We start from the raw sequence: 132,686 nt of genomic DNA on the forward strand, positions 1-132,686 counted from the left end.
GTAAACTTCATATGTATTCATATATCAATCAGACATGATGTTGATTGGAATACAATGTTTTTGTACATTAAGCTAATATTTTATAATAATTACTACAATTTTGTATTTAGTAGCACATGATGTAAATGATGTAATAGAAATTGGAGAATTCCGTTTTAAATAAGTTTTTGTTCTTGAGTTGGAGATACAATGCGTTTTTCAACACAGAACAAATTTTTAATTTAGAGCCAGACGTGTATTTTGAAGCAATGAGTGAATTACATAACGCTCACCATAAGGTATCCATAGCAATGACACTTCAGCTGTTATTTACCTGGCTGCCCTTGGCAGGCTGGGTAAAACTCATTTTCTGTCTTTGCTAAACACTCCCTCTCGGGCTACTTGCGCCTCCACATTCTCAAAGTCTTCGAGGAACAGTTAAAGGTACTTTGGCCCTGCGAGAGGAAAAAAAACGCCAATTATTTTTAGATGTATGCAATGTGTTTTGGGAATAGGGGAAGCTGGGGTTTCCATGGAAACATCTGTATTGACAGTGGCGTAGCATTCAGTTCTGCTGCATGCTATTAAATTAGTGAGCCACTGGGGGAAGTGCAGAGCACTGCAGTCAGGGGCTGATTGGGTTAGCAGTCCCATTTCACATAGCAGGGAGACTCCAGAGAGCCAGTGAGAAGGACTCCATTCCTCTGTCAGTCTGGGACAGTTTCCCTTGCTTATTAAACCAGTTAGAAGTTCCCTGCTCAAGTCACATTTTGCATTGAGTTCATTTGCATTAGACAATTGCAGGTGCAGGCACACTGGTGCACAAAGTAGATCACCAAAGAGAAGGTGTCTATTCATCTTTCAAACAGCACCCTTTCGTACTGTATACCTGTACCAGAACTAAAGCAAGTGGGAAAGTAATGAAATACACTTACCTTTTAACTAAATCCTACGATTTAAATTCAATTCTTGTACTAATGTCTGGAATGGTGAAATCTGTCACCATTTTACAGTTTTTGTTGCACCATTCTTTTCTCTTTTGACCCAACCTAGAATGAAGTGAGCTTCAAACATTTCTAGAACCACGTCACAGCCTGAAGAATCTGATGTCCGCCAAGGAAGATCACAATCTCATTAACAATCACTAGTGCCAGTATACAGTATTTACTACAGTTGTGATTGAGAAAAGAGGGTTTACTTGCACCGTATTTTTTGTATTATTTACTGTGGCTGATGAGATTCAACCATGATTTCCCCAGCTTTTTTTTGAGTGCTGGGTTTTGAAAGATACCCACTAGTAATGAGAAGCCCAGCATAACAGCTGTCAACATCTGTGTTGATTTCCCCTCTTTGAAACGATGCTGCCCTGCCACATGGCAAGGCCTAATTTCTCACCTGATGATCATGCCTTAACAACACATTAAAAAAATATTGAAAATATTTAACCCTCAACTCAACAAACAAGTAAAAAAAACAATATAACATGTTGAAATTAGACATTTTATAATAACTAAATTCAGCATACTTAGAGAAGACTAATACTGAAAGGCATGGTTTTTAGCTGTAGGATTCTGGGAATTCTGTTTCAAGCAGTATGTCGCTATCCCTGCAAACTCTGACAGCTCAGGCAAGCATACTCTGACCCTATATGCTCTGTTGGCAGTTTGAGACCCACTCATAATATCTCATATCTGTGAAACTCATAATATCATGAATTTCCAGTGGTGATCAGTACAATCCAATTGCATAACAATTTTGACGGCTGCAAATCTGTACATAAAGACAACTGCAATACAAAAATGTTCTCTTTTGTTTTTTGTTCTCACATGTTAAGTGGAAATAAAGTGGGGAATCTCTGAAATAGTCAGTTCTGTGACAACATCTAGAACACTTCTCCTCTTTTTATCTAATTAGTTATCTGGTTTAAATGTTCTTACTTTAAATAAATTGGCAGGCCTAAGTTTGTGTTATAGACAATATAAAATTGTAGTTAATTTTATTTTGTGCACACACCCCTAAAATGGCATGCAAAAGGTATATTGTATTTCTAGCATACAAGAATTTGCACAGTGTGTGTAAATATTTTTGGGACCTCTCCCAAATACTAGTTACATGAATAGATATCTGCCTTTATCAAACACAAAATGTAATAAATAAGCAAACATTATTCTATGCACAGGATTCAATAGATTTGTATTACCATTTGTACTTGTATTGTTGACTGACCTCTACTTTCTATCCATTACACAAATGTCAGAGTCCATTAACAATGTTTGGTGAGCAAAGCATTTAGAGCTTCAGAGAGCACACCTAAGGGAATATGATTAAGGACTAAGTAAGGGGGTCAGAGCGAGTACTGAAAACCCTGAAAGCCCAACATATTCACACTAAAGCTTATGATGTCAAGAGACACAAATCTGATACTAAAAACAGGGCATGGCTAGGACCGTCTCACAGTCTAGACTTACCACCTGGAAAAGTCATACTGCACAATCACATCTCCTTTAAAAATGTCCCCTTAGTCTTTGCCAAGACATTACAATCCAGCTGCCTGCACCCCCACCCTCCTCTCCCCCTGAGCTCTGCACTGTACACTCGCACGTGCACAGTTTTTAGCCAGTGTCACAAATTCTGAGTCCAGTTGTTTTTCACCAGAAGCTTCCTGAATGTCCGGAAGACACCTCCTGCTCACTGGACTCATGAAAAGGAACACTGCATAACAATTTAATTCATCCTCCCAGATCGCAAAGGAAACTGTCTGATTAGTCCATTCTGGCTGCACACAGGCTTCAGCCGGGTTTCTGTATGCGCGAGCACAATTTATTTAAAAAAAGGAGGCCATTAAATGTGCTGAAGAGAAAAGCAGCGTCTGCAGACATTTACAAAACATTACCGCACAGAGAATGAGACAGGCTCGTGGAGAACAAATTCATCTCGCTGAGCAATTACATCTGACCTCTGATTAAACAATACAGAGGGCTGTACGTAAACCAGTGAGACTTGGGAGAAAATCATTTTCCCAATGTGTTTTCAACCTGTGACTCTCTCCCTGTGCCTTTTATTTCAATCTGCAAAGTGACTCAGAGAGCTTTTCTGAAAATGTCACCAGACAACAGACATTCCAGCTGGAGACGATACGTGTCGTTTCTGTTTTCTTTATTCGGCTCCAGACAGCTTGCAGTTCGAAACTGGAGCATAGAAATCAGATGGTACTTTCTTTTTTGGCTCTCTGATCCATTAATGCACAAGGCAGTGGAAGCAGATGGCACCGCCATTGAGATTTCACAATAATGTGTCCAAGGCGTAAAAAGCTAAAAGCAATGTGAACTATGAAGTGGCAAGTCTATCAGTGATAAGCTATTAATGCAGGACAGAAACAGAGTTAAGAACCTCAGCCATAACCCTAAAAAAACACAGAAGGGAACCGTCTTGTAATCAGCCCTACAGTACCAGTCTGTAGTAAACAAAGGCAAAACATGTACAGAAAAATAACTAATATAAAAAATAACCTTTGCAGAACAGGATCTACATGTCTTGAGTACGTCATGTTCTGAAGTTTGCATCAACTATTCAGAAGACAGTAGTCTGAAGATAAAGTACAATCATTACACAGTGAACTGTACTATGTACAGTACTGTATACAGTACAACCAGTGCATTAGTCAATTCTGTCTTTTTTCATACTTCCTTTATATAGGAAAATTTAGTTTTCTTGACCATAGTCCTGCTGGGTCAGAATTCTGTATTTCTGACCAATACAAAGTGCACAGTTAAACATGTGTTGGAATGTGAGTGGTCTCTGTACTTCCTCTAGATTATTAGTAACTCTTTTATAAAACGAACCTTGTTCCATTAGTGAGAATGTTACTCCAGTGTCACTCCAGTGAGAATGTTAGTTCAGGGGAACCTTGTCTTTGAAGAACCTGTTGTGAGAGTTTTAAAAAGAAGGCAGAAAGAGATTTGAAAGACTTTGCTCTGAAGGGAAAAAGTAAATCGAACAAGGTGTGTGGCAGCATTTTAGACTATAATTCAACTTCCAGTGCTTGGACTCTTTATACAAAAAAACAGTTCTGTCCGAGAGTAGTCATTACAACACTGTATCCTTCCGTCTCTGCTCTGCATAAAAATCCATATTTAGATTTAAATGACAATGTTTTTTTATTTATAAAATAAATTCTTCAGCACAAACTGTAATTAGGATTTAATTGGTGCATTTTGAGCTCCTAATTTCCTGTTTAGAGACAGAAATCCTGTCTGAGCACTCAAGCAAAGCCAAATTTAAGCCCAGAATAGATTGTGTACTCTCAAATTATATAATATTTGTTTTAATTCTTGGTGCTAGCTCACTCATGCTTTTTTTCCCTGTTGGTATTTTAAGTTTGTCTTAAACTTGAGCTTTTTTTAAAATGGATCCCCTCAATTCTTAGCAACACTAAAAACAAGAGTGGTTTGGCACTCCTTAGGGCTGTAGATTTTTCTATTAAGAATCTGACCATAAATGCTCAACTGATTCCCTTACTTTATTGAAAACCTCCCAAGAGTTATACCATCATATCAATATTCAACCACTGTATGTATATCTTCTTCTTCGCATTTTCCCACTTATGTGGGGGCTGCTTGTTTGCACCGATTTTTCCACTTCATAGGGTCTGCGGCATCTCGGCAGGTGACTTTTGTGAGGCGCATGTCGTCTTTCAGCCGATCCAGCCAGCGAGTAAGTGGACGTCCACGGGGCCGGCGGCCTTCCACATTCAATTCGAGGGCGGTCTCTGCCATTGATGTGTCATTGCTGCGGAGCACGTCTTCATACCATCGCAGGCGCGATTCCCTCATTTTCTCAGTGATTGGGGCGACTTTGAGCGTTTTCCGCACCTCTTCATTCATGACATGCTCTAGTCTTGTCAAGCCGAGGGTCCATCTCAGCATCTTCATTTCCATCGTACGGAGTGCCTGTTCATGTTTCTTTGTCGTTGGCCAGCACTCAGTTCCGTATAGGGCCACTGGTCTGACCACTGAGCGGTAGACTTTGGATTTGAGGCGCAAAGGGATCTTCTTGTCGCACAGTACTCCAGTGTCGTGCCGCTATTTCATCCAAGCGGCGCTGACTCGCGTCTTGGCGTCCTGGAGGGTAGTGCAGTCGGAGTGGACACATGAGCCTAGGTACTTGAACTGGGTCACTTTGTTCAGTTGGACCCCACCAGCTGCGATTGTGCCATCGGTTTGATCACCGCATTCCAGGTACTCCGTCTTCTTGATGTTGTATTTCATCCCGAATCGTTCAAGGCGCGTCTTCCACTCCTGTACTTGCTGTTCGAGGCCGTGCCGCGTTTCACTTGCTATCATAACATCGTCGGCATACAATAGCGTCCACGGATGCCTCGGTTGGATATCTTTGGTCACTGTATCCATGCAAAGTATGAATAGCAGAGGAGACAAGGCTGAGCCTTGGTGGACGCCAACATTGATCGGGAAGGTGTCTGAGGTTCCAGCTGCGCAACGTACTGAGCTAGTGGCCTTTTGGTACAGGAGCTTTGTCCAGCTGACATAGGCTTCGGGGACGTGGTGCTGTCACAGCGTTAGCCAGATGAGATCGTGCGGTACCCTTTCGAATGCCTTTTCCAGGTCGAGAAATGCCATGTGGATCGTTTTCCTCTTCAACTATGTATATAAGCACTATAAATTCAACAAAAACTGTAACTCACATGCAATTAATAAAAACTCAAATTTCAGTTTATTTCATTTTGCGGTTACATTCCCTATTTGCACGAGTTTGAAAACAAAACGTTTTTCACATTTTTGAGTCCCATTTTTCTACACACGTTACAGAAGTTGATCTGAAATACAAAGCTGCTTTTTTCCTCTCATTTCGTGTGGCAATACACTGTTGCGGCCATCATTAAACTGAGATGAGTAAAACTTTCATTGTGAAAAGAATCATGGATTTTAAGGTCAGTAAAAGAATTCTTACAACCATAATCCTGTAGTACACAGCCAGATAAAGAAGGGGATGTCTGTTTTCTCAATGAAAGACGTCTAATGTACATTTTGCTTTTTTAATTTAGGAAAACTCAGTGCTTGTGGTGTTTTGTTTTTTTTCAATTAATTTCTCAGATGGTAGTAACATTGTGTACATAACAGCATAATTGGCAGTTTTGGGTTAGAATTCCATGAAGAAAACCAAAACGGATTTATGTCCAAGACTCAACTGACATTTAATTTATTTTTTTTTCCTCCAATGGAACAACAACTATCTGTAAATATAGTAACTCCAAACTCATAGAGCAACACTGAGGACCCAAGCTCCAGGCACACTGTCCTTCTGTATAACTCAGTGCTTCGTCTACTGAAAGCTGTGCAACAGCACTGCAAAACGTGACCGCAAGCTGCTGAATAGGACAGTGCTGCTACAGTAGCAATTCATTATTACCCTTTTGGCTGCTCACTGCACATGCGTATGAATGTATCTCCAATAACGGATAGGATGCAACTACCATGAAAACAACCCCATCGCCTACCATCAAGATCCAGGTTTTTGTTTCTTGCAGAATGAATAGCAGGCTTTCACAGAAAGCTCAGAGAAGGCATACTGTACGTTAGCAAAAACATTGTATTTCTCCTATGCTAATGTAAAAAGCTATACAACAGAAGTGGCAAACAGATGCCAATGGCCCCAGGACTTGCACAGACTAGGATGCAGATACGTGTAAGAATCTGAAGTGCCATCTGTTGTAATTCTGGTGAAATCCAAATGAATTATGAATATTCAAGTGTAAGGACTGGGCATGTACTGCAATATGACAACCTTACAAGTGGTGGTTGGATGCATAATGTACTGTATGTATCCCCTCGTGCAGAAGTAGTCCACGCTACTGCTAAAGAGCCACAGTCCAGCAAGTTTTAAGGGTCTCCCTTCTATTGTCAGTTTCTAAATAGCTGGAACAATTCTGTTCTGATCACATGTTAAATCAAATTGGTTTACAGATCATCTCCAGTGAAAATACCAAAACCCTGTAGCTCCTAAATGCCTCAGATTGCTACTCCTGTCTTTACTGAACTAATCAACTTACTAAACTGATAAAAACCTCCATGTATTGTAAGCCTAATTAATGATTTAAGAGTTATTTATAAAGCCAGCTCTCCAGGACCAGAGCTAGCTAACCCTGCCCTAAATGCAACCTTGCCAACATGGGTAAGTCAAGCGCCAGGGAGAGAAAACTATGTACAGGTACATTGTTTTCTTTGCTTATCTTGTGTCTCTCTGTACCCTCCCAGCAAGGGTTCTCAGTAGACACACTACTCAGATCCATTAGCTCTGTAAGGAGCTGCTCTATGTAGTCTTAGAGATGTAAAGACACTATTGGAAAAGGCACCAGACGCCGTCCTGCTTGTAAAACAAGCCAGCACTCCACCATGGATACAAAAGCATAAACTGCACACAAAAAAAAACCCCGAAAGTTTATAATATGAATTCAAAGGCATCTTTACGATGCCTTGGCTTGCTTTCTTCCTTCCCCAGGTCAGCAGAGATACAAATGTGCCACCGGAAATGGTTTAGAAGTTACTGGGAGTAGTACCTGCAATGAGATCAATGCCACAACATGGCATACACAGTATTTACAGGATGGCTTCTCAACCATAGAAATGAAATGTACTTTGAAATGAGTGCCCCATCAAATAGGAAGCAGTTTATTTTATTCTGTGTACAATGTTTTCTCCCTTGGTTTCCTGATCCATAGCTTTAGTCCATGCAGCTATTAACAGGCCATGCTGGATTGTCGGAAGAGAGGGAAAATTCCAAGGCACAGCGAGAGCATACAGGAAAATAGAATCATCTGTTTACATTCGACTGAGCAAAAGCTTTACACAAGAGAGATCCAGCAGCATCCCCAAGAAGGATTTTACATTTAAAGAAAATGAAAAAGATCTAACAGGTACAGAGGAGAAAGAGGCAGACTGGATGTGCCATCAGTATTTTGCACTCTGCATCTGTTTAGATAGCAAAGCATGGGCACGTAATCTACTTATGTCTTGAGAGCAGCTGAAAAGCCTGTAATTTTATGGAAAGCTGATGTGGAGAGAGATGCCTTTAGACTTCTGCAAGTCTTATCTCAAGCAACAGCCTCCTAAAACCAATGCTTTTCTCTGAGACAACATACAGTTAGGGGTAAGGCAGAAGAGGATTTGGACTCTGCATGTTTTCAGTTGCAAAGGGAGGCTTTATTAACAGTGCCACTCTATGTCTATATGCTGTGTTATACTGCCTGTATCAGAACATCAGAACATTAGAACACATTTCATACAATATTAATTCCTCTTAACACATTGTACAAATTATGTATAAATATTTTTTTCTTCAACGGGTAATACGTTTCCTTTCAAGGACTGCTTTGTTTCATTTAAATATGACGCCAAATACTTTTCTTCTTCTCAAACCTGCCTGTTATACAGTCCTCTAAACAATAATGGCTGTTATAGAATGAGGCCAATTACTGCAGCGTGTGTAACAAGGTTTTTAAGAGGTGAGCAAGGAGGACTTTGCAATAATTTACGTCACCAAACATGAAAAGAAATAACAGAAATAACGCTAGTAGAAATATTGATAGAAATTTCAAGCAATGTTCATCTCCCACTTTGCATTCGGTTCTTCCTTTCTCTTCAAGAGCTGCAATCCCACATAATTACTGTTTGAATATTTCCGACTGGGCAGCATCCATATAGCAGACCTCCACAGTTGTGTTGATCACAGCTCCTTCCGAGCCTGGCAATGTTGCTGCAGAGAGGTTGCAGCAGGGAAAAGAAACTCTGTAGCTGTTTCTTTGCTTTCAATCTTGAGAACTTTCTGTGCTCGGGCTTGGTAAGCAGGTGACTGGAGCTGTCAAGCTGGTGGAAGAGTGACAAATTGCCTGTCACACCTGCTTACCCGCTGCATCTTAGAAAGCTTAGAGAGAACCATCTCAAGTACAGTACATGTCAATTATAACACACGATGAAGACCACAAGCTGCACATGACCCACAAAACGTGCGCTGAGCTGTTACGGAACAAAACGACAAAAATAACAGGGTAGAAATTAATTTAAGAAATAACGGAAGAGATGCGGATGGGCTTTGCTTTCTAGGAATTTCAGAAAAGAGAAATAGACTCTTAGGTTTGCCAGAAGACCTGCAAGGAACTAGCGCTTATCCTCTAAAAACGGCCTGTTTGACACGTCCTTTGCCCCTCAGTCCTGCATGTGTGACCACTTTGACACACTGCTTAATCTTCTGCAAAACACACACGACTGTACCTGGAAATGAAGAATGTCCCACTGGAGAGATAAGGGCTCTGTCAGTCATGCAAGTAAGATCCTGTTCAGAGAGTCTGCAGCAGCTTCTGCTGTGGCACTGGTGATGTTAGCTCTGCGTTAAGGAGAATTTGACAAAAGCCAGGGTGAGGCTCCTCTTCAAGCATGAGGTCTTGAGGCGTTGGCTCGGTCTTGAGGTCTGAGTAAATGCAGCACGCTGGTTGTGCGGAACCATTTTTTTTTCCCCGAAGGATCTTCGTCAACGATCAACGTCGTCACTTCTTTTCGTGAGGCCGTGTTGCTAGTGGTAGCCCACCTCCCTCTCCATCAGCGGGCCAGTGGGAAAGGATTCCTGCAGGTCGGTTTCGAACATCTGCGGCTGGGCTTCCTCGTCGCTCCGCCCCGTGTCCATTCGGTTCCCCATGGTGCCGTAGCTCTGGTGTGCGGGAGAGGCCATGGGGGTCAAGCCCAGTTCTGGCTCCTGTAGCACAGACGCGACAAACACCTGCTCCGGTGGGGACAACACACAGGGGAAAATAATGGATTGGAACCCTCCGATCTCTACTCAGACAATAGAAATGAGAGTCTTCCAAATCCTGTATCTCTAAGAAACAGAAGTTGAATATTTAGCTTCAAACTAGTTTCTTGTAGTCGTCTATAAAGTTTATCACGTTTAAAGACTAGTGGCTGAATTTTAAAATACTCCTGAATAATACAATTCATATTTTCAACATGCTGCGCATTCCTGCTTAAGGAAAGGGTTTCGTCTTTCGTAACGAATAATGTGATACATTTTAATATGATGCAGAAGAAGATAAGTTGGAGCATCTGCTCCATGTGTCTTGACTCTGCTCAGTAGAGCTACAGATCTACAATATGAATATGACAAACTGAACGTCAGTTCGCTAATGTCAGAGGTAAAATCACATTGCCACAAGCGACAGGGTGCATTTAATGTGACAGTCTGATCAGTACGAATAAAGGGAATGTGAGAGAAGAGACGAGGCAGACATACATTAGAATTTGGGGTGGAGGACACACTGCTCCTCTCTGCGTCGTTGAAAACTCCCTCGGTCTGCTGATCCGACATCTGAAACATACAACAGCCTGGTTAACTCCCCCTACACACTTCTCTGACACCACGAAAAATAATATATAAAAAAAATCCTCGGGGCAATTTGACTGAATGGCATTTTCTTGCAATATTTTATGTAAATGAAATAAACCCAAATACCAGGATAAATAAATGGTTCAGGTGGGTAGCTGCGTCAGCATGCGTAGGCTGCAAAGGAACAAGTAATAGGTTTATTCCATGCTGAAAAAAAGAAGAAAGAGAACACAACGTTTCGGCTGTGGAGCCTTCTTCAGGTGTCAACACCTGAAGAAGGCTCCACGGCCGAAACGTTGTGTTCTCTTTCTTCTTTTTTTCAGCATGGAATAAACCTATTACTTGTTCCTAAATAAATGGTTGTTTGACAATCGATGCACTACTTCAGAATGAAGAAGAGGACACATGTGGAAACTAAGGAGAAGTACATTTAAAAATGATAATAGGAGACGCTTCTATACACAAATAAGTGGTGGGAGTCTAGCAACCCAGCCATGATATAACAAAAACTGATACTCTGATGTCTTTCAAGAGATGCCAGGATGAGATCATATGATCATTTTGCTACTAACAAACCAAACAAGAGAAACAGGCTGAATGGCTTCTTCTCGTTTGAAACCGGTCTTACATTTATGTTCAATTGCTAATCATTCGGACACTGTCATGCTGCTGACCTGGTAGCTGGTGGCCTTGGCAGGCTGTAGCTTCTTCAGGCAGAGGCCGAAGAGAGAGAAGGTAATGCAGAAGAGCAGAGATACAAAAGTGAACAGTGTGATGGGTCGAACTGGACCTGTGCACGGAAAAGCCAAAGACAATTATTAAAGTCTTATTTGACGTACATATACTGTACTGTACTCAACACATTAACATTTGGAGCTTTTCGTTCACCTTGATTTCAATGTAGAATCCTTTAACAACCCTGATCACTGTGCAGTAGGGAGAAAGGCAATGTACTTTGTCATTGGTGTACTACCCATTAAAATTCTTATTCAGAGTGCGGGGCTATAGGACCAACCAGAGAGACCGAGGGGGGACAAATACACCTCTAACTGAAAACACTCAGAAGGCTCACGGGTGTGGCCATGGAAGGTATGTCTAGTGCCCATGTTGCCCTGGTACCACTTGGAGAGTTGGGTGCCACGGTTTGGGGAATCCCAGTCATAGTCAGCTACTGACAGAGCCCAGACTGGAACCAGCTGACCCCAGACTGTGAGTACAGCACTGGTCTGAAGGGGAAAGATAACCGATTGAGCCTCCTGGGAGCTCCCTAAAGATTATTTCCACACAGAGCCAGAAAGGAAGGGACGTCTAACTCTCGCAAATCTTTGTCCAAATCCTGTGTTCAACTGTCAGCTGCGTTTCTTGACCTCCTCACCACGCCACCTCAGACCAGCCCTCCGGGCACTTCCTTCTCTTTTCATTTCAGTTCAGTTCGGGCGCCTTCACGACTCCGAGCTGTTCTACCCGTTACAGACCAGCGTCCAGAGTGCTGTCTCCACGGAAACAGCCCGTGCGCTGCCGGTGCTAAACGAGCGACGAGGAGGAAGCTGGCCGGGCAGGAAGTCCACCTACCCAGCCTGAGCACGGAGAAGAAGAGCAGCCAGAACATGCAGAGGATGGGCGCCACGATGACCTGGCTCACGGCCGCGGAGTGAATGTGCTGGCTCAGTTTCGTTGGCACGTAGGCATAGTAGATATTGTAGCGATCCACCAGGTGCTTCAAGACCATGTACAGAAGTCCTTGGGCCAGAGAGACAAGATTTGAGATGAGATTTTGTGCAACCATTCAGATAAAAATATAATGAACGTTCAACTGAGCTGAAATGATACCTCAGACTTACTCATTATAATACAACTTTAAGATATGCTACTATGCATTTTCTGACTACTTAAAACCAAAATCCAGAAGTTAATGATGTACTGAGATTCCGCCTCTAAAAGCAGTGGCACTTCGGGAAATGCCCTGCGCATGACTCTAAGAAAAGCAAAAATGGAGTAATGGCAAGAAGGAAGAGAGGATGGGCTCACTGCTCCTCTGGCTGTCAGGGCAACAGCACAATCTCCGCGATTGCTGGGAGCAGCCGATGGGCTGTCAGCGGTACCATCAGATGGCGTGATGAAGCGATTGGAAATGTCAGGGCGGGGAGAGAGCAGCCCAGGCAGCTGCTCTGTCTGCACCTCACTGGGCAATTACTGTGATTCATTGTGCCCCTCTCTCTGACATGAATATCCAGCTCTGTTCTGTCAGGATGGCAGGCTAAAGCCATGGAAAGGCAAAAGGCTTTGTGTGTCAGCGGATACAATTACCAAGAGCCAGTGGATATCTCCCAGCTCTCAGTTATGTGTTGCCATGCCCATTCAGAATGCCTTGCTTGTCAGTGAGAGGTTTTCCAAGATGGTTAATAACCACAATTCAAAAAACAGAGAATTAATTTCAGCCCTGTGGCTCACAAATGAAAGATGAGCTCCTCATTATGCTGTAGCTGCAAACATTAGATGGCAGGTGGGCCTTCTGGTTGGTTCATTTAATCGCGGCCGTTTAAGGAACGGAAATTAATTATAGTGCAGCTTGTGCATAACCCACAAGAGCCGTGCGTGTCCAGAGTAGTAAAGCAGGTGAGGTGGAGGAGGGCCTTACCGAAGGGAACGATGATGGGACAGGTGATGCTGTACGTCATGCTCACAGCGAAAATACACATGGTCCAGGCATACTCCAGGCCAAACTGAAACTCGTAGGCTTGGCTCTGAGAAGGGGGAAGACACGCAGAGAAGAGAGGTTAACCTAAAAGCAATTCAAGAAGGCAAGTGGAGAGACCATTCTCTAAACAGACTCCGAATTTATGATGAATGAATTCTGCATGCATGCATTGTACCTTAGGATATAACACTTTCAACATCACTACATTCATAATACTTCTATTATGTGAAGTTGCCATGCTGATTTCAATAAAATGTCTATATCTATCTAGAAAGATACAAAAATCTAAGAATCCATTTTACACTTTAGCTTCCTTCTTGATTCAGCTGTGAAGAGGACATGAAGCGCGACAGCTGGTTTCTACTGTCAGCTTGCACAGAAGTGGCCTCACCCTCTTGACATGAATGCGTTCAGCCTCAGACTTGGCTAGGCACAGGCGCAGGGTGTACACCATCAGCCCAGGGATTCGCAGGAGCTCCATGGCTGTGCCAATCAGGCTGGAGGTGATGACGTAATTCACGAAGAAGGCCCCATTGTCAGGCAGGAACACACACCTAGGCAGAACCATATGGGGTCATCAGACTTGTTGTAAGTCACAGAAAAGGATGACTTCACCTCCACCTGTATGGCTTTAATTCCAGTAAATATGCAAAAAACAACTAGAAATCTGTTTTTCTTGTAATCATCTGTGTTAATTTTAATCTAACGCAGTGCACAAGAACTATACCAAGAACACGTTAATGAACGTGTATGAGATGCAATATTGCAATGTAGTTAGATTGTATAAGGCTGGGGTTGTTAAATACTTATGTGTTTGAAAGAAAGCAAGAGCAGGAGAGAAACTTACTGAAATTTTATATCTGCTTCATCAAGAAAGTGAATGTCGAACAGCCACCTAAAGAATAAATCCAAGCTAACAAAAAAAGAAAGAGGAGTATGAGCATGCGTACTTGATTTTATGAAAGTTTTACAACATATAGCCATGTACTGTAAATTACCATCTATAGAGTGGTGCACCAGTTTGATGAATGGTGTTTTTTTTAAGACAATTCTATTACTAAAGCAATAGCTAATACTTATATAATTATTCTGTGCATGTACAGATATAGGTATTGTACTAAAACATGGCTTCAAGTTTTCCTCCAGGCCTATCAAAGAATACAAAAGTGTTCAGAATGACTGCTGGCCAATTAGACACTTGGGATGGACCTGCTCCTACAGTCACCAGCTCCTGAAGACATCACCATCACAAAACATGTGTCAAGGAGTGAGACAAAAATGACAGGTTGAAAATGCTGGAGTGAGAGAGATAATTCAAGGCTCATGAATGGCATAAGTCCCCTCAGAACTCAGGACTGAAGAATCAGAATAATTCTGGCAGCTCCTGTACTTCACCTGGAGAGACCGAGTGAGGGCAAGATGATCACCATGAAGACCAGGAAGAAATAGCACTTGTGCATAGTTATCTGGTTCTCATTGGATCTGCAGAAATGTTAAAACACAAAATGTTAACAGATGAGCCTTCAATTGAATGTACATGATTCAGATTGAACATTACAATTAAAAGGCTGAGTAGAAAAATTGTTTTCAAAAAAGACGTGGTCACCCTATTTTATTTTTACAATGATATTAAAACACAGCTTAAAAATATTTTAATTTATAAAGTATTTAAACCCTTCTGTCAGCAATCATTTGTCATCATCTATTGTCTTCCCAAGTCAATTGGATCAAACAGAGCCATGTGTACTTCACTGCACATGATTTATTTGACCAGATACACATCAAACACACAGCATACAGCTGGGTGATACCTCAGATAATGTCAAGTACTTAAAAAGTTCTGTGCGAGGTCATCCGCTCATACAATCAGATTTCTTTCTCCTCTCTTGTGGATATAAACCACTGTGACAGTTGAGTCTCATTTGCAAAGCAAACTGATCACTATGACAACACGCTTGAAGTGGCAATTCACTGCAGGAATCTGGCCTGCCGATGAACATCTGCACTGTGGGAAGAAAATGTGCCCGGAAAAAGCCTGAGGCGCTCTGCAAGACTTAATTTCTCTACGGCAGCCTGGCTCAAGAGACTGAATATGAAACGAACAAGGAGTTGACATGGCGTCTGCTTTACCTGGTCCAGTGAGACTCGAAGAAGGAGGAGTAGTACACAATGAATGGCAGGAGGACGGAGAAGGCCCACAAGAGGAGTGTGGGGAAAAACTGGGTGACAATGGGGGTCTGTGAAGACAGAAGAAATATTCACTGGCCCTGTGTACTGTTTAAGCAAATCAGAAATTTGGGAAACCTGACAAATAAGAAAACCTACTGTATATCAAGCTCAAAAGGTCTGTCTGAAGCATGTTGTCATTCAAGAAGGGTAGGACAGGAGAGAGAAGTGGCATGTATCAAGACAGTGTAGGATGGAAGAGTACAGTGGGACAGAAGGACAAGGAACAGGATAGTATAGAGAGAGATAGGAGAGTACAGAGAGGAATAGGGGAGTACAGAGAAAGAGAGGGTACAGAGAGGGACAGGGGAGTACAGAGAAAGAGGAGAGTACAGAGAAACAAGAGAATACAGAGAGGGGCAGGAGAGTACAGAGAGGCACAGGGGAGTACAGAAGAGAGGGACAGGAAGACAAGGACAGGAGAGTACTGAGAGGTGAGGAGCAGCACGAGAGAGGTAGAAGAAACAGAATATGGAGTGAGTATAGAAGCAAGTGAAAGCAAAGGCAGAGAGCAGACAATAAGAAAAGAGAAAAGATGCCAGTCAACGCAGAGGGAGAGGTAGGGTAGGAGTGGGAGAGACAGAAGGAACGGTGTCCAGACTGGCTGAGGGACTGACCCGGAGGCTCTCGACAGGCCGGGTGACGTTAAACCTGTCCATGGTGTTGACGATAATGGCAGGGGTGGTGAGAAAGAAGAGCAGCACGAAGAGGCAGATGTTTAGGAGGACACAGTTGATCCACCATCTGGGGCCTCGCACTGACAGGTTCTCCCTGTGGGGACACCACTCTCGCTCAGTACAATGACCCACAGGACAAGACCGCAGTGATCAGAACGGTACAGACATACACAGACTAGGAGCCTAATCTACTACTTAATTACCTATCCCTGATTACATACCACGTACCTGTTGAAGAAAAAGTAAAGAAAGCAAAATGGGCAGAGGCTAATCTTACTGAATCTCATCCTGGTTTCTTTAGTATTAAGTAGGTTGAGAGGATGAGATTCCCTTCTGGATAGGATGGTTATCTAAGGCAGAGTTAATCCCAGCAACGATGGGATCCTGCTCAAGACCCTGGCTGAAACAAAAATCTTCAAATCAGATGTCTTTTCTGCAACCTAATAGAGATTTCCTGCAAGACTTGCTAAGACCACTGCTGGTCTCTGGTCTCTGCTGCATCTGTAAACAGCAAGATGTATCTAATGAAACACAAATTAAGGTTTGCTGTGGGAAAAAAAAAATTCTGGTTAATTGTCTGGATCCATTGGTAATTAGAATCTAATTTTCCTTCCTCCGAAATGACCAGGACGTTTAACCTTTATGGAGATTTATTATATTTAATTCAACAAAAACTATTTCAGTTCAGCTTTGGTGACTTCAGGTCTTTTCAGGCCAGGTGCACACTCCTTCTTATTACAGCTTGTAAAGTAAGCCAGCAGGCACTGTTAAATATCAGTGACTGGGACTCTGCATTACAAAAGTGGTTTTACATGTTTCATCAAGGATTCCAATGAATTTCAATAAAAAAACGTTCCTGCTGGGAATGTTTATGTCTGTGGCGCAGAAAAGACACGTGCAGCACCCTTCCCTGAACACCCCCCCCCGCTGTCTCCTCACCATATGATGTCATTGGGAGCAGGGGCGTACTTCACTCCCCACTTGTGGGACCTGACGACAGTGGTGATACTGGACTGCTGCAACCTCCTTCGACACAGAGTGCGACTGTAGTCCTTAATGATGCTGAAATCACAGACGGGACAGGGTCACACTCACAGAGGAGAGCCTCACCCGTGTCCACTGGCTCATGTGACAATGTCCACTTCACTGAATAAACTAGTGTGTCGTGTTATTATCTCATTCATAACTTGTGAATTCTAATAACTATTACTTTACAACATCTTATTCTAGGTTAAAGAAAACCGTGGATCACAAATTGCAAGCCTTGTTTACTGTTCGTGTCCAAAGGAATCCTGCCAGTGAGTACTGGGTCGGATTTCCTTTTTCATGCTAATATTTCTTCTTGGGGAAAACGTTGGAAAGTTGTAGCTGCTATGATTAGAACTAGTGAGCTGAAATGAAAGAAAAATACATTACTCCATCAATTCATAAATATAAAGTACTTTACAAAAATAACTGAGTACATGAAGGTTGGAAGCGATTTTTGAATGTTCCAAGAAAACATTCAGCACGTGCTCACCGTCTGTATTTCTGTCTTAAACTGAAAGGAAAGGTTTGCCCTTTAGTTATTTATACCAGACCTTCTATCACAGGGCAAAAGTCCAAAGGCTTTGATGGCCAGCTCATCGCAAAAGTTCAAATTGCATTACTTCATTTCCTCTCCTGGTCAGATGGGGGGAAATCCAATTAAAAAGCAGCGCCTGCAATCTAAATGAGCACAGCTACTGAAACAAAATGACCTCTAACGATCTCTCTTCCACCCCTCACGCAGCCTCTGGCATGAGAAGTACAGTAACTGGGCTCAGAATTCATGCTTCACACTGGCAGAGTGTCCCTTTTTTATTTCAGGGGAGCTCTGGCCTCTTAACTGTAGCCTCTGCTTGCTGGTTAGCCACCCTGTACAGTATCTTGACCTGCGGCAGGTCGGAGAGCGCCACTCACACTGCTGTCATCCTCTCGTCCTGGAACGTGACAAAGACCACATCCAGGCGCTTCAGAGCAATACGGTTCTTCTCAGCATTGAACTCATCTGTCAGCTTCTCCTCCAGCTCACTGTAATACTGCTCTGCATCCACCTGCACAGAGACGCACAGGACGTTACCCTTACTGCACTGTGACCCACTATGCCGAAACAGTAAAGGATAATGAAGACGGTGATGCTTTATATTGAGTGTCTCATATTACAGAGTATTTACACAATAATTACATATGTACAATCATAATCAAACCATCCACCCATCCATTTTCTAACAGCTTTATCCAATACAAGGTCTCGGGGGAGCTGTAGCCTATCCCGGCAAGCAACAGGCACAAGGCAGGGTACATACCAGACATGACGCCAGTCCACCACTGTCATAATTACGCCATATTGCGCAAAACTGCATTGTTGTCTTTTAGCAGTATGCGTAGCTACACAAATGAAATAACGATGACAACAGTGTGATGAGTTTAAGTTTGATGTGATTGGAAAATCTCAGATTTGTTGAAAGAAATAATGATATCAAAGTTAACGACACTGGCTTCCAGACTCCCCTTCTTCCTGTGCAGAGAAACACCTCCTGTTGCCCTTAGTTTCCATTGTGTGCTCTGGTTCGTGTTTCAGTGTTGATTCTGAAGCAGTCCACAGGGTTGACCCTGTTAATGATTTTGAATACTTGAGTGATGTCCCCTCCTAGCCTTCTCTGCTCATGTGGTCCTTTAAACTTGTCAAAAGAAGGACTTTCCTCTCAGCATTAGCTGGTGGCTCTTCTGAGCTGATACTAGAGCAGAAATATTTTTGTTTCTAATTATGAGGACCGAAACTGAACACAACCTTCAAAATGAGGTCTAACTAGAGTTTTGCAAAATTTTAATAAAAGATCCTTTGACTGCAATTCTGTGCATAAAACCTAGCCATATATTGTAGCATTCCATTTGCCTCTCTTGCAGTATTGCATGTAATGGCAAACGAAATGAATGACACATGAATTACATTGAAAACATGCATAACAGCACTGTTATTATGTGTAAGTACACATGTAATAACGAATTGCATACTAAAAACAAAGTGGTACTGTGAAGTCATGGTAAAAACACAGTAATGAGTAAGCTATGATGTCAAATCACGATAAATCTGAATAAATGCATACACATGGTGAAAGCATGGAAAACTTTCAGAACAGTACTGAAAGAAACTGATATCAGGATGTTATAATTGTAGATGCTTTAGCAGAATTTAATTTGGCAGAATTTAATTTAGTTCACACTGCAACCTATTGGTGAAAGCTGGAACAGCAGTAGTTTGACATTTTTATCTAAGAGTCTTTAACAAAGGTATAAACACCAGTATAAATAGCTTCAGTCTTCCAGTTTTTGATTTTTGTTTGAAGGCCATTCACTGGAATTTATTTCTAACAGTGTCCAAAATTACTCAATTGAATTAATTTGTTCTCCCATTTACTGTAGCTCTATGTACAGAGTAAAATCACTATGTTCTCCAGTTTTATAATGTTATCTGGACTTGTTTTAAGCCCATAGAAAAAGAAAATATGGAATGGAGGGTGAATAATACACATACAGTACATAATAACTCAATGACTTGCAAATTATTGAACTTCCTTCCACAAAGTTTTTTAACTGGATTTTTTTTCTTTGCAGAAAAGGTGATAATAGGATAATTCGCAGTAAGAATGGGAGAATTGCCTCTATTAAGCACACAAAAACTGTGTATTGAATGATGTTAAATGCATTTCAGGCTGGTTTTCTTTGACAATTGAGATGATGAAGTGCAGTTATCTTAAAGCATTTATTCGTTAAAAAGGATGTAGCCCAATAATTTTACAAACCACACTACCCATATGTTATCTTAGACATTTCTTTGTATGTCTGAATTGCTTATCTATTAATTTACTCCTTTTGTGAAATGAAGTGGCCCACTGCCTTTTTACATAGGCTACTAAAGGGGAGATTATTGGCAACAGAGACAATCAGTTTGTTTAGGTGATTTATCATTACAATGAGATTCTTAAAATGTTAGTAACAAAGAAGAGGCTTCAAGTTTTATATACTGTATTAAATAAACTTCATATTCATAAAGAAGGTAATTTAATGTTCTAATGGTTTAATCATAAGAGAGTGTAAATGCAGGCAGGAATGCATCAATTAATGATATCCATTGCATCACATTTGGAAAAATCTGCAGGTCTCAATTTAGAAATAAAAAAGGGTGGTTAGAGGAGCAAACCTGAGTGTCCTGGCCTATTGCGTCTTGGTCCTTGCAAAAACTCCCAATGCTATAAAGAGCCCCAGCAGTAAAAACTGAACTCCAAAGAACAAAGCCCAGCAGCAAATACTGCAAGGTACTACGTCAAAAATATACCCCTTAAAGACCCCTTAGAGCCACTTTGTAGTTTAAATATGTTAAAAATATCTTGTAATGTTTCTACACTTTATTTTCCATGAAGCAGAGAGTCCAACCATGTCTCAGTTGAATCTTTTTGTGTCGTCTTTAGTAGGAAACCTGTGTAGGAGTCCCCAGTGAGTAGTGTTCATCGCACCTGTTCAAAGCCGCACACATCGCAGCAGAAGATTTGAGCACAGGGATGTGTCTTGATCATGATCTTCCCTTCCTTCTGTGCCTTGCTGGTGAAGTACAGCCGGCCCTTCATGGCCTTGCGCCTGGGGGAGGTGAGTGGCACACAGGGACAGAGTCACGCATCCTGGAGAAGAAACACCGGCCCACACTGCCCGACTACATCAAGAACAAACCTACATAGCTATGCTGCACCTCTCATTGGATCATTGGGGTCCAAAACTACCTACAGCACCTCAGTGCCCAAGTCAGACAGACGTAACAGCTAGAGGAACAACAAAAAGTTCTGCTTATCCAGACCATGACCCCAAAAGGGAAGATGAAAGGAAGACTCACTTTAACAAAAAACAGAGTCTACTGAGACTTAATTTCACAAACAGAACTTTTTTATACTCAACATACAGAGGTCACCTGTTCTTGTCTATTTTGGATTGCCATGCGATCTGTAACATCTGCACTGCAGACGCACCCTTGCTAGGGGATTAGCACTGGACTGTATGTTCTGCAGATAAAAGGTTTGCGCTGCTCAACTATACTTCAGAACACAAGGGATTTTCCTTGGACAGCTACAGATCGCACAAGCAATAACTTGGATAAAGCAAGGTTACAATATGACCTAAAGTTCAATACAAGAAACTAACACAGAACCCACATAAATTTTCTTCTGAAAGCACTGTGAAGTGATTGGTGGTTCTAAACCCACTGACGTGCTTGGTTATGGGAACCTACCACATTACAAAACAGGAAATAACAACTTCTTGCACAGTACTGACATACGGGCTTGTATTTCAGATGGTGGTGACTGTGATCATATTACAGCATTTACCTCTCCAAGTCAAGTTTCATCAGCTTCCGGACATCGAAACAGAAGCGGACATCTGTCACAGTGCAGCTTGGGTATGCCTCACTGGAAAATACAAAAACAGTAAAGCTCAGCACAGTGCAGGACCAGAAAGCAACACAGGGAGCAGTATCAATCATTTCAAGGCTGGTCAATGCAGTTCTGATTTACAGTACAACTGATTTATGTATGTGACAAGTCAGTTCAGGAAATGTAATGGAATGTTGTGCAGGAAAGTAATATGGCTGAACTTTTCTTTTAGCTCCTACAAGAAAGTAATCAGCTGGCAAGAAAGCCTACAAATGAGAAGAAGCCATCAGGGCCTATCTAGCTGGTTTGGCAGTGGTTAGTTCATCCAAGGATTTGCCCAGACATTTCTTGAAAGAAGCTAGGATACCAACTTCAACAACATGGCTGGGCAGCTTGCTCCAGTAATATGGTTGAACTTTTCTTTAAGCTTGTCCTAAATGAGCCAGCTGTTTTGATTCCATCATAGCTGGGGTACTATAGTTTTCTCCCTCAGGGACTCCCATGCGTCATGGATGACAGGTCAGAGGGGTCACTGCAAGGGCTGGGCCCCTTAGGCAGCCCCTGTGCAGACCAGTCCAGTCATGCACTGGCCAGTGATGACCAGTCCAGTCATGCACTGGCCTTCTTTTTTCTGTTAAAACTATGTTGTGTTTTGAAAACAGCCGAGCAAACCCAAATGTTTTTCCAATGAAGTCAGAGTGTTTCTTGTCTGCGTCGTTAGCAGTGGAGTGAATGAAGCAGAATCAGTTCTGGTCAGCTGGAGCTGATATTTTTGTACTCACTGGAAATGTTTTGTGATGAGCCCCGGATCAGAGATTTCCTTGGGAATGGAAGTGATCATTAGAGTTCTGGCCACCTGGGTGATATAAAATAATGCCTTAGACACACTGAACCTTGTCTTGTTATATCAGTACTTACTGTACAAATGACCTTTTTTTTATTAGCCCTCCAAAATGGTTTACTGATAGTATTTACAGGTGTTGTTCCCACTTCATTACTTTCTGCTTCCTTTTTATAACTTAGTGTATTCACTTTATCATTCCCCAAAAACCATTTCTCCTTCAGTGCTGGGACTCTGCAAACAGAGAGCTGTGACGGCAGTGAAACCTGTGCCCACCTTCTCATCCTCCTTGTACTCCAAGCGTGCTGAGTGATGGGCCATGCAGAGCGCTGTGATGATGAAATAGAGCAGCGCAAAGATACTGTGCAGCCAGAGGAAACTGTCCCTGCAGAGGACAGGAAAGAAGAGAAGATCAGCCAGCAGGGGGCACTGTGCCCTGCATAAAAAGACAGCTAGTTAGAAGGAAGTTGGTTAAATCATACCTCAAAACTGCTTCATATAAGAATTTCTCATTAACAGCTAAAAAGACAAGACCTCCTGTCATTTATAGCCTTTCTTAAGTTCATTCTAAGTAAACAAAAGTGCTAAAAACCCTATGAACCAGAAGACACACCGCTCTGGGTTACTTCAGAACTATGCCAGGAATGCTTCTTTGAGCCTGGAATATGTGGGGGAGCCACAAGAAACAGGTCAAATTAGAGAAACAGAGTGTACAGCATGGCCAGGTCAGTTTTCAATGACCACTGAGAGACACACGCTGACGTGCAAGACTGCAGGCTACACTCACTTTAATCAAGCTGTCAGCGCAACGTCAGGTCTGACTAATGGGAGGTTTCCTGCCAAGGTATAAATCAGAGTAAAGAATAAACAGGAAATAAAGGGGTTTGACATACTGTGCAGGAACATTGGCTATCGTCGTTCTTCCGAAATGTTGAGGGCTATCCCCTAGGGAAAAATAAAATTAAAAAAAACAAATGAACTAATTTGGTTTTACGTTGCTAGCTTGCGTGTTTGTTCAGGTTATGTGAAGCTGCAGCAGCCAATACACACCAGCTGAATTGCACCATGTTTGGAATCAAGGTTTTGCAGGATGCTGCTCTGCTTTGTTGTTTGATCAATCATTTGCTTGACTCACAGATCACCATTTTGTAAGCCCTAGGCCAAGCTAACCCACACAGGCAATCCAGTTTCCTTCACATATTTTAAGGGTTTAGTTCACAGGCTTCCAATCCTAACTGTAGAGTGCTAGTGTGTCTACAAGTTTTCAATCCTGCTGAGCTTTCAAAGATCTGAAGAACTCGTTATTGGCTTAATTGGACCAATTTAGCAACTTTCCTCAGGTCTCCAGGTGTTGATTCTTTAAAGACAACTAAAAAAAACCTGCAGACATACTGCCCCCCCCAGGACCAGGAGTGCAGATGTCTGGTTTATTTTAACCAAAGCTCTCATCATTAATTCAGTACAGCATTTAGTGGTTTCACATGAGTTGCTAAACAAACTGAGCGTCTCTACTTGATTTCTAAAGTTCCAGGCCACCCAGTGTGGCCTACCCAGCAGGTTCCCAGAGAAGTTGACTGGCAGGATGATGGCCACTGACAGCACACAGATCAGCACCATGAGTACGATGATGTGGCGCTGGAAGGACAAGTAGGTGGTGGCATCAATCCCACATTTGCTCTGAATCTCTTCATCTCTGGAATACAAGACAGAAGCACATGCTCAGGTGCTGCTCACAGACATTCAGGCTGCATGCATTCACCTAAGATACTGTACAAGACACAAGGCTCACAGGGAGTGCAGGAAGGATAGAATAAACAACTGTACTCCCATAACAGAAACACACACAAAGCCAATTTTTGTTCATGCAGACCACAAACCGCGACTCCAGTCAATCCTTGCTTTTCCTCCAGATATAGAAACGCAGGAATTATTAAACCAGAATATACAGAATAGGGTGGAAAAATATAGAAGTCCAAAAAACAACTGTTTAAAACAACGGTACACAAGAATAAATAGTTGTTCTCTGACTTCTAAATCTGGAGTAAACACAGCTCAACCATAAACTCTAATGACTATCGGTAAGCCAGCAATGTGCAAACTTTTTGCAGCCACTGTTAGGAGTGTGTAGTCATTTATCTTTTTTAGCTTCGTGAGGTTTTCCAGACTAAGTAGCATTTTGCAAGTGAGGTTAACCCTTGCAGATGTGTATGCCAAAAGAAATAAAATATGTTCAAAAAACAGCACTGCTTCTGCGCTTACTTCATGTGGTAGATTGATGTCAGCCATGAACAGAAGCCCTTGAAGAAAAAAAGAGAGGAAAAAGTAAAACCAGTCACTTATTAAGGACCATAATTTAAGCAGCCCAGACCTGATACAGACCTCTCTAATTTACATCTGCCTAAATGATTTACATTACACTAAAGCCACTTGTAATTGACCACAACAGGTTCACTTTAATAGGTCTAGCCAATATTATTACACCGCCTGCAACTATTTTATTACTTATGCTGACACTAGTCTGACTCCATTTCATGTGACATGTGGTAAGAATCTATACTGAAATTAAGGATTATTCATCTGGTGATGTATTACTATGACAAATTCATAGGGGTTAATAGCCACTTGTCTCGCTGCTTGGCAGTCACTAGCTTCCCAGGTTGGCTCACCACATCTTTATTCTCCATGTCCGAGGGGCTGGATTCGGAGGGCGACTTCTCCTTTTCACTCTGCTCTCCGTAAAACAGAGACGTGAGGCTGGAGGGGAGGCAGAGACAAAGAGTGACATTCGACCAGACCCCCAGTGTTCGGCAGGGAGGAAACGAGATTTTGTTTTTGTCAGGAAGAACAACAGAAAGGCGGAGGGAGATTTACTTAGAAAAGAAAGAAGAACAGCATCTTTCCCCCTTGATTTGAGAGACAGGAGAGAGTCAAGGCCAGTCCACCTTTTAAGCCCCACACTGCAGACTCTTAACCCCACTAATCATGCTGTTTCCCAGACACCCCAGTTAACACAAGTGCTGTCTCAGGCTTCCAGCTACAAACAACACAAGCAAGCCAAAAGCAAAAATAACACCCTTGCACCCTTATTACTGAAGCTGACTTTAAAGGTTTTTGCAAGCAATGCCACACAAAGAACAGCATAGATTGCTGTCCTGCTGATCCTAACTCCTTAAAATGCTTTTTTTTTTTTTACTCCAGGCCATAAATCGTATTTCTTGGCATTCTAACCAAATGTAACTTGAGGCTGTTAAAACTGAGAAGGAGTTTTTGTTCTGATAATTCCGAGAACAAGAATCAATGAAGAGTATTGAAGCCGTATAAAGTGGCGGGTTTCATGATAAAGCGTCACTGCTTTGTTTCTTTGTTTTGACCTCACCGTGGAAAACCAGCAGGTCACAAATATGTCTCATGGGTATTGGGAGACCTCTTCTGAAATAACCTCCCAGCCGCTGACCTCAGCACGGCACAAACTGCTCCTTACAGCAGCGGATGACATCGTCAAAGTCTGTTTTCCGACTGCATGCGAGTCGAGAAACCACAGCAAGACTCGAAGTCACGGTGCTCTGTGCAGACGGTGAGAACACCATTCCTCGTGATGCAGAGCCAGCAGATAGCCAGGCAACACATCAGTGAATACTGATAATCTCTTTGTCTAATGGGGATGGATAAATGACATGTGACAAACTGGCAAAAATTAAATCATCATGTGCTATTATTTCATACTTTTCATAAATATTTCATTATATTTCTACTGCACCTTGAGATTGGATATTTTAGTAGTATCCAGTCTATGGTTTCACTTTATCCCTTCGCTTTCTCATCAATGACAGAAATCACAGCACTTAAACCAGCATAATTGAATTATCAAGGTCACTGCTTTCCTTTTCACTGCAGAGCAAATAGATGAAAGGGAAAAGCTCTTCACCATGCAGAAATAATCACAGTTTCACCCCTGCTGCACTATACAGTAGCTCTCATCAGCCGAAGATGAACGTAGCATCTTTCATACATGTTACATCTCTCCCAATTATATAGATTGCAATATAATATTTGTGCTGTCAATCTGTTGTACAGATCCTGGCAGCATGACAATCCAACTCAAAAATCTTTAGAGTCTATGATTATGTTTTTTCCATAACCATAGCAAGCATGCTTTTTACAATGACGTTGAATGTTCGTGTTGCTGTATAAGAACCAGCATGCCTCACAGTTTTCATAATTGAGCCTTTCAGCAGGAAAAAAACGTTTTTCACTTTAGTAGCACAAGTCAAGCAGGATTGAAGGGGCCACTGGAGTCACTTTCACAAGCTGCTCAGAGTCTAGACTCCAACTGTGAGTCACATTATTAGTTCAGAAAACTGTAGAGAAGACTCCATCTGGGACTGCGCTGAGTCCAGCATTATGGTTTTGGGCATCAGTGACAGATACCGTAACAGTAATCCAGGTGAGTTTAAGGACAGGGATCTGGGGCTCAGCACAGGAGCTGCCCAGCTTAGCTCTTCAGAGTGTGTGAGCATGGCAGTATGGGAAAGAAAAAAAAGTGGTCACTGGGAGCTGACACAGAGACAAGTAACTGGTACCAGGTCTCATTGCAGATATTTCTGAAAAAAAAAACATGAGGGGGCAAATCTAACCAGTATTTTTCACTTTCTACTGATTTATACAGATAAACCCCCTTTATACATTTAATGCGATGTAGCAGCTGCATGAAACGACTCATTACAATAACTGTGGAACAGTGAGGTACTTCATTTTTGCCAGTATTGACAAAATTACTTTTGATGGGAATATGGAGAACAGTCCCTCCATCGTCTATTTGTAAATCTGAAGGGAGATGTAACCTGTTGGACAGTGGATCGGTTTTCAACATTTTCCAAAAATACCATCAACCCAACAATAAACAGAGTGGTTACTCATAGGAATTCAGGCGATGGCGGTTTACATAGCTAGATAGGGGGAAAGGAAGCATCATGTTAGTTCAGTTTGTTGCTACTTTAAGTGAGCTGCCAACGATTAAAAACAGGAGGTGAACCTGATAGAGGCAAATCTATTTCATAGAAATTGATCAGCCTTAACAAATCTAACTGCTACAAAGTCGTTATAATATCTGTATGTTATTCCCATTCAATCCAGAAGATGGAGCTCTTGATAAACATTGCATGAGCCTCTTGCCTGTGAGCAGCTAGTTCATTTGATGAAAGAAAGATAAACGCGTGGGAGGGTAAATTGGCATATATATGAAAACTAATATGAACAGTAAAAAAAACTTGAAATGTGCATGCATTCAACCTGTGAAGAAATAAATCAGATTATGATCTACTAGACATTTTTTAGTTGTTTTATGCCAGACTTGCACAATGCACAGATTTCAAGGACGTTTCCTAAAAATCCAGAGGAAGAGGTTTACCTGTCATTATCCATCAGCAGGGCCAGGCGGCCATAGTCCCAGGCAGCTTTCCGCAGGCAGGAGAAGACCAGGAGCAGGAACTGAAAAACACAAAGCTTCCATTATAGGGCCTCACCCTGACACTCCTGGTATTCACACACAGGGCTGCTGCTGACTGAGGATTTGTTCACCAGCTCCGCTAAGCACATCACTAATCCCATTGATCATCACCTCTTACATCACATCTTACAGAAGCAGTGCCAAATGCCACATACTGTAGTCATCGTTTTCCTTGGAAAAGACCGCAACTTAAGGGAGAAACAACTTACTTTCCTGGTAATCAAACACATCATGTACAGAATATCTGATGAAATACTGCCATGGAAAACTATAGGAAAATCTATAGTTATGAAGTCAGCAGCTCCAAGCACTAGGGGGGTCACAGCTTAGCTCTACATATTTCCCCAATGATTATAAACCGTAAAAAATGGGTACCCAGGAATATGACACAGCAAAAACAGTTAGTTGCACATTCATGACCTAAGAGAGCCTATAATTGCTGTATAGCAACCTGACTAGACAGCGACACTAACGCAGACTGTTTTTGATTACCCGGTGACACAGCTTAAGCTACCTGAATGTTAAATAAACACATCATTTCATCACGTGAGACTGTCTGAAGCAGCAGGTCTTAGTGTTTACTTAAAACCATTCTTCTCATTAAGATTGACCTTCACGTGCTCAGTGAAAACTAGAAGGCAGACTGCTTCAGAGAAGATAAAAGCATCTTCTTTGTGGTTTGGTCACGGACAATTTCCTTCAATCTATTTGATGGGAAGATTTTTTTCTTGCCTGTTTCTGTGTAGGAGTAATTGTGATCGTACCTACCTCCCACTTTCTGTAAGAGGAGAATTAAAATTTGATTGAATGCCTTAATGATCCAGATACCATAAATGTTCTTTTACCTTTTCTTTAATTCATATTACACATACGTAATGTGTTTCTGCACAATGTGTAATTACACAGAATAATTAACTTTTATTCTGTAGGGCATGTGAACAGCCTTTTTGTGCTTGTGAACAGCAATTTGGCATTTAAAAGAATAAACAATGAAAGAAAACAAGTAAAAGCACAGCTTAATTTATTAATAAAAAAAGTAAATAAATAATACAGTATGTCATTTGGGATAGGTTGGGATGTTTTGTGTTAGCAGTTAAAATCTGCATATCAATTATAACAGAGAACACTAAAATATAAATAATACAACTACTGTGGTTTTAAGCTGATGTTTGCAACATGATACAAAGCAAATCTGTTGGTATAACACACGCCTGTTCAGGGAAATAGAGTATAGGGTGTACATATGATACTTTTTGAACTGCTTGATCTCAGATCCATAGACAGCCCTGATGGAGACAGCTCGGAATGCACCTGTCTGGATATTATCCCCCAAGCCTACACCAGAAATAACACTGGCCACACAGTAGGTGAAACACACTCCAGATAGTGGTGGTCACACAATGGTGCTGTGGCTTTACTGGCACTTGCTGGAAAAAAAAGAGCATTAGCAGGGGCAGAAGCCTACTTGCTACACGATCAACTGGATTTCCGGGATGAATATCCAAAACTGTATCCCATGTCATTTAACATCCATGCACTGTTGTGCAATACAACAACAAAAAAGGATTTATCCCCTCAGTATCACAGTGAATATCAGCAAAGAAACACGCAGCCCAATGGGAGAGAGAAATACTGGAACTGTCTCACCATCCAGAGGACGAAGTTGATGGCGAGGACAGTGGGGACACCACCAAAGGGCAGGCCCTGCAGGACTGTGCTGCGTGAGTGGGCACTGTAACACCTCTCAGCTGTCCCATTGTTGAGCCCCAGGGTGTCCAGGAAACTCAGGACATCCAGTGCGGAGCTGTGCTCCCCGCCTGGCACTGCGAACACAGAGAAGCCTGAGCCTTCCATTGGTCCACCTTCTCCAGTGAGATTAAAGTCATACAGGCATCGCTGGGGCAGAGCCAGGGACACAATTATCTGTGGAGAGAAAAGGCACAGTTTGAATTTTAATTCCTTTTCATTTCAAGAAGCATGCCCAATGGGGCACACAACTCAGCTACTCAATTTAATACAGCCTTTCTTGTTTCTTGATTTCTCGAGTTGAACACTCTTTAATTAATACTTTTCGCTAGATGAAGAATCTTTTTGAGAAATGTTTATTGCTTTCAGAAAATGTCATGCATACTCTAAGGGAAAGTAGGCAGGAAAAGCTATTTGAAGTTCAAGTCGGCTGCAAAGGAACAGGTAAATGTTTATTCCATGCTGATGGGCAAAGAGTCTTCTTCATGTGTGAAGGAGAGAGGGAAACCGGCAGTTAATAATGCATAGGAGAAAAAAGGACATAGTAGATGAGAACACGTTATTTACTTAGAAGAGCTTAATGTAAACATCCACCTTACAAAGCAGACTGCCAGATATTCTAAACCAGAAGTTTATTTTCAGTTACACTGAAGTATGTTCATTTTTGGTTGGCAATATTTGCATGGTCACCTTAGAGATATCCAACAATACCAGGTCATAGAAAACATGTTCTACCTGTATTATGAATAGTAAGTATGAAGGTGTGGCTTAACTATCTGTGTCACAGAAAAAAGGTCTGTTCTAGGTAAATACAGTACTAGACAGCAACATTTTGTTGACATACTGTACAGTAGGAAAGTAAATGATGACTTTGTTTCTGTTTTCATTTTGCCCCTGCAATGCCCTCTATACAGTTTGAATTTCAATGTACTGCCGTAGTCACAAACATCATGTCCAGCAGGTATTAAATATCAATTGAATGCAAATGGTCAAAATAGAAAATAAAACAATAAACAAATGAAATCAGGTAATACATGTTACAAAATAACATATTAATATAATATCAAAGAAACACTAAACACCTTTTGAATCAATACAAACTGAGAAAAAACACAGATTCTGGAAAATCTTTGTCAGTAAATAGGGATTATTATTATTTTTAATATATTTTTTATTATGTTTATATATGCCTCTAAGTATGCTAGACTATAGAAACTGTAGTGATCTCATTGCAGAACTAGATTGTTCTTAGTACAGCGGGATCGGTTGTGACTAGAAACCTCATCTCATTCACAAGGTATACTACTCCAAAACAAAACAAAAAAAACAAATGTTCTGAATTCACTTTAATACTACCTTGGCAGCCTTCCTTTTCGCATATCTCAGTGAGACCGTTGTTACTGGGAGGTTTGCTCATTTCGCTTGTGAGCTGCGAGTTGTGAGCAGTGTCAAATTATTTTGTGGTTCTCCACGGCACCCAAGTGCTTCTTTTGCTGAATGATGACTCATCCTCGAAATGTCTGTGTGGCACAGGTGGATAGGGCACAGGGCTGGCTGGCGCTATTGTTGCCAGGAGTCTCCCCAGAGTCTGTGGGACCTTTCCTTGCTTGTCGGCAAGTGGTCCTAGCAGGTAATATACCTGGGTAAATACCGCCATCTGATTGGTATTCCTGTGATCAGGAGACAGGGGAAGGAATTGCGTCCTGGGAAGGGTTTTGGGGATGGGGAGAAAATGTAATTGTTTTTCCTTGTTAAGATATTTTGTATAGTGTGCTTCCCCATGAAAAAAGATCTGATGAAAATAACTCATGCTGTGGACCGTGACAACGCCAAACTATTCTGATTTGGAAGAGATTCTTGTTTAGGAAGATTTTATTTTTCTACACTGAATGGCAGTGAGAAGTTATGTTTCTTAAGCCATTCTGTATATTTAGGGAAATAACAGAACAGGCACAAAGAGGTCTACTTTGACACCCGCAAATCTTCATAGGAAGTTACTCTCAGCTCGTTTCCAATAATGAGCATAACAGGACTCCACAGGGAGGATATCACACAAAGACGACTGGTATTTGTCTTTCTTCACTTTTTGCCAATCAGCCAAGATTTCGACCTACTTAGTCAGCGATGGAGCAGTGGAGGACGAAGATCGATGAAGTTAAAGCCAGAGCAACAGCTCTCCCTGCTTCTGAAATCCAGTGCTTGCAGAAAATCTTCACAGCGCTCAAGGGAAACTTTCCTTTTTTTCTGTTTTGCCTCACAAGAACACCAGAAGAATCTTCTCATTAACATCTCAAAGGATCACGTGAACAGTTTGTTTATCCACTCCAGCTGTTTCTTGCTGGAGCTTAAAAAGACATAAATTACCATCTTCATTTTCTCCTGTTTGCCAACAGACTTCTGCAAGATCATCTTGGCAGTTAATAGACTATAAGCTCACCCCCCTGCATCCAGCTGAGCATACATGAGCATACAGATGCTTTTACAAAGAGTAGAAACTCCTTTAAGAAACAATATACTGTCCTTTGTTGGGTAATACAGTTGATATAATTTTTCATCTTCTGTATGTACTCCATAGTAGTAAAACCAACTGACACCTGGGGTGTCACGATCGTAAATCCTCCTCTTAAGGGTGCCCCGATTCTTTTTTTCTAATTATGTGCACCTGCCCCCAATCCTGCCCCTCCTTATTTAGGCCGGGCGCTCTCGCTACTCTGGGCTCTGCATTGGAAGACGGACGCCTGGAGGCCCGCCTACCATCAAGTCGCCCTACGCCCGCGTCTTGAGGGCACAGGCCTCCTATCGGCGTCCCTACCCTGCTGAGTCCGGGGCTCGGAGCGCCTGGCCTCGTCACCCCATTTTTATTCCCTGTCCCTGTTTTGCCTCGATTGGATCACCCAGATTTGGACTTTTGGACTTCACCCCGGATTTCCCCCCTGGACTCCTTGGACTAGTTTGCCTTGGTCACGCCCCTCGAAGGACCAGATCACCATCGTCACGCCCCCTTGTCTGTCAACCCCTTCTGATCCTTGTCGTCTCCTCCCCGTCATCCTTTCCCACTTAGTTCGGGATTATACTGTACGTCTGCATAGGGTCCAGAACTACGCTTCATGGGAGCCGTTACATGGGGAAGCCAACCAAAGCTTGCATAGCCACAGTGCAGCTGGGTTTAGAAACCACCTACAAATCATTAAGGTCTAAAGGCTAGGAGTAGCTGATCTACAACCACAACAAGCTAGTTGTGTCATTTCTCGAAATGCAAAGAGTGAGCACCTTTCTGCCCAATTCTTAATTCCAGAGCTGTTCGGCGCTCTGGTGTGCCTCCGAGGCCACGCTGGCTGGATGTGATTGGTTGTTCTACACTGTTGTTTGGTCTTGCAAAGGAGTCACACAGCCTCAGGCAGTAGGGAGAGTGAGACGGTCCTGTGTTTTAGGCCTCCAGAATAGACTCCAGTGCCATGTCCCTCAGTAGGACAAGCAGCGTAAGGACAACAGAAGGATGGGCCTCTGTCGTAGTGGAGACTGCTGAAAGCTTATTGTCATTTTTACAGATGTGATTCATTAATATTTCACAGTGCCTTTTAAATGTGTGATACTGCACTTGATAGAAACACATCAAATGTAAGACGGCTTTGTTGTACTCTCTTAGACACACTGGCTATTAGTCCACATGGGGACTTTATTAATTCAGTTCACACTGGTAACCCTGACTAAGCTATCAGCTAAGTGTTTGTTTTTTATGCAGGCTTGGCATGACTTCCAATGACAAGGCAGGGACTGCTACAGCAATACTGTAACAATCCATTCAGTGCCAGATCAACGCCAAACTCAGATCCACATAAAAACAATTAACAAGGCATCAAAGGAAAAAAGACACGCTTTTTATGGGCACACAAAACTCTTACACAACTTCCCAACAGAACAAACAGCTTGCTGTTAATTTGCACCACTAGTTTGTGAAAAGATTACATGACTATTACATGAATCAGAGTGTCATGGGATCCAAAGCTAGAACCACAGAAACGAGCTCAACTGGGAAGAAAGCTGGTCAAAGGCTGAACAAGAACTTTTGATGAAAAACTGCATTACAAAAACACGGAAAAGAAACAAACTCTTAATAAGAGGAAGTCTATACTGCTTTATTATTATCGTGTGGAACGTATATTTTTAACATCTTAAAGTGAGAATGGGGATATCTCTGCCTCTTTCAGCAAGTGCAATTAGGCATCATTACAAAAACATCCTCAAACATAATGTTATCATCTCCCTTTTAAAAACTCTTGAAGGGAACCTCAACGCTTTATCTTCAGAGCCACTCCAGCGCTGTAAGAAGCTTGCTTGATAAAAAGAAATGAAAATAAAGACATAATGGTGACAGACAGCTATTGTTTGAAGGCTCAGTGGAATCTATTTCTGGGCTGTTTTGTTGAACAAACAGTTAAATGAGAGTAGTAATCACCCGTGTTTAACTGCTATTAACATATAATTATCTCCTCTTCAAGAACATACTCACTATAAAAATCTCAGTAAGCTTTTTTTTACAGAAAGTAGTTTCTTGCCTTGTTATTTGAATATGAACTGCTCTAGTTTTAGATCTAAGCATTAACACCAATAAAACGTTTAAATACTGAAACCTACAACAAAATAACAACTAAACTAGTAAAATAATGAGGAGCATGACACTATTTATACTAAACCTATTTATAATGTACAGAGGCAGCATGTATTTCTGTTCATTTCTGTTCTGTTAAGACTGCTGTATTAAAGTAGGTAAAAAATAGTTGACATCCCAATTATGCATATTTGCCTTTTGCAGAAATAACATAAACCATATTGGCAAGTATTGTTGTGGCTCTGTACCTGTATGGAGTTTAAGTCATTACCTCTCTGCAGTGAGATCCTTCTTACCTTCTACCAGGAAGGGCTTCAGATCAATGAAAAGCCCAGGTCTCCCATGTACAGGGGTCAGAGGACAGAATCAGCCGGTCAGAAGGTTCTGGTGCTCCTAACAGAGAGAACAGCACGTCATGACACAGACTCAGTTCTCCCATTAGGCTTCAGAATCATCAGCAAAACCATTATACTGCTGAGACACACAGCCTGTGACAGATTGCAATTAAACAAAATTGGGACAGAAGCAGTTTTTAGCATTTCTCAAAATGCAAGCTTCGCACTGTAACTGGATACTTGCTTGTTCTGAATACAGTGCAGGCATATAAACGTAGAATTTATTGTCCCTGGGTTTACAGTTTGCTGCATATCACTCTAAGAAGCATTTTTACAGTGGATTAAATAAACTCCATGATATTTAAAACACTATCTGAATATTTTGGATGTAGATTAATTAGATTTATTCATATAAGAATCAAAATTAATCAAGAGAAAGCATCTGCAGTGAATCCAATGTACCTCATATCCTGCAGCCAAGAACAAGTTTTTGGAACAAACCACAAAAGCAATCAAATAGTGATACTTCACGGAGTTTTTAATGTTTTTATTTATTTCATTAGTGAAGTGCTCAAAGGCCTCTGCTTGGTGCATTGGCAGCTCTGTGCCCTCCTGGGGCCAATCCATCCTGCTGATGCCCCAGGTTTAAGGGCAGCAGTGATGTCATGCACAGGTGAAATACGCCAGGACTGAAATATTTCAATATCAATATGTCACAGATGGATTGCCAATGCAGCAACAAGGCTCTATTGATACAGTGAGTGGGTGCGTTCTGGAATCACTTCCAGCCAGCTTTACTCACATCCCATAATGATTCCATCAAATAAATGAACACAACCGCTTGATGAAAACGGCATTACATTTAAGTGCACAAGACTTCCGAGTCTCTCTTCTATAACTGCAGCATGATGGGAAGAGATAGTTCAATGGATCTGGGTTCCAAAAAGGTGCTAAGTGTCCTGACTGTTCACCGCAGACAATCAGGTACCACACCTGTGGACACACAGTGGACTGGAATACAGGTACAGGATGCCACAGAAAAGCAAAGGGGTTCAGCTATGAATTCTCAAGTTACGACCGCAACACTCTAGGGTACCCAACAGGGAGGCATGTGTTATTGTCACCAGAAAGGAGCTGTCATGCAGCTGTCACCTTCCACCGGCTAGACAGATCGTCACAGAACTAAAAACAAATATTTCAACACCTGTCGCATTTATAGCTCTTAGTTTTGAAAGTGAGTCTTACAGTAGGTTAACATTAACCAATTAATGAACCATGGTCGACCACAAAGTTAATGGCTACCTTCAGAAAAGCCCACCTCAGCTGCCCACTTAGCGGAAGCTTTGTTACTTTTAACGCTCTTGAGACACACTTTTAAAGATCATCGCAATCTTTAGGGAAGGCAAAAGACAAAGCGACGTCACTATACCCGAGTAATCTCCGCAAAGGAAGGGCTCGATCTGACCAGCTGTGACGAGCTACAACGCTTCTGAGACCCCCTCATCACCACTGCACCACTGCCCTCTACCACAGGAGTCCCTCTCGTTCAGCTCTCCTCCAGCAGCCCTGGACAGGAGCTGGGGCTCCTCTACACTGCACTGCTGCAAACAGCAAGGGTGCAACATTGACTCATTGAACTCAAAAAAGGGACGATAAGGTGCACTCCATCACTGCATCAACAATTCGCTCCCATTCTCTGGAAACCGAGGGGAGATTACAGGGAATTATTTAACAATGGTGATCATTTCACATACATTCCAGCTGCAGTATTTGAACGGCAGATCTAACGAGTATAAACCATTGCTGTCCTTTGCAGATGAAGGGCTGTATATTCATAAGCCACATATCATGCTGCCTAGGAATGCTAATGAGGGTCAGCATGCTCTTCATTGAGTACTAATCAATCAAGTATCACAAGCCAGCATACAGACCCTGTGAGAGCTCACATACACTCTGCCTATGAAAACAGTAGCAACAGCAACACAAGAACCGTATGTAATGCTCTCTAGCTGCATTGTTAGCGAAAAATGAATCAATCATATACGCCACAAACAGACATTCATTTGAACTGACTTGGCAGGATTCTCACACTAATGGCTACTTGAGTCAGCAGTCCAAAGCTCATTTCTCTCTATGATAGGAGATCCTGCAGCTGCAAACGTTGTAGAGATTAGAGGTGAACACATGGCCAACAGAACAGGTCATGACAAACCTCATCCTAATGGTCCAAAGAACTGTCAGTGTCCTTGCTGGTAGATTGTCATGTCAACTGCTTTACGAATCCCAGTCATGCTTCTGGAGCACTGAGGAGAATTTTAAAACATTACCCTCTTGCTGCAGAGATTTTCAAGCGAAAAGAAAAAAGAATCTGCTAGGTGACTTTTCTCTCCGGTGACTTTGGAAACGTTGCCCAACACTTCAGTTTGTCTTAAGCCAGCCTCCCTACCACATCTGATAAGATAAACTAAACAGAAAAGATTAAAATGCATTCACGCTGCACTTAAAAAAGCTTATTAGTACCTTATATACAAGCCAGAAGAACGTTCTCATGCATCACACCAAGCTCAGCTTATTGGATTTCACAGAATGCCACAAATCCTCAATCAGAGTAATAAAGGTCAACAAGAATTAAACTTGGCAATACTGCTCACTGGTGCGCATTTATTTTTTTCAACCCAGATTTTAAAAAGAAATGCACTTGTAAAAACAAGGCACAACAAAGATAGGAAATGCCCAACCACTGGGTTTAATGGCATTATCTTATGGAGATGGAAGTACCCAGACCCCCTCTCCCACAACACACAGTTAGTAAGATTGCAAGCAAGAAGAGACGATTCGGAAAGAAGAATCTCTTGAAAGAAGCCAAAGCCAGGGTATCATCTATGGCTGGGTAGCTTGTTCCGTACTTTCACAACCCTAAGTGCCTCCTGTTTTCATTTAAAATGCACTTCTATATAGTTTCCACTTGTGTCCTCTGATGCGTGTTTCATTGTTGACTCTAAACATGTGCACTGGGCAGATTTTGTGAAGTAGAGAGCTGCGTCAGCACGCGTAGGCTGCAAAGGAACAAGTAAAGGTTTAGTCCCTACTGAAAAGGGAAGAAAAGAATCACAATGTTTCCACTGTGTAGCCTTCTTCACAGGATATCTGCCAGGATAACAGCTTCAACAACAGCTTAAGGAAAGGATTTCTTGTGTTAATATCCCACACAAGGATCCCAAAGAGCTTCACATACCAGAGGGGACCCTCTTCTTCCCCAATCCCAGATGATGTTCAGAAGCCATCATGTGCCAGAAGCCTCACTGCACAACACATCAGGTAGAGAAGTGCGAAACCAACTCGTGAGTCTGGAGGGAACAGTTTACTGCACTCCTCTGCCGGAGAACTGAAACTGGGAACAAACTTCCGGGAGCAACAACACAGGGCACACACGCACAAGATACGCCTCCTGTTTGTAGAAATGGTGGCGGGACAGAATCCAGATTAATTTAAATTTATCCTGGCACTTCTTCATGGCTGCAACACTTCAAATCCCAGCTGGAGCGCCGAGCTGGCAGAAAACTCTGCAGAGGGAAGATGATCCAAATGGGAAGATTCCTGTGTTACCTACAGAGCCCACATCAGATAGGGGAACACACTGCTATGATGACTAATGACACACGATAATATTGCAAACTGACACTGAGAAGCTTACATGTTCCCTTTTTCAAATGTATATCTAGTAACAATGTCACTGCAAGGACAGAGTACTCAGAGATCCCAGCTATTGAGTCAGCGGTCACGATTTCAAGCTCCATCATCAAGGCGGAGAGGGGGAGGTGAAGGAAAGAGTTGCTCAGCCTTTCCCACTGTTTTTTTTTTCATTTCAGTGTAGGTGGTGACATCGTCTCTGGAACAAGTGAAACAGTAGAGTGAAAGAGCAGCAGCAAACAAGCAGTACAGGGACAGCTGTTCCGAGCTGTTTCAGCCTCGGGGGCTTTTCGGAGTAGAAAGCATTAAGCATTATTAAAAGGGAAAACAGGGAAAGGCGAGAAAAGGGTTCTGTAAAAAAGGGACAAAAATGAGATGTAGGGGGCTGTCAGGTCTGGATCTGATTTCATTATTTACCACTGCGTCTAAACGACCTCTGCACTCGCTGTGCCTTTGCACTGTGGACCACACCTCTCAGATAACGGCCAGAGCATATGGTAACCCTGGCTGTAAAGGAAACGAGCATAAGGAAGAGGAAAGAGGGTTAAACACATGGGTTGAGAGCTGCTTCTTTGTGGAATGTCTGACAGTATTTACACACCAAATACCAAGAGTAAATATTAAAGCTAAAATGAAGATTAAAACAAGGAAGGCAAGGTATGGTATGCAAACACATTAACTACAACAATCGTGCAGCAATGTTCTTTAAAATATATCCACTGCATATTCATATACCTTACAATGTATGACACAGCACTCTTTTCAATTAGAATTAACAGCCTTCCAGGTTAGTATGGGAGTTAAGAGCAGCTGTGGCAATTAATTACAACCTTAATATTGGATCGTTAGTCCAATCGCGATGATAGAACAGGGGGATCTTTCTTTGACTTTTTATGTGCTAAAATGCAGAATAATAAGTTGTAAGACAATTCTGTTTCCTGTAGCACTGTGAATGAACGAATAATGAATTCGTCCAAGAACTGTCCAAGATATTCATACCCATAATGCATCTATCATTTATCATAACTGCCCAGCATGGTAATGTACTCATTACCATTCCTGATGCACAGAAAAGACCACAGCTGTCAAGAAATCTGAGTGACTCATGGTTTACAGATAGAAAACTACTGACCTATCTTTCTCTTACCTTCTTTTTTATCTCGCATTCAGGTAAAAAGAAACTCTTCCAAGAACTAATTGTTACAGGGCAGAGGGAATGAGTGTGTCCAGTTCATAAGGTATATTTTCCTTCCTCTGGATTCACTCTTTTTAAACCATTTATTACTATGAGTCAAAATATATCAAATTGTTGTTAAAGGCTAACACATATAATTTAAGAATAGTTTCAGACTGTTAAACAGCCTGCTGCTTTCTCAAAGGTACTATCGACTATAGACTGGGATTGTACAGATCAAACAAAAGCTGGAGACCAAAGCAAAAATCAACCACCAGCACAACAAGCACAGAAGGTTGTTAAATAAGGACAGTGGTTTTCAAATTATCTTCCCTCCATTTTCATCAGTTCCCTTATTGTTTTTCCCCAGTTGTGCTTCTGAAGTTAGACTACGAGCAGTACTCTAGGCTGCTGCTCCCCGGCACTTACTTCAGAAAACACCTGGTACAAAAGACTGCAAACAGAGCAGAAAATAAACAGTTCATTCTTGACTCCAACAAAGACAGGAAGTAATAACAACAACTCCCACTAGACAAGCAATGTGTCCTGTTAACAGACGAACCTGTCGCAGGGCAAACCCATATACAACAGGGATATAGTCAGAAAATAGTCATTTTCCCATTAGAAATCCAACACAAAATATTACCTACTTTCACCACAGAGATCAGGGTGCTGCTTATAAACTAATATAACTGATAAAAAACATAACTGTCCCTGACTGAGAGAGTTTAACAATTCTGGAATTGTTCTCAACACAAACACCATTTGTGGTAAAATGAATGTTGTTTATATATGTACTGTATAGATACTGTATGACAACAACTTCAGAAATGAATGAGATTATTTTAGCGGGCGTCTCATAGCTGTTTTACCTACCTTGATTTTTCATCACCTGCAACCTTCTACTCCATGCCGGTATGAATTAAATCCCACCCTCGCCTCTTCAGGGCTGAAATGAATACTGTAGATGCGCTCCACCTCATTAACCAACTGATTCTTCGCCTTCAGAATCAGCAACAAACCAAGGCTCCGCTTCCAGCACTGCAGTCACGCATCGCATCCCATGAGTCAGCAGGATCGCCTTAACCTTCCTGTAGCCGAAATCCAGCAGCCCGCACACACAAATGTACAAATACGCACATGGAACTGCATGCATGGAGGTGCCCAGACTCTCACTCTGCAGACGCACGCTTTATATCCCCTCTGCCCACTCACTGTTTCATGCATCTCAGAGAACCAGGCTGAAGAAATGACTGATTGCTTGTCAAGCTCTATTAATATCTGCTTTAATCACATCTCTTTAACTGGGGGGCTTTTGTCATAAAATTCGAACTGACTGGCATTGTAATAAAGAAAGATTCAAACAAAAAAAATGATACATACAATTATTCTCAACCAATTCAAACGTCACATATGCAGACATCTAGTCTTTTTGTAAACCATTTACTTTTTGATAGATGTGCTACTTTAAACCCAGATCCGACTAGGTGGCTGTAATAATGTAACGTGTTAACAATCAGATATCTTAAAGAGCACAAAAGCGGTACTCCCAGTTTTCATTTCTTTGATTTTCTTTCTTTATTTGTGAACTTGAAAAGGAAATGTTTAACTTTCACTGAAATGTATCTGACTACTGTAGCTCGTTCCACTTCTGTCATAGATGAAACTGCAAACTGTCTTTCTTCTGATCTTCAGGATTCCTGAGTGCCGTCATTGTCAATGGCAACATAGTTACCTCCTGCCCAGACTGACCTTGGAATGCACTGATAGATGCTAAACTGAAAATGTGCAACACAATATGCGAACGTGCATTTAAAACCAAGAACATGGTGCACCATGGAGTTGAGACAGTATGGAACAAGCTACTGTACGCAGCCAAGATGTTGAAGCAGATAACCGTTTCTTGAAAGAAATCAGGGTGGAAGAGATCATCGGATGAACTGCTACCAGATGGCCAGAATGGTATCCTCTCATTTGTAATCTGTCTTAATTTCTTTTCATTTTCTTATAGGAGGGCTAGCTGGCTCTCACTAAGATGGAATATAACTGAATGAAGTCTGCTTAATTTGTTCTAGAAAAAAGTAAGAAGCTACAGTGTTAGTTTGTTGACTACATGTTTACAGCTAAAAAGTGAGACGAGTTGAGATTTGAACTAGGATGACCAAAGGCTCATGTAATCTCTGAGCGGACATTTAAGAACAAAATGGAAAACGTTTTTAAAGTTCAGTGTTTACTAAATATTTCCTGGCCTGGGCTGCAGTGGTGAGGATGAAACATAAGATGGGTTGTTAGCTTTTAGTTCAGTTTATTTGTCATAAGCACAAGTGCAATTAAATGCTTTTATATTCTTCACCCATCTCCTATTATTTGGATTACCACACCTCTCGGATTTAGTTACATGATTGTCTATATTTTGACCAATCAGAACAAAAAAATACAGTAGAAGATTGTTCAGTTTGAACCTTCACCACCATAGTGACTCATATACAGTGCCCCATTTTATTGCATTCATTACCACTGGACTGCGTCACAGTCTAGAACTAGAAAACATAATCGGAAAATGACCAACATTTCTGCTTTGAAGGTGCATAAGTGGATTTTACTGGCTGATGCCAAAAACATTATTTAACTGTAATTAGTTCAATGGAACATTTGCAGAAGATATATTAGATAGACCTCTTAAACTAGTAACACCTTTTGTACAAAGACGCACTATGTACTGCATATTTCTCTGGGTGTATTAGAAATGAATTCCCTTTTTGCTGTCTTAGTTGTGTTTAGGTTTAATTACATTGCCATTAAAAGGCCAGTGAGCGACCTGAATAGGCACCCTGATGGATATCAGAGTTCATTTCTTACATAGATTGTTAAAAAAAAGAGTAAACGGCATCAAGAAGGTTTTAGGTTTGGTCAGGGGCGAGTCTGTGGGTTTTCTAAGTCTCTTTAGAGCAGCAGCACGTGGAGAAGCTGTTAAACGGGCCCAATTAAGCCAAATAATGAGCTGATGTACACTGTTAAAGGCTGTCAGAATGAAAGTCTGCAGACACACCTGCCCTCCAGGACCAGGACTGGACACCCATGGAAGAGAACAGTGCTGGGGATTTTAGCAATTCTACTGTCAGTCTGCACCCCCTCCGCCAGAGACAATAGCACATTATAAACCAACACAAACAATACACAAAGCACAATAAACCGGCAGAATAAATGCCAAACAAACTATTACACAATAAGTGCAAAAGGAAGAAGGAATACTTTATACTGAGTAAAATTGCCGTGCAGTTCACTTCCATTGTAAACTAAAGACAGATAAACATCTCGATGAGATCCTCGGTTGAGTGACAGCAAACAATCTAGGTGGGCCAACAGCAAAAAATGATAACAGCAAAAACAAGCCCTAATTTCACAACGTCACGCGAGCTTTTCTCAATGGAGCAATGGTATCTCGCAGACTGTGGCTTTCTCGGGATAAGCTCATTTTCTCCTCAATGAAATTTGAGAGCGCTAGCAATTATGATAAAAAAACAGAAGCTGTCATACTGATAATATGAGTTTTTGAGTGAGCGAGCGAATACTGATTAGTGTGCTGACAAGGGCATTCCTCCCTGCCTGCTGCTGTTTGCTGCGTTGGAAACCCTCTGGGAACTCAAAAGAATGTGGGTTAGTGTTCACTGCTGCTTCTCACCAATATGCACAAAGCCAGCATCAACCCACCTACAGGTTCCACACTTTAGAAGTGGTGGCAGTAGTAGCAGAAAGTTTATTATCACAGTGATAATTACTCAGTGCAGACAGGGAAGGTCCAGTAAAAGGGCTGGATTAATTCATTGAGATTTGGCAGAGTGAAGGTTTCTCTGTAACGCTTAAACTTCAGAATTTCATTTGAATTAAAATGATAAGAGGGCTGCAGCCCTACAGCTCTGTTTGTCATGAGCTTTACATGGTTTTGTAACCAATATGCCATGCACAATCTGCAGAGCTTTCCAGATACAGATAGCATCAATCTGTAACTGTCAATATGCGTAATTACCAAAACAGCTTTTAAACTATACAACAAGCTACCATCTAGAAAAGCTATCACTGGAACAAATTAGTGGTAACATGGGCTGAGAGACAAAAGGCTCCATATATTGCTCTGTGGCTATGATTAAGGCATGACAATGAGAAATTCCAAACCGTCATTACAGCGATATGAGCTATAATGGCGCTCCTCTGAAAGAGGCAAATTGAAATGAAAGGGCATTTCAAGTACACTTAGGCTCCTCATGCTAATTGCCAAGAAGAGGTGGAGATGTCTTTGAAGAAGGGGAGGCTCTATTTTAAAGGCAGTGCTTACCACTAGGGTCTAATCATTCAGAGCAGTCTTCCGTGAGACTTTTTTAACAGTTATTTCATCACACATCCAAATAAATCCCTTTAGTAAAGTACCGCTTTATTCCTCTGAGATGATCCATCAAGAAGGGACACCGGATGGTGTCACCAATGATCCGGAGTTTCTTGGCCAATATGAACAGCCGATGATACCCAACCATTGCAACAGGTGCACGAGAGGTACAGTACTTTTAACTGAAACAAATTTAAGTTTAATCCACTGTTGACATTTTTTTGGGGGGTTATGACATGCATGTTAGTTTTCAATACAAAAACCAAAGTAACTTTCCATAAAACCAGGACCACATTCCAAAAACAATTACCTCTAACTAGTTTACAGGTTTCTTGAAGAGCTATGAAGCAATGAGATGTTATTACTCGAGTGCACAAAGGCAGTGAGTTACCAGCTCTGTGATATTATAGTACGGTAAGTGAAACCATCCAGGTCAATCTGCTGCAAAGGAAGGTATAAAGTCTACACAGTTCACACCTGTGTGTCTGAAACCTGACAAGCAATGCTTGGTGTAAAGGTATCCGAAGACTGCTGAGAGTCAGGATGAGAGGGTATAGAAGGGAGTTTCCTGGCACGAGAGAGGTGTGCAGTGCTGTAGAGAATCTTCCATGAGAATAAACCAGCAGACCAGCAGAACATTGAAGGATACAGACAGTCAAGCAAGAGTAAGCCACCTTGCTGGCAAATTAGCAAGGAAATGCCACCTGTCCTGAATCTGTCAGCTTGATCTGTTTATCTCCCGGGACACGAAGATCTGAACTACACATACTGTAGTTCATTATTGCACATGCATATGATGACCTTTGTCCCTGGCAGACAAAAAAATATACTGTATCCCATAATGTAAAGACTGAGTAAAAGCCCAGTTGTTCTTATTTTACCATGAGAAGAAGAACTTTCTAATCCTAAACAAAACATCAAAAAACTCCAATATGTTTGGTATCCAAAAATAAGAAAGGATGCAAACAACAGGAGAACATTTGTCGCTCCATGTTAGCAGACCATCTGTCACCCTGACTTTATCACTGACTGACAATGCTGGTCCTAGACTCCACTGTCTGATCACTGGAAGTGCCCGAGGTTAAGAAACCCTGCATTATGAATCTCATTAAAATAAGTGACGCTGACAAGTTTATAAGAGGAGCATAGAAACACATCATTTTGAGACAACTTTACATGGTCCCCAGCAGAGGGTTTAATAATGTGTTTCCAGGCTGAGAGCCCACATTTTCTCATTAAAGAAATGAAACTGCTTCTCCGTATTCCAGTACATCTCCTCTTAACACTGCCTAAACATACCATGATCCAAACTACTGTACATGTGGCATGACTTGTGGGAAATGTAATTTGGCTGCAATAATGGCTCTCTGCCTTGACAAATACATAACAGGCTGGAGCTACTAAGATAATCATGAGATTACAGCAATTTTTGACATGAGTTCAGATTGCCTTCTTTCCGGTTTTTTTTTCCATTGAACTCTTGAAAGGCTGATTTCAAGCATTCGTATCTCAATCTGATCACAAATTGGAGGAGGTGGACTAATGATTGTTGGCAGTCAAGGATTTTTGGGAATTCTAACGTAATGCACTGTTTTTTATCTTTCAATTCTATTGAATTGAGCACCACCTAAATTCAGCCTGCCAAAAAGTATCCAGTATTGGGCAATAAAAGGCATGCTAATGACAGTGCCTTGGGCATTTTTTAGAAAGTTTCCCAGAAAACTTCTCTCTTATTCTTTTTCTCTCTCCCCCCCCCACAGACTCCAACTGACATCCGTAATGTCAGGATACATAAACCAAATACGGAGAGGCCTTTAATCTCATTAGGAGACTCAGGAATGCCATCCAAAAGAGAAAGGCTTAGACAACGCCGCCCTCCAGGGACGCTCTGGTTAACATCTATCTTGGGTGGGAAGATAACTAGGTTAGGAAAAGTGATGAAAGCCAATTAGCAGCTTTCAGACTGATGGAGCAGTAAACATGACAAATCGGCACCTGCTCATATTCCTGCCGAGCTGCCAAAGTCGGCATTCCAAACCACCGCAGTGGAGAGCGATTGGGAGCAAGACTGCAGAACTAATCCAAAGCTACCTGACAGCTCAATTTCAGACAACATCCACTTAGCAGTGGCTCGTGAAGTGTGGGAGTACATTGGGGGCCTGGGAGGCTGAGGGGGGTCTAAGAGTCAGCTTTTCTCACCTGGACTCTAATCCCAATGGGCAGTGGGATGGAACAAAAGCATCAGGGAATTAGTTTTCTTGGGTAATGTTAGGAGACCCTTTCAGGCAGACAAGCCAAAAGGCAACAGGACTTTCAGTTCAATAATACTGGTCATCAATTTTTGCAGAGAGATCTGCCATTTTACATGATCGGCCTGCAGATTATGATTTGTATAATAACAGGACTGGTAGCTATTCTCAGGGGCTGGATTTGCTGGTTGTTGTTTTGAACCATTTACGACCAAATATATGTTTTAATATATCAGCAATAACTCTGTCTGTTCTAAGTGGAGGAATACTGTGCTCGGAAACGCAGCCGTTATGAGCAGAGATTAGTCTTTTTGCCCACAGAGCCTTGTTTCCTGACTGAAAGGCACAAGAAACAGTCTTGCTATAAATCTGTGCATAACGGCTTTGAATTTGGGTTCATTGCTGTGGGGAGTGTCAGGAATAAAAAAAGGACCAAGCACAATGAAGACAACAGACCAAATACAAGAGTTTTACACATGCACAAGAAACATTTGCTGAGGGTTGCTGTTTGGATCGGACAGACCAGAATGCGAACAAATCTTGATATGCCCTTGTGGAAGCTACCAGGCAGCATATTAGGGCCTCTCCCTGTGTGACAGTTACAGAAGAGAATACAGCAGAGGCTGTAGCTTCTCAATACAAACTGCACATTTATAAAACAGGCCCAATGAGAGTACCAACAAATTCAAGCACACCTTTCTTTCTTGGTGGGTGTGTTAAAGCAGCTATGCTCTGGGCTAGATTACATGCTGGCAGGGCTTTTGAACCGCACACATGAGCACTTTCCTCTGAAGGATTAACTTGGAGCCCACTTCTGAACTCCCACAGGCAGCATCTTTTAGGGACAGTCTTGGCCATGAGTGACCCCCCCACCCCAAACGCCCCGACAGTCAGGGCTTCTGTGGTTTGACAGTGACAGATAGGTCTTCTATGTCTTGCTAGTGCCCAAGGAGGTCTGACTGGCAGGATCACAGCCTTCAGTAAAGAGCAGGAGAGGAAGCAGTACATTGTCACTGTGATACGCCAGTAAACCATAATTAGCACAGAAAAGACAAATGAGTCAGCTTTAGGCACACACCGAAATAACCCTGGTTATCTATTTCAAAATAGTTATTACTTCCCACACATTCCTATCTTTTTGAAAGGCCTCCCAGGGAGTCGGATTCTCTCAGAAGATAAATAGCATTTAAAACGTAAAGGACAAAAGCATAAATAATCACATGTAAAATCTCTAAACGCTGACAACATTCTGAAATGGCACTATGCACCATTTGGGTTTCTGAATAAAAGGCTAAAGGAGGCATTTACTTCTATATTGATTAATGAAGAGATTAATTAATTAATGGATTGCTTAATTAATCACAGTCCACGTCCAAAGCTGAACTGATCCACCGAATAATGAAAGCATGAATACACCCTGATTTACAAAATGTCCATGTACTGAAAAACAGCACCGAGTTGCATGGATTTCTTTTTAGTAATATAGTGTTATATCTAACACAAGCACTCTGTGAAGGTATGAAGATTAAAACTTATTTGTCTTAACCTGTCACACTGCCTCTTCCTTCTGCAATCCAGAAGGATTTTGGAAGAAGCTTGAATACAACAGTTTTTCTAGAGGTTATAATAAAACATTTACTTTCACTTTTTCCAAACTTACTTAAAAGAAGTTCTTTAGTAGAAGTTCTTTCAAGCCTTATTAATCACACATTTCCACAGAACCCAAAATTGAATTAACAGATACTTTTAATATCAAACAGGAATGGAGGATACTGCACAGCACCCGGACTGATGTTCAATTTCTTTTGGAGATACTGTATGTGCTTTCAAGGCCAAAATGAACAACTTTAGTATTAAATCTGAAAATGGATATGAACAATTCAAAAGGAAGTAAACGTTAATGGAAGAGATTCCGGAGAAGCCTTTAGATTATCCCACCTTATCCAATTTCCCTGCATTTCCACGTACCCCAACTTCAGGAGTTGCAAGTGAAAATGAAGACGTGCTGTTTTGATCACTTTCTGGAGCACCTCACTCCTCACCTCTCTTTCTGCAGTCAACGGATTTTCAGTCCAGAAACAGACCTGAGTCAAAGATCCAGTGCACGGGCATCAATTTCCCTCTGATTCTGCGCCCCACAGTAGGGCCCTGAGCCACACTGTGTTATCATTTCACCAGCACCGGAGTGAACTGGAGTACTACAGGGAGCATGCATAAATTATTAACTGCATATTGATTGGGCTCTTCTGGTCTGTTTCCCGGTTCCTTTCATTTTTACTTCGGTGGAGGTGGGGAATGATGGATTTCGTGGTGCACTGAGTGCCAGAGTTGCTTATAGATGCTCACGGGTGCGTTTTGCTAAAACGTCACCTGCTCCCGTCTGTGGGCAGGTTGAGTTAGTCGCAGGAGGTCAGGAAGCAGAGAGACATGAAGCCAGGATGGTTCCTGTTCCCCGGGGTGAGTTCAGTGCAGCATCAGTCAAACCCCTGTCTCTTCCTCTGTCACATCAGCAACAGCTCTGACTCAGTCTGGCATTTAATTCACCCTCCAAGCTCTCCATCTAATCCTCAAGCCAGTCTGGGGGCAGCCATCACCTAAACACTAAGCTCAGCAGTAGTTAGACTGACATTTCTAATACCATCTAACAGGACCAACAGCTCTAGATTTTAACAAAAGCACAGAAGTACAGCCATGGCCTACCTGATATCATCTGCCACTACAGTTTTCTTTGCCAAAGCATGAAGTACTGTATAATGTCTTATTTTCTTACATGAATAGTGTATCATCTCTCATTTTTAAACCTCTGCAAATACAGCTCTTCAGTGACAGGCCACTAATGAACAACGACTGAAATACTGCAGCGATTTCCCCAGGGATTTTCCTTATGTAGGTTTATCATGGCATATATGCAGTCTTTCCATGGGTTGGCATGTTTGCACTAAGCAGTTACCTGGTTTTACCCTAGTTCTCTATGGCTTACATCATGTTTTACGTTGCCTCCATATGGATTCCAAAGCTTTTACTATGACTTCACTGATCTTTACTTTCCAACACTTGTCATGATACACAACACTAAACTGTTGTACGGGCTGCTGAAGTTGAGAAAAGTTAATTGTGCACAGTCCAAAGAGCTGCTCCCCATCTTACCCAGAAGGACTTCAGTAAGTCTGAAATACTACTTTGCTTAACTTACGAGGTACATCATGCAATAATCAATATATTGAGAATATCAAGTAGGTAGCCGTGTCAGCATGCATAGGCTGCAAAGGAACAAGTACAGGTTTATTCATGCTGAAAAGAGAACAAAACAAACGTAATGTTTGAGCTGTGGAGCCTTCTTCAGGTGGCTGAAGGCTGCACAGCCAAAACGTTACATATATTTCTTCTGTTTTCAGCATGCAATAAACCTTTACTTGATACATATCAGGAATATACCTACAGTATATAGGCTGTCTGCTTATTAGAACCTCTTGGGAGAATATGTCCACCCTAGAACCCTAGAATATAAAAATATGGTATATTCATGAATTTCTTATATGTTATGGATATATGTTTTGTATACGATGAGACAAGTGGGGTGAACTGTCGTTTAGAATGTAAACAACACATATTTCCACTTTTTCATTCCAGCCCATTTAAAAGATTGCCTATTTCCCTTAACTCTGAGAAACCTTAACTCGTTAACTCTCCCCTTTCAGATTCATTTCAATACAGGTCAATTATCCAACTTCCCAATATGCTTTTTCAAGCACTCCCCAGCCACCAGCATGATTGTACTGTAAGTATTCAAGTATTCTCCAAAGTGAACCATCATTTTTTTCTGATCTTGGTAAATGAATTAATAACCACTGCTTTCTCGGCTCTCTGATGTTCAAAAAGAACATTTCAGTATGTACAGTAGTTTAAAATTTCTAGGCCTGTAACCACAAAGCTTTTTGTGAAGATAAGAGTGTTCATTTTTTCTTTACATTTTTAAAATTTAAGACATTTTGACCAACAATATGTCCTTGCCTGGCAAAAGCTAGTTCCTGTTTTTATGATGCACTATGTGACTATGCTTCATTATCACAGCTCATGGCACAATGTTCCTACGTGCCATAATGTTTCCAAGGTACCATGTGGTTAAAATCCTGCCCATGCCAAGCTGAGAATCTCAGCTAAGGACGTAACCATTGTGTCAAAACTGTTGGACACCCACAAGAATTGAATTGCTGAAATCTAGCAGGTTTACTTTGTTACCTTGGGTCAACGTGACCACTTCAAAGAAGGCAGCCAAGGCTTTTTAATGACATAAAACTTTCAAAAACATCATTACTATTCCAAGACTTCACTTCAGTAATAAACAACCCACAATAATGTGGGTACTGTAGGTGACAGTGCTCTTGACCCTTTCAAATTAAACAGGCTAACTGTGAATAGACTATTCATACAACGATATCTTTGAGATCTTTAAAGAATGGTTCGGAAAGCATGCTGGAGGGAGAGTCAGGATCATGTGATCTAAATGGCTTTATACAAACCAGCTGGCAGCACACTGGGGTGTACATTGTTGGCAGGAGTGTCCATTGAATTAATACACAGTGTCACCTTAAATAACTCATCCTGAGTGACAGAGCTGAACTAGCTCTAAATGTCCTGGCTAACTCTCAGGAAGGAGCTAAACCCCTTTAGTTTAAATTAAACTGGAGTAACAGTCTCTTTAACCCTTTTCTTTGACTAGTAATTAATTTTTCAAAATACCAGCAGTTAAAACTAGGATTGATTTCTGCACACTGTGATCTGATACCAAGGTTCAATCAGTGCCAGAGTACCAATTAAAAATTCATGTTACTGTCGCGCGGAAAAGAAGCCTCTTTCTGACATTCATGGCAATTATTGCTTTCCTGCTTTGAGAGAAAAAACTCTACACTGTGACTTGTGTCCTCATCGATGACCTTTAACATTTTCGAAAGGACTCGCTCATCTACAATGGTCGTTTTGCAAAGCCTGGACTTTTAAAAGCAGCTTTTACTTTTTAATATTTAACCCTAAATGTCAACTACAAAGCATTTGGCTAATATGTCCTCTCTCTCAAGCTCACTGAAAACATGAGCAACATCATCAGATAAGTATTTCACTCACAATTGCAGTTAAATTCATAAAAGAGTTGTGTCTGGTGAACAACAAAGTTGATTAAATATTGATAAAATTGCTTTGTCTGCAGCCCAGAGTTCATTCACATTGAATATATCTCCAGTACATAGTGTAACCGAATGAAGAATAATAACAAAACACAGGCCAATACATTATTTTAAAGATTTTATATGCATATATCAGAGATTAAAAATCGATAAATTATCTTTCTGACATTTTAGAAGCAAATAATCTTAAAAGCTTCTAATCTCACAAAGAGGCAGCAGGAAATATGAAAATATACTTGTCAACTAGTAACATTTCAGATGAAAAATTTGAACAACCATGTCATAATATACATCACCACATTAAGATGAACCAATACGCAGTACTCTACATATTGCTGTTTTCTAATGGCTTTCTTTGAGGTCTTTCTGTGTAAAATATCAGTTCATGTACGTTATAAAAAAATGCATTTCTGCAAAATGCCAAGTCTCTATCCTACCAGTGATGGTAGGATGACCAGTGAGGATTTTTTTTTGTGAACGGTAGCCTTCAGATTAAACAGTTCCTCAATACCACCTGAAGCAACATGTGCCAACCCTGGACCTGACACAGCTGTGCAAACGGAACATTTCTAAAGTTGCTTTATTTGCATAACATGTCAGCGTAGTGAACTGGAAGCACATGCAAGGAAATTTTTAAAGGCATCTCCACCTTTTCAATGAAACTCTGGGATACTTTGCTAAAACCCACACTAGGATATGATGCAGATCGTAAAGAGCCTTATGCTGAATAATTAGACGCGGTTTATGTCACCCAGTCAATAAGTAATCATTATTACATAGTTACATTCGGAACATTAGGATATGTATTTGACGTGCCCGATTATAAAACACGAACACAGTCTGGCCCCTTTATTCACGTGTCGATATAACACAACAGAGGAGCATACTGTATAAAGGACACAGAGAAAGGCGAACGTATCTCATTGAGCAGTTGAGAGTTTAGCAAAAGCTCGATATGCTCTTTCCTAAAACTTCGCAATCGTTGCGCCTTTATTGCATTAGGTTTGTATGCGAATTTCTCCCATCCCGTCATTTACAGAATGGAGTTTGATGGGGCTGGTTCCGTAAAACCAGCTTTTTGTTAGCATCCGTCTTCCAAAAATCAACAGCACGTTTCACTAAGTGCTATTTTTATGAAATGAGGGAAATACGATTATTGTTACAGGACTTTGGGCAGGAGATAACAGGAAATTTGAAATTCGCCGTGCCTGTAACTTCAGAAGAATGACGCTGAGGTCTAAGAGACTTGCCAAATACTTATTACAGCATGTATCGAGGGGTTCCTAGATACTGCACCATCAGCCCGTATACTGTATGTGTAAGCACGCAGTGTTTCTACAGCATCTGTGCGTGAGAGGGAGACACTCAGTGACTTAAACACTGAGTAAAAAACGCAATTTAATGATTATGCATTTACCCATTATGGAGTAGACGTCCCGTCCCGTAGTCTCCCCAACGGGCGGAGTCATTTGTTTTTACAAAAAACACAAGTCCACAAAAATAACAGAAGCATAGGGGTAACGTCATTACCACACTCCCGCAGTTTGGCTTCATTTACATCGTAAGGCTTTTCTGCTGTCACCGTGCTTTTGTTCCAAGCTATTTTATTGTCTTCACTACTGCAGTACTAATATAACTGCTGCACTTCACGATCCACCCACTTTTCTAAAGCTGCAACTTCAACATAATGGGTTGAATCGCCCACAGATAAGAAGCGCATTGTGAAAATCTCTAAGAATACAGCGTGACTATCAGACAAATTAAGAGTTATAATAAACGATTAAAATCTCTTACCTATACCCTTGGTCCTATTTTCTGTTCTCCTATTAGGATGCGCCAGGCTTTTTCTGCATCAGCACCAAGAACAACAGGAACTCCCACCTGCTTAGGGACCGTCTGTAAACTCAATAGCAGAGTCGAAGTAAGGGATCACCCACAAGAGCCCAGTTTTCAAAATGCGACGCCGCAGTTACGAGGCGACTCCTCAAATCATTCGCCGTATTTAGAACAGGAACTCTGTTATTCATTTCTGGAATTTCAGTGAGCTCTAATATCTCAAGTGGGAATTCGAATAACAACTGATATATAGTTATAAACATTTTACATCGTGACCGAGGATTTTAAAAACACCGTTGCAATAGTTGTACGAAAGCAATAGCAATTCCATCATTTAATATATTCTTATTGCAGACATACTGGATACATCACTGGAAACACAGAGGCTGGTCATTAACTCGACTCAACGTGTTCGGCAGGTAAAGGTAAGAGTGACTAATTTTAAAATAAATGGGTTGAGCTGTGATGCTGGGATTCTGGCATAGACTTCACAAATAAAGCCTGACACCTGCTGGCCGAAATGTAATTTCCTGCAGTATCCGACAGAGATGGAGAGGCGGACAAGAGCCGTACCCAAGACTCGTATGGTCATTTATTAAATAATTTGGACAAAATCAATAAATAGAAAAAAAAATAAATCTCTCATATTAAACGATCTTAAAGGGGAAATATTTGAACAAGATCGCATTATTTGAAGGATTGAGATCAAATCTGGTAAAAACGATCATCTTACAGTGAATAAAACGGGGGGGATAATGACGTAGGCTTCACAGCAGGCTTTGATCGGGGTTTCCTGTACCTCGTAGATTCACTTTGAGTTGCCTAGTACTGGAGCCGACCAAGGCGATCAAGACTCCAGTTAAGAGTCCAGCGTCCAGACCAGCAGGCGGTGCTAGACATTTCGCCGACAGCGCCGTTGAGACAGAGAGGAAAAGCTTGGGTCTTCTTGACGCCACGTAATCTCTTTGTGTTGAATGAGCTCGCTGCTCGTCAGTGTCGCCGAGCCCTGGTGCTGAAAGGACAGCTCCGCCGCACAGAAGCCGACTGAAGGTGAAGGTCCTTTCTAAAGTTTCGGGTTAGACTCTATTTTGAAGCGAGATGCTCGTTCGGCATTCCCCTCGTGAGCTTCTGTATGTCAAATGTTGCACATTACGGTGTTTCGTTATTACTGATGTACATATGCGCTGCGGTAACCTTGCACAACACGAAACCGGCGTTAGAAAGAAGATATCTTTTTAAAAACATAGAGAAATAGAGTCCGTGCTCTATTTCTGGCTAACGGCTATGGAAACAATTAAGACTGAGATGGAGTAAACAGCAGTAATGGACAAAACGCATTCGGTTGCTTTCAGTACAATTGTTAATTAAACGTACGGTATGTACAGTATAAGCAGCTAATTGCTTAAATAAGGAGTAACTCTTATTTATATTCTAGAGACAATTTTCCCACTTGATGCGGGGTATCCGTTTATTACAACAAAACATTTTATTGCCGAAAAAGGAATTTAATTTTTAATGAACGCTTGTGCAGTATGTTTATGAGATATGTGATTTCTGGGTCTGCCAATGATCTTGGAGTCACTGTTTTTGCTTTGATAATTAAAACAATCGAAAAATGACCACTCTACGGCTTCACCTGACATATATTTTCTTTCTCTCCAGATATTAATGCGAATATGTTCCTTCTGAATTAAATTGGTTCAAAACATGTCTGCACGCTGGGCTGAGTTTTCTTTACAAGCATCATTGTCGTGACTACTTGAAATCATCCGTTTAGTGTATCAGATACTTCATTTAAACAACACATTTTTACCCTTTAATATACACAATATTTAATTGTAGAAAAGAAATGTTAATTAACACACATTTAAATATATCATGCAGAGTTATAACATATCTACTTCTTACTGGAAACACCTTTCAGGGCTATGTAGTCACTGTAACCCTCTAGTATTTATGGTTAATGCTCGTTTCAGTAATCCGTTACCAGTGCGATAAAATTGTATAATAGCAGCTTTGACTTCATATAAGTGTTACGTACATACGTTTAGATGTACCGATTAATACTGTTAAGTCCTAATTACTGTACACATTCCCTAGATTATCTATCACACTAGATACCTTGTACAGTGCCTGCCTACAAAGCAAAATGCAACTGTTCCACAAATACCATTGATATCACTTTGTCTGAAAAAACAAACAAACAAACAGTGCTGCACCTACGGGGCTTTGCAATAAGCAAACTCTTTACACTCTTAGACATTCGTATATTTCTATCTGAAAGTCTGGACTTTCAGAGAGAGAAGGACAATAATTGGGAGGTCACTGCATGGTCTGTCACACTAGGCACTTCAAGACAAAGCATCTCTGATGCCCACATTCAAAAATCACAATGGGGTCTCAATGTCTGACACAATGCCCGTATATTTCTAAGACGCGTTATTTGAGGAGGTTTTTCAAGTAGGTACACCCGAAGAAGGCTCCACAGTCGAGACGTTGTGTTTCCTTTCTTCGCTTTTCAGCAGGGAATAAACCTGGACTCGTTCCTTATTTTGAGGAGGTTCACCGGTGTATGCCTTAATTACTAGCGCCACGTCTTTATTTTTTCCCCCGGTAGGAATGTATTTCAAGATGCTGAAACTGAAGCTCCTCAATACCATCGCTCCTGCCTACTTCTTCACAGCCACGGTGGTCACGTTCGCCCTGCACTTTTATTTCTTCATACCGACCATTTTTGACAGACCCGGGGCCCGCCCCAGCGCATCCACGCTGCTCCACGCCGCCATCTTCCTCTTCCTAATGCTGAACGCGCTGGGCAACTACGTCATGACCATCCGCTATCCGGCAGAAAGCGCCAACGAGAGCGTGGTGCCCGTGTGTTCGCCCGACTGCCCGGATCGGGTGGATGCCCATTACCTCCTCAACGATCGACACTTTTGCAAGCTCTGTAAAAAAGTGATCTTGAAAAGAGACCACCACTGCTTTTTCACAGGGAACTGCATTGGAAACAAGAACATGCGGTACTTCATTATGTTTTGCATCTACACCTCAGGGACCTGTTTGTACTCTTTGGTGCTGGGTGTGGCATACCTGACTGTGGAATATTCTATTTCTTTCGAGAATCCTTTGACCTTCCTCACCCTTTTGCCTCTTTCCATTGGTTACTTTTTCTTAGGTGGGTTCTACATGGTGCTTATTTACTTATCATGTCAGTTGGTCAAGACTTACTCTTTTTTAAATCATAGAGTAGATCTTTGATATCATATCTATATGATATCTTTGATATAATATAGACGAGCTTAGAATTGGAGAACAGATGCTGACCTCCTATAGAGCCTAAAAGTTTCTAAAACAATGCTTTAAACTCAGGGCTAAAAATAAGATAGAGGACACCACAAGCACAGAGACAATGTATACTGTAGCATCCTAAGCATACTGTAGGATGAACTACTAATAGATGACTGCATTTTTTTGACTGAAACGGAAAAGCGTGTTTTTATAAGGTACAATACAGTACACATAGAAAATATTTTTACAGGGCAAAAATTATTCTGCTGATCATGAAGAAATGTAGTTTTGGTGCACTAAACTCACAAGAGTTTTTAAACCAGAGATTTGTGGCACTACAGTTGGAGGACTTTTGTCCGAAACATCTTCAAACCCATGATTTAAATGTATTTTTTCTAAATCTTGCATAAATATTTAGGAACATAAAATATTTCCTTTACAATCACAGCCTGTGTTATGAACACAGGTTTGTGTTTCTCAATTTAAAAGTCTAAAAAGCTGAGGTTACTGCTGGAAGTGGTGTTAGTGCGGCCAGTAGGGGGCGCTCACCCTGCGGTCTGTGTGGATCCTAATGCCCCAGTATAGTGACAGGGACACTATACTGTAAAAAAGCACCGTCCTTGGGATAACATGTAAAACTGAGGTCCCGACTCTCTGTGGACATTAAAATCCCAGGGTGTTTCTCTAAAAGAGTAGAAGTTTTACCCCGGCATCCTGGCCATATTTCCCCCTGGCCTTTACCAGTCATGACCCCCTTATAATCCCCCTCTCTGAACTGGCTTCATCACTCTGCTCTCCTCCCCACTGAGAGCTGGTGTGTGGTGAGCGTTCTGGCGCACTATGGCTGCCGTCGCATCATCCAGGTGGGGCTGCACACTGGTGGTGGTGGAGGGGAGTCCCCATTACCTGTAAAGAGCTTGGAGTGGAGTGTCCAGAAAAGTACTATTTAAGTGTAAGGAATTATTATTCTCACCTGAAAGAATTGGGGTGGAGGGGTGGGTGTCTGTTTGGCGCTACGAAGCGGGAGCCGTGTCCCGGAGCCTGACCCACGCTGGTTTTCCTGTGTCGCAGGTGCGGTCTCCGGCCTGCAGTTCTTCCTCGTCCTCATGCTGTACGTGTGGCTGGGCATCGGCCTGACCTGCGCGGGGTTCTGCTGCCAGCAGGTCCTGCTGGTGGCGCGGGGGCAGACCTGGTGCCAGGTGTGGAAGGGGCACCTGGTGGAAGCGCGCAGCTCCTGGAGGGCCAACCTGAGCGACGTCTTTGGGTCACGCTGGGTGCTGGGGCTCTTCGTGCCCGTGCAGACTGTGGAGGCCCAGCTGGCTGACGAGAAAAAGCACGACTGAGGATGGGCGCCGCACGCTGTTGTGGTGGGTCTGTGTCCCATGTCCCTCTTTCACATGCTCTGAGAACGTGTTCTGGATAAACCCAGCACTGCTGTATAAAACAGTTCACAATCGATTTGATTTTTGTCTTTTGCTGACAGTAAATCCACATGGGCTTTGTTGTGCAACTATTTTAGTATATAAAAATATCACTTTGTTCGAATTGATTGGAACGCCAGCTTATTGTCATAGCTTTATTTTTAATTTCTCATGTTGCGGTTATATTATATGACTCAAAATCAAGGCTTATGGTGAAGAGAGGAGAAAATGCTACAGCTGCCATACCATCAGTACAATTCTGCCAAATACACTCAGCACAGTGAAGAATTCCTTATAGACTTGGCTTCCCTCCACAAGTAGCATAGCCTCTTGTAATGGTTTATGCAGAAATCCTTTAAAACTATGCACTGAAGTCATTATTAGTGTTTTTTATTTTTCTGGAGAGTATGGGTGAGTAGTATTTCTGGTATGGTATGATAACAAGAAGACAACAATACTCTTGAAAACATGCTCATTTTCTCTCTCTCCTTGCAAACAGGAGGCAATGAATGTTTGTACTGATGCAGAACATTCAGTGATGATATGCAGTGTTGGCACAGCCTAAAGTGCAGAATGAAGGAGGTTATAAAACTCTCAGTGCTGATAGCATTGCTCTGTTGAATAACACTGAGCATAACACAGTAGCATGGCATGGTACACTCAGCAAGGATGGTGGTTATAATCGACCGTGTCATATGTTTATATTAAGCACTTTAAGGTGATTGGTTTTAAAGGATCTATATAAATAAGGTTTATTATTCTTAAAATTAATTGAAGTGTATATCTTTTTGTCCATTGATATTTAAATGTTATTGTTTTAACAATGTTTCTTTCAGCATTTCTAACTACAGATCCTCTTTGAAACAGGCATGAACAGACTATCTTCCTTCCAGCAAGGGTATCACCAGTGCTTCCATTCCTGTTGTGTGCTGGGGTGGTACGAACCCAGGGGAATGTTGTCATCTTCCAGCCCTAAACTTTTGAGACAATCACTAATGCATTGCAGTCTACCAATGCCTCACAATTTCCCACCTCAGAAAAAATTGTAACTGTAAAATAAGAAACATAAACATGCACAGCAACAATGAAGGATATGTATGCACAGAACTGAGCGTTGAAGGCAGTGTTACTATAGAGTGGCTCAAGCACATTCAATTTGCCTGTATTCAGCACTATTTCCCAAATAGTTTATCAGTAGAAGGTTCTCTCTGGCAGAAAATAGGAGTTCATCCACACTATTGGTGTTGTCTGTGAAAAAGACTAAATTTGCATTGAATTCAGGAATTACTAGTTTTCCTTTGGTGTTCATCTTAAAGCAGAAGGGCTACTCACTACTCTCTTACGAGGTTATAAAATTAAGACTGGAAATCACAGGAAACCAAGTATATACTGAACATAAAAAACATAAAGAACCTTAACGACCTAAAACAACAGCACAATAAAGTTTTCAGGAAGATGTCAGTCGTTTTTCTAGCAGATGAACTGACATTTGATAACAGACATGACACAGGGGAATTCATTATACTGATTATCATTTGTCATCACCAACAGTGTTTGACGCTCAACGATCGACGAGCAACTGGGAAAGTTACAGGCTAGCACCACTGTTGGAAGCAATACATCTACAATGCATGCTTTACACCAGGTTGCAGGACAGCATAATTGTCAACTTCGCAGATTGCAAAAAAGCGATTGTTACATGACCTGCGTGAGGATGTGTTGTCTTGCTGGAATATCATCATGTTGGGATAACAAGGCTCCAGGGAGGGCAGCAGTGAGGTCCCAAGACTAGATCAGTGGAGCGCTATGCAGTCAAGGTTCCGTCAATCGATAAAGGCATTCTGTTGTTAAAATGTGAGGCATATTGGTTTCCTTCTGCATTTTTAATTCTTGTTTTTACCAGGCTTAACATTCCACAGACTAAATCATCTGTGTCCAATCAACTCTCTCACTAATGAAGTGATTAAGGGTTTTGCCAGCAGTCAAAAGCCACTCAGCTATCATCGTCAGACATGAAAGTTCAGTTTACCAAAACATTTGATCAATATCCATGATCCACATCCTTTTTCGAAAAGCATGCATCCATAAACATAATGATACGTTTATTTAAATGCTCTGTATATGATAAAATGTGCAGTTTTGCGATAGTAACCTTATCTTCAAGACAGTGCATATAGCTGAACTTTTATTGATGGGAACTATTACAAAACATAAAACCCTCGAGAGGATTTTCATTATCATGCATTTATGTTCAAGTGTTGCTCTTTGTCTGTAGCAAAACCATTGTGAAATACGAGTTGGATTAGCAAGGGATGTCTGTGAAGTGCTTGCTTTTTAGTCAAGAAAATATTTTTTAAAGATTTTATCCCAGATTTCTGCCAAAGTAAAGACGTTTATAATCACACATTTCTCTACTTTAAGAATTGGTGTAATATTATAACTTTTTAAGAATTTCAAACAATCTAAGAACCTTTTCTTAGTCAAGTATTATTAAAAATAGTTCAGAGTCCTTTCATTTTTTTAATTAAATACATAAGAATTATGGACAATGCCAAAAGTAATCATGGACAACAAATCAAATGTGAATATGAAACCAAAATGTGCCAAGAAATTAGGAAATATGCTTCTACAAATTTACCATGTGTACAGTATAGAATAATACTTTGTGTCATAGTTTGTATCATAGAGGATGGTTTGTCAACTGTCTTTGTTAAACTTGAAATAGTTTTTAAATCTTCCAGAATTAGAAAAGTTTTTAAGATATATTTTTCAAAGACATTGGGTGGTGTCATATGATAGTATTGTGTTCTCTGTAATTTTAACTAAAGCTGATAAGTACATTAAAAAAATTAAAACATCTTTAAATCATGGTTTCAATGGTAGGACCCATCATTAAGCTAAGACTTCAGGAGTTAAAGATGATAAATATATTGGGAGACTGAGATAAGGGGTTAGGAAGGGCTTTGTGATGAAACTTTGCATTTTTGAAAAGCAAATCCTTTGTAGGCTATTATAATTGTCTCTCGTTGTACTTTATTCCTGTTGCAAAAATAAACTTAAAACATTGTCTTTGGTATTGATTAATCTCTTTCCAAATGAAAGGTAATTGGAAAAGATAAAACGTTTAACAATCAATAAACAGTTTAGTATTTTAGAAAGGGACACACCATTACCTTCTGAGTGGGATGTGTGATTAAGTTTAGACTTCACTCCTAAAGCTCTTTATAATACTTATTCTAAACAGTCAGGTAGTTTAGACCCAGGGAGTTCTTTTTGATAAAGGCAGGATTTTTTTTCCGGTAAAGCAAGGATTTAAGGAAACACCAGTCTTCTCGGCGGAGTAGCTGTGCTACAAAATTCTGAATAAACAACCTGTGCCAGAGGTCCTGGAAGACAATATTTCTATGTAAACTTGAAACTCACAGAAAACTGCAAATGATGTGAGTAGAGAATTTAAGGAAGGTTTCGACTTGCTTGCTCAATTGCGACAGAAGCAGTAATCGAGGGTTGATATATCGAGGCTATAAGCCATGGTGAGGTAATAAGAGCAGCCCCACAGTGCAAGCAAATGATGGAACAGCCACAGCACAAGATTGTTGTAGCGGAGGAACACAGTCATACTTCTCACAGATTTCCAATAATCTGGTGCTGGTGGACCTGCCTGCATCAGAGGAAGGCTTAACTCGATTTCTGAAACTGATGCTACCAAATTGGATCCCGTGTTTTGACCGACTGTAAATTGTTAAAGCAATACAGACTATAGCACTGAAGCTAGCGATAAAAGTCTAACTTGTACAATACACCCATGTCCAATTTACTTAGTATGGTGACTGGGGAAGCTGCTGATCTGTTGTGTACTGGGGCTGCTGACACACAGTGGCTGCTGTGCATCACCAAGATGGGTGTTGCTCTTCAATGGGGCAAGATGTGGGTCTCCTTCTCTACATGGAGGAATCTGGGATCCTCATTCTCCTGTCAACTTAAAGTACCCCTAGTGATGTTTTTTTTCCTCATTAAAATTTCTGTCTTTTAATAATAATAGAGGGACACTTATTCTTCCATCCATCCAATAACAGAACACTGCCCCATTCCTAGAGAGGATCACAAAAACACAGCCTATCCTGGAAGCTTAGGGCATAATGCAGGACTACTGTATATACTGGACAGGATGCCAGCCACCAATTAACAAAGCATTTACTGATGAAGGTGGGAAGAGCGCAAGAGAAAATGTAAAAGAACACAAGGAGAACATGCTAGCTTCACACATAAAGAGCTTAATTGATGTCTGCTGAATGATGTTCAACTGATCCAGTTTTGCAATGCAATTCAGTATAACACTTTATTGGTGGGAAAAGTAGATTAAGCCCGCTGCTATACATGATGTGAGTACATCATAGATATAAGCTGACCCTGAGCAAGCAAGCTTGAAACGGTTGGTTTCAAGAACATTGGTGGCAAGGGATGTGCTTTTTAGTTTTCTGTTCAAGAGCTACGTTAAAGTGATTTATTAAAAACACAATTTTACTTTTCATTGCCTGTATTTGCATGTGAACTGTTTTGTATAGATATTTATCTTTTTAGAATGGAAGTCAACATAGAACTATTGTTTAGAAGAAAGTTTTAGAAAAACGATTTAGTTTATTAAGCAAACGTCAATGCAAACAATCTAATAAAAAAGTACAAAAAAGTGCACTTCAATAAACAAATGAAAGGTCATAAAAACAGGTATGTTTTTGTGGCATTTTCTGCCTTCTCTGAGGGTTGCATAGAGTAACATCATTACCTTCTGCAAATCTCTCAAGCATAATTACTAGACTTAATTTTGCTTTGGATAAAACAAATATTTGCCAATCATCTTTAGATCTTCAGAAGACAGCATTTTTAAAACCACAGAAACATATTCATAACACAGAAATGCATCATGAAATATTTGTTAACCCTTACAAAATCTATACATCTCCCAAATAATATTCACATTACTATACAGTATGTTGTACATCACAGATCTTTACAAGGGCTGAATTCAGGATTCCTAATTTTCATACAATGACATAAATCAGATGGAAAACGTTTGTGCGTGATGTTTTACTTTTATTAAAAAAAATGCCATTGAGATACTGCGTACTCTTGCTGGCCAAACGTGGAGGCACAGTTTATATTCAGATACCAGTTTAAGATAATCAGCTGCTACTATTACACAATCACTTTCAGATTTAGGTTTTATGGAAGTTGCAGAGCTGCTAATCTACTTCAACAGAACAAACACTAGCGTACCAGGATACAGAAGAATACATTTAAGATAAGTGCTCTCCTTTAAAGAACATTCACAGCACTTGCTTTCCTTATTGTACTGTACATAAGCAGAGATGGAAAGTGGATAAGAATCAATATAAAAGACCGGGCAAGACATTTTTAATAGATTTCATGTTCACATCCCTAATTATAAATGACACTTGAAAACAAATTTTTTCATATGCTGAAAGGGCTTTCAGTTTCCTTTCAAGGAATTTCTCAAACTATTACAAGAGGCATGACACACAGTGATCTTTTACCCAGCATGGATGAGATTTCGATTTTTACAATCACCCTGGGATTTTCCACTATAAATAGGTAACTGACCTTATCTTGAGGGTACATTGTGTTAATATACAATATCATGTTCTAATAAAAGACAGTGGCAGATGAAGATAATCACATTATTTTGGACCTGCCAACACCCCAGTGAAGATGCAAATGATCAAAGCACTAAAAAACAAAGTTTTTAAGGTACTTTTAAGCTCCAAGTTCAACGTAACAGGAGTACAAAAATGAATTAATGTAAGCTTTAACACCCAAGGCATAACATGAAAACAAATATAATACACAACCTCATTAATTAATATTTCGTGCTGCAGTTAATTACAAAATGTACAGTGATGACCAATATAAAAAGAAGACAAATGTCACTGAGAAACAAAGAAATTAAGCAATGTGTTAATGCCTTGGAAGCGTGTGCTTAAACTGAAAACAAATGGCATAGAAAGCATGCTGTTTAAATTTTTGCAAGAATAAGTGAGGTAGTTGATCTCAGGATTAAACAACATTAGTCCAAATATGATGTGTATTTTGAACAGTACAAGGCAAGACATTACAGGTGAATAAAAACGAATGCCTGTAAATGGCATTAAGAAGCTTCTTCTTAAAAATGCAGATGGACTTTTGCTATTTGACACAGTTTCCTGCAATCCAAACCAGCCGCCAAAACTCTAGATTCAACCTATGACACTTTGTTTTAACAAGCGTCTGCTTTTCACAATTATCAATGCAGCTCAGGACAGAAAGGGCATGATGGTCTCCAAAACATCATATGAACACAAAAATATCCTACCATGTACAGTATATACTGTATGACTGCAAGCATTTAAAATTGTCTAGCATGAAGGGTCCATTTCTAAATGTTGATCTAGGTTAACCCTCTAGGTTTCTAAATAAAGACCAAATAAAATGAAAATACAAAGTATCACAAAAAGCAAAGCAAACAAAAGGATAATTTACTTAAAAGATGAAGTTATCTTAGATAAAATATACTAAGAATTCCGTATTGTCTATAAGAATAAGCATTAGCCTTCAGACAACTAGGAATGACAGCTGACAGGCTGTTTTCCGTTTTCTTTTATTTGCTTAGGTCTCTACAATAGAGACATTTTAATCTCAATGTGACAACCTGCTACAATTAATAGAATGAAAATTGTTCATATCAGTAACACAACAAGCTAAAAATGTGCCGTTGTTTGAGAGATCATCAGTCAAAACTCACCCCAGAGTGGAATACAATAAAATACTCCAATTCCAAATAATCATCAAATACTTAAAAAAAATCACAGTGTATTGAGGATTATAAATTGACAAAGCAGACATGAAAGGAATAAAATGATTTGAGATGGTGAAATAAGACATTAAAGTTTTTGTTTTTACAAATTTAAATTAAACTGATCAATGCATTCAGAGGTAAAGTAAAGCGGATATAATTTAACATTATATTCCCACTTTTTTTATTTTTATATCACTCCCACTTTTTTCAAAGAATCTAACCAATCTCAATGAGAGAGGTGTTATTTTAGTTCAGGATGATGTCAAAATACTGAATTGCAAACTTCGGAAAAATTCTGAAACGCAGACATTAGCAACACTGATAAGTAAAAGGAAAAATTTTTACTTTAAAAAACATCTTTAAAACAAAATAAACATAGTGCAGGCCAGAAGATTTTAACAAAAGCACAGCATGGTAAAAAAAAGTCCTATAACACAACACTCAGAGCATCAGGGTATAGATGTTTTAAGATACATTGACATTCTTAACGTCTTTCAGTTTCTTGTTTTTTTTTTTTGGAGGTGAAGCAAAAGCTGTATTAAATAAATAAATGAAGCAAATTCACATGCATCTTTTTAATATATACCCACAAAAATAAACTTAGGGTTACCATGGTACCACGCCACAATCTGATCTCCCAAAATGTTATTCTAGGAGAACACTAAATTAAACAACCAAGAGGCAGGTTCCTTACCTTTAGGCAACCAGACTTAAGCATTTAACAATGCATCACTGATCTCATCCTTTTCAAAAGAAGTAACACCGTCGCTTTTTTGCTGTAACGGTGTTTTTGCACAGACTGAACAGAATACACTTCCATTCAGGAACAAGGTACCACATTTTAGAATTAAAAAATACAGTGTATGAGGTGAAGGATGCCTTCAGGAAAAATAAAGTTTTTAGCAAATTCTGTTACTCACTGTCTTCATTTTGAATGCAAATGTAATATTTAACAAAAAAAATAAATCAACATAAGCACATTAGATTTGAATTAAAAATATATACATAAGACCCTGCTTTAAAAAGGATATATGGAAATATCTGCTTTTGCAAAACTTAACTCCATCAGTAACGTATGACAGATGGATGCACAAAGTTACTGCCAACAATACCTCAGCCAGTGGCAGAGTCTCAGTCTACAGTTATGCCATTTAAGTTCCCTCTTTTGCTTGAATGAGATAGACAAGTTATTCAATGCCATCCACCTGCCAAAGGTGTATTTGACATGTTGCTAGATAAAGCCACTTGCACAATTTTACTACATCACAGCACTGGCGTACTCAGAACTACGAAGACAGCGCTGAGTATATCAGTGCTTTGGATGATAAGGTATCTGAGCAGCTGACATCCCAATGGTACATAAACATGATACATCAGTAACTCCTTGCGGTCCTTCCTAATTCTGTAGATCCCAAGACTGCAGGAAATGAATGGACTTCAAATGAGCATGGCACTATAAACTGACATTTCTAAAAGCAAACTCTGTTAGGAAGCCAAATATTTAATAGATATTATCCTATGCACTAAATTAAGTAATGGTATATTATTGCTATTTAAATATATCATAAAACGGTGCTATGTTTTTGTTAAATCAGTGTTCTATGTTTCTTTGTTTTTTAAAACTTGTTTAGCACATTTAAACATCACCAACTATCATATTCTTTCATACTAGCAGAGATCAGAGATGGCATTTAAAAAAAACTAGCGTAGAGACCCTAATAACATACAACCAAAACACGCCAAACCAATTCCGTTTACTAAATGCTACTAAGAATCCCCCTTACCAGAGCCAGCCAAATTAATGTTCAACATTTTCTACAAGCCCTTTTAACCCACCATGCCCTAAAAAGGAACGACTGTGACTAGTGTTCAGGGACTAACACAGCTACTTCATCTTCCTTTGGCTGACAAGATTCTGACAACTGTCCCTCACACTATTTGGAAAAAACCAAGCCGAAAATGACACGCTCAGTTGCTCAAGGTTCCAGAGTGACCAATAGAAAACAAATAAATAAAGGTGCTACAAGCTATCGTTCATTTTATTTTAAGGTGCGTTTAACTCTTACAAGATGCAAAGAAAGCCTCAGTCAGCACACCAGGGCATAGGCATCACAGATAAAAGCAACCAAACGCAGGCAAATTAGGCGAGGGGCTGCTCTGTCTCTCTACACCCTGGAGGGGCGTCCTCGAGCGCTCCTGCGTCTTAAGGTAGGGTCTGGATCTCTTTCTCGCCTCCATCCTCGGCCATAGAGGGCTCACATTCGAGCATGGCCAGCTGAAGCTTAGTCCAGACCTGAGGGTCTCCGCTCCGGATGGCTTCCACAAAGAGGTCGGCGTGCGCTTTCAGGCGGTCCAGCTCACTCTGCGTCTTCCGGTTCTGCCGGATCAGCTCCTTGGTCCTTAGCGTGATGCCCAGAAGGCCGGATTTGTGGAGGATGTTGTAGGTGTTACAGAAGCGCTTCCTCTTGTTCCTCTTCTCCAGCACGGAGCCCTTCTCTTCCGGGTCCGGGTCTGGGTCCGTGCGAGAGGGAGACGCGGCAGCAGGGGGGACAGGGGCCAGACCAGGTGAGCGTGCCGGCGGGGGTGCCTCCTGGGAGCTCGCAGGCGGCGTGGGCTGACCGCCCGATGAAGCGCTTTCCGTTTTGGAAAGAGAGGAGTGGTGCTTCCGAGTGCTGGGCTCGGGCGTCAGCGGCAGAGGGAGGCCGGATGGCGTGGGACTGGCTGTGCTGGACAGCCGACTCAGCTGTTTCTCCCTGCTGTGCCGCCGGTGTCTGAGTGCGCTGGCTCTGTCCACACGGGCGGAGGCCGAACCACTCCGCTCTGAAGAGCCAGAAGCACTCCTCTCTGAGGAGCTCTCCCCAGGGTGAGGGGCTATTTTGGGGTAGGATTTCAGGATGGGCAGGTACTTCTGCGATCGGCGCCTCTTGTCCTGGGGTCCCTTCTGCGTGTTTGTGATACCGTTAGAAATGACAGGCTGGAGGAACACAACCTGAGGCTGGGGAATCACTTCTATAGCTGGTTGAAAGCCCCAGGGCTTCACAGCAGGGGGGCAATTACTTGCCTGAAACCAGACAAATGTAGCAATCATTTAGCTATTTTTAACATGCAGATTACATAAAAAAAATATATTTACTAAACCTAAAGATATTTTGGGCACTACCACTAACCCTCCCTGTTGAACTGTGCACAATGCAAAAAGACTGATGATTTCTCCAATCAGATGATGGAAATTAGTTAGGAAAATTAGGAAAGAGAAATCACACTCACATAACAGGTTATGCTCCTTTGAATCATTAAAATGGATGATTCAAAGGAGCGATCAAAGGAGTGATCATCTTGTGTTACACAGACATCGGACACACAAACAGCAATAAATCTATATCACTGCCAAGTTAATGACGGTACAGATTATAAACTCTGAAAGAGCCAAACAGGGAGCTCCTCTGCACCTGTTTCAGAAGGACGTTGTTCATGATGATCATGGGAGAAAGGCCAGGGTAACCTCCCCCCATCACTGCCAGCTGTGGCAGCTGAGATTTAGACTTGATGCTCTGGGCTGAGGTTTTCTGTCCATCCTCAGCATCTGTCTGCTCCACCGCACTCAGATACTCAGAACTAGCATCTGGGAGTCAAACATATGGCAGGTCAGTCAGCGCTGCGAGCTGAGGGCAGGTAAAACAACTATATTAAATAAGGCAAAGTTCCTATCAGAAGGCATTACCATCTACTGCAGCAGTCAACTTAGAAGAGGAGAGGACCAACCAGTGGAACACTGTCAGCATTCTTTCAACTCCTGCCTGGTTGGTCCAAACCAGCATTTTTAAAAAAAGTACACTTCAAAGTAATACAAGACACTGTATCATGATAGCGGCTTCATTTGAAGCAGACGTTAACACAAAAACGAAACCATAATATAAGCTAAAACAAGCTGACACAAAGAAAAGGAGTCTGGCCATTTGGCACAGATTAGATTTGATCTGGAGCAGTCCTGCCTCCTGTGCAGGGCATTTGAGTGGGGAGCTGTATCAGCATGTGAGCTGCAGAGGAACAAGGTGTGATTAACTCGACAATGACAACCAAAAAAAATAGAAGGAAAAAGGTTTTGGCTGAGGAGACAGCAGAAATATGAGGAAAAGGGATGTCTGAGTCTATGGTTAACCCTAAGCTGGAATTGCACAATGTCCCAGCCGTCACCAACCACCTAACCTCTACCTTTCTCTCCTCTCCTTTACACCAGGACTTCAAATTCAGGAGAGTCTGGTCTCTTCTGGCTTTTGTTCCATTCTCAGTAGGAACAATCAGACAATTAACCCGCTTTTCTAAATTAAGAGGATAATATTATTCATAAGGTGTTTTGACAGCTGATTACACCATACAAGGGTACAGTTACACAGATATCACCTGGGAGCCTGGCTAGAAGTGTTACAAATGATGCAGCTGACGAAATAATCAGGCAACTATGCAAGTGAGAACGGAGGTGGAACAAAAACCAGATGATACCAGCATCCCCATAAAATGAGCTGTATCGCTCTGTTTTATCCATTCCTGCCTTCCTCGCCTCTCCTGGATTTCTGTGCCTCTCTTTCTCCCCCTCCTACCAACTCTTGTGTTTTCTTTAGCCCCCTCCATCCTTGAGCCCACATTCCTGCTCTCTTTTCCTCTCATAATAATAATAGTAATAATAATAATAATAATAATAATAATTGCTTACACTTACATAGCACTTTTCTGGGCACATCACTCAAAGCGCTTTACAGGTAATGGGGATCCCCTCCACTACCACCAATGTGCAGCCCCACCTGGATGATGCTTTTTGTCCCCACTTTCCAGCACAGAACCCACATTTATTTCGTGCCATGCACATTCACAGATGTGAAGGGATTGTGACAGGAACAACAGCCATGAGTAGGCACACACCTGAGAATCCCGAGTCCCGCTCCGACTCATTCCTCCCCTTGTCTGGCTGCAGGTTTTTCAGCGTGTCCATCATGTCAGCATGCAGCCCCGCTGACAGCCTCCTGTGGCTTTCTGCTTTCCCTCTGTTACTCATGGCTGATCGGGCTCTCTGCGTTCAGCCAAGGAGCATCTCTCTCACTCGGGGGACTGTCTGTGGACCAAAGACAGGGGCGAACATCAGCAGGGAAGCATCGCAAGCAGACCTGTGTCAGCAGCAGGCGTAATGTCTCTTACATCCTTACAAAACACGTCCTCGGTCTTGTGTGCTAGCCGTGCGTCTTATCCTGACAAACTTTAATTGGGAGCCCCAAGGAAAGACGTCCAGTGTAGCACAGTAACTTGTCGAGTTCAGCCTTGAAGTCTGTAAATCATCCCCTGCATGCAGAAGCCTATGAATGGGGAAACAATGTTTTAATGCCGTGCAGTAGATCTGAAGAGTTTGGGAAAAGCAGAATAAGTATAATTCTCCAGATCTTTCATTCAATGTGCTGTACCAAGAAACACGTACGTTTCTCTATTATCTCATCCTAATTTTTAAGAGAAAAGGCAATTATGTGATGCTGTTAATCATAGTTAGTTATACAACTTCACCAGACACAACGCATTACAGCACTGAACAGAAAGCATTCCTCCTTACATACCAAAGCTAATGAATTCACAAAGGCCAACAGTGACGTCAGTAGCAAACTGCACCAGAGACAAAAACCAAACATCTCGGAAACTGGGGCAGACTGAATAAAGAATAAAGTATTTCTCTCTTACGATCTTCTTTGAACTAAATATCTTCAGCTGTGGCCACAGCGAAAAAAACCAATATAAATAGTAATGTGTTCTTCGTTTTCTCATAGACCGACAAGCAGTTTAATTTTAAGATAGCATTTATGACGTAGCTAGTATGAAAGTGGAAAATGATTCGGTTCCGAGAAGTGTAAAAGCCGGCCACACTAAAGGCCGTTTCACTCAGCACTGACTGTACAAAAACGAGAATGCATTTCGTTCATCAAATCACAATTTACACAATAAGTAAAAATAATCGCACTTATGCATGTTGCCATCCGACTCTCGCAGCGGCATATTAAACCCTTTGTAAAATAAAATTACGTCCCACGTTGACGAATACACTGCACGTACATACATCCCAGCGATGCAAGAACCAAAATATTATCGCAATACGATAGACACGCGAAGACTGTAGAAGAGTCAAATGTTTTCTGCATTTGTTTAACGTCCTATTCAAGGGAGTCTGCTTGCTCCTTGCACAGATTCCAATCGTTTCGGCACGGCAGAAACTAACCCAAGATTTGCCTTATCTAGATTTCTTGCAGCCCGAGCTGTGACTGTAGCTTGCTGGCCTGTGACATAGTTCCTGATACACGACGCACGACACGCGACCAACACCACATCCCTCCGGATACACAAAGTCCCGCATAGATAGGTAAAGGTCATCGCCTACTTACTCACTGTCGGCAGCTCGCTTAAAAACGTTAACAGGTTAAAAAATAAACACCTTTTCTTCAAAACGCTGCTGAAGAAAACACAGCATCACGACGATAACAAGCTATAGACTCCTTCTTTTCTGTTTTGTTTACGACTCCATGAGTTCGTTTACGGCGGGATCCAGCAAGCGTTGCCAGGGGAGCGTTCGTGACGTCACTGTATTTTGCGGCGGAAAATCCCGCCCATTGTCCTTTTACGGCCCTCTAATTGGAGTTCGGTAATGGCATTGAGCCCAGAAACGTGACCCATAAAAAAAGTTTATGACTTGTACAACAGGCATTCAACTCTGACAGAAGTCCAAGAATGATAATGAAAGCATATCCACACAGTACTTGTGAAGTAAAAAAAAAATTACAAATTAAAAAACTTATCCTCCCTTGAGCAAGTCTTCCTGTGGGCTTCGGAAGCCTGGATGAAGTTCTTCCAAGAAGAGTGAGTTGTATTTATGAGTCATGCTAAAGAAATAGAGAGACCCCCGTGAAAGTTTCTTTCTGAGAACTGTAGCTTCAGCTTTGCATATTTCCAGTGGTTTTAACCCTAGGCAGATTTGTTCTGTTGCATTTTTTGTTTGGTGGACAGTTGGCTCTGTACAAGTAGAGTAAAATATATATATATGTTTTTAAAAAATGACACACAATTAAAGGTTTCATAACAAAATGAGCAAAAGCAACATAGCCTCAAAAACACAGGTTCTTACTTAAAAGAAAATGTGAAGAGGGGAATGCCTTTTCATTCAAATTACTTTTAGAACAGAAAAGTTAAAAGTTAACTGGGAACAAAGCTTTGAACTTTAGATTTTCTCGCTGTAATTATTGTCTATTAGCTTGACCTTTTCAGAGACTTTCATGCCAAGTACATGGTATTACTGGTGTCATATATACAGAGTAGGTATCACTAAACTCCCATTCCAAGGGAAAGTAATCTAGTAATCTCTCAGATTTAGCCACTAAACATTTGACAATCAGATACATTTACATTATAATAATAACAACCTTAATTTTATAAGCAATCTTCGATTGCTTTTCGATAAAACAATCTAACAAGAGAAACAGGCATGTACAAATTAAATTAAACAGAATGAAAAGCTAGAGTATAAATGTGATTTTTGAAAGTGCTGAATGCCTGGGGAGATCTCATGTGGACTGTCCTGGAGCATACGAATGGAAACCCCATTCTCCCAGAGTCTGGAGTTAGGTTTTAGGAACTGAAAGAAACCCAGAGTCCAACAAATGTGCTAGTGTGTAGGGAATTAACAGTTTGCTGCAATTATTAGAAGGTGTTCTATTTAAGCTCGTGAAAGTGAGCTTCAGTATTTTGAATCTGGTTCTGAGATCAACAGGGAACCAGTGCAAGGAACCTAACCAGGTGGTCCAGTTCATGCTCATGAATTTTACTTTTGGTTAAAGTCCCAGACACTGAGTTGTGAACATGTTCCAACTTTTTATGAGCATGTTTGGATAAACCCATAAGTAGTTCAGGTGGGTAGCTGCGTCAGCATGCGTAGGCTGCAAAGGAGCATTTTCAGCACGGAATAAACCTATTACTTGTTCCTTTACACCCATAAGTGCTGCTTTAGAATGATCAAGCCTGAAATACACTATATCTTTTCTGCAGCAGATTGGGAGAGATGTGTATAGCTAAATGCAAAGTCATGAAGATGAAGAGCCACTGAGGATGCAAGCTTTGAATTCAAATATCTATAGCGCGTTTCTAATCACAACTCTTAATATAGCGGACAGGGGACCCATCTCACCCACCACTGAATAACACTGAGCGAGACTTAACCAGAAGTGTCAGGAAGTTCAAGTATGGTCAGGTTCTGTTATTGATTATGAGTTTACTTTAGGCCCTGAGTGGTGGGCTCTGGTGACCACATCTCTGTATTGAACTAGGTGGTTATTGGAAATTAATGCACATACAGTATTTGCCTGAATTTGTGATTTAAAATGTTTCCAATGTCTTGACCAGGGCTTTATATAAGTAACATATATATAATGTATATGTGATATAATGTGGAAAGATTAAGGAAATCTGAAATAAAAACACAGATAACCCACGGGCTACCCCCTTTTATTTTCAGTTATATGAGCACACATTTCTATATTATCTTTGTACTGACAAGGATTTGAACACTCATTGGGTTAAATATAATGTATTATTTATTAACAGTAATACATTTATATATACAATGTACAGTATAAACACAGACTGATCCTGCATTGCTTTTATTTACAATAGAAATTAGATTTCAATACCATCCTTTTTAATGTGACAAAGCATACAGTATGTGGTTTTACATCAATCTTGGTATTGGTGTTTCTGCCTGCTGTGGTAGACTCTTATTAATAAAATAAAAAGGTAAATTTAATGATTTACTGGTTGTTTAAAGCATTATAACATTTTATTTGCATTATTAGAAAATACCAATATTTTTCTAATAATCCACTGCTTTGGCAAGTCCCTTCAAATTGTCAAAAAGAACAGATACAAAGGTGTCAATAATTCCAGTAAAGAAATCTCACAACAGAATTATTAGAGGATGCTTTCCAAAAACAACTGTGATTTTGTTTGTTGTAAGAAGAGAATACAATAAAAATGAATCCTTGCTGTTGTCGGTGCATGTTTTCTTATTAAAGCACAGACTAAATAATGAGTCCAGTACTTTAGACTCTTACAGTCTTTCACACAGCTTGCTCCTCTTTCACTGCACACCGCACCCTCCCTGATTGAATTAAATTAAAAACAAAGGAGGTGAAGTGATATAAGCCTTTTACTTGTTTGATTCAAGTGATCGCAGTACAAAATGGAAGGTCTCTGTACTGCATATCAACAGTGCTGAAGGTTTAGCTGTATCTGCAGCTTGCGATCCCTGGTAGGAACTTGTCGAAATCTGCCTGGCTGGGGTGAAACGAGCTGAGAACAGACCACAACACAGATGTCACCATTATCTCGTTAGGGAGGAGGGATGACACCTCGAAAATCGCCCAGCTCCGTGTGGCCGGTGAAGATCTGCTCTAACCCTGCTGGGATTGCTACACGTTCCATCAAAATCAGGCAGCGCCGATCTCCACTGCGTCACGACACCGGGTTTTCTTCCGCAAGAGAATCATACATCGTCTATTTATCTGGGTAGATGACGTCACTTCCGTAACGGTGAACGTGTAGTGAGCTGTTACGTACTGTGGCAACCTTCGTCATCAAAATTGGTTTTGCCCATGTGACAAAAATGGAAGCATTTCAAACACAAGGAATGTTAATTTAGTCAGTTAAGCGCTCATCCTCTCCTTATATACTGAAAAAATAATACATGTCAAAAATCCTCATAAGGAATGTTGAGAGTGTTCCAGACTCCCCTTTCGTTTCACTTTTTACTTTCTGCATATTCTATGTGTATGACGTTCTACCTTTGCGTTTAGAAAAATATCCGCTTATTGTGCAAAATAATTAGCAGTTGATCTGGCCTCCCCAATTCAGATTGCCTGAATCTTCTTTGGGAATGGTCTTGGATAGGCTTTACATTAATTTTAATCACCTTTGTCATTACTCAGTGTTATCATTCGTGATGATCCAGTAGTGCTGGCGAACATCATTTGAGCCATAAGCGATACTGGACTTGGGTGTTCCTCTGTTTTGGCCAAGTGTGTAACACAAGACTTTGTGGATGTTTTGAAACATAACAGTGAGGTTTCTCACAGGCAACAATGTTCTCATTTTTGGAATATATGTTTAGACAGATTGCTGTTCTCTTTTCTAAACGTCAGCATCCAGTGCCAAGAAAACTATTTTATTCCTGGGACATTTCATTATCTTGTCTTGGATTTCTCAGCTATTGTTTCTTTTATGATTGATTGTGCATTGTGGTGCCACTAGTAAGTCATGCACCAGTTTACAAAACCCTCATACATAAACAAGAAAGAAAGTTCTATAGTGGTTCTGCAATGATAACCGTTTTTAACGCAACCCCACTCGATCTCCCCCACATATGAACTCACGGACCTGGAGGAAATGAATTTCAAAGCATGATCTTGCTAGGATCTTTTGCAATCGATCTTTAAATAATATTGTAGATTAAGGAAGATCCAAAAAGTCGAAATGATACATTAGGCGAGCTATATGGCTTATTTTGACCAAAGATCAAGTAATGAAGTGTCCAAAAGAGAGTTTAATACTTGATGCTATAATACGTGGTTACCACTAGATGGAGACTGCCACCTATTGTAGCTGTGGAAATACCACGTGAAATCAATTACAACCTCAGAACGAACTTTATCTCACCGGAAAAGCTTTTTAATGACTATTTGCCGAGTGGCTTAGTAACATTTCATAGTTCGGGCCATATGTGTGCTAATTCCGAAACAGTCATTTGTTTGTTTTCTTATATAAAATTAGTCGGTGTTTTTTCTTTTCTTTTCAGCATCTCATTCTACACTGTCTTTGTTCTGTCTGCTCCTGCTGTTCCGGAGAGGTTTTCTACGCAGTGGCTCAGTTTAACAGATTTTTAAAAAAAAGAAATCTGTGACTGCAGGGGAAAGGGTATGTGACAAACCTCCACTTTAACAGGGAGTCAGACAATAGCGTTGAAGGGATGATGGCGGCAGGACCAGCCACGCTCTGAAGCTGAGTTAGTGGGGTCATATTCTCGCAGTCCCGGACGTTGGACCCGATTGAACACTATCTTTCTTCTTGTGTCCAGGAAAAGGCTCGGTACAGAACGTGGATTACAATAGCAGGAGTTTTGTAATTGGTGTCTACTGCCTCTATTCATTGTAATAAATACTTGTGTCGTAAGAAAAAAAAAAGAAAACGCGAGTCCTCCAAGTTGAGTCTTTAACCTTGAGCCTTTGTCCTTCATGGCGAAGTTTCCCTGCCCACCTGTCCTGCCAGGTGATGCCAGGGTTTCTCTTTCAGGTCTCGGCTGGCCTGGCTGACCCTCTGACTGCCTTGCTCCTGAGAGTCCCGCCCGTCACTGCGGGTCGCTCAAGCCCAGACGAAGAGCACGCAGTATCCCAAAAGTGCATAAAAGACTGCCAATGTTGTTAAGTCTGACTGGAGAAAAGAAATAAATACAGTGACGACAGCGGCTGCCGTTCGGTTACCTGCGAGGAGGCTGACACCTGTTGGGGGAGACAGGAGGACAAGAGGAAGTCGGTCAGGCGAATGACAAAGCCAAAGGAAGTCCCCTCACCAGTAACATCACCAGGTGTCCAGCTTCTGTCCTCTGGTTTGAAAGTGTCAATGCAATAGTGTGCCAACGTTTCCCCACAATCAGTGTCGTGCCTTACTGCACCTCTGCTTATCTCAATGCGCTGTGCTTTGTTACAAATGGCACCATTTGTACAGTGCTATGCCACTGTTTCAGTTTTATTTATTCCTAAAATACATCAAATAAAATGTGGAGATGGTAGTGTAAAACCTTGTGTCTGTCTGATAGCAGAAGCACAGCCTCATGCCTTTAAGTGCCTTTAACAGATCGCCACCTCGATCTGCTGGCTTGGAAGGGACATGTCAGCCTCTCCAACAGCCCCGGTCTTAGCCATGTTAGCTGTTGGTGAAAAGGAGGGCCCTAGATGAGCCTTCTTTGGGACTTCCGTTAGGGTGGGAAGGCTACATTATAGTTTGCCATCTAGTCTCCTCTATATTAGAGACAGTTTATGTGCAGATTGCCCTACCATGCTACCAGTCAAGGGTGCGATGTGTTACAGTGCTTTAAAAACATTTCCTTGCATTTGTATAAAGCTCTTCATCCCAAAAGACCCTGAATCTGCTTTACAAATAGGAGGGGATCTGCCCCATCCACCACTGAATTGTTGCTCACATCTGAGTGAAGTGTGGCCGCCATTTCGCATTAGCACTTTTAACAACACAGAGCAGAGAAGGGGGAACTGGCTTCACTTAATGAATTAAAGGGGGAAATTAGGGGGGCCAGACTGATCCATCCCAAAGTGAAATTAATGCAGAGCAAAGGGAAACTTGTAGTCTTACAGTGCCAAGGGATCATCTAAGTAGTCACTTGGCACTACCTAGCAAAAACACTACTCCTAAATGTCAATCATGTAGGTTGAGCAATTTGAGACATTATTTGATAGCAGTGCCTGACCACACATGGACAAAATGGACACTCATAATCACATCTGCAGGATGCAAAAGGCCAAGAAATAATCGCAATTTGATGTTCTGAGCTACCCCTCTGTCACGGTGATATTTGTGCTTCAGCATCATGCTCTCCTGAAGCATGAGGGACAGGGTTCAGGCCCCCGTCACTAGGCTGGACTGATGCTGTGGGCCAGGACGGCAGGGACTGCAGTTTCAGGTTTCACGTGAGCATGAACTTACGTGTCGCAGTCTTTCGATTTCTGCTTTTCCTTTCTTTTCCTTCCCTTCCCCCTCTGTCTCCTCCTGAAGGAAAGCAAGAGCACAAAAATACAAGGGCCTGTTATGTCACCTTTTACAAAACACTGGCAGCAGAAGAGTGAAATAACCTCAATACTGCCTCTAGTAATAATAATAATAATAATTAATAATAATAATAATAATAATAATAATAATAATAATACCTTTCATTTCTTACAGTGATCTTCCTGAGTCTGGGGACAAGAACAGAACATATGCTTTTAATAACTCAGATTATTGTGATTTATATTCTTGTTACTGAAAGGGAACATAAAACAGCAAAAGAAACAAATGTTATTAAGCAACATATGTTACACTGAAAATGAGTGTCTAAGGAGGCACTGTAGATTTTGCGATGGCAATATGAACTTGAAATTTAGGAATGTAACCCTTCTATTGGTGAAAGGTAGAAGTTTCACATGATTACATTTGGAAAGAAGGCTTTAAAGGTCAAGAATGCCTCTAAAAGCACACATCACATGGAGGTGGTCCTGTGTGCTATTTTCCAACTCTTCAATTCCCCTTTTTGCTCATTTGAAGTATTACAGTGGATTGACCCCTTAGATTTTTTATAAGCAAGTTACAGTTAGCAGATCCAAAAACATTAATCCCCAAATCCTTATTGCCGGACTGGTGAGAGAGAGTTGTCATATAAACCAGACGTGTCATGTTTAAGTTAGTTTTATGGCCTTACTTCACAGGCAAAAGAGCAAACATGTTAGGTTGTTAATGAGGTTAAAAGTACGAAACGCATAGACACATAAACAAGATCTTTTTTTCTTACCTACATTCACATGTCTGGTGTTCAACAAAAGTCATTTCAACATACTCTCGGCTCTCAGATGGCTTAATTTTCAGGAGCTGATACAAAAGAGAAAGATGTCAGACATTTGTGTGGGTTCCTTAAATAAAACAGCAGAATGCTAAGCCCCCATTCACTCAGATACTGTAGGCTCTGTTGAAAACAAAATAAAGTCGAGCCTGGCTTTATTAATATAGGAGTATATCTTCAAAACATTAAATTACAGATCTCCCCAGATAAAAGTGGGACTGTTCAGGAAGTGCTTGAGAAACACTACTTCTCTCTTGTTTGCTGATATGGAATATAAGTCAGCAATAAAATACTCCAGGGATCACTTACTTCAACAAATCTAGCTTTAACACTAGCTTGAGCTGAACTTGCAATAACAGGCATGCTCTATAATACTACTACTAATAATGCTAATACCTCTTAAAATAATGTATTATTATTAGACAAATGTCAAAAAGTAATAAATAACATTTTTGCACATAATGTTTTACCTTTAAATAATGAAGCAATAATCACAAGAATACAAAAACCGCTATATTGTTTTTTGTTTGAAAGAATTATTATTTTTCTGGTTATTTTTTGGAAAGAATGAAAGCATCAGTTAGTATGTCCCTGCTCCTTGCATCTTGAAGTCACTCGGGCGTGAACGCTAACCCTAACCCTAATGACAGCATAACCCTAACCCTACGTTACAATCTCCCTAGCCTGAGTATGGTGATACCCTGGGTTTTCATGCTTACATGAGGCATTTGCTTTGGTTTTCTGCAGTTCTCCACAGCTGGTACCAGGCACTGCTCTGGTTACCCCAGAAGAGGCTGCACCCCAGAGGACTGTGGGGTCTCCTGGCCCTGACAGCCTACCTGCATGGTGACGTTGTAGGTCTGTGAGGGGTAGCACTCCAGATTCTCGTCCCCACAGCAGCCAGCGCAGCGCCACAGCGGCACGCAGGCGGGGCTGAAGATGTGCTCCACCTCGCTGGGGTACTCCTGCACCACTTCCACCAGTTTCTCGATGGTGCGGCAGAAGCTGCGCCCCCACACCTCCCCGAACAGCATCACTGCAACACAGGGTTGGGGCCACACTGTCAGTCCTGGGGACCCCTGTCTCCCCCTGACGCTGGGCGACCCTGGCAACACGCTGACGCCCAATGAACACGTACTTTTTCTTCACGGTGATAAAGACTTGTGAAAAGAGCAGGAGTAGTACCTCGGAATGCCAATTATAGTGCCCTAAACCCATACTTATTGTTTACAGGACCACTATTTAAAACACGTTTCTAAATCAGAACGTCTCATGTTTATAGAACTGAATATGTTTTCTGTGAATCTGAATTTGGCAAATGTCAGCGGATTTATGCTGGATGTGGGCTATATGCAGACACCGATATGCTAACCACAATGGCTTGTGTGATTGTAAAGACATGTTTTATTTGTAGAGGAAGAACTTGTGTGATATTTAGGTTGTTTTGAAAAAAAAATCACAATATTATGTAATGTTTTGGGAGTTAGGAGAACAGAAAAATGCTGCGGTTCACAGAATTGTACAAGTAAGTAATAATATCTCAAACCTCATAAAAAAGGGGTTTTAAAAGTATGAATTATGCTGCCAGTTAGGGATCTGACATTGCCAAAAAATATCTCTGCCAAATCCACCCCCCAAAAAATAAAATAAAGCCCTGCGCTGCATGTTGGTGTATATCCTGTTTTGCTTAATAAATCTTGTTTGTGTAATCAGAGCTTTTCCTGTTTCATGTTATGCGTGAAACTGTACTGATATTATCAATATGAAGGGAAAAGAAACAGACTGGCTATGTCTGAAATATATTTGTCAAAACCCAGCAGAGTGGGAATAAAACATGAAAAGCGCAGAAACCATTCTTCTGTAAACATGTCAGTATATGTAACCCACTATAAACCAGCTGCCCTCTCCCACACCCCTGGGGTCGGGCTCTCCCTGTGAGGCTGCAGGTTAGAACAGCCGTTCGGGTAGTTTCACAAGACTTAGAAAAGACCAACAACCACAATTCTTTTTTTGGCAAATTCAAAAGTTCTATATGCCACCACTTCACACTGCATCCTCCCACACAAGTGACCAGGAGGCCATTGTGTTGGTGGGTGCCCTCTCTCTTCTCTTCAGCAGGTGAAACAATCTGAGGCTTGCAGACGGCCACCTTGGGGGCCTCTTCATCACACTTCAGACATTCCAGCTGGCATGCAAACTTTAACTATAACACAAGGTCAAGAAGCAAAGGGAGTTTGGGAATTATTCATCAAATGCGCTTCGCAAGCGGGGAATTTTCACTGAGGCGCACAATCCTCTCAATCCTGGCAAAGGTATGGAGGCTCTAATCTTACAGTGAAACTGACCGGTCCTTGTGCATTCGTGCCCCCTGTGCTCATCAGGTCATCTGTGGCAGAACTGTGAGGATGTACAAGAGGGCGATCTTGAAAAATAAAACCCTTCTCCACCTGCGAAGCCCATGTGGTGCATAATTCGCAAACAGATTTATGCATGTGCTCTGATGTTTCCAGATTCACCTATTCTCTCTTGTGATTTTACAGCACGCAATGTTTAATGAGGTCAGTGTCACAGACACAGGGAATGACAGCCCCAGAATACAGATGCCAGCTGTTAAGTCAGGGGCAGAAACTGTACAGCAGAGCTCCAGGGATGCTGTCCTTCCCCCAGAAGTTGGGGAAGGAAGACGGAAAAACAAAACACTAGCCTGCTTTTCTTATTAGGAGAATCCCATCCGCTCAAGAAGCGGAAGGAATGTCTTTTTTTCAGTATTGGTACAATGAACTTCACTGTTGTGCATGCAAATTCCAGATTTAAAACACACAGCTAAAGGAGACCTTAATAAAATTCTTCAAACATTCTTTCCCTTGGCCTTAGTCAGACAGAGAAGCATGGCGCCATGCAGTAATATGAAAAACATCAAGCCTGTCAACAGGATATTAGAAAAATAACGAATAAGGGCTTTAATAAAACATTCCTCTCCAAATTTCAACTACGCATGATTTGTTTCTTCTGCAGTGAAATAACATAGGATAAATTAAACAATTCAACAAAAAGCTGACTAAAAATGTGTATAAATGACAGAAGTAATCACAGAAGTTTCACACGTAATTGCAATTCACTGATGAATGACAGATTGAAAGAAAGCAATGATGTCAAATCTATTGAAATACATGATAAATGAGTTTATTCTGCTTGTCACTGACCTAAATCCTAGGTGCTACAATAAAGGAAGTATTTCAGAAGTATTTGCTCACCTCCAGAGGTGTTGTTTCCACTGGATGCCGAGGTCTGGAATAAAACAAAAGAGCAGCAGTTCAGATTTCTGGTGGATGGATTCACTGTCATGGTTTACTGTATCAATAGGGTAGTGAGGCAGTTAGAGCTTGTGTCCTGGGTTCAATTCTGGGTTTGGGGTGCCTTCTGTGTGGAGTTCCAGGTCTCCCCTGTCCACGTGGGTTTTCTCCAGCATGCTCTGGATTTCTCCCACATTACAAAGACGCAATTCCCAGTTTGACTGTAGTTTCTAAATTGCCCCCACATACACATGTGTGTGACCTCTAATGGACTAGCGTCCCTCTCAGGGTGTAGTTGCACCTGGCACCTGTTGGATTAGGCTCTGACTCATCCCAGTCCTTTCAGGATGAAGGGGTTAATGAAAACGGATGGATGGATTCACTATTAAAGCTGTAAATATGGGCAGTTTAAAATAATACATGTGATTGCTATAGGCAACAGAAAAAATGATTCATTTGGACAACCAAGATCCGTGTCTTAGAATCACTTGTGGGAGAAAAAGAGGGTTCAGAGAGAGGTCGAAAGTAAAAGGGTCACCTCTTGCGTATTTCCACTGTGTGCTTGACTAATTTCATCCATGAAGACGTCAAGATGTTTTGAGGCAGGTGACTGGTGTGTTTTAGCTTGATACGACACGACATTTGAGTCGCCGAAAACCACATTCCATGTCAGGGCCTTGTGATACTACGCGAGTGACAAACACGTTCTCTAGACAAGCCCCGTCTCTGTCATGTGCAGCTGTGCCCGACTGTGACTTCTACTGTGGGAAAAGCCCCCCCTAGTGGCAAAGAATCCTGCAGTATTTGGACACAGAGCCTGCCACAAATGGAAGCGAGTTATCTGGCGTGGAAAACGGAGTTTGGAAAGAATCCCTGGCTGTCAACCAGGTCCAGGCTGGGTCATGTATATATTATGTTTCCCCCACCCTACTGCTTAGGTTCAAAAGCTGGTTCCTTTGCTATACATCTTTTATGAATGTATCTTCCCATTTGTGGCTTCCCTTTTTTGTTATTTCCCATGGCAGAATGACAATCTTTTTTTTTTCTTAAAAAAGCAGAGCACAACAGGAATCCTTGATCCCATAAATGCAGGCAGTGAAATGTCCTCTCAATAAAACATGATACAAGGGCAGGAAAGCTTACTGAACTGGAGGTAAATGACTTCTTCCAAGTCCTCTCCCAGATTTCCCTGGAAATCCTGTGCTTTTCATGGAGCCCCCTCATGTCAGGAGCCTGTTCAGGCATGTACAGTACAAACCATCAAGCTCTGATGAAATCCCTAGAGGTGTCTTTTAATACATGAAGAGAGGGACATTACCAATGTAACATACAGTATCTACAGCATACGTTGCAGAAATGAACAAGAAACCTCACCCATAAGGACCAGCTCTTGAAAACTTTTCTCAGTGTAGCACGATAAATGATTAAGAGGCACTTATTCAGTTGCACAGAGCACATTTTTGGCGTTACAGAGAGGAACACGTACATATGTTCTGTAAAAGGTGTTCTGGTGTTCTGAAAGTATAATATTCATTCCCAGATGTGCTCTGGGTATGGTTTAAGAACAAGTCTGCAGTAGTGCTATATTCTGATTCAGACTTCTGGGATGGGGTATCTTCTGGGATGTGCGCAGCTGGTGTGAATGGTTTAGATCCTTGTTCTGTTTGTTTCATGATCGGTCACTGATGCTCTGTGCCACGTTCCCCGCCATTTCCCCTGCAGGGTTCAGTGTGGTTTTGCAAGATTGATGTTTTTATCACCAAAGTGGAGACGCATTCCTGAAGGAATTCTCTAACTGAGCCTAAGCAACCGTTTCTCTTTGATATCAAAGCTCTTTGCAGAGCCACAACGACAGTAGCCTGAAGTGGATTTCACTGTCTGTTTGGGTGCATGCTTAATACACTCATCACTTGCAAGTTCCCAAAGCTTCTCAAATGCGGTTCCAGTCATGAGATGCATGGGACAAAGCTACATTTTACAAGCTGTTGAAAAATGGATGGTATTCTGCGAAACTGGGAGCCTGGAAAAAATAAATCAAGAGGCTCGACTGCGGATTCTTTTCTGGCTGTGAACAAGATCACAAGGAAACAACAGCTGTAATTGCATAACGAGATCCTGAATTGGAAGCTGGCAAGGTCGCCGTACGTGCCTGCAGAGCAACGTTTCGGCATATCTTCACCTCTCATTTCGGGAACGAGCGTTCGGTTCCTGACAGGGGCGGAGCAACAGGCACTGTAGCGTTGTGGTTTGTTATCTTCCTTCAGGGCCTTGCGCGGAGCCAGGCGGCACGCTCGAGAAGCGGCCTGGCCAAGCGTTGGAGACTCTGCCGCGCGGATCAGAGCGCAGCAGATAACCGCAAGCCAGCACAGTGAGTTTGCAGTCAACGACGTTGTCAAGGCACTGCCGAGGCCAGGCTTGTGGGAGGCTTTATCTGCACCTTACCGTTGCCAGGAGGGCCTAGCGCTTTAAAGCATCAAAGGGGGGAAAAGATTGCCATTTCTTTTTTATGGTGGTTTCAGTAAACGCACAGACCTCGCCTCTCAGCATTAGTTCTGCTACCATTCCCATTGTCCACTGCTTTGTGCGCCGGCCCTTTCGGCAGAGCACGGCAGCACAATAGCTCAGAATAAAACTGCATTTCTCACAAGTCGGGCGGTACAACGAAGGGCAGAAAAATGAATTTTTCCCAAATTAGCTCGTCGGGGCAGAGCTAGACGGGCGCTAGCAATTAAATGACGTCAGCCCAGGACAGCAAGAAGGAGACCGTCCTATTCCAAGTGGTGTGTCGAAGCGCAGGAACGCTGCAGTTCTGTGTCACAGGCCCTCAGGCTTGGCTGTGTTGCCTCTGTTTGGAGTGGCGACTTTAATTGAGAGAAACAGGAAAAAAAAAAGCTCTAGCTGTCCCTGCCCTTTTCACTCCTTCCGTAACGCGTATTCTTCTTGATCCAGCGGCGGCCCACTTATACTTGTCTAAATAAAACGTTTTTTTTTTTGCTTGATGATATGAAACATCCCCCCCTCTTTCCCCAACCCCCCCCCCACACACACACACATCTTCCTCTACAAGTTCCTGAAACCTCTTCCAGCAGCAGGCAGTTCCAGCAGTCTTTTCTCTCCGGAAATCCGGGCACCGGTCCAACTTGGGTCTCAGGCGCAGTAAGATCGGTGGTTTCCATTAAACCCTCAGCACATAGTAGACCACATCACAGAAGGCATTCACCCTGCTCTTCCAGCCACCCTTCCACATGAGGGAAAACTCCGAGAGACTGAGGCCAGGCCGGCGACCGTCTCTGGCGGAATTAACCCCCAGCATTTAGCACCTCCGGCTGGCGGCCCGGCAGAGAGAAGCCGCTGTCTGGTTCCCGCGCTCGGTGTGCCAGCGGGGCCGTGTGAGGAGACTCATGCAGCCCCTCCCCGCAGCCTCGCGAGCTCCATCCATTCATGCCCGCCGCCCGCTACCCTGCTCCCGCGCTGCGATTCAGTGAGGGGGGGGGAGGATAAGGACAAGAAAGGGGAGTGGGGTCGGGATTGTGGGCGCCGCGCCTCCAGACGTGACATTGTTCAACGGTGACTGAGACGATGTTTATCCCAGACAGACTTCCCTGGGATTCATCTATTCCGCAGGAAAGCCATCCCACTCGGCTTCTCTTTCTGAGGAGGGGGAGTGAACATTCCACATTGTGAACTCCCCCGGATGAGGGCCCATTCATGCCGACTAGTTAACATTCTGCAAGTATAGTCTAGATCACGCCCGATGGCTCAGTGTGGATGTGCCCCTGAGTTTCATGAGTGCACCAAGCCGCACGAAGAATGCTCATCCTGAATTTTGGGACATTGTTCTGTAAGGCAAGGGAACAAATTGGCACTTCCTCTCAGTCTTTCTCATTTTCTTAGTAGGTGCTTCAAAGGAGAACGCATGTTTCTGCAGTTAAGTGGGGGTGAAGGCTGTATGCATGGGGGGGTGGATGGGTGTTCGGACATCAGGGCATGCAGCTGCTTCATTTTTAAATTATACAGCTTCATAAAAGAACACAAGAACAAGCACATGGCGACAGAGCAGAGTACTGTATGTTCACTGCTGTAATGAGGTTTTTGACTTGGAAAACATGTCAAATATAAGATCAATTACGGGCTACATTCTCCATTCATGCTTTCATTAATGCTGGGGCGATGTGCTCCCCCATCAGTGCTGTCTGAGAAAGCCCCCCTCCCACCTCATCAGAAGGCAGGGAGAGGTTAACAGTGGCAGAGGTCCCTGTTCAGTGTGGGATCCTTTACACATTCCTGCAAGGCAAGCTTGTTGAATTTGCTCTGGCAGATTTATGTGTCGAGACTCATTTAATAAAATGAGCTTACATAACAGCGTAAACATGTATTCCCAGGACAGATAAGCTGTCTGCATTGTGTGATTACATGACATGTTTCTGGAAGGCAAACGTTTTGTACAATTTCCTTTAGAGACCAATTTTTGTTTTATTAAAAAAGACCTCTTATTTTGCCCAACATATTGCATTATGTGGCAATTTATTTTTAATTTGCCAGTCTGATTTCTTCATCCTAGGTAACTAGGAACAACAAGCATTGTAATGAACAAACCCACTATAATAAATGTGTACAGTATCTAAGCACAAGATACGTTTCTCAAACAATCCAAATTTTTAAACTGACTGACAATGTTCAAGTTCATCTGCTTTGTCAGATTAATAACTTTTTCCACTTGTTTGTTTTTCTTTTTTTAGCCAGTAAGTTGGCCAGATGGTTTATTTGATGAGCAATGGGAGACGATAAAAGGTCAATGACTGGAAAATGGAGTGTAACATCCACAGAGGCAGGTAGAGTGCAGTCAGGTATGACTGGCTGTCATGTCATTGAGCTGCTTCTTTTGAAAGGTACTGTATCTAAGGAGCGTTCTCATTAGAGTGCCTGTTTGTGACCCAATAAAGTTGATTGTTACTATTTTCAATGCTCTTCTTCCTTACAGAAAATAAAATGCAAAAGACTTCCTGAGGAACTGTCAGTTCCCTACTGCCTTGAGGCCAGGTCAGGATTCTTCATCATTTCACCACAACAATCTGTGGTGTAAATCAGTTCCCAGCAGCGTCAAGTCAACAAAGGCTGCTCCCACAGTTCAGAAGCCTGTTTATAGCATTTATCACAAATATATTGCTGACAGGACATGGTAGAGAGCAAAATAAACCTCCAGCACTACTGTGTCATTCCTGACATTCTCTTTGTACTACTGAGCCCCATCGTCAGCCTTTCAATTAGCTCTAATTGCTGCAGCATTATCTGGTCTTGCATCCAATGGAAGAAAATAAGTTATCAGGGTGTATGAAGAGTGTGCTGTATACATACCAGTAAACATAGCAATCAGATGAACTCCCTGGCAAGGTACTCATTCAGAAAAACAACACAGTATAAGACAATGTGTCATAATGTTTCTTGATTTCCTAGAAGCATTTGTACAGTTTTAGGGCCTGATTCATGAAATGTGACACCAGCGTCGTTGAATTCTTTGGCATTCCCTTGTTGTTGTTTTTTTCCAGGGCTACCCATTCATTTTGAGGAGGAATTAATGGATGTGCCTTCATTACAATACGAAGGCTTTTTTTCTTGTGTCCCTGAATGAGAGGCAGTCAGGGGCCATGTGCCCAAAACCTAGCTCACATCCGATGGAGCTCTGCTTTATTTGTGTGTTGGAAAAGCACCAGGATCTCAACAACTACTGGCTTCCATGTGTCAGCTCTCTGCATGCAAAGCATTACCTAATCCGAGTGACGCAGGGTTGAAAGGCACTCTTCCACTTCAGCCTTTGCAGCAGGCTTTTTACAAGCCATTGACAATGGTGCTGCATTTACAAGCCTGCTCATCCACTGGAAACTGAATGGTTCATGCACAGTGTGGATTTTACTTTCTATAATGAAGCAAAAACGGATATGACTACAAGCATAACCATTCAACTTGTGTTTTGGGACCAATGCCACAGTAGCTTGTGAAAGCACTGAAGCAATGACCTCTTTGACTTCAAAGCTACCTGAGCAGGATATGAAGATAAAGAAGGGCTCGATTAGACCACTGGCTAAAGGTCTGCTGATTTTCTTAACTAAGAAAAGCAATACCATGCCCTGCTGGTAGGCAGTCTTCAGAGCACCATCATAATATTCAAATACCGCTCGCAAAACTTATAGGTTATCAGTATAGTATTTCAATACTGACTATATTCACTCTGTTTTGGCATGCCTGAAAGAAACTGCAAGCACAAATAAAACTGAAATAAGATCAGCAGAAACTGAGGGGGTTTATAATGCCACAACACAACTTTTTAAGTCATAGTGGCAGCGGAAAAGGCCTCTGCTATAAAAATGTGATATTAATCCCTTTGTTACATAAAAGACAACCACACCAGGTGTGCCAAAACAATGGTGCACTGAACTACAGTTATATATCTCTCTCATCTCATGAGGAGTGTTTGAAGTAATGGATATTGTTATGATTAGCATGAAGAATCGGTTTCAGATGTTCGGAGTTAGATAAGTCTTATAACAAGCCTTTATGAGATGCTGCAAATTGTCTTGCCAACCCAAACATGTCTCTTCATACAAAAGGTTCAAAGGAATTAAGTCTTGGGGTTAGCATTTAGAGACCCTTGACAAAACAGTAAGGGATTGTTCCCCTGGAATGCTCTAAGCTGGCGGAGAAATCACAGAACACAATTGCATCCTCTCCCTCTTTTATGTGCTGTCCACATGTCATTGGCAATCATATGTTATCCAGTACTTAGGCACGGTTGACAATTTTATCATCTCAAAAAGCTATACTGAGCACAAATTTAAGTGAACGAAATCAATTGAAAAATTATCCAAATCATACACATATCAAGCAGAGAAAGGAATGCCAGAAGCCAGACCTTGAAATGAGACAGCTTTTTACTGTTTTAGACCCTGTTTATATCTGTCTTCAGGACATACTGTTAAGAGCCCGCTAAAAGTCTGGATTCTGTTTCTAGAACTTAACCCTCAGCTTTTTAGATACAGCCTCCCAGCCTACTTTCATTTCGAACTCCCACTGTGCCCAGGAACTCTGAGCGTGTTCATATATTAAGGTGAAGAACTTTAGGTCCATGAAAAAGTCCCGGGGTTTTGAAAAGAAACATTTCTTCGCCTTAGCTGGAGGCAGCTGAGATCCAATTCCATGCTTTCCTGGTTGTCCGGACAAAGCACAGGTTTTCCAAAAAGAATATCCCTTTCAGAGAAGGAATACATGAAAAGGCAATGGTAGGTAAAGGATGGTTTAAAAATGTTGTTGAAATAAAAACCAGACACTTGAGACAATCTGTTCGATTTCTGCAGTTCTTTCTGATTCCTACAGTTTTTAGGGTATGGCCTACCACAAGGAAGCAGGATTTTGCCTCAGATTGTGTCTTTGCTCTACTGTGGACTAGCCTTGCCTCACATGGAAAAACAACAATTGATTTCAAAACGTGAAAACAAAGCTCTAATATTGCGGAATAAATACATACTCTGTGGTATTTTTATAAATACATGGCTCCATTCTTTATGCAGCAATTTAAGTCAAACCAGCACATTTATGAATATATTTGTCCCAAGTGTGCTGGAAATACCTTTAAATTGTTGACTTACATTAATTATATAATTCAACTGTCTCCTCCCATTGGGTTTTTTTCCTTACTGTAAAGTGCTTTGAGCAGCCACCTTGAATGGCGCTGTATAAAATAAAGTTCATATTACTTGGATGCAAATAAAAATCTATGTTTTCAGGGGCATTTCAAAGTATTTGGGTCACCATTTTCAAATGTTGCAACACGTGTTCCTAGATAGGTTTCTACAGTGCTTTTCTACTGTATATTTGTGTTTCTCTTCCAGGTCACTGAGCACAGAAGACCACGTCTTGGTCTCTGATGGCTGTACTGCTTCAGCCAGTGCCCAGGGTTTCGAGTCAGCAGTTTGTCTGTGGGCAGTCAGCTCTATCCCTACACCTGGGGTGTTAATTAAAGAGCTGCGCAGGGTTCCTGTGAGGGGTGGGGCACAGGCCTCAATGGATGTCAGATGATGACATCAGCTATGACTTTACCTTCTCAGTGGGCAGCCCAGGGCTCAATGCACAAGTGATCTGTGCCTGTGTCCAGTGCCCCTGGGGGACAGTGTCTTTTACCCCAGTACTCACTGGCCTTTTGGGGCACATGGCCTGGCTTGCCAATGTCGCCAGCTCTTTAGAAGACTTAAGGATCATGTTCCATCTAGTATAGGTACCATTACTTATACTGTTGAAGTGTCTGCTGACAAGAACCACCTATTTTGATCTAAGGAGACTGGCCATAAAGAATCTGTTCTCACCAGGATACATAGTAGATGAAGTGTCAGGTTGACCAAAAAAGTGCTCTTAAGCCATTATATCTGTCTAAATTAGTGGCTGAAACATGTAAACATAGGAATGGAGTTTAAACACTGTGTACAATGTGATGTGGTTTTTGCATGAGGTAGCATAAGCAATCACAGTTCTTCCAAGAGAAATCTGAATGGTAGTTGTAGCTTACACAAGCCATTACAAAATGTGTGTGTAAGGCAGCTGCATTTTTTTAGATCACTGCAGCTCTTCATGCTATTCAGCTGACCGTGAAAGGCACAGCCTTTTAATATATAGTCTAGAAGCAGCAGGACAAAAAACAGTTTTCATGCAAAACCCCCTGCTGTTTGCTGAATGCAAACCTGAAGAATTTCAAAGCACCTAAACTATATAAGTCAGCCCTGCTTTTCAAATGCAACGAAATGATCAAGAGGAAATTTCATCAAATGCCAAAACCAAGGGCCTTTAATTACCTTCTTAGACCCATAATTGCTAGTCGTCTTGTGCAATCACTGGTTTAACTTGCAAACTGAGATATTATTGTTGTGATGGGAAGAATACATGAATTATTTTTAGAGGGAGCTTTCATGCATGATGGCCTTAACAAACAAAGCAATGTTCACAAACAGGGAAGGCAGCAGCCCCCAAAAGAATCTACTGATGGTTTCTCACACTTTCCCCCAGGAGAGCCAGTGACTGGATTTCACAATCCGTGGCCTTTTTAAATATTTCTGAAGGAACATAAACGACTTTGAAAAACTGAACCCGGGTATTTCGCTGTACAATCTGCAAAAGAAAGCGGACAAAAGAGGGAATTGGTCGATCCCAATTTGTTAAGTGCTGTTTTAGCTCTTATAGTTCATTTCCCTCCATGCTCACACAAATCCTGAGATAAGACCTGGATAATTGTCGTCCCTATTACAGTAAATGTTGTACTCCCTGTGTAAACCACACAAAATTACCAACAGATGCGAGATTAAAGGTTTCCAGAGGAGATTGCAGCCCTGAACACTTCTCCTCCCTGAGGGGAAGAGAAATTCATATTTCCTGATTGCAATTGCGCCCCCTCCCAAGGGACAGGGCATTGCAGGCTCCCAAGAGCGGAGCTCGTCAGAGAGTCACTGTGGTTCCCACTGGGTCTCCACGGTGGGCAGCCTCATGAATCAATGCCATCGCACTATTTACACGTCTGTGCGCCGGTCTCTGGCTTTACGTGCCCAGTACTACGACAGGCCTTCCAGAGGTGCACAGCGAGACGGCCCAACACCGCCACTGAGCACTACCCGGCTTTCTGGAGGCCATTAATAACAATTTGTTAACGGAGGTCTGTTGTCAAGGCAGCTGAATCAGTCGTAACTAGCGGCCTCTGGGGAACTCCCCAAAGCTCTTTGCGCGGAATCTCCTTGGTGAGAAGAAATTGAAAACAGGGCAGAAAAATATAAATAATCACATCGCCCAGGTTCGTTTAAGGCAAACATCACAGTACCAGAAAATGTTCCGAAAATCTTGAAAAACCATTGAAAACGTGATGAAGTAACTGAATGCATTATATATATATTCATTTATATTTAAAGATACTTCAGGCACCAAAGCACTAACATACATTTTTAACCAGGGAAAAGGCTTCACACTAAAAATATGACGATATGTTTTAAAAATGTGTTTCGTCTGGGTTACATTTTTCAAAGGTTTCTATGAAGTTTTCTGTTGTTGTTTTTTTTTTAAAACAAATACAATTTTGCCATCCGGAGAAAACAAAACGTTTTCAGAATGTCTGTCACTTTTGTAAGGGGAGTCTTTGAGGACTCAAATGGGACTGGTCAGCAACAACCATGGGGTGGAGGTGAGAGGACGGGCTTCTTATGGGCAACAGAAGTCAGAGCGTCTGTTCTGTCACCTGTACTGGCTGTTGTTGAGTTTGCTGGCTGGCTCAGCCCACTGCCAGTTATATAAATAGTGCTTTCTCTGCTGCAGTGCGAGATAACTGCCTGTGTGCTACACAGATGGTTGGCTAGAATATTGTTTTGTTAATGGATTGAACGTAGAGGAAGCACCTGTACTGGATCATTTAGAGCCGTAACCTGGAACCACAGATACCACTTCTCTCTTTTCTTGGGCTTAAAAACACTAATGCCCCTGGAAATGAATCATTCTGACTGTGGTTTACATGATATGCGAGAAAAAGTCCCACATGAAATGTCCAAAAAAGGCCAAGTCTCAGCTTCACGGAGCTGTGAAGCTGAAAAAGAGAACTTGTGGCCCTCAGAGGCTTGATGTATCATACAGCGTAGGCCACAAGGAAAATAAGTGTGAGGTATCAATGTGCCTCTTTCTTGAGGTGATTCACATGCTGCGCCTCACCACAAACATGAAAATAGAATGGCTGCTGCATTCCACTTTGTTTCCATCTGCAAGGCTGGTTTGGCAAGGACACTTGTCAGCCTTGCTTGTAGTAAAACAAGCTACGTGAATGTACAATTTCCTTCTTCTCACATCGTTCGGTTTGCCACTCGTCCAAAAAGAGAAGACCGGGGACAGGAGCTGATGCTTTTCTGGAAACACATTTGATTTAAGCATCTGGCATACAATATGTGCAAATCACAAAAACACAAAGCGTGCATGGAAAAGCTTTTGGGGATTTATACGGGCAGGGGCTCTTTTTATGGATTTTGTTGAACGAGCTTCGAGCTTAAACAGGGGAGCCCTGAAAACGAGAAGAAGGTCTTTCAACAGCCCTTGAGGGGAAGATCTGCAGTCATTCTCTGGGGTTTATTTTTCATCGTATTGATTTAAGCTCGGCTGCGACAGATATCACTGGCCTGGGTGAAGCCAAGTTCAACAGTAAGACGAGCTGTTTCGATGGGCCTTGTGTGACCTTCCGGCTGGTGGCTGGAGTTCGGAGCTGGCCCGAAAGGGAGTGTGGGTAAATGCCATGTACTCCCGCAGATAGGCTGATAAAACCCTCACTCACGCTGTCCCGATGTCAGCGGCTGTAATTTTATCAGACGAGGTCAACAGCACCTCATCCTGGAATAAGGATGCGCTAAAAATAACCGAAAAAAAAGGAAAGAAGCAGTTCAAAATGAGTGAGGAATATTGTAACAGCCTTAATCCTTAATCCTTTTGCACTGACTCAGCATCAAGGAGTGTTGTCCAGACATTTCGTCAGACGGAAGGCAGGCGGTGATGCTGCTGCTATTGTTCTTGCAGAAAAACAACACAGGTGCATCCCCTCTACAGCATGAGCAATCACGTGCAGCTGACAGACACTGGCCTCCTGTGGATGTTTTCATCAGCACAAGGCCAAACAGGTGCATCACACAGGCCGCCCAGTGACCGCCTCTCAGGGACGTGCTCCACAGCGTGTGCTGTCCGTGAAGGAATGATTTATTTGTCATGGCGCAACTCCGATCCAGCCACTCAAGACGAGCTCTTAAAAAAAAAAACCCAAAAAGCACCGTGCTTTCGAGAAATACAGCTGGTTTCACCGAACAGAAAGAACAGTTACAAAAGAGGCAGGCTTTCCAAGTACGCCAGCTTTTGTGGTCATCTGTGTGCAGGGATAACAGTGGATCCAATGTGATCGTTTACACTTCCTGCTTTGTAGTTCCCCTTAAGAGCGCGACCCCAGAGAACTGACTGGAATAAAACGAATGTTCTACTTTAGGTCATTTAGGCTCGAACTGGTGTAAACCCAGGCGAGAGAATGTACTCGCATAAACTTTAAGCTGCAACACAAGAAGTGAACCACATAGCAGGTCAATATAGTGATAGTGTACTAGTTCTGAGTTTACTGCAGATGAAACATGTATTCTCTCACTGGCCTCAGTATGAACTAAAGTGCCCTTTCTACATAGTCTAGCACTGTTACTTCTAAAGGACACAGCAGCCACCATTAAGAAGCATTTGTTACGTTCAGAGAAATTGTACGATCTGTTCTGGTGTATGGTATGACAGGGTATTTGTCATTGCTGTTAAAACAACGTGACCTACAGTACATTAGAGCCTTCAGACAGGCTCTCGGAACGCGCACACAGCAATTTGGACCCACTCCCACTCTTTCATCAGGGTTTGTTTTAACTAGGCCGCCTTTATGGGGTGAGGAATGAAAGATCGCTCTTGTGCCAAGTCTCACTGCTCACCCTGATGAGCAGTGAAGGTGAGAGAAGGGCAGCTTCGTGCTCTCGCGGTTTTGAGTCAGCACTTCTAATTAATGCTGAGCTGGGGAGAGCGAGTACAGAGCTGCATACATCCTCTCCATTAATAAAAAGGACAAAAAGAATCACTAATGATGTACTGCTTACTGTATGTCTTTCCAAGTGAAAGGAAAGTACTTAAATTTAACTTAAAATTCATACATGGTGTGACACTACTACTAGTAGTAATAATAATGCACTTTAAAGCACCGGTTCTCCTGCATGCAAGTGCTTTTTGCTGATCTTTGCGTGCCTACTGCACTGAATTAGAGTCACGCACTCCCACTAAAGACTGTCTGATCCAGTGACGTCTGGGTAGACATGGCTTGCCATCAATCTATCTGCTGCAAGCTGTCCCTTGAAGAAATAACATGCGAATAGAAACACAGTTTACAGGAGGATGTCAGGCCAAGAGCGGCCACAGGTGGCCATGCTGGGACACAGCACTAGCCCCATGAGGGAACGTTCTGAGAAATGTAAAGAAATGATATATGACAGGAGCTGCCCCGGAACATCATAATTTACAACCATAACCCTGCAGCAGGAGGCCTTCGCTCCAGCCTGCACATCCACCATGTCAGTGCAATACTACTGAGCCGCAGGTACAGTATAACTCATGTTTCCCCAGCTCATTAGAAGTATTATTAGGCTTCCTGTTTAACAATGATACACTAGGTGCATCAGTTTTTTCATTGATTTGGTTTTTGCTTTTGTCCAAAGCAATTTATATTCATACGCATTAATACACCTGGGCATTTTATTAAGCAATCTGAGTGAAGTAGCTTGCACAAGCAGCACCCCAACAGGGCTTTGAACCCACAACCTTTCAAGCGTGAAACCAGATCCCATCCTCCACCACTAGCAGCCGTGTGTATACCAGTAGCAGAGGCAGCTAAGGCCTTTCTTTTCAAGACCCGTTTTCATCATCCGAAGTGCAGTTTTAATTTACGATTCAAAGAAACAGATTTCAAAGTAACAGACTGTGATCTTTCATTATTCATTACAAGCATGTGGGAAAAGACATGCACAGACATTCATAAACTGATGCGCCAACGTCTCCTGACTGTTTGCCTTTTCATTTGTTTGCATTCCCTGAAGAAAGACTTTCCTGCTGGTCAGCAGAAACCCCACTCCCCCATCCCCCTGTCTCCTGCCTTACATGAGGCTAGTGATCACTTCCCTACATATTTATACTTAACACACTAATTACCCACATTTTTAATTTGGCTTAAGACTTTGAAGTCAAATATTAATAAGACGCCCTTGTCAAGCTGATTGCCTGATGGAGAAAAGAACAAATTCTTGCTCCGAAAGCCCATATGATTTTGCATGGCATTACTGCTATTGCTGTTATTTTTCGGTCTGTTCCCCTGGAGGTACATAGATTCAGCAGGCTGCTGGAGTGGGAACTGACTAAGGTTTGGAGACTTAGGAAGTAGGAACAGCTGTTCATTGGATTGGTTATCAAAGAGGCAGATGGTAACAAGTCTCTGACGCTCCCTTCATTCTGTACCACAGGCGGCTTTCTTTCAAAGCAGGCCTGAGCACCTCTGCGCTCTCTCAAACCCCCCTGACAGAGAGTGTGACAGCATTTAGCAAGCCGCAACCGTCATCACAATCTTTAACTCAGACATTGTGGGATGCCACAGATGTTCCAGCCCTGTCCTCTGCAAGCATCAGCAGCTGTTATTCCAATAGGGAGCCTTCTTCTGCTCAGAGGGAGGAGGGGGCAGGGGGCTTCAAGTGAACTTGTAAATGCTGTGGCAATCTGAAGTGCGCTAATCTGGGGTGGACTGCCTGAGTGGAGTCAATCACACAGTTTCTTTCTGCAGAGCAATGACGTGAGCTATTGTTGCATGAAAATATCACATATTTCCCACCATTAGAAAACACAAAGCAGCACTTTAACTCCGATAACTATAATGGGAAAAAAAACTATTTAACATCTAGCCTTCCATCAGCTAATCAACACTCTGAATTAAACTGCCCACCCTCCTCTAAAAGAGCATTTATGTAATGCATCGAAGAATATAGACATAAATTAGTAGCTAATCCAGCAGACTGTAATGATGTCTCGGTGGAAAAATTATGAACTGTTTGACAATGAGGCACAACTCAGGCAAGGTAACAGGACCAAACACTCTGTGATCAAGGCTCTTGACAAAAACCACACTGGGACGTGCCAAATGCTTCGAAAGGGTTAGATCTGGGCATGGCATGCTCTGCATTCAAGATACGCCTGCTAGCTCGCAGGCTGTGGCAGTCTTTTACTCAAATTGGTGGAATGTCCGTCTATGAACTGGGAGACAATAAAACTGAATAGGCTCCGAGGCTGTGACTTGCATTATACATGAGATACTCACGCAGCTAGTGTGTAGCTGCTTGTTTGCCCAGCGAGAAATATAGCTGAATGGGTCTTTAGTCTAACAGACGGGGTATGCCTCGATGCCAGGGCTGGTGGCACTTCCTTGCAAGTGTCATTGCTGGGTGGCACCAGACGTGAATGAGGGGAGTCACTCCCCCTGCCTGGGAGACGCGCAGAAGGTAAGGTAAGGCTTCACACTGACAGCGTTGGAGCCCGGGCACAGAGGACTGCTTTGTCCTCCTCTCCCACAGTCAATACCCCTGAGGTTGGATATAGCTACAGAAGCAGCTCCCCACTCCCGACGAGATCACAATGACCCAGAAACCCGACCAGAGACACCAGCCTGTCCAGGAAGGTTACAGCTCTGTCGCGCCAGGGTGGGGATACCAGGAATTCCGACAGAAGGGTGCCTCGATGAGGACTCACTCACTCACTCACTCAGATGCGAATTTAACCCCCATTCCCCGCTCCTCTTCCACAGCCTTTGGAGCTGAATAACCCAGCAGAGCTCCTTTGCCTTTCAGCCTACACAATTAACACTGTTACTTTTGTGTGGCTCGCGGCGCATGGAAGGTGGGAGGGGTGTCGTGGGCCCGTTCCTCCTGATGCCACTTTCAATGGCTGGCGTCTCCCCCATTGATTGGGGCTCCTCCACAGCCACAAAAGCTGCCACTGAGGTAACATTACACAGTGCGTGGCTCTGTAGCACGTCCCAGGTTAGGAAAGTGCGCATGAAACATCGATTGGGTTACAATTCAAAGAGTTTGGTGTTTTTGTTTGGGTCCAGTTCCCAAATTACAAACAAACAAACACCACCTTTCATTTTTTTCCCCGTCAGAACTAAATCCACTCGGTGCAACTGCACAGAAAAGGTGACTTTCTCTCTTTTTTTTTTCTCCATGGTCTTGGTGAAGAATATTATTTTCAGACCGTCACAGGAAAACTTAAGAAACATCAGCCAGGCAGCCATATTGTGCAGGAATCCTAGCTAGGGTTTCCCTGAGACCTTTGACTCAGTATAAACACAGCCAGAGCCTACCGCAGTTACCTCATTCACTCCACAGACTGCACTGAAGACCAAAGTAAAACTGTAACTTACAGTAGCAGTCCTTATAAAACTTAAAAGCGGCAGCTGTCAATGTAAAATATTTAATACAAGGCTGTAGCTTCCTTTCTTAAAACAGGGAGTGGTGCGTACAGTATGCCTGCGTGGGTTGATGGGGTGGGTGGGGGAGCGGTTAGGGTCGAAGCGCAACAGCGAATCACGGGTGAGATACAGTATACAGTACGTCTAAAAAGAAAGAAATGCTGGCTACAATGGAAATGAGCGCTATGCCATAAGTCACGTTCGTCTTGATGACTCAACCTCCTGGCACAAGCTCAATATGAGACTGTAAGGAGCAGAACTCTTTACAAATAGCAACGGTCTACCTCAGAGATTCTGCGGAGTATGAGGTATGAACCAGGAGGGAACTTTAAATTATCTCTAAGTATATCACCGGTACGTTATTAAACGTACCGCCACCTTCACCAACGTCGATGCCACCACCGTTTACTGCACCAGCAAGAATATTTGGAGTCAATTACCTGTGGGGGATTTTCTTCATATACTGTAACTTCGGGATTTGGTGCGATTTTAAACAATAATTGCTTATTCCACGCAGTGCTAGACCCAGTAATTTTAAAGTTGCTTCTCCCTGCAGTCACGAGTTAACCCGGTCTGGAAGCGGTCTGTCACTAGCTCCAGCTATCATTTTCCACGCCAGAAAGAAATGCTTCTGGACAGACATTGAAAGAGAGAGTACGTACTATGGGAATAGTTAATACACAACCTGTATCAGCGGCCAAATCACGGCAAAATTAATAAGAATCTTAAAATACCAGCTTACCTGAGCAGGTGATAACTGAATGAGGAGAACAGTTATTATCTGGATGATGCGGGTAAAATTTTTCATTTCGAGTTTCTCATCCAATTTTCCAGCGCTGAATTCGATCGATCCGCATGAAATCCACCTCCAGAAACGCAAGACTGACATACAATAACGCAAGGAACAGGCGTACAAATGAATAGAAGAAATGAGAGGAAAAAAAAACTGGCACAGAAGCTACAGTAAGTCAGTTTTTACTGGATCCCTCCTCAGTGAAGCTGCGGTAAGGGAATGAGCGCATCGTCACGTCCCTCTGAACAGGCAGAGTTAACCTGGAGACGTTCAGACTGGAAGGAAAAGAGAACTTCCACAAGCGCTACACGTGTGCTTTAGCAACAGTGTCGTGTTGTAGACGTCCGTTTGCACAGGAGGACACGAAATTACAATTTTGGCAACTTCAAAAATAGCTGCAGTAACCTTACAGGAAAGTCAGAATAATAGGTCGTGCAGAAACCAGCACAGCTCGTCCTTGTGTGGCATTCCCCAAAGCCAATCAATTTTAGTAAACCAAAATATTAATCAAACATAATTAGCTACGCTAATGAAGTACTAAAATACTAAAAAAAAAAAATCCGGTCTATCATTGCTCATCCAAAGGATGCAAACACACAGTCCTTTCAATACAAAATGGAACCGTTGCGTTGGGCAGGATCCACACCTTAAGTACTCTTAATGCTCGAAGCGCAGGGTCTTCCTTGGCTTACTTGTCTTGACGATCAGTATTTCCTCAGTGCAGTTACATGCATGGCACTAATTGCTTCTCACTACCTCTCAACTTGTAGCCTGAATGAATCTCCTCCCCTCGACGTCTCCCTCCCTCTGTTCCTCTCTCACTCGCCCTCCCTCTCCCTGTCTCTTTGAGAGCAGTCGGGGCTTATGCATTACTGAACTGTCAGCGATAGTCTTCCAGAACTTCTCCCCACGTGAAACGCCATTATGCTATTAACAACACTTAAAAAACAAAAATAATAATAATAATGATACTGGTGACTTTGATAAGGAAATTAAATCTTATTTAATATGAACAACCAAAAATGCCACACTGTCAATTCAATGAATTGACCACGTTGTTTTCAGTGAATATATATGCTGTTAATACACCGTCAGGCTGATGAAATTTCGGCGTGCTTTCTGCACATGTCCTTACCTTTTTAATATGTCCTATTTTTTTAGGTTAGTGAAGGGGATTGCAAGGCGTGCGTCTACAACTCAGATTAGGAGAGCTGCAGAGCCTGAGGTCTTAATTCTGAAGTTAAATCTTCGCGCAATGTCACCTATTGAATAGATGTTCCCAGCTCTTCTGGTGATCGTTGAGAGACATAATTAAGACGGCTTGTGGGCTCACGTGAATACAGTCAAGTGGTATGATAGTATACCAATGCATACAAAAATTAAAAGTCAGCAGTTTTTAAGTGAATTAATTACAGACATCATTAGCTGAATTTAGCTCTAAACTCAAATTACTCTAAACTCTTTCTCTGCAGTGGATGAATGTCCTAATTCTTAATTTCCTCCTGTGCGCCTTGGCTCTTGTTTCAATCTGACTCCCGATCATGAGCTGCTGGAGATTTGAAATTTCCTATATTACCTCAAAGCCTGCGATTCTCCAGTACCAGGGCTGTAACTAAGACTTGATGTGGTGTCAGCAGTGCAGCGGAGATTTGTTTTCACTCTGGACTTGCTCCGGACAGTGATTTGTGGCCCTGAAGGCAGGCTACATTTTTCTGGGAGGTGTACCCCGTCATCATGGTGCTTTCACAGCATAAATTACACCCAGTAAAGGCAGGGTGAAACTGTGGTTTTGTGCTGCGCAATACTTTCCCAGCGCAGGAGTGTTGGTACTGCTGCCACTCCTTTATTAGATGGTAGGAACCCCTGTGTGAGTGTCAGCCCACTCAGGCCGAGTACATGAGTACTGCATGAATCAGGCCTCTCGGTCAAAATAAATACCCTAGTGAATTCAAATGTCACAACTGATGTTTTCGTTTTAGCCCGCCCCTGAGCGAAACCCCAGACTATTCACTCTGTCCATCCTGCGAGTGATACTTTCAAGAAGCTCAAAGTGAACAATTTTGGTTCTCCTGTAATTCCTAGGACCTGGAATTAGTCCGCTATTGTAAGATTTTCTTTCTTGATTTATGCATTTAGGCATTCGTTTGTTCTGGCCTACTGACGCGTTTTAGCTGTGGGTTCCATAGGTGCTGTATCCATGGGAAGCTGTTAATGTCTCTTGCTGACCGCTGCCTGTCTGGAGATCAAGCACAGACCACCCACACCAGTGAACAGCAGGTAGCAACCACTGAAGAGAACAGTGGCATTTTGCTGCATCACCATTTCCTTCTCATTTCCAGCCTCTTACGTAAAAAGAATGAGGATTGCACAAAAGTGTACAACTCTAAAGTTACCTGCTGTATTGAAAGACTTGTCGACTGCATTCCTCTGGCAACAAAACAGCAACTGAAACCACGAGATGCTTTTTCAAAGGTGTGGTTTCTTAGAGAAGGATGGAGGGATGGATTTATGGAAGGCTGGATGGTTAGATAAATAGATGAGATAGACAGGCGGGTGGGATTTTTCCTGTGCTGAAAAGGTAGTGGTTTCATTGGAATTATTTGATTCCGCAGTTGTAGCAGCATGTGCGCCCGTTACCAGAGCCCCTACCTTGCTTTTTGGATTGGGCTTGAGATTCCAGCACTGTTTACATGCTGAAGGCTGCAGAGTTTATCTTCTGTATGGGATTCTGTGTTTGCGGTTGCTGAGGAATGCAAGGACTGAGGATTCCTCGCTGGCGTTCTCCACATTCTTTGAGTGGTGTTAAATGTTACTGCAGTTATCCATTTTTGCAGAGACCACACTTAAGATGGGGCTGTTTATAAACACCTCGGAGAACAAGCAGAACTGCACCACCCACCCTCCCCCAACCCCCATCCCTTCTCTCCCTCCAGTCCCTTCTCCTGGATTGGCTCTGGATCGTGGCTAATCGTACGGGGGTCTTCTTCTGTGCCATATTAAAAGGCTAAAATGGGCACAGTTGTGCATGCATTGTTTGGACAGCCTTATAATTAATTTTGCAAAAGCTTAAGAAAATCCCAAAACCTTCAGGGCAGGGATATTAAGGGGCTTAGTCAAATACCAGACCTTTCAATCCATTACAATACAGATTATGGAACTGAATTAATTAACAGCTAATCAAGCGATCAAGCAGGCAGTTACACTGAAGACCTGCAAAAGAGGAGGGTGGAATAGTAAATGTTTGACCATCTCTGGCGTGGGGGGTACATTACTTCAAATATGTACCAGTATGTACTGAATTTTACTTAACTGACTCAAGAATGGAAAAACCACTTTCAAACATCCAAACTTGCAATGTACACGAAAACCTAGAAACTCCTTTCTGCAGTCCTGATACTGCAGAGTCACTGTGTCTCGTGCTTTTTGATAAGACGGGACTGACAACTACAATAGGAAAAAAAACAACAATTTGCGGACTATAGCACCTCAAGCGGTTTCTGTTCTCCAAGGAAATCTCTCTTTTTTTTCATGAGCTTCAGCAGTGACTGTGGGATCAGACCCGGATCAGTGTGTTAAAGGTGTTGGGGTGAAAGCACACGGTGGGAAGAGGGGGAGTACACCCCCCCCTCCCCCCAGCTCCCCGAAACATCCCCCTGCCCCTCCTGTTACCCCTACAAAAAAAGCAGAACTCCTCCTAATGACTGTGAAAACGTGCTGAGGAAATTAAGACTACACTCAGCGTAACACACAAACACAGCTCCATCAGCAGCTGGGCCTGCGCGTGTTTATTTATCATTGCTCACATTACAGAGCGAGACACTAGCTGTTGCGCCCTCACTGTCTGCTGTAGAGGCCGTAGTTATTTCTTCTTTAGTGTTTCCTGACTTTCTCTGCAGGTACAGGGGGCCTGAATGCTCACGCAAGCAAAGGCCATTGTCTGCGAACAACAAGCCTGTCAGCTGTCGACAGTTCCTTTCTGACAGGTCCATTGCATTGCCTCTGAGGCCTATTCTCTCACATGGCAGTGGACAAATAATCCTTTAACAACTGCGGTAGAATCTTGTGGCGGAAATATGTTGTCACGTGTACAAGCACCTCAGAAGAGGGCACTCATTGTGAAAGTGTTGAAAACGGATTCATTAGTGTTGTAGGCAATTTGTATTATGTAGCGAAGGTGAAAGAGGTTTGGAAGAACAGCCCTCTCCATATCTGAGAGCAAGTGAGCTTCTTTCTCATTGTAGGCATGTTAGGGAGAAACGTCAAATACTGGAGGTCGAGTTGTGAGTATAAATTATTAAACCGGTGGTGGAAAAAAAGAACAGATTTTGGCAATGCCAGCTGAGGCCCATGTGATTTTGGTGCAAGCTAAAAGTTTCTTCAGTCCAAACCCCAGAGGCTGCGCAGAACTGCTATGTAGCTAATGCTTAGAATCATGCTCCGAAAATAACCAAAAGATTCTATAAAATTGTCAGCCACCGGCCTTTCTTGTGTTTGTGCAAATGCTCGAAAAGCTGAGGTAAAAGAAAAAGAATCTGTCAGAAAACAGGGCTAAAACTAACAAGAGTCAGTCCCAATAACAACATGCTCATAGCGAGTGTTTATTCAGTTCACAAACCCAGACACATGGCACAGAGATGTGTCAGTGTTCTCTCTCCAATGGCTGAGTGATATATGCCTGTTTTTAAAGGTGCACTGTCTGATATGAAATTATTAGGTCGCCCCCATTTGTTTTGATCACAAATGTCTACAGACAAGATAAGCAAACCTGGCAGCTTACAGATGAACATTTTGCTTAGTTCCACGAGCTACCCTCAAATCATGTAGGTCTTGAACAGACAGTCTTCTGGGGTGACCACATGCTCTAACCAGTCTTGCGCACTCTAATGCTGTAGAATGTTAGTTCATTCGAGAGGCAACCTAGCTCTCTTATTCCTTTAATAATAAAAAACCCTACTCAGCATTTCTATTCTCTCTTTTTAGTGACATTTTTGGAACATGAGCCGTACAACAGTACAGAACATGAACAACAGTAGAAATAGGCCTGTCTCATTTGCCAGAGCTTCTGCAGCTCATGTTCTTCCAAGCAAGTAACCTCTGACATCTGCATTTGTTAAATGTTTTATGTGTGACAGAAATCGAAACACAGTCAACCATGCATTTGTACTGGCTTGTCTGAGCGACTCTGATCTATTCCGAATAAAAAAGAGTGGAAAGTTACATAATTTCTCTGAAACTATCAGTTCATTGTGACATTACTCATTTAGTCTTTGTGGAGTTGTATAATCGTTTTCTGTTCATCAGCATGCAAAACCCCGCTGTCTTTGACCTCTGTAAAAGTCAGGTAATACAGCAATGGATCCAAATAGTTTCCGTGTCACATAACTTTCATTTTTTTTCTTTGCAGATTGAATTTGTATTGAACCAATTCATATACCTGTGAGTAAATTATACACATTTATTTTAGATAGGATAATTTTAAAATGACTAACCCCTGTCCAATGATTCTGCAAAAACTTGACAAAAGAGTATTCTTACCCCAGATTTTTGACACACCACACAACTAACCCATCCGACACAGGCTGGCTCGATATATTGAAGCGAAGCTACCAGTTTGGGATTTATAACTTTAAACAAATTCCTGCTCATTGTGTGAATGAAATTGCAGGCTTAAATTGGAGCCTTTGAGGATCTGGAGGTTTGGAGGAGCCATCATCCTTGAGATTAATTAAGGAGGATGAAACCAGACCTGGGATTTATTTTTCCAAGGAATGCTGGTATTAATAAAGATTTGACGGGAGCAATGTGGTGTACAGATAAGTAGCAGTGCAGTTAACATTTGAAGAGTAGTAGGAGTACAAGAGGTCAGAGGGTTAACGCTGAATAAATGACTCCTGTACATACTGTATACTAACCATTGATGTAAGAGTGGCTAATGGGTGGCGATTGGGACCTGGGTGCCAAAATAAGCTCATTTTCCACCCAGTGCTTACCTCTATTTTGCAAGATTACTGAAAATAAGGTAAACAGCTGAATTGCATTAATGGCACCCATTCATCATTGTTAGGCTGCTCCAGTCAGATCAGCTGAGATCCATGTTGTTCCCAGAGCTATTTAAGGATATCAGGAGGATCAGAGTGGCCCAGTGAAGTGCCTGCCTACTCATCAGTTCCCCGTTTGTTCTGGCCCTAATGCACCAGCTCAATATGTACATCTACGGCCTCTCAGCAAGGGCTGGTCAGTTTCGTGTGATGTCTGCGAGGACAGCACGGAGTTTTGATCCACTCTAGGCTGGTGGTGTGGCAGTATGTCAGCCATAATGACATACAGCGCAGTACTGCATGCGCAATCCAGAAAAAGGAGGCAAAAAAGTGCCTTCCACCATCAGGAACCCGTCATTACTAGAACCAAAGTGAAACCAGTAAGAAAAAAATCTGAAAATGATTATTTAGTCTTCCAATCGTCATGACTCGCATTGCTGGGCTCCAGTTCTTGTGTTGTGGTGAGCTTTCTGGAATGGGATCTTACAAGTCGAGGAGAGCGGATGACGACAGCTGTCTCTTTCCGGGATTATCAGATCGCAGCTCTCCACCGTGCGCCCGTGGTGCCACTTGGGAATGGTGCCGTCTGACACCATCTCTTCAAGCACGGAGAGAGACTGTGGGCTTGGCCGCCGCCATTGTCAGCGATTTATGGTTCCAGACTAAAAAAGAAGTGCCTTATCCCAAAATACCTCAGCCACTTCATAAGGTGCTCTTCCTCAGTGGGTGCTGTTTTTACCTCAGCATGGTCATGTAGAAGAAAATGAGAGCTGAACAGAACAAACACAATCTCAGCACAGAGGAGAGGTATGATCGTTAGAAGTTGCTAAAAGGTAACTGGTGCTATGAATGTGAGAACCACTTTATAGACAAGAAACATTTTTTTTTCATTTATTTCTTAAAGTAGAACATTCCTCAACCTAGGTTGGCCCTGCATTTAAAACATTTAAAGTGCTTAAATTCCCACAGAAGAACAGTCTTCTGTTCATCAGTGCCTCAGTGATCGGAGATTAGTGCCCTCCGTTTTTTAAAGTCTAGAAGACTGTGAGAAGCCCTTTTAAAGAAATGACAATTTTTACTTGGGTCTGTGATCACCAAGCTTTTTTGTCTTTCTTCCGAGAGATGCTACCTGCTTCTCACAGCCCCTCAGACAGATCCCTGGCAGTCCGCTGTGTGTGGTGTACCTATAAAAATCCTTACAGGCAAAGGGAACTCCTCTCCACCACCACAAGTGTGTAGCACTACCCGAATGATGGCAGCCCAAGTGCACCAGTACGCTCACCACACATCAGCTATCAGTGGGGAGGAGAACAGAGAAATGAAGCCGATTCATAGATGGAGGATTATTAGGAGGCCAGGACACCAAGGCCGGGGTAACACCACTACTCCTTTTGAGAATCACCCTGGGATTTTTAACGACCACAGAGAGTCTGGGCCTCAGTTTTACGTCTTATCCAAAGAACAGCAATTAGTTTTTCCGATCATTAAAAAAGCTTGGACTGTGTATTTGGACTGTGTGTCCTGTGTCTGGCCCTGCTGGGCCTGGGGCTGCCACTGACCACCTGGCTAGCTCCCCTCAAGGCTCTGACATTAGCTCGGCCTTGAGGCCCTGCTTCCTGTTATTGTTTTGCAGTCTTGACGTTTTATTTTTTCCTCATTGGTCGTTCAAGACTAAATTACAAAGGGGGAAATGCTCGAGCTCTGAGTAAAATCTTTTTAATGATCGGAAAGGCTCATTTCACCATTCTTTAACAACCTGTGCGTTTTGTTAAACCTCTGTCAGATCCTGCTGTCCTGTTTATGTGCATTATTTGGATGTCTTTATAGCTTGTCAGGAAAAGAAGCATCATATGCCAGGCAGACTGTCAGGTGTCATCCTGTATTTGTGGGCTTTTGTTTCTTTGTTGGTCATCGTGTCTAAATGTAACTTCGGTCATGAAGCTTCTAAAATGACTCAAGACTGCTGTCATTTCTCCTTGGAAAGAAAAGCACATTTTTGTTGTGCAGGTGTACCTGCAAACATTTCCTTTTAAAAAAATACAAAACAGTCTTCTGTTCAGAGCATTTCTCTTCCTTTTGCTGGCTGTACAATCTTGGATCTTTGTATACCACTATGCTATGGAACAAGTCATAGGTTTATTCCATGCTGAAAAGAGAAGAAAGAAAACACAGCGTTTCAGCTGTGTCACACCCGAAGAAGGCTCCACAGCCGAAATGTGTGTTTTCCTTCTTCTCTTTTCAGCAGGGAATAAACCTATTACATGTTCCTTTGCAGCCTACGCATGCTGACACAGCTACTCACCTGAACCACTTCTACCAATATACTATGCTGACCTTCAGGTAATTACATTCTAAAAAACATAAAAACGAAATGGAAAATAAAGAATGGTTTGATTGATGAACCTATGTTTTATCTACCTTAATGTTTTGCTGTTCACTGTATGGCTGCTCTTATCATGTCTAGGCAGGGTTGCTACTAGTTCTGAAAAAGAACAGGGATTGCTTTGTGCTTACTAACTAACATGACTAATTCCCCAAGTAGTAGCATCAAAAGAGTATTGCTGAGGCCTTCTGAGACATAAAAGGATGGCGAAGAAGGCCAAAGTGGCAGTGTGAAATTCAGCCTGAGTCAAAATGTTTATGTAAGAATCTGGCTCTTTATTTACACTGTCAGGGGAGGAAGCTGGGGTTAGGCCTTCATTTTCACGAAGAAACAAAACAAGATTGAAATTAGTCCTAATAATTTATAATGATGCATGTAAATCTGTAATCTTGATAAATGAGGCAAACAGGCTTCAGGTTTGTACAAACAATCCCCCTGCCTCCGGTCAAGATGTTGAATGTTATAACTGACTGTGGCGATGACATAGCTCATGCTTTTCTGTCTGAGAGGACAATGAAGGAGAGACAGCACCAGGCACAACATTTCCAGGCATGCCAGATTAAGAGAATCTGGGTTGAGGATTGAAAAGAGACACAATTCTGAGAAAGAAATGGGGAAATATCATTTAAACAAATGGATTCCTACTCACTGCAGATTTACAGTACATTACCAGTAGGTATGTATTACCAGTATTACCATGTTTTGTGTTTTCTATAATTTATAGTGTATACTGTATATCCTGTTTAAATGATTATGGATTGTGGCTCGGTACATGAGAAAAAATGTTTTTTAACTATAATCTACAGAGGCAATGAAGTAATTTTATTTGTCATAGATATTACCTATTTACAGCGATTTATCCGATCTAGTGTGTACACTGATTGTTTTAATGTGTGTATCGTTCCATTCTCTAAACATTTAGTTTTACTAAGGGGCAGGGAGAAAATAGACACAAAGTAGATTTCAACTTCCCACATCTCCTATTTAGTTTGCAGTTGACAAAACTAGAAATGAAAGAAATCCAGTTGTTCAGAGGATTGCAGCGCAGTGATTCAGCTGCGCTTTTGCTGCACAATGGCGAATCTAACGAGCAAGCGAAGGATCTCACAGAAGATCGCTTTGTTTCCTACGTGACGAGTCAAAAGAAAGAGGCGTTCTCCTTAACAAAACAATAGCAGAAGGTTTGTGCTGAGCTTGCTGAGTGTGTGTGTGATAATCCCTCAGCGAGGGAGAGAGAGAGAGGCAGCCCCAGGGTGGTCCACTGAAACTGGCCCAGCCTCAGCCCAGGGGAGCGCACAGAGGTGAGCACTTACACTTCCGCACTGCAGCTCCTGGATCTGACAGAGCCACGCGTGTCGGACACAGAGGGAAGCACCCCAGGAGGTCCCGCCGCGTCCTGGTGCTGACAGAGTGCAGGCGGCCCGGCCACGGCAGTCACGCCCTGATGCTGGCGAGCTGTCCGCCTCTGGTGGCCTGGGAGTCCCTCAGCCACCGTAGAGGCAACCAGTGTGTGTGAGGCCGCAAACCCCGAGAGAGTAAATCTCCACCTCGTCTCCTGCGGAGTCTGTGGCTCTCATTTCGAAGTGTGTTGAGCACGGCACAGCGCAGAGTCTGGGCATCTGTCCGGGCTACACACTGAGGTGCAGCTGATGAAGTCTTGCAACCAGATGCATGGCCCACATCATCGCTCGCTACCTTCGAAACCCGCTCTTGTCTGAGTGCTAAGAGCACCCTCAAGGGAGAGATAAAAGACGCTAGACGAGAACATAAATGTCATGACCACACAGACTCCGACACTAGCTCTTTCCATTTCCCATAAATGCCAACACATAAAGTAATCATCCGATCGCACTTCTCCCTCATCACCACAACTTCTGGGGACAGGTTTCCTGACTTGCGTTTCCTGGTCTGCGATTCGACCCTGACTATGATTACTGATCCTTCAACTTGGCTAAGTACACCTGGCTCTCTCTCTCGAACCCGACGCCTGAGATTAACCAGCTATCGCATAGGGTCCAGTATACGTTCGTCAACAGGTGCCGTTACAATAAAAGCTCCTGGATAACACAAACCGCTCTGTCATCTTGTAGGTTTTCACATTTCTGGGGAGATTTAATTCCACAAGCTTCAGCTTCCCTTGCTGAATGAGGAAGACCAAAGCCTCTAGCTAATTAAACTAGCTGTTCCATCAGAATTCAGCTTAGTGCCTCTTAATCTGTCTCTATGGTGCCCACAGAGGTTAAATTGGAAAGTTTCTGCAAATATTGAAAGTAACAGAGCGTGCAGATTTGTTTGGGTTGAAACTTGATTTTTTTGGGGGGTGTTTGTGTTTAATGGGACTTCCAAAGTGAAAGATGCTCATGAAAAAACAGCAAAGAATGTCAATCAAACCTGGCACATCTAGATTTATGAGACAGCAGTTCCACTGGAGTTAGCTTGTGAAAGCTGCTGTTTATTTGTACTGGGGCAGAAAGTGAGCTTTTTCACTGCTAATCACTTTATCCTCCCCCTGGGGTTTATGTGCGAGAGTTTTAAAAGGTTTAGACACAAAACACATACACGTCAGCCATGTCCAAAGTAAACAGCACAGTTTCATACACACCTACAAGCGCAAAACCTTGCATGGATTTTACAAAGGATATCACTTCCATTTGTAATAATACCTCTCAGAACCAGACCTGTTTTTTGCTGCTATAATCCCATCAGAACTGCTGAGTTTGTGCATTTCAAAGCAACCCTGGTTTGATGTTGCTTTTGATGTTTTTTCTGATCCCTCCTGTATGAACTCTGTTTGATTTTAATTTATATATACTGTTATTTCTTTGCTTTCTGCCGTCTTTCTTGTGTTACCAACTGTGATTATGTTTATGAGCATTGTTAAAAAATGCTTGAGATAAAAAGAAAGTGCAACACTGGGATTAGCAAAAACTGAGGCTTGTTCTGAAAGTATGGGTTTCTCACCTGATTCTCAGGCTGGGCAGGAAAGTTCACGTTTCTGCATTGCAACAGGACAAGGATTACAGAGTTTGTATTTAGAAAATCAGGTACGCTATGAAAAGACACAGTATTGTGAGGATTCTGACAGTATATCAAGGGGTTTCTATGTTTCCATTTCCTAAATTACCTTTTAGACAAGCAGAGGAGGCCCACATGAAGGTCTTCCATCCAGTTAATTCAGCTTCTGGGTCCTTAAAAATCTGCCCACTTCAAAAGCATGCACTCAGTTAAACAGAAATCAAACTGTTATTTACTATTCTAAGGTAGGGTAGTTGGCAGGCCATTCTACTCTCCCAGTGGAAACCAGCCCTTGGGAAGAAATGTTTTCAATTATTTTGGAATCTCCCCTTATATAACTTTATTGATCCAATAAAAACTGGGGGAGGGGGGCAAGACCAATCATAGCGAAAGCAGCTAAATACAGCGACTGACTGGCCTGTGTGGAGAGATTTCTTCATTATTTGAAGAGAAAGGCTATCTGCAAGTGTGTACTGTACACCGCATGTGTCCGTGAGCTTCTGGTGGGGTTGGAGACGTAGCAGTGGAGTCTGTTTTGAAAACAGAGCTATTGATATGACAGGAATTCATGTGTACCAACACTACAGGCAAATCAGGCAAATCAAGACTATGGCCAAAGATGGTGTTATTTTGTTATTTAGAAAAAGCAGGATCTGCCCAGATAAATGTTGCAGCCTCTAAATTTGATACAAGTGGATGGGGTGGGGTTTTGAATAGCTGTAACTAGTTATTGATATGACAATATGGTATTATACAAGTGACAGAGTGTGGAAGTACCTGTTTTTCCACAGCTCATTTTACCACAGAAAAATGGCCTCTCCTTCAGGCTACTGTGCACGTGCTTGATGGTGGCCTTGATCGCTCATGACAATGACTGTTTGTTGTTTTTTTTCTGCCAGTTAATGAACTCTGATCGTCACTGCCGAGGAGATGGTAGCGACAACTGTTCCCAGATGGCCTTCTGCCTTGCAGGACTGTGGTGCCGGACCACCGGTGTGGATAAAACACAGGATAGTGACTGGGATAAACACAACACATGCTAGAAATAAACCAGGTCCAGCCTGGGTGCACTTTGTACATTGACAGCTGAGATACGGCCCCTGGTATCTGCTGTTTAAATGGTGCCCCCCTGCACAACAAAATGACCACAGATAGTATCTGCTGAACATGACTAGATAGTCTTAGCATCAGTTGGGAATTCTTTTTGTTGCTTTGATTTTTCCATTTGTTACAAAAGAACATAATAAAAACAAGAGAACACAGGAGAGATTGTCATAATCAATGACATCATGTCATTATCTATGATCCTCATAGACACATCTCTAGTTTCTGCAGTACTGTGGTAAACATTTCTCTGACCCATTTGCATAATATATAATGCTTTATATAGGAAGATACTAACTGTCTCTACAAGGATTTGCCTCATTCACCTAACATATTGATCTTTTATTAATCATTTAAGATGTATTAAATATTTGAGAATTACAGTGTTACTGAGTTATTACCTAACCATGATGTGAGTGCAGCTCACAGATGAAGAGTACTGCATCAATGCAAAATAAATATAAGGGTGCATTTATCCAGGCAAATTTTAAGCAATGTGCATTAGTTGAAATTAGGAACATTGAAATACTGTAATTTAATTTTAAAAATCAGCTCATTGATTCAGATAAAGCCTTCGTGCGTGAATGTCTTCACTGACCCCAAACATTTGCCTGTCGCTTTTTCTTACAGAGTTCCAAATTTTTTCTGCATTGAGTTTCCAGCCTTCCAGACAGCAGACCTGAGTTGCAGAGAGAGACTGAGAATAGAGACGTCGAGTTATTTTAATGGAGTCTGTCTCTCTTGACAGCTCAGTCAACATGAGAACCCAGGAATCCGGAATAATGAATAGATCCAGCTGAATAATGCACCTTTCCTTAACCTGATTGTCTCCTGCTACAGGCTCGTCACTGTAAGCACATCAGATCAAACAGAGATCAAATATTTATTGTTTCGTAAAGCATGAGGCCTCTTTCAGATTATCATTCGAGGCAAGTTGCTGAAAATATTTAGGCTTTGTAAAGGCAACCCTGCAGTGACTCCGACCCACAGAGTTGGATGGTTGTATGGTCTTAATCAGTATCAGATCTAACCTATATATGGGTGATACTGTATGTGCTCTAAAACATTTATACTGGCATTAGGGGATTTGTAACTTTGAGAATCTCTATCGCTTCCTGTAGTTTGCCCACATGCACAACCATTCTCCTTGTAAACGCAATCCTTCAGAGATATCAAATTGCAGTTCCATTGAGAATATCAAGCCGTAAAATAACATTTAAAAAGGGCATAGGATTCTGGTACAAGCTACTGTATACTGAGAACACAGTCTTAAGACGATCTGTTTTTGAACTTTTCTTTTCCCTCGGCGCTGGAAAAACAATACGAGTGTCCGGTAATAGCAGCATTTTCTTCTACTCCAAAAATGTGGTTCCCAAGCGACATGCCCGGTCCTATTTAGAGTAATCCAAGGGAGTCCTTCCATGTCCACTCCTGTGGCCGTCTCCTGTAGCAAGTCCCAGTGCCCTGCGTGGGGGTGCTGTGCTCTCAGCTTGACGCAATGAGAACTGGCTGGAGTTCAGTGGGAGAGAAGGAGGCGGCGCTGAAGTTGGCATCCTGTGTGCCCACTTACTGGCGGGCAAAAAGTGCTGACAAAATACCATTAAAAGACATTAAGATCGAATCACTCTAGTTAAGTGCGTGCTGCTAAAAATAGAATTCATTTTTTTTTCTGGCTGTATGATTATAGAATAATAGGAGCTTGTTACTCAATCCATATAGTGTGAAGGTCTACAATAATGTTTTGTATCTGCATGTGCACCATGTGATTGATACTGAACCCTGGAAAATCATCAACAGAATTAGAATCAGAATCACCTTTATTTGCCGAGTATATTTAATGTACTCTGGTGGACTTGGTGCTGCAAAAAAAGTCTACATATACTGAACCATGCAGAACGAGACAATAGACATCACTGGGACAGAGCACATATAATTAGAATTCTGGGAAAGAAGCTCTTAAAATACAGGTGGTTCGGGATTTAATAGACTGATAGCATTTTCCTGAGGGAAGTTTGAAACAGGTGGTAACCTGGGTGGGAGGGGCCATCTTCAGTCTTCCCTGCCCACTCCTTTGCTCTGGAATTGTACATATTGTTAATGGAGGGCAGATGACAACCAATCGCCCTCTCTGCGGAGCGAACTATACACTGCAGTTTGCCTTTGAAGTGGGCAGACACATTGCCAAATCAAGGTTACTAAGGCAGTCAGAATGCTCTTAGTCAACCTGAAGTGCACTGCAATTTAAACTGAGCTGGATGTGACGCAACAACCCTCAATGGATATTTCTGGATTTCTGTGCGCTTTTGTCACCAGATACCTCTCTCTCTGCAACGTGAAAACTCTTGCCTGAAAAGCAGAGATCACCGTGGGAGTGGAAGAAGGACACACCTTTGTCCAAAGTGAATAGAAGGAGAGAACCAGCAGAGCACTATCTGCCAAGCCGGGTAATTTAACAGAGCTTTGTGGCAGGAGGAGAATGTTGCTCAGGCGCTGAGCGTGGCACAGATGCACATTTTTTGCAATGCACTTGAGCGGTCAGGGCCCACAGCTGGTCAGACGGAGCTTCCCTGCTCCTTGCGCTTTGTCCTTGGCAGTGTCAGCAGCGTCTTGTCTCTATGCTGGCTTTCTCCACAGGCAGCAGAGCAATGATATTGAATCTCTGTAGTTGAAGGGGCATTCTCCTCCTCTCACCCTTTCATCTTGCTCTTAAACTGGCCCGAGAGGACGGAGCCGCACCTACAAGGTTTAATGTGGATCCAGAGACAGAATCAAAAATTTCCACCAGTGCCAGACTGATACTCCCTGCAGCTACACAGATAATAAGAGGCGTTCCTTACTTCCTCTGAAATGGGCTCAGATGCCCATACTGTAAAAGAATACTGTATATGCAGACAAACCTACAGTACTTGATCGGAGGAATTCAGGGCTCAAAGTGCATAATCTACTTTGATCATTGCATCCGGCCAGTTTAGCTCAAGGTTGGCTTAGTTTAATCACCACAACGCTGCATGCAGGACTTTATAGCACATTAAGGTATATTGTAAAATAATGCTTAGGCACGCTACAGCAAAGGGAAGTGGGATGGTTATAGTGAAGTTAAGCAATGCCCTTACCACAAAAACATTGCCCAGACTGCCCAGACTGCCCACGTATCCCAGTAGATTTGTGGCGCAAAACCACTGCCCTACACTTTCCCTTATCATGCCCTTGATCAGAGAGTGGCTCAGAATTTTTCAATCTGAAGCCCCTCTCAGGAAGTAGTGACTTCTCCTCTTGATCCTTCTGAAGCATGTGCAACAGCACAGCAAAGGTTTAGCTCTCTTCAGTGCAGGGGTTACTACGGAACAAAGAGAATTGGACCCAGGGGATTGGGCTGCAAATGTGGAGCCTTGAAGGAGCCAGGCTGTTGGATCTGAAGGAGCCCTATAATCTGGAGGATCAGGGAAACTTTCCCAGCGAGATGAGAAGCAGATGTGTCTTCCTGCACAGCTGAACCCCCAGGCCCCAGGGGGCACTGGGAGGAACATGAGCAGCATGGGAAGGGTGGTTGTCCCCAGGCCCAGTCATGTGACGTGACTGAAGAACCTTCTGTGGGAGGGGTTGAGTTAGGTAGCTGTGTGTCCGTGGATCCTGGCCAAGAGCTCCGCGTTCCCATGGAAAAACCTAACAGGGCTGTTATCCCAAACGTCATGTTTCGTAGATTTCCACTTAAGATGAATAAACTCTAGGTAGAAGTGTTTTCCAAAATGCTCGCATAGTTTATTATTGTGTCCCCAGTGTTGATTTTCCAGAAGATCCCTGACCTTGTGTTTAGGAGGCGCTGAGAGCTCAGAAGGGTATTAGCCATTGCTCCCCCAGCGCTGCCCCCCCGAGTCTGCCATCATGCACTGATCTGGACTGCTCTCTCTGCACCTGCTGCCCCCCCCCTCCATACAGGCCCCCCACGCACTGCTGGAGTGACTCAGCGCTGACGTCTGAGCTCCTGCTGACGGCACAAGCACATTTATTTTGCTAGGGTCACCTTTTCTCCAATGGCCACAAAACGCTTGACAGCAGTTTGTAAACAGAGATGAAACATGAATTCTCCCAGGATTATCTACGCAGTGGAAGGCGTACTGAGGGGATGGATTGTCCGGGAGTTCAGGGACACAAAAACTATGTATTGGATGAACATGTTATGTTCACGCAGAGGGATGGTCTGAATATTGGAAGCTAATTTTCCCTTATTCAAATAATCTGCTGTTATGTGTAGTATTTGTACAGAAGAGAACTTTGCAAAATGTATGCAAAGATTTCCAACATCACAATGCATGTAAGCCTAAGCACTACAATACTAAATTAATATTATGCATCCACGAAACCAGCAATTCTTCTGTGAACCATAAATTCATGTTCTGCTCTATTTATACCCAGAAAGAACAACATAAGGCATTCTGTGTTCTACAGCAATAAATCTGTTCAGTGTTGAAATCTACACTGGATATGCAGTAAGAAGAAACAACTGAAGTATTACACTAAGAAAATGTATTAAACAACTCTTCCCACTGAGAGCTGCTATAGCAGAACCCTACACACTTGAATGGGACAGGGCGGTGGACCAGCACAGACAGGTTACTCTCCCCTGACATTGCCAGATAAAATTGTTCCCCAGTTAACCAGCTGTTTCATCTGTTTTGTGGAATAAATGGAACATCTGGATTTTATCTATACAGCAACCCTGTCCAGGGAGTAGCGGAATGCACCAATCATATGCAATGTCCACAGCTAGCAGGTGCACCCCATGATAAATTTGTTATATTATTCATGGTTGTAAAAATTTTAGACTTTGCAGCTCCTTGCTTAGTTATGCAGCTTAGGGCTTTCTGCAAGTTCATTTGTTGGCAGCCAGTCTCTCCTGTCTCATCCTCATTGCTGAAAAGTGGGAAGCTTTGCGGTTTTCAACTGTGACTGTTTAATTTTTGTGCACTGCATCTCCAACAGGTTTCAGTGTGTTCAACACTTCGTCTTTCACAACCTCGCACTGCATTGTTCATTTTAATGGCTGCGTGACTGTGGTTTGATTTAGCATCACCGCATAAAAAGTGTGTGAATGTCAGCAGACATGCTATAGGTTTTCAGCCCTTTCGAGATCCATCCTGTGTTTCCCTGAATCTGAAATGACTGCTTGCTATTCTAAAAATACCTGAATGTTCCATGTTCTTTTCAAGTGTTTTCCAGCTCAGATTTTTTAAAAGACACTTATATTATACTAATACGTCTGTGGTTTTTAATTTACAAATCATCTGCATTCCCTGACATTTCAAGATGAGTATACCTTGTGCATTTTACTGACTTACGATGTTTAATTATACAATTATCGTATTAATTGAAGCTGTATAATAATTGTAATTACTCTTGGAGTCATTCACGTAGCCTAACATAAAAAACAGTTTGGGAATCACGATGAGCCTGATATGACTAGAGAGACTGCACTTAAAACACCACAAATAAATGAAATGACATTTCACAGACAACAATTATGTTTTTATTTCTTTTATCTTATGAGAAGGAGATATTTCATTGAGAAAAGCAAAGGACTTGTAGAAACTTGGAGTCCAGACTTGTTTTTGCTGCAATAAAGACAGAATTGTTGGACTGTGCCAAGAAGCTGCTGCCAAGTTTGATAAATTACTAAGCAGCAGCAGTGAAGGTCTTAGCTGGAGATGGGACAATTAAGCCAGAAAACAGTAGAGGACAGATATTTACCCTCTAATTTTTGGTTCTGGACAGATTAATGCGTAATGCAAGGTTGCTAGTAACAGATGTTCAAGTCCTTCCTCCGAATCTCTTGATACACATGAAAAATGTCACTGGGCAGAATCAGAGTCACATCTCATTTGATACTATGCATGTACAGGTACATGTACTGCACCCTGATAAATGTAATTAACTATTGCATGGTAAAGATCTTTTTCATGTATTTCACACACTTTCCTAGACTATGCAGGAAAAGAACCAGGAAAGGCTGCCTGGCCCGGGTTCAAGGCTCGGTTCATGGAGTCAGAGGTTGTTCCTCAGTTCCACTCTGTACTTCCTCCTCACACAGCTGTTAGACAGGAGAAAATCCCAAAGTCAAGGTTCATCATTTTAAGGCTCATCAGAGGAGTCTGGCTGTGTGCTAATGAGTAAATGTTTACATTGAAACCCTTTTGTTTACGATGAGTGAATTGTCCAGATTAGAGGATGTTTCATGTTGTTTTTATGATCTCCCTTTATGAAGTTTCAGCAGTACACGGTTTTACAGAGGCAAGGCTTAAGTGAAAGTGATTCGCGAATCAGCAGGGGAGAGCCTAAGAGCGTTGATGTAAATTTTATATGCCTTACTGATAAGGAACTCACAAAAACAAGATACCAAAATCAGGTTTTGGATGACACTTCTGCTAAATCAAAGGTTAAAGTTGGATTAGGAGGATGTCACTTTGAAAATAAATCCTAATTAGAGTGCATTTGGGTGGCGGATGAAATCTTTAGAGACATGTGTTGGTGATAGTTTATGTTTGGGTTTACTGTAGTTGTCCACAGTATAACTGGGGGTCCACCATCTGTTGTGGTCGACCTGTGAGCTATTGAATTTACTTTTCAACCTGAGATTTAAAAGGAATTCTGTTTCAATCTCTTTACAGAAAATAAGCAAACCTACAGTACAAGCATCAAAAATTACCTTAGGACACTGAATTAAAGTTGCTTTAGGTAACTGAGTTGTTGTATAGCTAGACTGGACCTGTGTTATACTGTAGATCAGTGATCTATTTTTTAGTCTTGCATTTTTCTTCTATGAAAAGTCAACTAAATGTAATATTTAAACCCCTTGTACCCTTAAACATTTATTTCTAGCACATTGTCAGGTAAAAGTCAGATTATCAGTCTTCACACTTGGAAATTGCCCAACATGTATATATTTAATTAGAGAGAAAGATTTAATCATAAAAGGATAAAATACTCATTTTTCATTATGTAGATTTAGTTACCAAATACTGAAAGAAATCACAGAATGGGTTAATAACTTGTGTCATAGAAATATATAAGCTTGGAGTGAGCTGATGTTCATAGAAAAAAAGGCAGTCATAGTACTGTATTTGCACATGCCCCAGTCCTTACCAGAAGCAAGCGAACTCCACTGGGTTTTACAGCATGGGAAGTCTGAGAAACAGGTTTAAAAGGATAATCCTGCATCCCGCTCCCCTCTGTGAGGGCTTCAAGAACTTCGAAGCATTCATTTTTCGTGCACTCCCTTCTGGAAAGGAATTAGGATTGGAGCCTTTTTTCAAAGCTAGTTAACAAAAAAGAAAAAGACATTGATTTACAGTATATGATCATATAGTTTGCTTGCTTCCTTCTCTGTCTCTCACACACACATGCTGTCCTCAGGAGTGGTGATATACTGACTGAGGGTGCCTAATGATGCTTTTCACCCATTGCCATTGCTTGAACTATGAGGTGCGGATCCATTGCCATTATTCTCCAATCAGTAGTTGAGTCAAACCCTAATTAAAATAGGGAAGAAGCGCAATTCAAAGAAAGCTTATTGGGGTAACTGATCTGACTGCAGAGAACAACAAGCTGTCAGGACCCCTCCCCATTTTAATGAGGAATGAACTGGGGAGCTGCAGCAAGGGAGAACATGGGGTGAAGGGAGGAAAGTGAAAATTAAAAGCACAAGCAAGTGAGCAAGCATGATGGTTAGACATACTGTAGGTAGGCAGAACTGAGCGAGATTAGGGTGTGACCTCGCCCCAGACTTCCTTTTTTAAAGTCTGTACATGGAGAAGGTTGGTTTTCTGTTATTCCTTTTGAGAACAAATAGCACTCCAATTGAAAACAATTAACACACACACATACTGTGGTAATGGCAGATTAAGTGAGATTAGGTGAGATTAAGACCACTGGCAGAGTGCATGTATGGTCAGTGGAGCCGCAGACAATGAATCCACACATTTCCTTCGTGCCTGAAGGTCATATCTCAAATCTTTTAAATTTAGTGCTTGGATCCACTATGCTAAGCCCTGAACAGCGCATGGTCGGGGTTATTTTCCACTGAATATTCTCTTCCTCACCTCTGGCTGGAAGGAGGTTTCGCAGGAGAACAGCTGGCGAATTTCAGGGCCAAGCAATTTCCTTGAGGAATGCGTTAATGGGGTCTTAATCACCTTTGCAGATGGGGAGCAGCACAATGCTGAGGGTCTTCCTTGAAGCCTTTTTTCCACTCCCCCGGCCAAACCAGCCGGCAGCCTTGAAGATAGTGCTCTCTCTGCCCAGACGGATGGCTTCCTACGGGATGCTGGGCTACCACCTGATAAGTTCCAGTTAAATGGTTTTCAACGTTCCATACATTCCAGCCAGGCCAGACGCTGCCCTCGATTCTGGTGGTCTCAGTGGCCCAGGTGCAAGAGGAAAAAGCCCGCGCTAGTGAAGTCACCCCTTAAGGATGGCTTTCACCGCCACCGACACGGACCACTCCAGGGCAGGCCAGCTGGTTGTGTACAATACAGCGCAGTGCAGCTTTTGGACAGGGATCAGACCCCAGTCTCGTTAATCTCTGTTGATGTGTCGTGCATTCAAAGTAGAAGAGCATAGATCTTGCAATAGATGCACGGTGCTGTGGTTAAACAGTTTTAAATTAAGCTCATGCAAATATGAACATCCTGGAAGAGTCACTTTTCCTGTTCACAGTGGTAGTTATATTTTATATTTACTTTATGGAGAGGATTTGGATGCTGACTAGTGTTTTCAGAGGCTAGCCAGTGTCAATTCTGTCAGGGAAAAAGACTGAGCTCCGTGTTGGTGATAATGCCAAGCAGTAACGAACTATGTTTTAATTCACAGAAACTGGAGGCACATTTTGGGCATAGGAAACTCACAGAAAAGCACAGACTGATGTGAAGTGATTGATACAAGCAACAGGCTGTCCTGGTGTGGATTTGATTAGCACCCCCTTGTATGAAAATGAAGACGTCGCTTTTTTGTTAAAAACCAGAGGAAATTGTTTAGACTCAGAAGGTCTTCAGGTTTTCTCTGCAGGTTTCCCTGTGCCTGGAATGTCATATTAAAGTTTGCTTTTCCTTTAATCTATATGGTTCTGACAGATTGTTAAAGGATTAATGCAGGAGATTTCTAAATTGGTGTGAATAATGTGCTTCAACTTCAGACCTTTCTCTAGTTGACACAGGTGTCCGTTCTCCGTATTTGATACTAAAATGGATGTACGTACAAAATTTGTTAGGTTGTAAGACCACGAAGGTCATGAGGGAACTTGGGCTGTTGCTCCTCATTGACCAGACTAGCCCAATCAATAGGTGTTAAAGCTAAGGGTACGCATCCTATTAGTGGAATAGGTATTGCCATGTGTATCCTGCTCTTTTGGCCTTACACAGGACTTTAAATCTGGAGTGTGTTACCATTAATAGCTTAAAGTTAATGGAGTAATAAGAAGGGTTCACAAGAGGTTAAACTACTTTGCTCTTAACCTGAACCAGATTGGGGTTTTTATTTAGATAGAAAATCCTGTATTCAGCTCATCCATCAATGTCAAAGGGGTTGCTGATAATTGGCCAGTGCTCTAACCCTCTCGAGAAAGGGTGCAGGTAATTTCTGTCTGGCCACTGCGGTTCCAGCCCGCTGCCCACGCTGCGTCTGCCACCTGGGAACAAGTCTTCACTGTCGGGGCGCTCAAGCTGAGGAGGTGGAACGTTGTAGGAGATGGAGGGTGGATTTGTAGCTAGCAAGAAAAGCACGGCCAAAACATTTATCAGGAATGCCCCCCGCATGAGGATGTCTTGGGGGAAAAAAAAAGAGAATATAGCTTGATAAAGTGTTCAAAGAGAGCTGACGGGATCAGAGACTTGGCTACCGCAGTCTTACATTCCTCTGTTTACTGGTACAACGACTTGGCCATCCCATGGGGCTCTGATTGGCTCATCTTCCCACACCACCAAGTTGGCCTGGGCTCTTTCTCTCGTGACAGCTGCCACTTCCATTTCAAAGATAATCAAATAGGTATCCGGCGATCCCCCTGGGCTAGCTTCAGTTCCTCTCCTCTTCACTCTATTCTCATAGATTTATTAGATAGCAGTGACGGATGCTTTCTTGTAAGTGCCTCAGGATTCATGTGAGAAATTTGGGGCTAATTATACTGGTGGGCCTCCCCCAGGATGGTCCTTATCTATATGTGTTTTTTTGCAAGATAACAGCAGTGACAAGGCACAAGAGGAAATGAACTGGATTCCTCCTTAACTCAGAGGAGACTAGAGACCGGGTTTGTGTTCTCCACGGTGATAGGAGAGGACTAATTACAGCTCTTGGCCATCTGTGTACATGCCTTGGAAATGGCACGCCACTAAGTCTATGTACGACGAGCCCCTACTGAAAGGCAGGTCTGGCGCTCAAGGGCTTTCTGCTGTGTAAAGGGACAAGTGGGTGGTTAATACCACCAAAGGGAATGGGCTGAGAGAGAGGGAACGCACATAGGATGTGTCTGCATCTGTGTAAGAGACAGGAAGCACAGACCTGCAGATGTGGAACAGCTGTGAAATGTTAGATAAGTATGGAATCAATCTACAAGTCTCTAACACGCAGAAATTGGTAACATATTTCAACTTAAGTTACCAGTTGCTTACCGAAAGAAAAAAAAAGAAAACTGGTAGTTTCTAGAACCAAATGATACATTTGGCTCTGCAGTTGCTAGAGGAATACAAGAAACAAAACGGGAATCCTTTGCATTTTAGAAAAGAATTTTACAAAAAGAAGATTACAGAATGGTTTTTTAAAATTAAATAGTTAATTATTGTTCTCTCATAGCTTGCTTACTAAGTCTGAACAATCTTGGCCCTTGCCCGTGAAATCTATAGTTCTGATAAAAAATGATTTAAGAATAACAACAATTAACAAATAACAACAGACTATCTTGTAACAAGTTAATGTTCATTAAGAAAAAATGTGCTTCCTCTTTCTGGGGACCAAATGTCTCTCTTGTTCTGGGCTGAATTACAATTATAGGAAATGTAATGAGGAAATGTCTCAAACAAGCTATTTTGTGCCAGCATGTGTAATTTATATCTATTTATTGTTTTTTTTTATAATTATTATATAGTCTGGTAATACTAAAATGGCCCTTTCTTACCAAATTTAGCTGGAAACTATAAATACTTTAAAGCCAACTTAAATACGTTGAAACTTAATCACTCTGCTGCAACAATGAATCTTAGCAATTAATTTCTGTTTTTCTAGAGAATTTTTTATTTCTATTGTAGAAATATGAAATACATGACAATAAGCACAATTTCATACTGTTAAGAAAAACACCAGTGATAAAGGGTGGAGACCATCACAAGCAAGATCTCTGAAATTGCAACTCACCTTATTGTCACAGGCAGCGATTGTTTCTGAAAGGAAAAAAGGGAAGGACCTTTTATACTGGAGCAAAAACCTGTGAAAATAATCCAATATTTACCTTGAAAGCGAAGCATGAGAAAAAAAGTTTTAAAACAATGCACCTATCGGACTGATGGGAATGTAAATATTTTTGGAATCGCTCGTCATAAAACAAGTTGGTGAGGTTTTCACTGGGGAAGGAGAGGTGGGGGTGGGGGTGGGGTTGGTGAGACAGGAGAAGAGACAGAGAAGTATAATGGACCAGATGCAAAACGACACAGAGAAGAGATGAACTTCATCCGTATCACCAAAGAAGCACTGACTGAAACTGTCTAAGGATGGCTGGAGGCCGAAATGGGAGCTCTTGAGGAAAAAATCCTGACTTAACGAGTGAAGGACATTCCCATGCTTAGTCCACTGGAGACTGTCACAGATGATGTTGTGCAATTTCATGTTTTTGCTTGTTTTGGCTCCAGCTTAATAAGAAAGAAGAAAAACAAGCCATCCAAAAGAACATAAACAGAAGCTTGGAAACACAAGCGAGCTCTTGGTTCTCAGTAAGAAGGGCACTACTGCTACCATTTTGGTTACTTACTACTAAGATAAGAACAGCTATAAATTTAACATCTGTAATAAACACACATAAGTATGTGCCCCTTGGGAATGGGGTGTCGATTGTTTTTCAAAAAAAGGGAAATTCAAGAGGACAAACTGATCAAACTGATCCCACAAATGTCTTCTGCCGCTGCAGTCTTATAAATAGGGCAACCATCCATAGCTGTCACAGTCTCAGCAGCAGGAAAGCTGTTGACATCTGAAGGCAGCATGAGGGCATGTGTTGTCATGCTGGAATATTGTCCTGGCAGGATAAGCTTGCAGGAAGGGCAGCAGGGAAGTTGCAGGACTAGACAGGTGAAGCACCATGCAGTCAGGGTTCCTTTAATCATTACAAGTGGAGTTCCCTAGTGACTGGACACTCCTGCCCAGGCCATCGCACTTGGGCCTCCCCATCAATCGGTCTGTAATACATAGCATTCAACACATTGGCACCAGACTCACTGACGGCTGTGAGGGTGGTCTGCCACCTGGGTGTGCAAAACCTCGAACCTTCACTACAAAGGACTATGCTCCACTACTGGCCAATCCATCTGAGGTGATACCCCAACATACTCAGGATGGAAAGGTGCTATTTTCTAGGATAAGTGGGGCATATTGTTACTATTCCACATTTTTCTTAAATGTATACTCACCAGGCTTGAGATGTAACAAATGAAATCATCTCATAAATCCCAATCAACTTTCAATCTAATGAGGTGATTTAATGCAACAGTTAAACTCACTTTAGTGTGTCAATTAATCAAAGGATTGTCAAAGACATTTAATTATTATCCATAATTTTGTTTTCTAACAACATACTAAGGATGTAGGACAGTGAAAACATGCAGAACAGAGCAATGACACAAATGTTTAATTACACTATCAAAAATCATAGTTACACCAAAGGACAAAAGGTATGCAAACAGAAATCCTGATGTTTTCTTCACTCTGTGCTCAAGGTCTGACCATGTCCAGAGCTAATGGGCCAGAAGGAATACGGACAGGTGAATCAGATTCCCTCTTTCAATCCTCTGGGATCGAACATATTAGTCTCATTTATCTGTTTAGTTTAATTTGTGTTGTACTAAACAAATTGATTAGGTACATCAGCCTTTAACCCATTGATGCTTACTTTTCTGATGGCATAGTTCCAAGCAATAGGAATAGCTTTATGTTTATATATTTATACATTTTTAAAACGCTAAATATCCCACACTTCAAGGAGAGTTTGCACACAAATACTTTAAGAGAGACCACATGAGAGCTGGGGAACATTTTCCCTAAATTATTTGCACCTGCTGTCATCTTCCTGAACCTTTAAACCAGCAGCTAATCAATCAGAGGCTCTAAGATTCATCAAGGTTTTTTTCTCATTTCGGCGTCTTTCGCAGATTCAGACTCTCGTCGGCATGACTTTCTTCATGTGCCTCTAACGGAGTCGGAAGGGCTCTGTTTGTCTTGGCCACAGATTCAAGGCAATATGCACGGTTATTTGAATGTGCTGCCCGAAGCAAGATATTTCAAGTTTATTTAGCTGGCAAAAACCCCCCCACACAATACGGTTTTTGGTTTTAACAACATGTCCGCAGATTATAATTTAAACCCCTAACAAATGGAACCAAGTTGTTAAAATCTATGTGAGGTCCAGAGGTTGCAAATACAGTCGGGCCTGATGCCAAATCCAAATCCATTCATTATTAGAAGAAAGAGCCAGAAATTTCCATTTATTTATGTCTTAGATCTACAATGTATAGATTTCCACTTATAGTTAAGAACCCATTCTAACTGAATATATTCTGCTGCTATTTCTGAAGTAAACAATGACATCACTAAGGCGAGTCCAGGCAAACACAATATAAATAATAAAAGAGATTAGGATGGGCTAGCTTCCCATCCAGGGTCTGGACCTGCCTTGTGCCCTGTGTTTCCAAGATAGGCTCCAGGCTGCTTATTCCCTTACAAGGAATAAGCAACCTTCTGATTAAGGATGGAAATACTGTTTAACAAGAAGTATTTCCATTCTAAGGTCATTTTCTCTTTTGCTGTTTTGTATTGTACACATTCTTTATGGCAACAATGTGTCACGGATCTGAATTTCTATGCTGCAATTTCAAAATTTAAGTTGAATTTCAGGTTTATTGGGAACAATTCCAACAGACATGTAATAATTTATGTACAGAATTCTGCATCTTTATTGTGTCACCCACTCCCAGTACAGTAAGCACTTGCAATGGTAAACACAGCACACTACTGCACTAAGGGCTATGGAGCCTGTCCACTGCTATGGTTGGGATTTTGGTGAATTTTTACATAGAGGATTGCGACATCTTCCTCTGTGACTACCCCATCTTCAGCAGGCAAGATTCTTACTCAAGACAGGGGGCTGCGTGTGCCCTCTGCGGCATATACAGGTAAGAGAGTTTGATAAAGTTGTCATCTGCCCCAGTTGAACAGTGAGCCACAATCCCGCAGTCGTGATGATGGAGGAGGAGGAGATCGGGAAGGTCACCAAATCCCACAAGGAGGGTATGGCTTCAAACAAGGCTAGGGGTGAGAAAGAACCACAAGGCCAAGGTACAGTATGGGCTCTTTTCTCAGTTTACACAGGGAGGACATAATGGATGTTAATGAGGGAGAACAATTGAGCAGCCTATCGAATAAGCCACAGTCCACGGTATAAAACGATTGCGGCTCTTTTCTGCGATTTGTTTTGTTTTGTCTTGTCTTTGTAATCGAGCCAAACAAAGTTCCAAGAATATCGGCCATGCGTATATTGTGCATGCTCTGTAAAATCACCCTGTGCTGCGAAAATGTCATTCTGCCTTTTGTCCAGGAAAGTTGAAGGGAGGGGATCTGGGAAGGGGTGATTCTGCTGACAGATGAAGTGAGTGGAGAGCCCGGGCTCTAGCTGGGGGGTCTTAGGTCTCATTGGCCAGTGAAAACTGGGGTTTCCAGGGTCTTTGGAGCCTTTCCAGGGTCTAGCTCACTCCAAAATGTACCCTTGCTTTCGCTTTTAAATTTGCTTTATAACAATGAACTATAATTTGTGCTACTGCTCTTTGTTGTGCAGTTTTCTGATGGAAAAAAAGGATTTGCAGCAATCAAATATCATTGCAATACTTACTCTATATTCCTCAGTAAAATACCTTTACTCACATGTTTCCATTCTCATAATTACATCAGTTCAGTATCTTTGCGTCCCGCGACTCTGTATCGGATTTAGCCGTTAGAAAATGGATGGATGGAGATATGTTCTACAAGAGGACATTGAACCATCGCTTTCTTCCTCAATGCTTATTGGAGGTCAGGCTTCCTCGAAAAGTCACAACTAAGAAGAGGATCTCTGGCTGGATGGATGAACCCCCAGTCTCCCAGCCTGGTCAGCGAGCACTTCATTGAAGCCAAGGGTCAGCTTCTAGGGTAGGAGGCTGCTTTGAAGTCTTTATGCAATTTGCAAGCAAACCAAGACAGAAAGTCTCTGATTTTTTCCTCTCTCCTACAACTATTCCACGTTTACTCTGGCAGCCCACCAGAGAGCAAAAGAAAAAAAACGTACTTCCAAAGGATGGAGAAAATTAGAGAGGTTTAGCGAGAGTTTACAGAGGGACTCCAAACCACAACCTGTTTCCCAGAAACCCTGCCAATCCACTCCCAGCTGTGGTTTGGGCTCATAGCTGTTCCCATACAACAGTAGCGCTCAACAAACTCAGAGGTGACTGACAAAAGTGATTAATGAGACTCAAAGGGAAAAAATGTCCCCTCACTATTTTGTACCATGTTTTCCTTTCCCCCTTTTATCTAACCATCACTCTTGAACAGACGTCGCACATCAGATAACGGTACAAAAGTCTCTGGTCATGTGATAGAATTTATCCTCTTTGCAGAATGCATTGAACTTACCGGTTTTACCTAAATACACTGTTTGCACTGTGTCCAGAATTTCATTTTTTATGGTAAGACTGTTCTTTTCAGGGTCAAGGAAAACAAGCAACTGCCGCAGAGGAGTCCAATAAAAACATGTTAATGATTTGGGCTCAAGAAAGAGAAATCCTTTGGCTTATGTTAGAATACATCCTGTAGAAATTAAACAAACCCACGTCTCTACATAGGTTTCCTCTGTCTTTCTCAGAAGAAGTTTAGCTTTAGTTAGAAATGGCCACTTCGGGAAGCAATTAGCGCGGAGAATGATAGATGGACATTCAATGAAGAGACAAATCACACTATGAACTAAAAAACCCTGAGTCCTTTTAGGAGCAGACCTGTGGTCCTGTAAAATCAGCATGAAGGACTGGATACAGGAAGAACGCAAAAAAAGTTACAGATCAGAGCCGTTTCATTTGGTTCTTAATAAGTAATTGATTTGAGGACCTCCTCATCCAGCCGTTTTGTGAAAGAAGCTTCAACAATATAGCTTGTTCCAAATTTCTTTACATAAAGAAGAGCCTCCTGTTTTCCTTTGAGGTTATTAAATCAAGTCCCCTCGTAGTCTCAAGAACACAAGAATGGTTACAAATGACAGGAGGCCCATCTTACCTCCTTCCTCAAGATTCTCGTCCAGCTGTTTCTTGAATGCAGCCAGGGTGTCGACTTCAGACCCATGGCTGGCTCGGGCGCTGATGACGTCTTCAAGGCCATGGGAGACGAGCAGTGAGGAAGGGCAGGAAGGCCTTGTGGGAATGCTCTGAGGCAGGCGCAAGACCTCCGCAGCGTGGAATTTCCTGAAATGTGGAAAAGAGCTCTGGAGCAGCAGGTGGAAGGGCGCTATCAGAGGAAGACAAGCGGAGACACCAGTGGCCTTTCCTGTGAGCTATGCACTGCGCTGCGAACTGCATGTTGCTCTGAGGCTGGCGAGCAGCAGCCCACAGACGGAAGAGGCATGGGTCAGTCTCTCCTGAGGGAGAGGGAGCTGAGGCCAGAGGTCTCAGAGCAGCCTCGCTGGCCTGTTCCTTCTCAGTGCTAACCTTCATTGGTTTCCCCTATGGGTGTATTTCTGACAGCACTGGAATTTTAAAAACACGGCATATTCTGAAGTGCAGACAAGGAGATAGAAACCAGACAGGTGTCCTCAGACTTTAGGGCCTGTTTTCTCCTTCTCCTATAAATTTAGATCTAAACAGAAAAGGCAAAGAAATTCTATTACCAGTAGATGCTAAACTGTATCACATTGGAACAAGACCATAGCATATACTGTATATAGAAATATGCCATAAATCTATCACATTTTCCAGCAGTTTGTCAATAAAAAAGGAACCTTTTTTGGGATATTATACCACAAAAACAAAGAAAAACAGCTATCAAACGAAAGCTGTGATACTAAGAAAGTAAAACATAAGACTTACCTCCAACGATCCTTCAATCCCAGTGCTCCTGTCCCTGACCCTGCATTATAAAACTCACACCTGTCTTCAGTTTCCTGCCATCTCCACCTTCCTGCCATCTCCTAATGACTCCAAGTTCCTTTTCTTTCCGTGGGGTTGTGCAGTATCCCAGCATTGGCCAGTGGCTCAGCCCTCACCAGCCAGTTAACACAAATACAGTTAGTTGTCTGGCGTCACACCTGAGCTGATTCCAGCAGGAGCAAGGAAACAATCTTGAGCCGGTCTTCTGTCTCATGGGCTTCTTTTCATTTTTTCTTCTATCAGATATATACAGTATATCGGTTCACACATAACGCAGACAGATCTGAATCCATTTCCTTGTTTCCTTCCCATAAAGATGTTTTTGGAAATTCTCAAAAACCAGAGCGAATTTTGCAGAGGACAGCGTTTTGAAAATCAGATATTTTATAACAGAGCAATAGTTTCTGAATGTTACCTTGTGCCACAGAGATGTTCAAAGTACCACACAGTCAGGTTGGCAGGCAAAAATTGTTTGCAAATCAGGCGTACCACAGCATGTCAATTGATCCAGCCCTGGTCCTTGAGAGTCCCAATCCAGTTAGTTTTATATGTCAACTGTTGACAAAGACAGGCAACACCTGTAAGCTATTGATGAATCAAGTAGGAAATCTGATCAGTTAGAGTTACTCTTGTCTTAGTGGCTGAAGTGTACATAGATTCAATTTCTAAATGATCTATAAATTACATAATGTAAACAAATCAGCTTTGTAATTGATCACTGTAGAATTGTTCCATATCTTTAGTAGTTGGTGATTTAATGTTGACCTATTAAACCTGCTGAACTGTCTCTCTCCAAATCCAGGGTTAGAGATCCCTGGATTGACTGGATTGGAAGTCACTGATCCACGTGGATAATGGTGGATAGTAGTAAGGGACTTGATACTGGTGAGCCCGCTAGAAAACACTGTTCTATTGAAGCTCAAGCTTGTTTCTAGAGGTTCAATCCTGTAACAAACGTTAAAAAATGTGACACATCAACATCTATCTTTTTATAATCTACTGACAGAAATTGGGCACTCAATTTGAGCATTTACCAGAAATCTAACAGGAATTCAGTGCTTTGATTTGAAAGCAGTAAACTGAAGCCAGAAACTGTGTATCTACTGTACTATGCTGATTTCCTTAAAGCACTTCATTTAGTTGCAGCTATTAAAGTCCTGCCCGAATTAGAAAATCGTTTTAAATCTTTTTCTTTGCAGATCTGTAGAATGTTATTGAATATCAAAATTGCAATCAAGAATTTATGGTTCATTTGTAAGGCTGTATAAACACAGGAGACATTATCATGTGGTTTCTTAGCATGGTTACGCTTAAAATTACCCAAGCTCCTCTGTTACACAACAAGAGCCACTATGAGCAGACCTTACGTACATGATGGTTATCGTGCAAGCAAAAAACCATCCCATCTGATTACAAAATGTTCTGTAGTTAATAACTTACAACAGGTCAGCTAACTATTGGCGTAATTTTCTGGTGTTTCTTCACAACGGGCCAAATCACCCTCAATCGTGCCCCCCTCCTCTGTTTACACCATTGTGCTCCGCCAATTTGTTTTCAATAGCATAGAAATCGGTGTTGTTACCAGCTGGGGAAATAACTAACGCACTAATGAAAAACAGCAAAAAGCACTTGCAAGGAATTGCTGGTCCCCAATGGGTATAGATCTGACAGCTGGAGTAAACAGTCCTGGTGCAAATTAGAACAAGTCGCTATTCAACAAGGGCCTAAGAACTGATAGCAGCCGGCAGGTTAGGTGAACTGTTTGCTCAAGCTGATGGCTTTATCAGATTGGTGCTGAGCCTGTGGACTGAGCCTATAGAGCCACCATCTGGCAGAAGGATGCTCTGAATATTTTCAGGAATGAAATGACTAATGAAGTCTCCTTGTTTATTTTTTTTTTTGCAATAGACATATATGTGTGCCATCCTGGAAAATGAAGATCTGGCCACGTAGTTTGTGAGTTATGGTTCGCTGTCCATCCTGTAGTGAGTTACAGTGTAATCCAAGCACTTCAGTGAGACTGGAGTTCCAATCGAACGTCTTTTGCAAACTTGAACTTAAGAACCTGTAGGACTTGGTGTCCTTTCCTCCCACAAATGCAGAATTGCATTTTGTGCTACTTCAATACGCACAGATGATCTGCTGGTGATGATCATACTCGTTCTAAGATGTTAAAAAACATTTTGCCTGAATCTGAATAATTTCAGTTTGTCATTATTTGCAGAGAATGTTAGAGCTTTTCTAAAGCATAATAGTCTTTTACAAGGCATCGAAAGGCTACAGTAAAAGAGGTGAGTAAACAGTGAGAGGAAAGGTCAAGATTCTCTTGAGGCAAGTGTTTGCTTGGCTTTCTGTGTCCTCTCCTGAAAACCCTGCGATTATTTGGCTGAAGAATGCAACAGCCCCAGAGCTCTTGGTATTCACATAGGAGACGGTTGTTTAAAACAGCACTGCCTGCTCTATCAGCGAATGTTATTACTTATAAAGTTAATGAATCGTATTCAGGGGGAAAAAACGGTTTTAATTGAAGCTTAAATGGTATCTTTAGAATAGAAACCCTGTGGGATTTCTTAACTAGTGAGTTAGAGGTCTGTCTGGTCTCCGTTGGTCCAGAGTAAATGATAAACAGATGAAGCCAGAGTTCCCTGACTAAAGAACAGCCTGCTTTTTTATTCAAGAGACAGCTTCTGGATTTCAACATCAAAATGTAGTCACAAAGAGAATGCGGGAAAGGGAATAACAATTACAATTACAATAATAATAATAATAATAATAATAATAATAATAATTGGACACTGGCTTAATAATTGGATAATGTGTGCATTATACTTTGTTATTTACGTAATGTGCATTTTGAACCTTGATATGAAAAGGAAAAGAATGGATTACCAGGCAGTAAAACAAATGACCTGGCAAATTTTAGATTTAAAATGGACGTCTGGTGGATTTTTTTTTCCGTTGCATAATTAGAAGCTGATCTGTTTTTTGCTGTTTTACACAAGTGTATACAAATTGCCCCTTTATCAGAAAGTCCATTTATTTTACAGCTGAGGATTTTGTAGTTTGGTTACAAAACCTTTTGATAACTGTAACTGCTCCTGCAGTGATGTTTATAATGAATAAATACTGTCTGTCTGCAGACATATTATCATTTTGTTGACAGTGAGTCAGGTTTTATTGCTCTTCGGTATGCACGTCTCATGCTGATAATGTCAAATCCTTACAGATGTCTTACAAATATCTGCCCCCCTCTGTCCCATACCTCTTTTGTCAGTATGCTAGATTTTGTTTTCCCTCTCTGGGGCAACTCTAAAAGGAATAAACCCCGCCAGATTTCATTTGATCGTGGACTGAGCCTTTCACCTTCAGAATGGTGTTGACTCCACTTTCCTTTTCAGAGCACGTGAAGCCCACATGCCTTTGGATTACACTTAATTGTACAGCCTTTCTTTGAGGTCTTTGCAAATGCTGAGCTGTGGAAACAGGGTCCTATCCACTGTGCTTTTTTCCTTTAAAATTTGATTTCACATTTGGCTGCCTTATTTGTGTTTATTCCAAGGTTAAATAACTGAAAAGATTTTGCTTCAGATGTTTCGTTTTAACTGGACATGGAGCCAATATCGGGGTTTTTTTATGGCAAATGATTCAAATATTATTTAGTTTTAAACCTGACTTTAATTAGGCAGCTTCTATTCACCTGCTTCTGTTTGGACTCCAGTAAGGCTGGTTAACATGGACAGATTTGTTAATGATTTACATAAAGTCAGAAAGACTGAATGAAGTTGTTGGCCTCATTTAAGAACATCGCTAAGTCTGCTAACAAGAGGAGGTAATGCAGTCTCTTTAGCTTATTTGGTTTGTGGTCTGACAAACTGTTTTTTGAATGAAATCATTAGATTAGCTTTGACAGCATGGCTGGGTAGTTTGTTCCAGACTCAATCCTCAATCTGAGAATCAGATCTTACATTTTTCTCTTAAGACTAGAAATATTCAGTTTCCTTGAGGCCAGGTACCTGATCCTAACTTGATCCTTCCCAAGACTACATCTACTGTATATTGCTTCACTGCACTGTTTAGAAGGTGAAACTTCTTCCCAGTTTTCTACATTGTCATCTACCAGGTGTTTTTCCAGTTTTCAGTTCAATCCGGATAGTTTGAATTTCCTTTACAGCTTCTACAAAACTCACTAATCCTCCTGTTTTGGTTATCATCTGTGAATTTTACTATCTTACAAACATGGCCAGGATCTAGATCATTGTTATAAATTAGGAAGAGTGGTATATATATATATAATATTTATAAATAAGGTCCTAATACAGATTCCAGTAGAACATACCATTCCAAAGGTTGCATTCACCCTGTCTAAAGCAATACACATCTGTTATAATGTATTGT

The 132,686-nt window shown here is 41.9% G+C and overlaps 4 protein-coding genes across 18 annotated transcripts; 1 reads left to right on the forward strand and 3 right to left on the reverse strand.

The window, feature by feature from the left end:
• Nucleotides 1-5,681: 5,681 nt before the first annotated feature.
• Nucleotides 5,682-53,023, reverse strand: tmem63c (transmembrane protein 63C). Of its 5 annotated transcripts, none has more exons than XM_015350396.2 (24): nucleotides 52,916-53,023; nucleotides 34,409-34,505; nucleotides 29,405-29,680; nucleotides 27,659-27,738; nucleotides 24,918-25,005; nucleotides 24,511-24,548; nucleotides 23,802-23,944; nucleotides 23,145-23,196; nucleotides 22,528-22,636; nucleotides 22,193-22,266; nucleotides 21,366-21,446; nucleotides 20,505-20,625; nucleotides 17,911-18,044; nucleotides 16,909-17,031; nucleotides 15,910-16,063; nucleotides 15,197-15,303; nucleotides 14,462-14,548; nucleotides 13,914-13,979; nucleotides 13,458-13,620; nucleotides 13,007-13,112; nucleotides 11,941-12,108; nucleotides 11,043-11,158; nucleotides 10,276-10,350; nucleotides 5,682-9,765 (listed from the first exon to the last, which is right to left on the reverse strand). In XM_015350396.2, exons 3-24 carry the CDS (start codon nucleotides 29,609-29,611, stop codon nucleotides 9,562-9,564), a joined length of 2,496 nt encoding a protein of 831 aa, XP_015205882.1. In that variant the 5' UTR covers nucleotides 29,612-29,680; nucleotides 34,409-34,505; nucleotides 52,916-53,023; the 3' UTR covers nucleotides 5,682-9,561. The 5 variants fall into 5 exon arrangements, with proteins under 5 accessions (XP_015205882.1, XP_015205883.1, XP_069049286.1 ...); XM_015350397.2 differs by lacking the exon at nucleotides 52,916-53,023 and adding an exon at nucleotides 40,188-40,558; XM_069193185.1 differs by lacking the exon at nucleotides 52,916-53,023 and adding an exon at nucleotides 37,683-38,069.
• A 121-nt stretch (nucleotides 53,024-53,144) lies between these two features.
• zdhhc22 (zinc finger DHHC-type palmitoyltransferase 22) lies at nucleotides 53,145-60,733 on the forward strand. Of its 3 annotated transcripts, XM_006632376.3 has the most exons (4): nucleotides 53,805-54,007; nucleotides 55,575-56,132; nucleotides 57,317-57,612; nucleotides 58,534-60,733. In XM_006632376.3, exons 2-3 carry the CDS (start codon nucleotides 55,577-55,579, stop codon nucleotides 57,586-57,588), a joined length of 828 nt encoding a protein of 275 aa, XP_006632439.2. In that variant the 5' UTR covers nucleotides 53,805-54,007; nucleotides 55,575-55,576; the 3' UTR covers nucleotides 57,589-57,612; nucleotides 58,534-60,733. The 3 variants fall into 3 exon arrangements, with proteins under 3 accessions (XP_015205894.2, XP_006632439.2, XP_015205892.2); XM_015350408.2 differs by lacking the exon at nucleotides 53,805-54,007 and adding an exon at nucleotides 53,145-53,382 and having other exon boundaries at nucleotides 57,317-60,733; XM_015350406.2 differs by having other exon boundaries at nucleotides 57,317-60,733.
• Nucleotides 60,734-62,284: 1,551 nt separating this feature from the next.
• On the reverse strand, nucleotides 62,285-71,103 carry cipca (CLOCK-interacting pacemaker a). Of its 6 annotated transcripts, none has more exons than XM_015350403.2 (5): nucleotides 70,980-71,102; nucleotides 69,707-69,861; nucleotides 69,434-69,623; nucleotides 67,966-68,138; nucleotides 62,285-67,577 (listed from the first exon to the last, which is right to left on the reverse strand). In XM_015350403.2, the coding sequence occupies exons 3-5, from the start codon at nucleotides 69,564-69,566 to the stop codon at nucleotides 66,720-66,722; spliced, it is 1,164 nt and encodes a 387-aa protein (XP_015205889.1). In that variant the 5' UTR covers nucleotides 69,567-69,623; nucleotides 69,707-69,861; nucleotides 70,980-71,102; the 3' UTR covers nucleotides 62,285-66,719. The 6 variants fall into 6 exon arrangements, with proteins under 6 accessions (XP_015205889.1, XP_015205885.1, XP_015205886.1 ...); XM_015350399.2 differs by having other exon boundaries at nucleotides 70,930-71,102; XM_015350400.2 differs by lacking the exon at nucleotides 70,980-71,102 and adding an exon at nucleotides 70,767-70,877.
• Nucleotides 71,104-73,074: 1,971 nt separating this feature from the next.
• pgfb (placental growth factor b) lies at nucleotides 73,075-99,107 on the reverse strand. 4 transcript variants are annotated; one of them, XM_015350052.2, is made up of 8 exons: nucleotides 98,996-99,107; nucleotides 98,299-98,438; nucleotides 81,446-81,479; nucleotides 79,031-79,227; nucleotides 78,144-78,220; nucleotides 77,524-77,553; nucleotides 77,303-77,365; nucleotides 73,075-76,083 (listed from the first exon to the last, which is right to left on the reverse strand). In XM_015350052.2, exons 2-8 carry the CDS (start codon nucleotides 98,362-98,364, stop codon nucleotides 76,062-76,064), a joined length of 489 nt encoding a protein of 162 aa, XP_015205538.1. In that variant the 5' UTR covers nucleotides 98,365-98,438; nucleotides 98,996-99,107; the 3' UTR covers nucleotides 73,075-76,061. The 4 variants fall into 4 exon arrangements, 3 of the variants coding, with proteins under 3 accessions (XP_015205538.1, XP_015205539.1, XP_015205537.1); XM_015350053.2 differs by having other exon boundaries at nucleotides 99,042-99,102; XM_015350051.2 differs by having other exon boundaries at nucleotides 98,299-99,107.
• Between the last annotated feature and the right edge of the window lie 33,579 nt (nucleotides 99,108-132,686).

Source organism: Lepisosteus oculatus, chromosome 8, assembly GCF_040954835.1.
Source record: "Lepisosteus oculatus isolate fLepOcu1 chromosome 8, fLepOcu1.hap2, whole genome shotgun sequence".
NCBI lineage: Eukaryota > Metazoa > Chordata > Actinopteri > Semionotiformes > Lepisosteidae > Lepisosteus > Lepisosteus oculatus.

Excerpts from the sequence above, each read along its gene's own strand:
- tmem63c (XM_006632375.3), bottom strand. The coding sequence starts at position 29,611 with ATGGAAGGCTCAGGCTTCTCTGTGTTCGCAGTGCCAGGCGGGGAGCAC. Across the intron at positions 15,304-15,909 it reads GGCCTGTCGAGAGCCTCCGG|ACCCCCATTGTCACCCAGTT; the intron begins GTCAGTCCCTCA and ends CTGTCTTCACAG. Across the intron at positions 10,351-11,042 it reads CCAAGGCCACCAGCTACCAG|ATGTCGGATCAGCAGACCGA; the intron begins GTCAGCAGCATG and ends TGTATGTTTCAG.
- zdhhc22 (XM_015350408.2), top strand. The coding sequence starts at position 55,577 with ATGTATTTCAAGATGCTGAAACTGAAGCTCCTCAATACCATCGCTCCT. Across the intron at positions 56,133-57,316 it reads CATTGGTTACTTTTTCTTAG|GTGCGGTCTCCGGCCTGCAG; the intron begins GTGGGTTCTACA and ends CCTGTGTCGCAG.
- cipca (XM_069193187.1), bottom strand. The coding sequence starts at position 69,566 with ATGAGTAACAGAGGGAAAGCAGAAAGCCACAGGAGGCTGTCAGCGGGG. Across the intron at positions 68,139-69,433 it reads GCGGGACTCGGGATTCTCAG|ATGCTAGTTCTGAGTATCTG; the intron begins GTGTGTGCCTAC and ends TTTGACTCCCAG. Across the intron at positions 67,578-67,965 it reads ACAACGTCCTTCTGAAACAG|GCAAGTAATTGCCCCCCTGC; the intron begins GTGCAGAGGAGC and ends GTCTGGTTTCAG.
- pgfb (XM_015350051.2), bottom strand. The coding sequence starts at position 98,445 with ATGTCAGTCTTGCGTTTCTGGAGGTGGATTTCATGCGGATCGATCGAA. Across the intron at positions 78,221-79,030 it reads CCTACAACGTCACCATGCAG|CTCCTGAAAATTAAGCCATC; the intron begins GTAGGCTGTCAG and ends CTTTTGTATCAG. Across the intron at positions 77,366-77,523 it reads ATCACTGTAAGAAATGAAAG|GAGGAGACAGAGGGGGAAGG; the intron begins GTATTATTATTA and ends GCTTTCCTTCAG.